The sequence below is a fragment of the Lotus japonicus genome, chromosome 3, assembly GCF_012489685.1.
Source record: "Lotus japonicus ecotype B-129 chromosome 3, LjGifu_v1.2".
Lineage (NCBI taxonomy): Eukaryota > Viridiplantae > Streptophyta > Magnoliopsida > Fabales > Fabaceae > Lotus > Lotus japonicus.
The window spans coordinates 88,314,141-88,423,368 of NC_080043.1; the positions used below are offsets into that span (position 1 = coordinate 88,314,141).

At 34.1% G+C, this 109,228-nt stretch overlaps 8 protein-coding genes, 6 long non-coding RNA genes and 1 pseudogene across 19 annotated transcripts; 11 read left to right on the plus strand and 4 right to left on the minus strand.

Annotated features, from left to right (window-relative positions):
* Positions 1-1,001: 1,001 nt before the first annotated feature.
* LOC130744960 (glycine-rich cell wall structural protein 1-like) lies at positions 1,002-2,183 on the plus strand. The gene is made up of 3 exons (XM_057597116.1): positions 1,002-1,452; positions 1,555-1,683; positions 1,765-2,183. Exons 1-3 carry the CDS (start codon positions 1,002-1,004, stop codon positions 2,181-2,183), a joined length of 999 nt encoding a protein of 332 aa, XP_057453099.1.
* A 19,100-nt stretch (positions 2,184-21,283) lies between these two features.
* Positions 21,284-30,224, plus strand: LOC130747041 (DNA repair protein RAD16). Of its 2 annotated transcripts, none has more exons than XM_057599859.1 (16): positions 21,284-21,523; positions 22,052-22,174; positions 22,347-23,455; positions 23,863-23,985; positions 24,137-24,210; positions 24,994-25,057; positions 25,192-25,338; positions 25,422-25,507; positions 26,942-27,011; positions 27,608-27,739; positions 27,919-28,146; positions 28,540-28,644; positions 28,723-28,875; positions 29,463-29,551; positions 29,657-29,737; positions 29,830-30,224. In XM_057599859.1, the coding sequence occupies exons 1-16, from the start codon at positions 21,475-21,477 to the stop codon at positions 29,900-29,902; spliced, it is 2,706 nt and encodes a 901-aa protein (XP_057455842.1). In that variant the 5' UTR covers positions 21,284-21,474; the 3' UTR covers positions 29,903-30,224. The 2 variants fall into 2 exon arrangements, with proteins under 2 accessions (XP_057455842.1, XP_057455843.1); XM_057599860.1 differs by having other exon boundaries at positions 22,055-22,174.
* A 6,132-nt stretch (positions 30,225-36,356) lies between these two features.
* Positions 36,357-39,344, plus strand: LOC130747042 (cytochrome P450 CYP82D47-like). Its single transcript, XM_057599861.1, has 2 exons — positions 36,357-37,466; positions 38,584-39,344. Exons 1-2 carry the CDS (start codon positions 36,486-36,488, stop codon positions 39,211-39,213), a joined length of 1,611 nt encoding a protein of 536 aa, XP_057455844.1. The 5' UTR covers positions 36,357-36,485; the 3' UTR covers positions 39,214-39,344.
* A 651-nt stretch (positions 39,345-39,995) lies between these two features.
* On the plus strand, positions 39,996-44,216 carry LOC130747043 (uncharacterized). Its single transcript, XM_057599862.1, has 2 exons — positions 39,996-40,440; positions 43,627-44,216. Exons 1-2 carry the CDS (start codon positions 40,158-40,160, stop codon positions 44,007-44,009), a joined length of 666 nt encoding a protein of 221 aa, XP_057455845.1. The 5' UTR covers positions 39,996-40,157; the 3' UTR covers positions 44,010-44,216.
* A 1,370-nt stretch (positions 44,217-45,586) lies between these two features.
* Positions 45,587-47,040, plus strand: LOC130742954 (uncharacterized). The gene is made up of 2 exons (XR_009021309.1): positions 45,587-46,465; positions 46,681-47,040. It is a non-coding gene; the product is annotated as an uncharacterized LOC130742954 (long non-coding RNA).
* Positions 47,041-48,950: 1,910 nt separating this feature from the next.
* Positions 48,951-49,611, plus strand: LOC130742955 (dirigent protein 23-like). Its single transcript, XM_057595065.1, has one exon. The coding sequence runs from the start codon at positions 48,989-48,991 to the stop codon at positions 49,529-49,531; it is 543 nt and encodes a 180-aa protein (XP_057451048.1). The 5' UTR covers positions 48,951-48,988; the 3' UTR covers positions 49,532-49,611.
* Positions 49,612-51,212: 1,601 nt separating this feature from the next.
* Positions 51,213-52,168, plus strand: LOC130742956 (dirigent protein 21-like). Its single transcript, XM_057595066.1, has one exon. It carries the CDS (start codon positions 51,505-51,507, stop codon positions 52,042-52,044), a length of 540 nt encoding a protein of 179 aa, XP_057451049.1. The 5' UTR covers positions 51,213-51,504; the 3' UTR covers positions 52,045-52,168.
* Positions 52,169-56,142: 3,974 nt separating this feature from the next.
* On the plus strand, positions 56,143-58,190 carry LOC130742957 (uncharacterized). The gene is made up of 3 exons (XR_009021310.1): positions 56,143-56,700; positions 56,784-56,893; positions 57,860-58,190. It is a non-coding gene; the product is annotated as an uncharacterized LOC130742957 (long non-coding RNA).
* Positions 58,191-61,859: 3,669 nt separating this feature from the next.
* LOC130747044 (uncharacterized) lies at positions 61,860-62,944 on the minus strand. The gene is made up of 2 exons (XR_009022304.1): positions 62,294-62,944; positions 61,860-62,223 (listed from the first exon to the last, which is right to left on the minus strand). It is a non-coding gene; the product is annotated as an uncharacterized LOC130747044 (long non-coding RNA).
* A 15,531-nt stretch (positions 62,945-78,475) lies between these two features.
* Positions 78,476-80,759, plus strand: LOC130747046 (S-type anion channel SLAH4-like). Its single transcript, XM_057599865.1, has 2 exons — positions 78,476-79,438; positions 80,280-80,759. The coding sequence occupies exons 1-2, from the start codon at positions 78,554-78,556 to the stop codon at positions 80,550-80,552; spliced, it is 1,158 nt and encodes a 385-aa protein (XP_057455848.1). The 5' UTR covers positions 78,476-78,553; the 3' UTR covers positions 80,553-80,759.
* A 3,522-nt stretch (positions 80,760-84,281) lies between these two features.
* LOC130742958 (mitogen-activated protein kinase kinase kinase 18-like) lies at positions 84,282-85,676 on the minus strand (annotated as a pseudogene).
* Positions 85,677-86,569: 893 nt separating this feature from the next.
* On the minus strand, positions 86,570-89,022 carry LOC130747047 (uncharacterized). The gene is made up of 2 exons (XR_009022305.1): positions 87,270-89,022; positions 86,570-87,185 (listed from the first exon to the last, which is right to left on the minus strand). It is a non-coding gene; the product is annotated as an uncharacterized LOC130747047 (long non-coding RNA).
* A 4,165-nt stretch (positions 89,023-93,187) lies between these two features.
* LOC130747049 (uncharacterized) lies at positions 93,188-101,144 on the minus strand. Of its 3 annotated transcripts, none has more exons than XR_009022307.1 (6): positions 100,837-101,144; positions 100,214-100,388; positions 100,023-100,130; positions 99,803-99,848; positions 93,649-94,257; positions 93,188-93,569 (listed from the first exon to the last, which is right to left on the minus strand). It is a non-coding gene; the product is annotated as an uncharacterized LOC130747049 (long non-coding RNA). The 3 variants fall into 3 exon arrangements; XR_009022308.1 differs by having other exon boundaries at positions 94,053-94,257; positions 100,837-101,129; XR_009022306.1 differs by having other exon boundaries at positions 93,188-93,416; positions 94,053-94,257; positions 100,837-101,127.
* On the plus strand, positions 95,079-99,848 carry LOC130747048 (uncharacterized). The gene is made up of 8 exons (XM_057599866.1): positions 95,079-95,434; positions 95,524-95,590; positions 95,875-95,971; positions 96,046-96,167; positions 97,372-97,455; positions 97,527-98,725; positions 98,811-98,895; positions 98,979-99,848. The coding sequence occupies exons 1-6, from the start codon at positions 95,285-95,287 to the stop codon at positions 97,538-97,540; spliced, it is 534 nt and encodes a 177-aa protein (XP_057455849.1). The 5' UTR covers positions 95,079-95,284; the 3' UTR covers positions 97,541-98,725; positions 98,811-98,895; positions 98,979-99,848.
* Positions 101,145-101,599: 455 nt separating the features above from the next.
* Positions 101,600-106,129, plus strand: LOC130747051 (uncharacterized). 3 transcript variants are annotated; one of them, XR_009022310.1, is made up of 4 exons: positions 101,600-102,372; positions 102,711-102,836; positions 103,477-103,566; positions 104,092-106,129. It is a non-coding gene; the product is annotated as an uncharacterized LOC130747051 (long non-coding RNA). The 3 variants fall into 3 exon arrangements; XR_009022309.1 differs by lacking the exon at positions 101,600-102,372 and adding an exon at positions 102,379-102,530; XR_009022311.1 differs by lacking the exon at positions 101,600-102,372 and adding an exon at positions 102,379-102,530 and having other exon boundaries at positions 103,504-103,566.
* The last annotated feature ends 3,099 nt before the right edge of the window (positions 106,130-109,228 follow it).

Here is a 109,228-nt window from a genome sequence, read left to right on the forward strand (position 1 = left end):
ACTATCATTGTTCTGGTTTGGATTTATTTTCCCACCATTGCCCATTCAGGTGTGCTGGAGGAGCAACCAAATAGTTAGCTAAGCGAATTTAATTCTACGCAGAAAGGTAGATTTGCAGGCAACAACATCGATCCGCGTCGGTAGAGTTGACCAATTAACTAGCTTATTTCCGTGTATCAAACTCTGTGACTGTTTTGGTCAAAGCTAAGCAGAAAGAAAGAAAATAAATGAGAAAAAAATAGTAATTTAAAAGGTTTCACTAGTATACATTTTGAAATATCATGATAAATAAAAACTAAGGAGGGTCAGGCCAATACATTTGAAACAACAAGAGGAGAGAAACCCGAATCTCTTCAATCCAACTAGAATTATACGTTTTTTTTTTCTTTTTTTTTCTCAATGTATCCCCACAGTTGATAGCCATGAAACTAATGATTCGAAGCTCTGAGATAATGTTAAGTGGGTAGGCCTCTCCCAACAAATGCTTCTCCATACGCACCGTCCTGGAATCGAACTCTGGACTAAATGGTTAAGGAGCTCAATTATCTACCAATTGTGTTACACCTTGTTTTTTCTAAGTAATTAGAAGTCTGATTATCGCTCCTAAGCACAAATGAAAGAAAAACAAGCAAAACAAGGATGATTTAGAAAACTCCATTAAAGTCTAGTTCAAAATGTCTTACACATATTATTAACACCGCAAAAAAAACTTCCACATCAACCATAAATGGTTCTAGCTGTACACTATACAATGAGCCGAAGTCCACGCTGGCGTTTGACTTGATGATGATTCAACTTGTCTTGGTTTAATGTTGGAGGTGATTTCCCAACTGTTCCGAACATGCACCATTTAATGGACACTGGTATAGAATATAACTAGCTAGCTACTAGACGAAGCCTATATATAAAGCATAGTCATCATCCTGTAACAACATGCAAGATAAGCTGAGTGGATAACTAACGTGTCTTGAAATAAGCATTTCTTTTGGCCATTAATAGGCATGGCTACTTTCCATCATCAGAAATGGTTTTCAATGAGTGTTCTTGTTCTCTACATTGTTCTTCATTTGAGCGTGGTTGCACTTGGTGATGATCACAAGCTTGATCAAGCCAGGTTCGATGATTGTCGATTTGGACGTGGACCAGGCTGTAGGCGTGGTGGTTGGCCGGGTCGTCGTGGTGGGTTTGGAAGAGGAGGAGGAGGAGGACTTGGTGGGGGCGGTGGTGCTGGAGGCGGTTTTGGAAGAGGAGGAGGTGGTGGTCTTGGAGGTGGAACAGGTCATGGTGGAGGTTTGGGTGGCGGGGGTGGTTTAGGTGGTGGAGGAGGTCTTGGTGGAGGTGGCGGAGCTGGTGGGGGCGGTGGTGGTGGGTTAGGTGGTGGCTCAGGACAAGGTGGAGGGTTTGGAGCTGGGGGAGGTGTTGGTGGTGGAGCTGGAGGAGGTCTTGGTGGAGGTGGTGGCGGTGGAGCTGGAGGAGGCGGTGGTGGTGGATTAGGCGGTGGCTCAGGACATGGTGGAGGCTTTGGTGCTGGAGGTGGTGTTGGTGGAGGTGCAGGAGGGATAGGTGGTGGGGGTGGAGCTGGAGGAGGAGGTGGTGGTGGTGTAGGTGGAGGTTCTGGCCATGGAGGAGGATTTGGTGCAGGCGGCGGTGTAGGAGGTGGAGCTGGAGGAGTAGGTGCAGGAGGTGGAGGAGGAGGTGGCGGTGGTGGTGGAGGAGGAGGAGGAATAGGTGGAGGTTCAGGCCATGGTGGAGGATTTGGTGCAGGTGGTGGTGTAGGCGGTGGAGCTGGAGGAGTCGGTGGTGGAGGGGGAGGAGGAGGAGGTGGTGGTGGTGGTGGTGGTGGTGGAATAGGCGGAGGTTCAGGTCATGGTGGAGGATTTGGTGCAGGTGGTGGTGTAGGAAGTGGAGCCGGTGGAGGAATTGGTGGAGGAGGGGGAGCAGGAGGCGGTGGCGGCGGTGGAGTTGGTGGAGGTTCAGGCCACGGTGGAGGGTTTGGTGCAGGTGGTGGTGTAGGAAGTGGAAGTGGGGCAGGTATAGGTGGTGGTGCAGGGGGTGGTCGTGGTGGAGGTATAGGGATTGGCATTGGAATTGGAATTGGGGTTGGAGTTGGTTCTGGAGCTGGCCAAGGAACTGGTGTTGGTGTTGGTTCTGGTTCGGGAGGAGGAGGTGGGGGCAAACATTAAGCCCTCATGCATGGAGTTTATTTGGCTTTAGATGTAACTCAAAATGAGTCATTTTATTGTGTGATTATCAGAAAGTGTTGTATTGAATTTAAGGTTTATATTACAACAAGAAAGTCCTTTGTTAGTGACACTATCCCCCTCGGATGTATGGTCGCAATTTTTCTTTATATGGACATGGGTTTACTTGTCAAATGTTACTGATCATGTATATTGGGAGGATGGAACTATCTCCATTTGAGAAAACTGTAATAAATTACATAAATTATGTTTAACTATCTCCCCAATTCTGGTTTACTATGCATAATTGCATATAGAGTCAGTTAATTCACTTGTAGAATCCATCATATTACCATGAAGCAGAGAAACTAGAGTAATATAATATATAATACAATTTGGCATATGTGTGGCAAAATGTATTACTGTTTTTTTTTCTCTTACAGATTGATCATCTTCCATTGATTAGGCAATATATATGTGACATTGTGACACTTCCATTGACATTCATATGTAAGTGAAGTCGAACATGATTGCACTCTAGTACTGTATTTCATGTCTTCGATCGCTGTCAAATTTTCCAACAAAATCTTAAGATCACTTGGTTAATTATGTCTTCCATCTCATTCTCATGTCTTGAAAACTTTAGCAGAAGGGGATTTTGCATTTTATTTTATTATTTTAATGTGAACATCTTTCTTCTTGAAGTCCTTTATTCTATACTTTTTTACCTACACTTTCATATATAAACATTTTTTAGTACTCTGTTTTTTCAAACAATGTATCTTGCATTCAGCATCGCAGAGGATATTGTGATAAGTTAATAAACAGCAGCTCAGCGTTTCATGATATTAAATGGTAACACGTCGATAAATATTTTACTATATACTACTAGCTAGATAGTGAATTTTAGATAAGATTGTTGCATAAATGATTAAATGTTTACCTCCGGTTATCAGCTTGAGGTATAATCGAAAATCGTATGATTCATCAACTAGAATAGAATTAGAGAGGTCATAATCAATTAGCATGCATGATAACCTTAAGGTCTCTAATCTCTTACAGTATTCTCTTTTGTTAATTGGCTTTCTTTTATATTCGCATGCACCCAACCAATTTTAGCCAAAACTTTTATTTGCTTAGAAAATGAATATATTAGTGGTGAAAAATAGGGTGGACCTTTTTAAAATTGGTCTATCGGTACAATCAATTACTAATTAAGCACCATTGGATCTAAAATTTTAGAAATAATTTTTAAATAAATAGTTAAGATTGAAAGGATATTAAAAAGTAAAATTGTACCCTCTAAGAATCACCGTCACTCCCACCGCTCATTTTCTCTCTACCTACCTCCCACCTTTGCTTCCTTCTCTATAGTTGCAACTACTGTGCAACCTCAAGCGGGGCCCTATCGTCGCTTCATCACCTTCGACCCCAACCCCATGCCAAAATCACCCAACTACAAACCCGTTACAAAATCCATCACCAAATCGTAGCACCCCAAACCCATAAATCAAAAGAGACATCACCCCTTCTTTGGATAGAATCGGCGTGTGGAAGAAAGGGAAGTGAGATAGAAAGGAAAGGGAGATGGAGGCGATGGTGGTCGGTTGAAGCGGCGATCAAAGCTGCCTCCGATGCAAAACCTCCCATCAAACCCTTTGGTGTTGAACCACGATGTCGTCCCACTGTCGCGAAGCTTGGACACTGGTCGTCGACAACCACCACTAAGAATCCTACGACGTTGTAGCCTCCATCATCTGCATCACCTCTAGGAAATGTTTCACTTTTCTCTCGCACATCTTCTTGATTTTGGTTCTCTTTCTCAAACTTTGTACGTAGAACTTCTCTTCTCTCGTTTCCCTTCATAGGCCTCACCTTCACCCGGTCACCCCCACCACTCTCACTCTCACTCTCACTCTCTCTCTCCCTCTCCACCCGCTTATCTCACTGACCATAGCGCGTCAGCCACCATTGCTCCTCCATTTCTTTGCTCTCTCCGCTCGAAGAAAGCATTGTGAAGATATAGATCCACCATGGTCTTCACCTATATATTATTACTTTTCAAATATAGTACATTTTCACTTTACGTGTGTATTTGAAAGACAACACATACAGTATATATATATATATATATATATTATATATATATACATGATAATTAATTTTTCCTATATATTCGTAAGCCAATTTTAGTAATATATATTATAGTCAAAGAACATAGTCAACTAAAATTTAATAATATCAAGTCAAGTTTTTTTTTCGAAAAGGGAATCTATATATATGAAATAAAAGCTTGAGACCAACCTTCTCAAGTAGGTAAAAGAGTCTGACTATAAAAAACATAAGCAAAAAGAGAATAAATAAACAACAACAATGAGCAGACTATTGCTCAAATAACCCAAAGAAAACGGAAAGTGGATGAGCTCTGTTAACACTGGATTCAGCTAGATGATCCGCTATGGTATTGGCTTCCCTAAAAACATGAACAACCTCAACACAGTTCACCTCCCCCATCAGGACATTAATAATATTTAAGTCATTTCAAAGCTTCCATGGTTGATTGGATCTATTGTTTACCCAGTCAACCGCTAATGTCGAGTCACTTTTTATTAGAGTTTATAAATTATGCAATGTTCTGAAAACCGGATCGAACCGGCCGGTTGGACCGGGAACCGGCCATCTCACCGGTCCGGAGCCCTTCTAAAATTGGGAGTTATTAAACTGGACAAGAACCGTAAGAACCGGCGGTTTTGCGGTTTAACCGGTTGGTAAAAAATTGATTTTCCAAACAGATCTGCACTAATATCAAGCTGGCAGCCCTTGATTTCTGTATTGTGCCTATTAATATTAGTTATTTCCATAATAAAACTGTTAGCATTTATTACTTTTTTGAAATAGAACATTTATAACTCATTTTCAAAAGAGAAACATTCATTACTCACCCCTTTGATTGAGAAAACCAAAAAGAATTGAGAGATAAAAAACTGTACAGCTACTAAACATTTATTATTCATTTTCAAAAGATAAACATTTATTACTCACCCCTTTACTTATAGAAAATTGTACAGCTACTAAACACTTAACAAGCCTATTGTTCATTTCAAAAAAACAAGATTACTGTTAGATTTTTCAATAAATAAATGCAATGATTGAAAAAAAAAAGCAATGAAATATTTTGTAACGTAACTATGTAGTTTTTTTGAAACAAACAATGTAGTTTAAAAAAAACAACTAGGTGGCTAGCTCTCTAATCTCTATCATTTCATTTAAGGAAGGTTTTCTTTTTAAGTATAGTTTTAGAATTTAAATTCTCATATCTATAAACTCTATAAAGGAAGAGTTTTTGCAACCTTGGGGTAAATCTGTCAATCAACAAATAATTTCAAAGACTATGAAGCTTGACCATAGATATTTTGGTAAAAATGCATTTTATTTCACTTGGATTGAATCTCAGCCGTTGATTCCCAATAAGTTATTAGTCATGGATCAAATCTTGACCGTTGAAATCTTCCAGCAATCTTTATTTCCTTCTGTATTTCACTGGCGTTTTAGTTTCTCCGTTTTCATTCTTCCAACAATTTTAATCGCGTCGCACGTTTTCCCTTTTATGTCTTCCGTTTTCCTTCGATCGGTTGTCAAAGGAGCCATCTTTGTGGTGCCTCATCCATGGTCTCAAACACCTTGGCAGTCGTTTTGCAACCAGCAGCGTGAAGGAGATGGATCCAAGGGGATCTGCGGCTCTTCCGACAGCGGATTCAGGTTTTTGAACCCTAAGTTTTCATTGTAATCAACGAAAGATTGGTGTTTTTTCATTCCCTTCAAACTCGCAATTTTATTCCCTAATATGAACTTTGTGCTCAACTTCGAATTATTTACATCTTGAGTTAGGTTCTTATTTCCTAATATGATCTTTCCTCTTTTTTAGACGAGTCTGATGGGCTCAGTGCAGTGGCTAGGGTTGGAATCTCAGATGAACATCGGTGAATCCTTTGTGATCTTCATTGGAGTTTTTGGGTTTTCGGTGAGTACAAGTATTCAAACTTAATGATTTAATTTTTTTTTAGGAAACAAACCCATTGGATTATGCATTGAAGAAATTGACATGGGAAAACCATCTGCAGGAAGATGATATAGCCAAGGCATATCATGAATGTGTAAGAACCATGACTGAATTGGGGGGGAAATTCCTTGAACCTTTATTAAAACCTTGATGGGCATCAATCGCAAACTTAATCTTCTTTCCATTCAGTATAATCAAGTTAGTGTCTGTTTCTTTCTTTTAGACTTTGCTATTTCAGGTATTGTGTTGAAATTATCTCACTGCTACTAGATGCTATCGATCCAAGGTAACATGATTTCGCATAATTTACATATGAATCTTTACATAACTAAAAACCTGAAACGAAATAGTTGTCAGTGATTTCTCATTGTTTGTGCAGGAAGTTTCCTCAGGCTAAGAGATCGATGGTACAAACAACGAGGTGTGTTGTTTGGATTTTTTGTGAGAACATTGATCATGTACAATTAGATCTAAGCTAAGAGGTATTTTCTTCATCAGTTTGTGATTTGGTTATGACCACCTATGAAATCTGTTTCGCACGAAGGATACGACTTTTTTTCCGTGCTTAACAATAAATGTTGTGTTTTTTTGTTGTTGTCATTTGTCTGTAAATTAAATCTGCACATCTCCCTTTGGTTTCTGTCTTTGTTCACAGATTTTGGGGTTTAAAATGAGGGGAAGCTCCTTCGGGGTCCATGACCAGAGGTAAGCTGCATTTTCCCTCTGATATTTTAATTTAAAATTTTATTTCTGTTTGTTTTTCTAAGCATCAAATACACTGCTTTATTATGTTGGGACCTTTTACAAAGAAAACCACCAAGTAGTGAATGCAAAAACTGTCCTTAGAAACCTCAGTTCCCATGTTTTTTCTAAGTTTCTTTCGATTTCAATGTCTACACTCTTCAACAAAACGAATTCAACTAATGAGGCTTGGTAACATGCACTCTCTCTACTGTCTCTTGATTTAGTTTTTGCTTACCTTCTTTGCCCAACTTTTTGGGCTGCCTATGCCCAGAGATATATGACGTTGACTGTTTTTCCCTATTGGTCCTATTATAATTTCACACGCCATTTGTATTCAAGTCACTAACAAGGAGGAATTAAACATATTATATAACTTCTTATATACCAAGCAGGGTTACAAGGATGTTGATGCTGCTGCAACATATGGAGTAGAGCAGTCTGTAGGAGAAGCCATAGCAGAAGAACTTCAACTTTGACTAATTACATCCATAGATGACCTCTTTGTTCCTTCCAAAGTGTGAATTATTGACAACCATCCTGAACTCATTATCCTGCTATGCAGAAATCTCTAAGGTGATGATTACAAGTGCTTTAATTTGATTAACTAATTGGATTGATCCATCACTGGGCCATTGCTAATAAACAATGATCAGTCAAATACCCTATTGAAGTATTAGAGATCATGGAATTTGACATGCAGGGTGTGTGATAAAGCCAGAGACTTGGCCTCACCGTTGTTTTAGTCATATAAAAAATATTTCTCTGGATTACTTTCTTTCCATTTATGTTGTTAATGATATTTTTCTTTTCCTATTTCTACTTCTGTGTTCCTTTTTCACTATTCTTTGACGTTTTCGAAGTGAGGGCTGTGTTCCAAAGTTTTGATTATAGTTTCTTTATGTTCTCATAAATAGTTTTATTAGAGAAGCAAAGGAAGGCATACAATCCTCTTTCCCATTTCTTCTTCTCTGCACCTTTTTCTGCATTTTGACTTTGGCTCACTGATTTCTCCCACTTCTCTTTATTTGTGATTCATATCTATAATATATGTTTTTGATACCTTGAGGGCAACTTTGTCATTTAATAATTCACTGTGCACAACTCTCAAATTAAGCATGGGTATTTATTCCTCTTCCCCTTCCCCTTCCCCTTCCCCTCCCCCATTCAGCAGTCACACCTTTTCACAATGATCTTTGATAGTTTTCTTTATTCATTTCTTATATTTAAGTACCAATGTCTTACCTTTCTGTACTTTGTTTCCTTTATTTTTGTCATAACAATTTTTTGGTTTTACTTAGAAAAGTATATTTCTTTGCTATTGAAATAAGTCAAATAACATTAAAGTACGTTGTACTGATTTGCTAACTTCATCTTCTTTTCCAAATGCATTATTAATAGACTATGCTTTGATCGGTGATACAGAAGCTTGAAAACTTAGGCAGCTATAGAACTTAGTAGATTATGCAGTAAGAAGAGGCAGAATTTGGAAACTATGAAACCTTTGAAGCTGATCTGTGTGCTCTCTCCATCCTAGGGAATAACCTTTCAAAAAGGAGGTATTAGATTCATCTATTTTTTTATTTTGATTTCCATTTTCTATTATTGTGGTGGATGTATGTACTTTAGTATGAGATTTCGCTTGGTGAGGCTTTTAAGTTCTTCTACTATAATTTTGTGCAGAAGCCTCTCAATAAAAGTGAAGCAGTTGATGCTTCTAATTTGCTGGATAATAGTTTGGCTTTTGATCCAGCCCTTGATAAGATTGCTAGACATGAGGGTGCATCAGACATGTAGCTTAATCCGTTTTGTAATTTGATATTTGATTTCCAATGGGTAGTAGTGTTTGTATTATGAAACTGTACCATGAAATTTGCAGTTTTTCCCCCTTTTACGGATTATTAGCTACACAACTCTGATGTGGGGAGAACGAATAATAGGTTGCGGGAAAGTAAAAGCTGATTAGCTCAATAGTCAATAGTATACAATATAAGATCTATAGTCGGTTTGCCGGTCTTTTATTATGTAACATTTGTCATGTATTTTATTGTCTTCTTAAGCTAAGACTATAAGACTTAAATGTGACATTTTTATTCCGTCTTGAATAGTGTTTCGTGTTAGTTGCTTGCCCCATGCAGAAAAATTTATCCCAAATTTCCCTACAAGTATGTTAGCATTCCTGGAGTAATTGCTACTTTCGTGTATATTATGGAACATGAATCTGGACCAACGGATTTTTGGGGAAAGCTCCTTGAATACACGTACTTGGCTGATAGGTTGATCACTGAATATGTGCTCTTTCTTATTTAGGTTGTCATCACTTCTCATTTCATGGCCAGATGAAGAGTGTGATGGATATCTTAAAAATCACAAAGGAATGAAATTAACTATTTTAAATCTAATTTTCTTGGTTCCTATATTAATATCCAGATTCCGTATCTCATAAGCACAAACAATTTTAATTTATGGCTTTAATATGATTGATCTACCTTAATCAATCACAATCCATAAAACAGAACAAGAATGGACGAAAGATTAGGGATGAAATTATGAGTAGAACAAACACAAGGGACAAATCCAAATGTATAAATTCTTAAAAATGACATAATTTATCTGGCGTATAGTACATAGGTTTAGTTTCTTGGTTCCAATGTGTATGTGCTCAATTAAGTAGCATAATAATAATTTTGTTTGGCGCTTAAAAAAAATTAACAATTGTCAAGTAAAATAGCTAAAGGCTATGTAACAGTAACACCATTAAGATTGTTCGAAAAATATTACAAAAAATTGTAACTGCTATAAATTAATGTCCAAATGATTTCATTAAAAAAAAATTTGAAAAAATGATTTCATTAATTAAAACATAGGGAAGTTATAGCAGAGTCATAGAATCCCAATAGGATTTTAGTGAAGATTACAATTGAACAATAAAGGTACATAAATTACTAAATTAATATTTTTAAGAAATATTGTTACGGGAGTTACAAAGGGATGGAATCCCAAGGGGATTTTAGTGAAGGTTGCAATTGAATATTAAACACCATTAGAATGCCAATGGGATTTTAGGGAAGCTTGCAATTGAATATTAAACACAATTAAGCCTATTAAAAATGAAACTGATGTCAATTAACCACCCAGTACACAACTTAAAAAAAACTTAAAAGAAAAATAAGAATGATCCACCTTCCTAGGAAAAATAGATTGAAAAAAAAATATATTAACTGTATGTTGCAATTTTTTTAAAACATAAATTTAGAAGTTAATGGTTATTTAAATTTCATTATGTGATAAATTAGTGTTCTTTGAAGTTAGAATCCACACTCTTGAGCTCTATATATAGGTACAATAGTATGTGCATAGACATCAAAACAAAAGCTAATATTTTGTCATGACTAACTCCATGGGTTCATATTCTGTCATGTCTCACTCTGTTCCTCCCTTTGCATTTGCGGTTTTGCACACTAAGTCACAGGTAATGGTCCATTGTGTTTCTCTATTGTTTTACTCTCTCTTATATGTTTTCATTTTGACTCTTATATACTTGATTCAGCACTACGGTAAGATTGATGAATATGTGGTGCAATATTTACAACTCTCGGATGATGGAGATTTGCTCCTTACTGGCCCATTGGGTGTTACCAAAGAGGTTTCCTTTACTGTGGTAGGCAACAAGGCTTACCTAATTCTTGGATGGTGTGAGCTTCGCCAATTTTACAAGAAATTGTTGGTTCCTTTTGAAACATGTGAACAACTATAATTTTCACTTTTCAATTTTTTATGCAACATTTGTTGGCATGTGAGAAATGGGCAAATATGTTTTGGAAGGAAAGATTATATCGAGAATAAATGCTGGAGAAATGGTGACCATACCAAGATTAACATTAACCGCATCAGATAGGAGAATTCCTTTCAAATTTCAAAGGAGACAATTCCCTATAGAACTTTCTTTTGCCATGACAATAAACAAAAGTCAAGGATAGTCTCAAAAAAGGGTGGGGTTATATTTGTCAAAACCGGTGTTTTCTCATGGTCAGTTATACGTAGCGCTCTCTAGAGTCACCCATTGTAAAGAATTAAAAATCCTCATTTGCGATGGAGATAACAATAATTCTCATAGTACTTTAAATGTAGTTTACAAATAAGTATTTCGCAACGTAATGTGAAAGAGACATTTTTCCGGAAAAATAGGAAATAATACACTCTCAGTTTTATTCTTAATGAAATAATGGCAATTGCAAAAAATAAACCACATATTCTTAGCTCATCAATATTACTTCAACTAGCTGAGATAAACTAATCAATAAAGACAAAAATAATATTAATCTACTATTTAAAACAACAAGTCAAAAGATAAAAACAAAGTAACACAAAAAACAGAAACAAAAATTTAATAAAAAGAAAAGATAAGAATTCATAGTCTAATTTTTTTAAAATATTTTAATCAATAAAATATATTTAAATAAAAACATATTTAACAAAAAAACACACAAAAAATTCAAAAATGAATATCCCCGTGCATCGCACGGGTAAAACGTACTAGTTTAATATAAAATGTTTATAATTAGTGTTATATATAGTATAAATTATATTTTTAATAGTATAAATAATTAATATTTATTTTTAAATATTATTTAAATACTACTGGTTGGACCCCGGTTCGACCTCGGTTGAACTTTTAAACCATAAACCAGTACATTCACCGGTTCAGTGACCGGTCCGGTTTTCAGAACATTGAAATTATGTAAGTTTCGTACAATCACTCAAATATCAAACCACCAGTTTGACATATATATAATAATTAAAATTGAATTTAAAAATATTAGAAATAATAAATGTAGAAATATGATTGTGTGCAGGTGTAAATTTTAAGCCTCCGTTGTTTGATTGCCAAATCAAATATGGCAAGTCATTTCTGCTATTTTTTTATTTTTTTACCTCAAAAGATAGATATTATTGAATAGGTGAATTTTATGAGAAAAAACCCTCTCACAAATAGGAAAAATTAATAAAACTCAAGCAAATAAAACCACTCCAAAGACCACACTTAGGAAACGTGTTTCGTTAAAACTTTTATAGGAAAAACTCATTGGGATAAAAACCTAAAGAATAAAAAAGAATACAATATCTCCTAGAATTGCCTTTGAGTCACCTTAGGCATAAAAAGAAACCAATACAATAATACAAATCCCAAATGAGAGAAGTTTGTAAAAGAATCTAAAATTAATTTTTTTTCTCATAACATTATCTTCGTACCGTGGTGGGTTGGTTCATGCAAAAACTCACTTTGTACTTTTTTCTCTTATCACCCAATTTTATTCGGCTTATTTTATTCTTAATTTTCTTCAAAAAAAAATATATTTGATTCTTAATTTTAATTTTCAAAAATAGTTGATAGTTCGTTAAGTTTGAAAAAAACAATTGAAAATTGAAAAAATTATGTGGTTTTTTTTGTTTCCCTTGTGAATTATTTTGATCCTTTTAAAAAAAGTTATTTTGTGTATGTTGTGGGCCCATAAATTTGGGCCATTAATTTTAAGTTAGGGTTACAGCCAACTCCTTATAAATAGGACATATTTTCTCTTCTCATTCACATGAACTTCTCTTTTACTTTCTCATTTAGTCACCCCAATTCCTTCATCCACTGTGACAACATAGCTCATAGCTAAGAACCTCTGCCTTCACATCACCAAACCTTCTTTGGATCCTGCCCCTTCATAAATTGATAAGCTTCTCCTTTTCTTTTCCTAATTAATTCATGTTCTTATTTGATGGTTTTTATTGTTATTAGTTTCATCTAATTTGGTGTTAGCTTGGATTGGTTTAGTATGTTTTGGTTCACATGTTTTATTTTTATTTACCATTGATCTGATGTGATCTAATGACAAGTTGTTAGTGATAATTTTGATGGTTCGCATCACCAAACCTTCTTCTTCACCGGATCCTGCCCCTTCATAACATGATAAGCTTCTCCTTTTCTTTTCTTGATTAATTCAAGTTCTCATTTGTTGGTTTTATTATTATTATTAGTTTCATCTAATTTGTTGTTAACTTCAATCGGTTCAACATGTTTTGTTTCACATGTTTTTTTTATTTGCAATTTATCTAATGCGATCTAGTAACGGGTTGGAAGTTATAATTTTGATGGTTTGTATGATGTTGATGATCAAGATGCAGGTGTTGACTAACCATGATAAATTAAGGAGCTTGTAGTGTATGGCTTTGTGAAATTCTACAATGTGTCTTACAATTGTAATTATTGACATGCTTGGTAGAGGTGACTTTCATTTTGTTTTTTCTTAAAAGTTTTAGTTTGTCCAGTGAGAGTCCTCATCTCGGAAGACAAGTCTTAGTAAGGGGTTTGACGCGAAGAAAAATCATCTCAAGTTCTAGTTTCATAATTGAAGAACACAATTGAAGATTTGAAGGTAAATTGGAATATATTAGTATTCTGTCACTTGTTTGTTGATTCATTAAATAAATTTATTCTCATGAACCAAGGCAGTCTAGAGTGTTGTAGGAAGATGCATCTTCTGAATGAAAAAGATAAGCTGCAAACTAAGAACAATGTGATGAAGGAAGCTATGACAAAAGAAACATGTTACAATTATGGTGGCTTGATCATTTCTGGTCAAATTTGTTTGATGGTGAACAGTTTATGGATTGGGAATACCGACTAAAAGATGAATTGAATCATATATATAGGTGCCAAAGCATCGGTTAGTTCCACGACAATTCTATCATTGGAAGAAATGTGGTTGGTGGTTAAGCAATTTTAGCATGCCTTTGCCAACGAGGCTTGATTGGGATATGGAGTTTTGAGAACTCCACCACCAACACTTTCTGGGATTAGATCACCAATGAGATTGGTGATGGGTAATGAAGTCACTTAAATAGATATGTGCTTCTAGAACTTACATTAGCCGCTAGATAGCAGTTTTTAGATTAAGAGTCCAGGGAATGAAGTATTGAACCATGAGATCAATCCAAACACTGTTGGTTATGTACTAAACCTACAAGAGAAATTAATCAATATTGTGGCCCTCATAAAGATATTGATGGGCACCATGTAATATCCAACTTCTTATATTTTTTTTTCTTGTGACGATATTTTTTTGTCTAAAATAAGAGTGAAATTTATGTACCTAATGAATCATTTTCATCAATAGGATCGATAGTCACAAATGTTCCCAATATCGGTGATTAGCAAGAGTTGCAATCAAGGATGTGATATTTACTAGCATGAATGGATTTACAATTGGAGCTCTCGTAATTAATGGTATGTTTCTATTCATGTTCTATATTTGATAAGTTTACTATATTTTTTGGAACTTAATAGGATTAGTTTACTATATTTTTTGGAACTCTTTTTTCTTCTCTAGGGTTTTTTTTCTCTAGGTTTTTCCTATGAAGGTTTTAATGAGGCTCATCTCAATGTACTGGGCACTTTCGAGGTTGGCATATGACATGTTTTTTTGTATTTGGTTTGGTTTTGACCCATTTCATGACAGGGCTTGTTCTCATGTTCTTTTAATCATTCAATAATATATTTTATTTACGAAAAAAAATAGTGAAAAGAAGTTTAATAATATTTAAATTTCCCAAAAGTAATAATTCAGTTTTACATATTTATAATTATTATTATGATTAAAAGTAAATTTGACTTTACATATACATTAATAACAATATTAATTAGTTATTAAAAACATTTGATGTTATTCATTATATTATTATAGTTTTTTCATAATATTTATATATTAAATATAGAATTTAATAAATTTTCAAGTCTAATTTACTTTTTCATAAACAATTAAAACTTAAATAATAATAATCATAACGATAATAATAATAATTTAAAAACATCAATATTAATTAGTTATCAATAACATTTAATTTTATTAATTATTAATCTTATAAAAATTCAGTTTTTCATTAAAAATTCATATTATTATAAAAAATTTAAATAATAAGTAATTTTGACTTTATATATACATTAATAACAATATTAATTAGTTATTAATGACATTTGATGCTATTCGTTATATTAAAGTTTTAAATAATAAGTAAATTTGACTTTACATATACATTAATAACAATATTAATTAGTTATTAATAACATTTGATGTTGAGTAATTCACTATATTAATAGTTAATTGTAAAAAAATCAGTTTCTCATAGTTTAAAATTATTATTATTACTATTATTATTATTAGTTAAGTTTTAATCTTTTATGGAAAAGCAAATTGGGCTTGAAAAATTATTAAACTATATATTTAATACATAAATATTATAAAAATATTATATTATATTATATATAAAAAAATAAGTAAAGTTGACTTGAAAATTTATTAAAATCTATATTTAGTGTATAATGTTCAAATATTGAAAAGAAACATAAGAAAATAAATAGCAAAGTTGACTTATCCTCCACATTAATAAAATATTAGTTAGTTATTAATAATTTATTATTATTCATTATATTAATTATTAATTGTAAATCTTTTTTTCTCATTATGAATGACAACTTGAGAAAGAGATTAAAAATAATATCGATAATAATGAGTAAAAGTAAAACTGAATTTATCTTCACAATAATAACAAATTTAGTTAGATATTAATAAAATTATTTATTATATGAAATACAATTTTCAACCTTTTTAATTTGTCATATATTTTTTTCTTGATGAAATGGGTACCAAAGTCTCAATTTCTCATATTAATAAATAAATAAGAAGACATTAATTTTTTTAAGTTAAACAAGACATTAAATTTTAACATAATCTGTTTAGAATACTTTTCTTGAATATTTTTTTTGGTACATCTTATCTTGAATATTAATTAATATGAATTATATATATATAATTATAATAATAATAATAATAAGTCTAACATTTAATATTGCTTGACTTATCTAAATCACAAATAAGCTATTTGTATTATTAAATTTTAGTATAAAATCTATCAATTGAAATCATCATGATTACTATTATATTTTATTTTAATGTTAAAAAAAATATTTGATGATAAATATTAAATGTTTTAAAATTTTATATCACTAATTTTTAATATTTTTATTCAAGATACTGTTAATAATTAAAAATAAGGTAGAAAATAATATTTAAAATCATTAAAGGCATTTAAAGTTTTTAATTAATGGTCGTGTTTCAAAATCTTTTAAATGCCTTTAATGATATTTATTATTATTGTGTAGCCTCTCATTAATTATTAACAGTATAATGAATAAAAATATTATGAATTAATGAAATGACATTTTAAATCATTCAAAAGTTATTATTGAATAAAAAAAATATTTTTTAAATATTCAAATAAAATTAATCATTAATTAATTTTTTAATCACATCTACCCTCTATGGAGACAATTCTATAAGAGTCGGATAGGGTAAATGGCAAAACTCTTTGTAAGAATGCGTCTCCTAAGTATTGAACTTTCAACTTCAGGTGTTAAAACAACCACTCTCAATAATATAGGGTGTGACCCACAAGTGTTACGGTGGTTCACATCACGCATAACACATAGTGCCCATTTATAAATACGTACCGTCTCTTCCCACCATTTCAGTAACCGAAGTGGGGAAAGAGTGAGTGAGTGTTTTCATACAAAAAACAGTGTCTTATAAGATTTCTCTTATTAATATAGAGTGTGGACCACAAATGTTACGGTGGTTCACATCACGCAGAACACACAGGTTAGTACTCGGTTGTACAAATCGTCTCATGCTTCCTTGTGGTGGAAGGATATCCCGTCAGTATACTCGATTGTTGGGGGGGTTTTGGATATGTTTGTTGCATAAATGTTTACCTCCTGTTATCAGCTTGATGTAGAATCGAAAATCGCACCACTGTCTAGAATCGATAAATCGCACCACCATTATCCGAAGTGATAGCTCAAGTAGTTGAAAATATTTACTAGATACTACCCCCTCCTCCCGTTCTAGAAAATTTGTAGTTTAAGGTTGGGGCACAAGGAGTAAGAAAACAATAATTGATAATACAATTTGACTATATTGCCCTTATTTATGATGTTCTATTTCTAAGGATAGTGGTAACTATATCAAGAATTGCAGTAAACATAGTGGATAGAGAAAATTTAACAAATAAGGGTATATAAGGAAAAAATGGGGAAAAATGTATTGACATCCTAAAACAACAAACTATTTGGAATATTGAAATCATACACAAAACTACAAACTTTTTGGAATGGAGGGAGTAGAATTTTAGATATCATTGTTTCATAAATGTTTACCTCCAGTTTCAGCTTGAGGTAGAATAGAAAATCACACCACTATCTAGAATCGATAAATCGCACCACCACTGCGGTGAAGTGATAGCTCAAGTAGTTGAAAATAGTTGATTGTTTGTTAAGTTTAAAAAAAAAATTGAAAAAATTATGTGGTTCTTGTTTCCCTTCCTTGTGAATTATTTTGATATTTTTTTTGAAAAAAGATTTATTTTGTGTATGTTGTGGGCCCATTAATTTTAAGTTAGGGTTACATCTAACTCCTTATAAATATGACACATTTTCTCGTCTCATTCATATGAACTTCCTTCTTACTTTCTCATTTTAGTCACCCCTATTTCTTCATCCACTATGGCGGCATACCTCATAGACCAGAACTCTGCCTTCGCATCATTAAACATTTTTCTTCATCGGATCTCGCCCCTTCATAAAATGATAAGCTTCTCATTTTATTTCTTGATTAATTCATGTTCTCATTTGCTCCTTTGATTATTTTAAGTTTCATCTAATTTGTTGTTAGCTTGAATTGGTTTAGTATATTTTGTTTTACATGTTTTCTTTTTTATTTACCATTGATCTGATGCGATCTAGTAACCGGCTGGAAGTGATAATTTTGATGGTTCACATCACCCAACCTTCTAATTCACTGGATCCTACCCCTTCATAAAATGACAAGCTTTTCCTTTTCTTTTCCCGATTAATTCATGTTCTCATTTGCTGGTTTTATTGTTATCAGTTTCATCTAAATTGTTGTTAGCTTGAATATAATTGGTTTGACGTGTTTTGTTTCATAATTGTTTTTGTTTACGATTGACCTAATGCGATCTAGTAACAAGTTGGAAGTGATAATTTTGATGGTTCGCGTCACCAAACCTTATTCTTCACCAGATCATGCCCCTTCATAAAATGATAAGCTTATCCTTTTCTTTCCCCGATTATTCATGTTCTCATTTGCTGGTTTTATTATTATTAGTTTCATCTAATTTGTTATTAGCTTGAATAGGTTAAGCATGTTTTGTTTAACATGTTTTCTTTTTTTATTTAACATTGATCTGATGCGATATAGTAACCGGTTGGAAGTGATAACTTTGATAGTTCACATCACCAAACCTTCTTCTTCACCGGATCCTAACCCTTCATAAAATGATAAGCTTCTCCTTTTCTTTTCCAGATTAATTCATGTTCTCATTTGTTGGTTTTATTATTATTAGTTTCATCTAATTTATTGTTAGCTTGAATTGGTTTAGCATGTTTTGTTTCACATGTTTTTTGTTTATATTTACCATTGATCTGATGCGATCAAGTAACAGGTTGGAAGTGATAATTTTGATGGTTTGTTTGGTGAGGATGATCAAGATGCAGGTGTTGACCAACCACGACAACTTAAGGAGCTTGGAGTGTATCACTTTTTGAAATTATACAATGTGTTTTACAATTGTGATTGACATGATAGGGGTGATTTTCATTTTGATTTTTCATAAAATTTTTAGTTTGTCCGGTGAGAGTCCTCATCCCGGAAGACAAGTCTTAGTAGGGGGCTTGACGTGAAGAAAAATCATCTCAAGTTTATGTTTCAGAATAGAAGAACATAGTTTGAGGTAAATCAGGATATATTAGTATTCAGTCACTTGTTTTTTTATTCATTAAATAAATTTATTCCCTTGAACCAAGGTAGTCTAAAGTGTTGTAGGAACATGCATCTTATGAAAGAAAATGAGAAGCTCCAAAATGAAAACAATGTAATGAAGTAAGCTATGGTAAAAGAAAAATGTTACAATTATGGTGGCTTGACTATTTCTAGTGAAATTTGTCTAGTGGTGAACAATTTACGAATTGAGAATACTGGACTAAAAGATGAATTTAATCATATAGGTTCCATAGCATCGGTTAGTCCCATGGAAACTCTTTCAACCCAAATTCTACCATTGGAAGGAAGTCAAGGAACGGGGTTGTAGGTTAAGTAATTTTAGTATGCCTTTGCCAACGAGGCTTGATGGAGATATGAAGTTTTGAGAACTCCACCACCTACACTTTATGGGATCAGATCACCAATGAGATTGATGATGGGTAATGAAGTCACTTTAGAGAGATATGTGCTTATGGAACATGCATTAGCCACTAGATATGAATTTTTAGATTAAGAGTTTGGGGAATGAAGTATTAAACCGTGATGATTATGCAAGTTTTTTTTTATATCAATCCAAATATTGTTGGTTATGTAACTAAACCTACATGAGAAATTGGGGTAGTGATAGTAAATAATTTGGCCCTCATGAAGACATTGATGGGCACCATGTAATATCCAACTTCTTATATTCTTTTTCCTATGGCGATATATTTTGCCTCGAGTAAGAGTGAAATTTATTTACATAATAAATCATTTTCATTAATAGGATTGATGATCACAAATGTTTCCATTAGTGATTGCAAGAGCTGTCATCGTGGATGTGATATTTACTAGCATGAATGAATCCAGAATTGGAGCTTTGGTAATGGTATGTTTATATTCATATTTTATGTTTGATAAACTTAGTATTAATAGGATTAGTTAGTGATTTTCATATGCATGGTGAGGTTAAATATATAAGAAAACATATTTTAAAAATTTTAAATAACACTATATATTCTATTCTATTTACAATTTAAACATAATATAACTAATGATATAACTTATAAGGGATCACAATTAAATAATTAAAATTGTCATTAATGTAAATCCTAAGAAAATTCTACTAATATAATATATATATATATAGACAGGGTAACCAATTAATTTATACTTTCCTAAGTAAATTTTACTAATATATATAGTCAAATAATATTTAAATTTCCCAAGTAATAATTCAGTTTTTCATATTTAAAAATTCTTATTATTCTTAAAATTTTAAATAATAAGTAAAATTGACTTTACCTATACATTATTACAAATATTAATTAGTTATTAATAACATAGGATGCTATTCATTATATTATTATTATATATTATATATATATATTAAATATAGAATTTAAATATTTTTTCAAGTCAAACTTACTTTTTCATAAATATTAAAATTAAATGATAATAATAATAATAATAATAATTTTAGAACATAAATACGAATTATTTATCAATAAAATTTAATGTTACGAATTATATCAATTATTAATCCTATAAAAATTTAGTTTTTCATCTTAATTTTTTTCTTATAATTAAAATTTTAAATAATAAGTAAATTTGACTTTACATATACATTAGTATTATTAGTAATTAGTTATTAATAACATTTGATGCTATTCATTATATTAATAGTTAATTTAAAAGAAAAACAGTTTCTCATATTTTAAAATTATTATTATTTAAGTTTAATTATTTATGAAAAAGTAAATTGGACTTAAAAAAATATTAAATTCTATATTTAATATATATAAACTATATAAAAATATATTACAATATAATATGTATATATCGATACACATATCTAGATGAGACTTGAACCATAACATGAAGTACAATCATGCTGATTTTAATTGATAGATTTAATAATAAATTTTGATAAAATAATTAATGTAAAAAAATAATTTACAGTAGTCAATCAATATTAACTATTAGTTATTATATATAAGTTAATGCATAATATTTAAAATTAATAATTAATGATTTTTTTTATCATATGTATCATTTATTAAAACAATTCTATTCGCTCTAGTATGATAAAAGTTAAAGGTATTTTTAAAAATGTATTTTTTAAGAATTGAAATTCGACCTCTTAACCAAAAAAAAAATTCGACCTCTAAGGTTTAAACAACCATAAGTTTTGCACCCAACACCCATTGAGTATTAATATATGAGAAAAAGAATGATATACCGACAGTGTAATTTTTGTTTTCACCGTCAACAAATCAAATTTCAAAAATGTGTCACGTCAATTTCAATGATGTAATGACACATTCTTGAAATTCGATTGTTTGAAGGTATAAAAAAAAACTTTACACATATACATACAAATTAAACTCTTAATATATTAATATATTGGAGTGTATCCATATAAAAGAGTCTTGCAAGATTTGTTAGTGTTTCCCATTACACATCACGCTGTGTCTCTTCTTCCCGCCGTTTCAGTAACGAAGTGGGAGAGAGCGAGCACGCGTTTTATTTCATCACTCATAAAAACCACCGTCTCTTCTTGATTGTCACACAAAAACCGTGCTTCCAATTCCAAACCCTAAATCCCTCTTTCTCTCTCCGTTCATCGGCAATGGAGCTTCGTTCCCGTCGGCGACTCTCCACCACCGCGGCGGTTTCCGGTAACACTCTCACTTTCGCTGTTGCTTTTCTGTTTTTCTCATTGCTTTTTGCTTTTTCGCTTTTGTCTCTGTCTGCTGTAGTTTTGGATTTTGACTTTGGTAGTGTTTGGTCGCTGCGGAAAATGCTCTTGAATGGAATCATCACCGTTTGGCTTTTTCGCCATTTCACTGTTTTTGTTTGTTTTGTCGTTTGCTCAATGTTTTCAACGAAATCGGAATCCCAAGAATCAGGGTTGGTTGATACTCAATCGTTGGGGGGTTTTTGGGTTGTGGTTGATCTGGGTTTGTTCTGGGTGGTGTTGAGTTGAGAGTTTTTAGTCTGAATGTAGCACTCTACTTTGTGGGACTGTGTTGTGATTGGTGACGTCGCTGGTTTTTGGGTTGTGGTTGATTTGGGTTTGTTCTGTGTGGTGTTGAGTTGAGAGTTTTTAGTCTGAATGTAGCACTCTACTTTGTGGAACTGTGTTGTGATTGGTGACGTCGCTGTTTTTTGGGTTGTGGTATTCATGTTTGACTTGAAATTATCAGCAGAGAAGGAGAAGCAGCAGGAGGATGAGAAGCAGCCTGAGGAAGTTGAAACTAATGGCCAGTGCAGTACTGGTGCTGCTGATGACGATGACGAAGTTTTTGATGTACCTTCCGATCCTGAAGGTATATTTATTCCCTTTCTCCCCTGGTTTGAAATTTTCTGATGATTGTCATTTTAAGATATTGTGAATTGAAAATTGGGTGATGCAAATTGAAACTCTTTTTAAACTGGAAATTGAGTGATGAATTTCATCCTGGTGGCATAGCTGAAAAATGTTAAAAAATTTCCATGCAGATGAAGACTTTGAGGGGATGCTTTTAGTCTTGAAGGATCAAACTTCAAGCATTAGTGGTTCTGATGGAGAAGATAATGCTTCTGATTCATTTGATGGTAGCAAGTCTTTATCTAAAAGAGGGAAGGCGCAGTCCAGAAGAAAAAGGCGAAAAGTTAACTTGGAAATTGGAGAACCGAGTGGTGTAGAGAGCATGGTGGAGCTTGAGGATGATGAACATTCAATGGTTTTCCATCAAGAAGTCCCCGTCAATTTGATTAATGTGAAAAATAAGAAAAAGGCAAGAAAATCAAGAAAGGAAGATGCTGGGAAACTGTTGTTATGGCATGCTTGGGAAGACGAGCAAGAGAGATGGATTACTGAGAATTTGTCAGAAGATGTTGATTTAGATCAGCACAGTGAACTGATGAATGAAAGTGCTGAGGCACCGTCTGATCTTACTATGCCTTTGCTACGGTATCAAAGGGAATGGTTAGCATGGGCTTTGAAACAAGAAAGTTCTGCGACTAGAGGAGGAATCCTTGCTGACGAAATGGGAATGGGGAAGACTATTCAAGCAATTGCCCTTGTCCTTGCCAAACGTGAGTTCTATCCGATAGGTTGTGAACCAGATGAACCCTCAGCTTCACCAGGGTCATCTAGAGTCTTGCCTTTAATTAAAGCAACACTTGTCATTTGTCCTGTGGTTGCTGTCACTCAGTGGGTTAATGAGATTAACCGATTTACTTTGAAAGGAAGCACCAAGGTGCTGGTTTATCATGGGGCAAAGCGAGGGAAGAGTGGTGAACATTTTGGGGAGTATGATTTTGTAATAACTACATACTCTATTGTTGAGTCTGAGTACAGAAAGCATATGATGCCTCCTAAGAAGAAGTGCCCATATTGTGGAAAATTATTTTACCATAACAAGTTATCTTTTCACCAGACGTATTTTTGTGGGCCTACCGCTATTAAAACAGAAAAACAATCAAAGCAAAGTAGGAAAAAGGAACTAGATGCCTTTACAAAGAAGCTCAAAGAACCAAGGATCACAAATGAAGACTCAGATGCAGTAGGCCAGGAGAAGTCATTTCTACATGCTGTAAAGTGGTCGAGGATCATATTGGATGAGGTCAGTTGTGAAAATTTAAAATGGTTAAAACCTAATCAAGTTATACTACTTCTATGTTTTTAAAAAAATGTTAGAATAAAAGAAGTCATTTGGTATCCCTTTGCTGTTTTATTACTTCCACTTCCTCAATTTCTAAGCCAATCTGAGTTCTGAGTTTTTTCTTTATCTTTTGACTATGCCCAAGTGAACTTAGTTGTTATCTCTTACCTCCTACTTATTATTTTAGAAAAGTATAGGAAAAAATGGATTTAGTTTAGTTTTCAACTTCATATGATAGCTCTATTTTTGTATTTCTTTGTTTCTTGTTTGATGGCAAACATTGTGTCATGACATCAACAATATATGTTATTTAGTATGGTTAAACTTAGATTTAATTTACTTCTTTTTTCTCTTAATATGAAAAATAGGCACACTATATAAAATCTAGACATTGTAACACTGCAAAGGCAGTTCTTGCTTTAGAGTCTTCCTACAGATGGGCATTAAGTGGCACACCACTTCAGAACCGTGTCGGAGAGCTATATTCTCTGGTAAGTTGACAGTTTATTGGGCCGTAATTTATCTAATTTTTTTATAAAATTTGTCCAGAAAAAAAAATCATCTTAAAAGCTGTACCTGAAGGATAATAAACTTTTTATATCGCCTATCCAGGATAATTTAACTGAAATGTCATGTGTGCAGGTACGGTTTCTGCAAATTGTTCCTTATTCTTATTATTTGTGCAAGGATTGTGATTGCAGGACACTTGACCATAGGTATGACTCTCCTTCAGTATATTTAATGAACTTCATGGATTCTAATGCTGCAGGCAACAGATGGTTTTATACGCTTGATAATATGTCTTATTACTAAGGGATTGTCTATTATTATTGTTGTTGTTGTTGGCTTGTTGCTGTTGCCGTTATTGTTGTTTATCCCTCTCAATTTACATAGGAAGGAACTGAATTGTCAGCTTTTCTTTCTCATATTATTTCATATTATCATGAATCAACTATCCTTGAAGGTTTTTAGGTGAAGACACTATGTATGGTTTTATACTATATTTCTATCACACCTCATGTAAGAGTCATTTGGGCTTAAAGAATGGACATTGCAGAGTCATCTATCTGGTTTATGTCAGGATAGTAGGGGCGGCAAGAATCGAACTCTAAATCACTTGGTCATGTAGGATCTAAAATCATGTGATAAATCATAAACCAACTAAGAACAAAAGCTTAAAAAGTTAGGGGAAAACAAGGTCCATCTTAAACTTAAAAGTCTTAATGTGTCTTTTTTTGTATGTGTGCCTTTCATGTGGAGCAGAGAAAGATGCCTTCTTTTTAAGAGAAGATTTTATAATATAGAGTTGTGATACTCAATACTCATCCTTCAAACTTTGTTGTGTAACATCTGAGTCTTTATTTTTACTGCTTAAGATTACTTGATTATTATGCCAGTGTGTTTGCTCTGTGTGCATGCATGGCATGCATAAGGACATTTGCTTGCACATTATTGAATTCTTGAGTGGTCCCATTTATTTACCTTGTGCCCTTTTGCAGCTCCTCTAAACAATGTTCAAACTGCTCGCACAGTTCTGTTAGACATTTCTGTTGGTGGAATAAAGTAAGTTCTGCAGTCTTTTGTTCTTTTTTTTGTGTTCACCATGTTAGAGAGACAGAGAGAAACTAGGACCATGTAATTTCATTGTAATTTTTTAGCTGATATGTTCTTCATTATTCATGTTTAATCTTGATCAGTATATTGCCACACCAATTCAATCATATGGATGTGGTGATTCTGGAAAAAGAGCTATGATATTGCTTAAGAACAAGATTTTGAAGAGCATAGTTTTAAGACGAACTAAACTAGGCAGGGCTGCTGATCTTGCACTTCCGCCTAGAATTGTAAGTTCTTGTTCCACTGTGGTTAAGCGTTTATAAATTATGGAAAGATTGCATTTTTATTTCTATTACATTTCTACTTGTAGGTTTCATTGAGGAGGGATAGCCTGGATATAAAGGAGCAAGACTATTATGAATCATTATACAATGAGAGTCAGGCACAGTTCAATACGTATGTCACATTCCTTATCTTACTGTAAAATATGGTAAAGCAGTTACCTTTGAAAAATGTGAAATGCTTTTAACTAGAATGAAACTGTTTTAGTTTGGCGGGGATGAATTCCTGAATCAAAACACCAAGTAATAAATCTTCAACCTTTTCTTTTGTTAATGGGAGTTTGGTATCTAAAACGGTCAAACCAAAGCCAGAAGAATCCATTTAGGAAGGTTTGACTTACCATGCCTTGATTAAACTACGGATTGCCAGCCTAACTGGTTTGCACGCAGTCCGGTAAAATATAGTTTCTTTGAGGCTATGGGTTAAGGGTTATGTGCTCTCCATGTTTATGGTGATATTACATTATAACTATCATATGGTATTTGGTTGAGTTTGACGGTGGAATGTTAAAAATATAAGATATAGCCTAGGTTCTAGCCTGGCTTAGTCGCTGTTGTATTGGATCATTTCTCTTAGTTGTCAAGTACTTAAGTCTATTATTCAGTGATAAAACAGCTTGTAACTGATTTTGTTCAAGTTAGTTAGTTAATATTGAGTGTAAATCAAGCTCATACACATTCATCAAACACTATATTTTTCTGTCTTCTCTCGGTAAGCTTAGTTTCTCAATAGCTTGTAACATGAATTCCCTTTTTTGCACTTCTCATTGAAAGGAAGAGTTGAAGAGGAGAAGAAGGAAGAAGTGAGAGGGAAAAGGATGTGTTGTAAACATAGGTTAAACTGTCTTAGAATCGAGTTTGGGCCTAATTCCACCACAAAAGTTAGCTTAGGGGTAAGGAATAAGGATTGCCCCACTATTTGTATGGACTTAGTTAGCCATATCTCTAGTCAAGGTGAGACCTTAACACACCCTCGATGGGGTTGGACCTTTTGGGCTGTGGAGATTGCAGACTTAATATTTATGAAAGTACCCTCACATGGTCAGATTGACTCTTAGTAACTTCTTTGTATAACTTGGGCCAGGCTGAATCTTATTTCTTGATCTCTAAACTTCTGCAGATGACCCATCATAGGTGGCCTAATCATAACATAACAGATCTAGGATAGGTTACCGTGATGAAATTATAAGGTATAGTCTTAGTCTTTAAGGTGTAGAAAAAGGAGTACAGAAATTTAAATTCTATTGATTTAATACATTGATGTGATCTTACAAAAGAGAAAGAAATGACCCGTATTCATGCTGATGGTTGACTCTTAATCCTAATTAAATAAGGAACCAATTTACATAAGTAAGCAAATAAAGAGCTATTTGTTGATACAGACCAAAGAACACTTATTGGAATCAATTTGAGAGAGCTATTTGTTGATTGTGTTCTCTAACCTCTCTTCCTTTATCTCCTTTTGTTCACCTTATTCTTATCGTTTATCTTAAAGTATGAAAGAAGTTCACTTTTTTATTTACTTATTGATATGCTTCCTCTTTTACAGATATATTCAAGCAAATACTCTGATGAATAATTATGCTCATATATTTGACCTCCTCACACGGCTACGTCAGGTGAATTATTATACTAATGAAACAAAAAAGGAATTATATGCTTCAGCTTCTTGTGATGTGTCCTCTTCCCTTTTAAATTTAGACAAATGTTCACAAAAAAATGATCTGCATTTAAATCTTGGGCATGATGAGTTTATTGGCTGTGCATAAGTACAGAATTTTGAGGTTCTTGAATTTCGAGTTATTCTTTTATGCTGGTGATTTTTATCGTGAATCTAACTATAGCATGGGAATTAGTGTTTTTTTAATAAAAATGTGTATCCAATAGGAAATCATCTCAATCAACTTTTAGTTTTTGAAATTTTTTCTTGAAGAGAACTTTTATGCTGCAACTGTTAGTAAGAGTGTGGAGACGTGTCAACAATAACAATTATAAATTGGAAAGACACTGTAGGATAGCAATTCATTATTATTTTTTAAAAGGGGTTTTGAATTATGGTTGTACGCTCTCTCTATCTCAATCCTCACTTTTCAGCTTGGAATTCAGTTACTAGTTTTTATTGAAAAAATCAGATTTATTTGTAGTCTTCTGCCTCCTGTTGGTATAAGTGTTTTCTGCCTTCTGCGTCTCATATATCTCTGCCTTAAATATGCAGGCTGTTGATCATCCATATCTTGTGGTATATTCTCCATCTGCAGCATCAAAAGTTGGGAACTTGGCTAGCAATGGTAATGGTAATGTTGAACAGGCATGTGGCCTTTGTCATGATGCAGTTGAAGATCCTGTGGTTAGTTGAGTTCCACTTTTATTTTCTAAATGAACTTATTTATTTAATTATTTCATTGTTTTATTATATATTAGATGCCCCCTTTTTCTTCCGTCTCATACTTATATAAGGAAATGTTACTCCTGTTAATTTTAGTGTGCTACTGATTTTCTTCAAGTTCCATTTCATTATTGTTTCAGGTTACCTCGTGTGAGCATACTTTTTGCAAGGGTTGCTTGATAGACTTCTCTTCTTCCTTGGAACAAATATCATGCCCCTCGTGCTCTAAATTACTTACAGTTGATTTAAAATCCAACAAGGATTTGGTGGTGAATACTAAAACCACAATTAAGGGTTTCAGATCCTCAAGCATTTTGAACAGAATTCAGCTCGAGAACTTCCAGACAAGTACTAAAATAGAGGCGTTGGTATGTATTATGAACCTGTTGCGTGATATATGTTTTTGGTTTCTTCATGTTTGGCAAGTATGAGTACTTCAGCTGGTTTTTGATTGCCTAAGAGTGCAATTGATGAAATTCTAAGAATGCATGCTAGAAGAAATTTTAGTTGTCGGTTATTAATGCTTTTTGACTCTCGTAGTGAAAGATCATGCTGTTGAAACTTGAAAGGATATGATTATTGTTTTTTTACTTTTTTTGGGGGGAGTGGGTGAGATTGAGATTTGGACGCATAAGCTGAAATAAGGCTTCTGCGGATGGGGAAAAAGAATGCTTTTGTCAGTTGATCTATATTCTTGTTCCATGCATATCTTTTACCATCTCTTGTTCGTCTTTTACCTGAATGAGTTGAAATGGTTGTAGAGAGAAGAAATTAGATTTATGGTTGAAAGTGATGGTTCTGCAAAAGGAATTGTTTTTAGCCAGTTCACGTCATTCTTGGATCTCATAAACTACTCCCTGAACAAGGTAAATTTACTTGGCCCTTTCTATTTTACTAAGATATTAAAAATGCGTTGAGATGATAACATGGTCAGCGAACTGCAGTCAGGTGTAAATTGCGTTCAATTGAATGGAAGCATGACATTGGCTGCTCGTGATGCTGCCATTAAAAGATTTACTGATGATCCAGACTGCAGAATTTTTCTCATGAGCTTGAAGGCAGGCGGTATTGCTCTCAATTTGACTGTAGCATCACATGTGAGTAACCTCCCTCTGCATGTCTTCGTCAACCTTTAGGCATTTTGCTATGTTCAATTTTAAGTTGAGTTGTAAATATATTCTGCTGAGTTGCTTTTGTTTGTACTAGAAGTTATGGAATTTATTTCCTGAATCTGTTTATTTGTTCTAGAATCCTACGATGTGATTTAGCTCTCCATTATTTTGTTCCTTTGTAATGGAGTTTTTTTTTTTTGAAGATACTTTATCCCTTAATTGACTTGCATGTCGAAACTAGGATGACTTCTCCATTGCTCCTTTTTACGTTTGTACTAAATCCTCCTGCTATGCTGCTTTTAATTTAGTGTTAGTCTAATGTTTTTCTTCTTGATGGGGCTGAATATGTTGTCACCTGTATTCCCTGAACTCTTCCAACAACCTAGACATTTATGCAAAATACATGGACTATTATGAAAGGCTTTTTGTGCCTTTTATTACGCTAATTAAAACATTTAATGTTGAATGTGAAAGCAATCAAACATGTTCCCTTTTTAAATTACATTATTTTGTTTTGTCTGTTCAGCTTTTTTTACTTGGTTAACATGGCTCCATTTATTGGACATGCTTAGGTCTTCCTTATGGACCCTTGGTGGAACCCTGCGGTGGAACGTCAAGCTCAAGATAGAATTCACCGGATAGGGCAATACAAACCAATCAGGTGCTGCTTCTTGCACTCTTAACACTCCTAAGTGAAAACTGAGTAGTAGAAGGCATGTAGGTTGGTCCTTTCATACTGAAGTTCTAACATTATTTCCATATACAGAATTGTAAGATTTGTCATTGAAAACACTATCGAGGAGAGGATCTTGAAACTTCAAGAGAAGAAGGAACTAGTGTTTGAAGGGTTAGTTTGATGCTTGTATAGGATAGTAATGTGCTTTCCAATTCTGCCACAATACGTAATGACATTGTTTTTTCTTGTCCCTCCTGTGATAGGACTGTTGGTGGCTCTTCTGAGGCTCTGGGGAAATTGACGGAGGCCGACTTGAGATTTCTCTTTGTCACCTAAGCTGGCCTGATATTTTGATGAACCATTTTTTGATGATATGTTGTACCATGTAACTGTCATGTAGCTTTCAAACATCTATGCATCATTAGCCGTAAATAGGTATTTTGACTACATAGCCCACTGGAACAGTGGGGTATGTAGACGTAAACCTGCTCTGAAGCTTTTGAATGCGGACTAGCGGGATTTTGATGCTCCAGGATTTTCTATTTCAATCTGCTCGTCGTTTTGGGTGTCAAATGTAATTTTTGAGGGATTTGTTATAGATCATGTCATATATTTAAACTATTAAGATGCCCTATACTTGTTAGACATTGAATTTTCATTTCATACCATTGTAGACCTTGCTGTCGATTGATTTTCATGAGTTTCAGCGGCTGTGCTCTGGTGTTTGTGCAGATGGATGGCCTTTGGTCTTCCTAGTGAAAGTTTATGTTTTTTCTCTTCCACTCTATGGCTTGCCACCTCTACCCTCCACTTCACCCGTTCCCCATGCCTTCCTGTTTTATTTTTGCCCTCCTCCATTTCTCTCAACCTCCAACTTCATCTTAGCCTTCTTTCTCTCTCTCACTGTCTTTTTGCCTCTGAAGACATCACCGCCTTTTCTCCCCGATCGCCAACCCCACCCCCTTCGCCACCAATACCCCACATAGCCTCCTCCGCCTCCTCTCTCATCCCTTCACCTTCTAACTTTTTTAACAGCAGTCCTTCTCCTTCCATGACTATGGTCACCGCATACCTTAACTTGCCAACATCTTGGGCAAAGCAGATGTCTGTTTTAACGATCCCCATGTTCACAACTTCACATAGTTGCAACACCATCCGGAATTGGAAAACTGTTTTCAAAATCTGATTACCAAACAAGGTTTTTTTTATATTGTTCTGAAAAATAATTTTACAAAACCTTTTTGTAAACAAGAAAATTGCAAACAAGATCAAACAAACTCAGTTTTGCTTAGTTGTTCTTTGCTTTGATTTAGCGGCCTAAGGTGGTTGTGGAGATAAGTAATTTTTTTTTCACTTGTACTTTTTGTTTTCAGATATCGAGTGAGCATGCTTTGTTTTATAATGTGTTATGTTGAATCACAATCTAGGAGTTTGTTTATCTTTGCCGATTGAATTTAAGTCCCGTTAGACTGCCTTTAGGCTTTAAGTATATCATTGACAAAAGAAATGCACTAGTCAAGTCATGGGTGGAGCATCCATAAGTGACAATTGGTTTAGCAGAAAGCTCGACAATGAGGCATATTGTTTGCGAAAATTGATATGAATATTATAGAATAGAGTAGAATTTAGTTAAGTTATAGGGTTTTATTGTTTGGTGTTGTTGGGCAATCCACTTTCCCCTTACATTTTTTTTTTAAAGTGGATAATATATTAAAATCAAAGCGCCATAGAAAGGGGCGGAGGCACAGTGGGGGTTACTCCCTGCTGTAGCCACCCTGGAATTTTGATTTTTTATTAACAAAAAAAAATTTGAGTCTCATATATTATACTTTTTTAACTGAATAGCACCCACGGACCCACCATTACCTACATTCTCTTTTACTCTTTCAGTCTTTCTTATTATGTGTGGGACCTTGGCACTTTTTTAATATATTATCACTTACTAGATAGCTTGTTACATACGAATGTACAAGTACTGATTACCTTTTTTTTGTGTAAAAGCAACAACACTACAAAAAATTGATCTATCTTCAATCTTGCCTCTGTTACCTTCTTCAAGCGTTCAATAGGGTTTTTCTCTGGCTGCTGCTTCAAGAATTTAATCAACAAAATCTTGATTTATCTTCCTCAATTGGTACGTTGCTGCCACTGCCACAATTTTTTTATGGGTGCTGTTTGTTTTAAGCCCTCTTATGGGTGCCGGTTAGTATCTCTCTTGTACTGAAACTAATTTTATATTGATTATGTTTATAACAAATTGTTAGTTATTTATAATTTTTTTCACATTCTTTATATGATAAAAAATTAAATTTTCTTATAAATTATATTCCTTTAGATCTTAGCACCCCCTTATAAAATTTCTGCCTCCGCCCCTGGCCATAGAGGTAAATACATCTGAAGTCACCAAAAGGTCTAATTCTGACGGAACCTCCTCAATCCAAACAACGTTGGAAAATTTTGAGGAGTTCTTAGCCAAGAAATTAGCCACACTGTTACCGGAATGTCGAACAAAAGAAAGGTCAAAACAAGTAAAGAAAGAGACCATGTCTCGACAATCATTCAAAACAGAAAACAAATAAGAAGCACCAGGCCTATTCTTCTTCCAAGCCTCAAATAACTGTAGGCAATCCGTTTCTAGAACCACTCGAAAGAAACCAAGGTCCCTGGCCAAAGACACGCACCACCGGAACGCCAACGCTTCAGCCAATATTGCAGATGATGCACTCGATGAACTAAAGGTAGTTGCGGCTGTTACTTCGCCATTGTTGTTCCTAGCAATCATACTAAAACCTGCTCCTGCTCCTGCTCCTGCTCCTGCTGTCCAAGAGGCGTCAAAGTTGAGCTTAATCGTATTCCCATCTGGCCTTCGCCATGTCGCCCTCGAATCCTCCACGCGAGCTGGCGAAGCTGCTGCTATCCGAACAGATTAGCGCATGCACACGGTGCAACAACACCTCAAAATTGGCTTGGACCCCATTGTGAACTGTGTTATTCCGGTGCTCCCATATCACATATATTAGAGTCAAACCAAAGCTTATTACCTCTAGGTCCTTGCTGTCAAAAAGTTGTTGTATGTATTGTGCTGGATCATCACCATTACGGAACCTCAAGCTCAAGGGTATTGCAAACCACCATCGGATCACTACAGGGCATTAAAACAGCACATGTGCTACTATCTCAACTGAATCCATGCAAAAAGGGCAGCCTTCGTCGACCTCCATTCCACGTTTTCTCAAAGCTTGTCGAACTGGTAATATGCCCATAGTTGCCCGCCAAACAACATCTTTGACTCTAGGTAAAACCTGAGCATGCAATAAGGACTTCCAATAGCTTTTGTGCTGGCCACGTCCTCTTGCATTAGAGCTCGAAGATGGAGTAGCCTCGTCCTGGAACCGCTGCTGAAACACAAATGCATAACCCGTCTTCGTATTCTAAGCACCATCGGTTGTCAAGGGCCAAAACAGAACATTTGGTGATAGCCGCAAGGGTAGAGGGATTGATAGGATATCCTTAGCAGTGGGTAGCCAGAAGACTAATTCAATCAAATCTCTATTCCACACTTGCAAATTAGCAACCATTAAATTGGACACAAAAGTTAAATTAGCAAGTTGGGCCAGATCCTCCCGGTATATCAAAGGATATCCACTTGGAAGCCATTATCCTTCCAAATATCAATCTTTGTACCATCACCAACTCTCCAACGACCACCTTCCTCAAACACCCAAGCCGTGCGAAAAATGCTTGTCCAAGCATAACTAGGACGTGCATGTTTCTTCACAACACTTAGAGAAGTTTGTGGGAAACACACGACCTTGAAAACGCGGCCTAAAAGGGACCTCGGTTGCTTTTGAATCCGCCACCAAGTCTTCGAAACTAGAGCTGTGTTGAAAGCTTTGAATCTCTAAAGCCAACGCCACCATCAAGCTTTGATCGACAAAAAGAATCTCATTTGAGCCAATGAATCCCCCGCCGGGAGGCATCACTGCTCCAATAGAATTTGCTGACCATGCGCTCAATATCTGCACATAAACCATCTGGTAAAAGAAAACATGACATAATATAAGCTGGAATTGCCTGAGCAACCGCTTTAATTAGGACCTCTCTACCCACACGGAAAAGAGATCTTTCCTTCCAACCTTTGAGTTTCTTTCAAACTCGTTCTTTGACAAATTGGAATATTTGGGTTTTTGACTTACCAATGATGGTAGGAATTTCCAAATATTTGTCATAGCTATCAACTGCCTTAACACCCAAAAACGTTTTTAGCTCATTGGAACAGGGACGGGGACTAGGCACATTTCAACTACAAGATAGCATAGATTTGTCAAAATTAATGACCTGGCCAGAAACTCTCTTATAGGAAGCAAGGACCCTCAGAACCGCTTGAGCTTCCTCTACAGTGGCTCTAGAAAAGACCACACTATTATCTGCAAAAAGAAGATGTGAAATGACAAGAGCAGATATTGAGCGAGCAATTTTGAGGCCATGAAGAGATGATGCTTCAATATCTTTTTGAATCAATGCAGAGAAAACTTCCCCACAGAGAATAAACAAATAAGGGGATAAGGGTCCCCTTGTCTCAACCCTCTGCCGGGATCAAAAGGAACCTGGGGGTTACCATTCAGCATCGCTTGAAATTGGACCGACGTTACACAGTCCATAATAAGAGATGTCCAAGCAGTGGGAAACCCCATTTTCATAAGAACACTCTCTAGAAACGGCCATTCGACCCTATCATATGCCTTCGACATATCAAGCTTCGAACTCATCATGCCATTACGGCCCGACATCTTTTTCTTCATAAGATGGAAACATTCATATGTCACTAGTGCATTGTCAGTGATGAACCGACCCGGGACAAAAGCACTTTGGGGTCCAGTAATAATATCAAATAAAACAAGCTTAAGCCTATTAGCAATTGTTTTTGTAATAATTTTAAAGAGAACGTTACACAAGCTAATAGGTCTAAAATGAGTTGCATGTACCGGCTTCTTAATTTTAGGAATTAAGACAATAAGAGTTCTATTAATCATACCTGGGGAAATCCTTCCATGCAACACCTCGAGGAAAAAATTAGAGACTTCATCCCCAATTATGTGCCAAATTTTTTGGAAAAATAGCGCCGGCAGACCATCAAGGCCTGGAGCTTTTGTCGGGTGCATATTAAAGATCGCATCCTCGACCTTTTCCCTGCTGAAGGGAGTATTCAAAATGGCTGAGTGGCCCTCAGAGAGGCGCTTAGCCACTAAACTCGTGGATGCCTCTATGCCAGATGGGTTTGACATGATGAATAGGTGAATAAAGTAGCATATCAACACCCTGCAAATACTGGGCGTTGCATCAGGTGGCTTTAAACCCTGAATTAACTCCCAAGTGCCGTGTTTATTATGCAGCTGTGGAAAGCCATAAACTGCAAGAATCTGCATTCTGGACTTTGCCATTGGGTGGGCCACCATACAAAGAATATGATTAAGCGAGCCATGAGCCACCCTAACCTCTGTCTCATCATTCCAGAGCAAACAAAGACCTCCTGATCGACACTTGCTTGTACCTGCACAATCTATAGGAAACAAGTTAGAAAAACCAAAAGAATATCGCATACCAAACATCTCCTGAGCTGATTTACGTGTATCTGAGAGAAAGATCACGTCGGGAGCTCTGTTTGAGAAATTGTATGTGATTGCCCTTTTCAACAAATGACTTTCTCTGAAAAAAGTACAAAAAATGGTAAAAACAACTTTATGTTGCATTATAAACTTGTTGCTTAATCTTTTTTTTTTTCAAATGGACTGTATTATTTTTCACATTATTAAATCAATAAATAATTAAATTTATAAAATGATCAAATGTTGATTATTAACATGTGTAAACCTGTTTGGGAAATTGTGATTGCCCTTTCCAAAAAATGACTCTCTCCGTAGAAAGTACAAAAAAATGGTAAAACAACTATTTTGATGGCATTAAAAACTTATTGCTTATTTTTTTTTTCAAATGGACTATATTATTTTTCAAATTATTAAATAAATAATTAAATTTATAAAATGATTCAATGCTGATTATTAAATAATATTAATTATTTATAAAAGAGAACTCCAATACTATTTATTAATTTTTTTTTAAATTATTGAAATGTTGAACACAATTATTATTTTTTATTTTAAAATAAAAACTATTTTAATATTTATGTAATAATTTAAACTATGAGTTTAATTTATATACACTCACGGTGTAAAGTTTTTTTACACCATCAACCAATCAGATTTTAAGGATGTGAGGAAATCTCTCTTTTTATTTAATTTCATTAATTGACGTGACACATCCTTAAAATTTGATTGGTTGACGATGTGAAAAGCTTTACACCGTCGGTGTATCATACTTTTTCTTTTAAACTATAATTATTATTATATAATATTAAAAAATGTTGTAAATAAACCTGTGCGTTACTCACGGGTATAATACCTACTAGGAATGTAAACCAAATGTCCTCCAAAATATGTAAGCCTACTGGCTACATGGAATCACGATAGTTAATGTCAAAGCAAATACAAACAAGCTGAATGATTATCATGTCATCATATGAAAAATGTTTCCAATACGACGCAATGGGCGGGGCCTATTGAACGGGATATCTTGTCATCATTTAGACTTAGACGTTTCAATGTGCCGGGCCTATTAAATGGAAAATGGAGCTGTGATGTGATGCCGGACCCATAAAGAAAAAGGCACACCTTAAATGCGGTCCATTTTCTTTGGGTGGTGCTTTTCCCACAAATATAACAATTTTGCACCAATCACAAAAATAACATTATCAACTTCACCTTTGTTTCCTACACCGGTTACCACTACTTTTTTTTCTCCCATTAAGGCACTAAATACATATCCAAAGCTCAGGTCATAGCACCAAATATTTTCCAACGCCATGGGTTTCATTACTCTCCTCTCACAGTCAATGGAGCCATACACAATCTATGCCACACTGATCTTTCTCTTTTGCCTTCTTTTTTGGTTACTGAAGAGAAGCAATGCTGACATACCCACAAAGGCACCACCACCACCGGAAGCTGAGGGTGCATGGCCTTTGATCGGCCACCTCCACCTCTTAGGTGGGTCTCACGCAGCTCATGTCACCTTGGGTAACATGGCCGACAAATACGGACCCATTTTCACCTTGCGTTTAGGTATTCATCGAACTTTGGTAGTGAGCAATTGGGAAATGGCAAAAGAGTGTTTCACTGTTAATGACAAAGTGTTTGCTTCCCGTCCCAACTCTTTAGCCTTTGAAGTTTTGGGCTCCAACTTCTCATTTTTTGGTAGCAGCCCCTACGGTCCCTATTGGCGCTACATGCGCAAGATAGCCACAGTGGAGGTCCTCTCTACCAAACGCATAGAAATGCTCAAGCAAGTGATGGACTCGGAGGTGAAGGCAGCGATGAAAAAGAGCTATGATTTTTGGGTAATGATGAAGGAGAGTGGACCTAAAAAAGCGGTCACTGAAATGGAGAAATGGTTTGCAAACATAACACTGAACGTTATGTTCAGAGCGGTGTTAGGAAAGCGGTTAACTGGGATGGGTTGTGAAGATGACGAGGAAGAGAACGAAAAGATTCAGAAAGCAGTTAGAGACTTCTTCCATCTCTTTGGGCAGTTTACTGTTTCTGATGCGGTCCCGTTTTTGAGATGGTTGGATTTGGATGGACAGGAGAAGAAAATGAAGAAGACAGCCAAAGAATTGGATGACTTCGCTCAGGTTTGGCTTGAGCAACACAAATACAAGACGAACAGTGGTTCAGAGGAATGGAAAAATGGTGAACATGATTTCATGGACTTGCTTCTTTCCGCTGTTGATGATGAGTGTCTACACGGTCATGATCATGATACCATAGTAAAATCTACATGTCTGGTATGTATGTCTCATGTTTCACTTTTCTTCTGTTTTATAAAATATTATTTGTGTACACAAGACTTGTGGTGGAGTGGACATCATACACCAACAATTTTTTGGAAGTTTTAACTATCATAATTTTAATTTGAAGAGTTGCAATAATGATATATACACACCTCATTTTTTAAATACTCTATTTTCACCTTTTTTTATTTCTATATTTTTCCTTTAATCATTTATCACATCCGATATTTTTTCTCTTTTACTTTTTCTTTTCTTCCTATTTCTCTCTTCCTTCCACCTCTTTCCACCTCTCAAAGAGGTGTGGACATAACATTATTCAAAGAGTTGATATAAAATATGCAATTTATGGTAATTTTTCACCCCCACAAATTATTGTGCATCATGTTCGTCAATATTCGATGTACACCAAACAATATTTTTTGTATTACTCTAGAGATTGCGGAAGAAATCAGGTTTCTATGAATTAAACAAGTAAGAAAAAAAATTAAAATTAATATTGTATCTTATAAATAAAATAAGGGTTGTTTAAATGACTCATGATAAAGTTTGGATTAAATAACCCATCATCCAATCACATTGGAGATAAGTGAGTTGAAATTTCTATATTTTATTTATTAATTTATTTTCAACTCATTTATCTCCAATGTGATTGGATGATGAGTTATTTAACCCAAACTTTATCATGAGTCATTTAGACACTAATAATAGGTGGGAGTCTTATGTTTTTTTAACTATATTAATTTAATGCAGAAAAAAAGTTAAATTTTAACTTATTTAATTACTAAAGAAAACTGACATTAAATTGGATTTTAGTCCTTTTACTATAGTTGATTTGTAGTTTTAGTACTTATATAATGTTTTTCACAAATTTAGTCCTTGATTTTCTAATTGTCATAATTAAGACATTTGCAATTTTATTCTATTTAAAATACTTAAAAGTGTCCTCAAATGATATCTCAAGTGGTAAGAGTTACGAGACATGTGAGTTGGGTGGATGCGGTTCAAGGATCAATCCTAGAGGGTGCTAGTTATCTTTCTGATGTACCAAAAAAATACTCAAAAAATAAGATAAATCTCCATAAACTAAAATGATGTTTACCGTATTTTGCAGCAATTAATTTTAGCTGGCACAGACACTATGACAAGGACATTGACTTGGGCTCTCTCCTTACTTCTCAACAACCGTGAAGTCCTAAATAAGGCTACACATGAGTTAGACACACAAATTGGTGGGGAAAATGTGGTAGTGGAATCAGACTTCGAGAAGTTGGAGTATCTACAAGCCATCGTCAAGGAAACATTGCGCTTATACCCACCAGGACCACTAAGTGTGCCTCACGAGTCCATGGAAGATTGTATTGTAGGTGGATACCATGTGCCTGCTCACATGCGTCTCTTGACTAATATTTCAAAACTTCAACAAGATCCCTCACTATATTCTGATCCATTGGAGTTTCGCCCGGAGAGATTCCTCACAACCCATAAGGACATTGATCTTAAGGGAAAACATTTTGAGTTCATCCCATTTGGTGCAGGTAGAAGAATATGTCCTGGAATCTCTTTCGCTCTTCAGCTAATGCAAATGACACTTGCTGCTCTATTGCATGGATTTGAAATAGTAACTATTGATGGAGGACCTGTGGATATGGTTGAAAAAACTGGGTTAACCAACGTTAAAGCCTCTCCACTCCAAGTCATTCTTACACCACGTCAATCTATACAAGTTTACAATCAAAATTAAATGCTTTAGGTGGTTAGTGTTACATCTTATGTACTGATATATAAACAACGATGCTACTCCACATGTTGTTCTCCACAATCCCAATGGAGATGCAATTTTAAATAAAAAATGTTTTCCTTACGCCGTCTTCAGTATATGTTCTCCACACTCTAATGCCGTCTTCAGAATTCTTCCCTCGTGCTCACTTGTTTGAGTTTTTTATTTTTACGTTTCAGAAACGTGTCATAAACCCACTTTAAGTGTGTATTTACAGACTTAACTTTAACCAGCTTTCATCCAACGGAACTCACCCTCTTTTTTCACGTTAGATTTTTAGAAATGTGTGATTTTATCTTGAAACGTGTGTTAACATGGTTGAAATTGAAAAACCAACACACCCTATCCATGCACCTTAAAGTGATATTTTTACGTTCATCTCGGTTAGTGAAGAAACGTTTTCAACGCATTTCCTCGAATAACTAGTTGTTTTTATGTACCAATCCCACTTTTTAGTAGTATTATTCAAAATAAAATTTATGTTCTCAAACTACTATTCTCACAAAAGTATTTAATCATAAATCTCATTATAGTAAATTCACTTTAAACTAAACTCAAATTTCCAAACTTCATTTGACATAATAGGGAATGATTAACTTAACAAAATCATTTGAAAGTTTATTTAAGATATGGTCAAATAGAGAAAGCAAATGAATTTGAAAAAGAAAAACATCAAGTTATTTTAATTAAAAAGAAAAAGGGTATCATGTTTAGAAAATAAAATAAAAAAAAAGTAAACATTCTACATTTGACCAGCACAGCACAACATAAACCCTGTCTCAACCGACACGCTTCTTCACCTTCTTCTTCTTCTTCTTCTTCTTCTCACTTGTCATTCTCTCCTTCGTTCTGCCATTGATAACAAACTCGATTGTAGTCATCATCATCATCATCATCATTAGAAGAAGATGTTGCAGCTACTCTACACTGCGATTTTCAGCGAAATGCTTCTGATTCTGACCCTCGTTTTCAAAACCCCACTCAGGAAGCTTGTCATCGTTTCCTTGGATCGTGTCAAGCGAGGTCGTGGCCCTATCGTCGTCACCACTGTGGGTGTCACGTTGATTATCGTGCTTGCTTCCAGTCTCTATAGCATGGCGAAGATCCAAGAACGTACCATCGAGGCCGGTGTACTCAACCCCACCGATCAAGTCCTCTTTTCCAAGCACTTGCTCGAAGCCTCTCTAATGGGTACCTTTCAATTTTCCTCCTTGAGCTCGTTTGATGGTTCAAAATGTTTACTTTTTGTTTGAAATTACCTGGGTTTGCTGTTGGTTTGGGTTGATTCAGTGATTTAATTACTTTTTTTTGAGTGATTTAATTACTTGAATTTTATGTAGTTATTTTATGGTAATTGTAAAAAAAGGGAAATTCTAGGATGGACTCATTAGTAGACAAAGTGTGATAATATAAGCTAGGTTTGAGTTGTGTGATCAAGTAATTTTGTGCTTTGTGTGGTCACAGAAGCAGATGAGTTGAGAAAGATGAGGTGTTTTTATGTATAACTAGTCAATAATTCAATTTAGATTTCCTTTTATATGTTGGAATTATACCATGTTTTCTTCGATGGTGTTAGCTTGTTAGGTGTTCACTTCCTTGGTATCTGATTTATCAATTACATCTAATGATTCAATGATTGGTTTTTTGTTTCAAAATTTCCAATCATGGGTGGGGATGATTGAGTATGTATGTGAGACTTGAGCTGCTGCTTCTGAAATGGTCATCAGTGGTAATCTTGCCCCGTATAATTGATTTCGTACAATTTAAGAACATAACTGCTATATGGAATGAATGAGTCAGTTCACGCGTGAATCTTACGAATACTAACATGGCTTTTTGTTAAAAGTGTGTAAAAAATTCGTAAAATGGTTGATTGTGTGAATAATAAATTTGTAACCAATCAAAATAAGGTAATACAGGGGCCGTGTGAAGCATTTTCCTTTTAAGAATGGTTGAGTTGAGGTAAGTAACATCTTTGTCTACCGCTTTTTGATTAATCCTTCATGATTCATGTGATCACACGGTAGATGTATATGGTTATAGAGACCTTCCAATAACTGTTTGGTTGGAGGGGAGGGGATTGAAGGGATTTTCATGAAAACATTGTGTTTGATTCAGAAGTTTGAAGGTGAAGGAGGGAAAAAGAGGGGGTAAAATCCCCTCACCTACAATTTTCGCCTCTCTTCCATAGTTGAGGGGATTTGTAAGGGTTAACGATGACTCATATTTTGCAGATTGTGCTGATTAAATTATCCTATGTTTTCTTTTCTAAATTTCAATTGGCTTTTCATGTGTCAACATGTAATCCCTATTCCCTAGCAGTCTCTACTGCCCACCAATATGCAGGACTCAGTTCTAGCCATATCAGTTAATGTGGTTTTGTGGCCAAACACAATTCAGGCCATAGGATGGCGTCTTATACTTGGATACCACTCTTTCCATGGTAGGCTTGGTGCCCAAAAATAGAGCAGATGGGTGACACAAAGTTTACCTGTTTTAAACCCTAAACTCCGTTTTACATCCAAGCTACTCTGCACACTCTGCCGTCTTTCACTCGCACCTCTCTCTGCCATCTCTCTCTTGTACATCCCTCTTCCTCCTATTCTGTTCTGCATTTCTCTTTCTATTGCTTTGTCTATCTCTATTTCTTTCTCTCATTTTCTCTGTTTTGTTAATTTGGTATTTACTATGTCCCTGTCATGTGAACACTAAACAAAATTTTATCACTGTCCTGTTTTTTCCTCTTTGTTTTGAATTTCTATTTTATGACTCTCTCCTTTTTCTTTAGTTGTTCTCCTTTATTTTTTATTTTCCTTTATTATTTATTCTACAGTTTATACTTTTTAAGCATACTTTATATATGTTAGATTTTGTTATAGCTGCCATGCTTCCACTATAGACCACAATGCCATATTTTCATGGGGATTTTGGCTTACACGTGAACCACTATGTACCATTAATACAATTGTTTTCCTCCCCTGCCCATCAGCCAAATAATAACGCTCCTCCCCTTCCCCGTTTGACCCTAATAGTTTGTAAATCTATTGAATTGTTGATTATTTAAAGTTAAGTAGTGGAAACAGTGATGGGTTGTTGAGTATCACTTCTTCATTTCTAATATCGATATGATTTGATTGATTGCTCACACCCTTTTAGATTATAATGTTTCAAATTTCATGAGTGTCTTGCTTGCCACATGGTTTAGTTGCCCATCTTATTTATTTCCCAATAATTATTGGAAACTATAAATCTGAATAATGAATTGTTGGTGACTGGGTAATCTGGAGCTTTGTGATACAACTCATAAAGTACTTTTATTTGCTTCAATACTATGATATGAGTGACCACCATTATTTTTTGGTAGACGATATATGAGATTATTTCATCATGACAATGACTAAGTGCTTGATTGGCATTATGTTATGGCTTCTCTTTAGAGTTTTCCCTGGGCTTCATCTACCACTAGTCATTGGGCTATCTTCCATATGGTTATTTCTTCTTATTGGGACTTCTATTGATCCTCTCATGACAATGGCATTCTACCGTCTTTCCCTCAATTGGTAGTACCCCTACTTTCTTTCTGATACATTCATTGCTGATCTCGTTTTTCTTATGTCAATTCATCAATCACAATATTTTCATCTCTGCTACACTAGTTTAGGTTCTTGCTAGCACTTCATCACTCAACATTGAATACCAGAAAGCATCAGCACATCAGCAGTCTCAGTTATGGTCTGGCAAAATTTTCCTCAGAGGCGCCTTTCAATCTCAAATAATATATGAAGTATTTTATTCAATGCATCCGCATCACTTGTATCCTATGATTCACATCTTTCGATTTCTCCACCACCATGTAGTATAGATCTAAGCTTGGTGTAAATACTTGATTATTTTTATTTTCTTCCCAGTCCTTGAAACTATTTGTGATACCGTGCACTGCAGTGTTTTATGCATCTGCTCTCTTCAGTAAGTTCAGTTTAGCAGATCGAATGTGCAGTTGCCTTGTGTGGAATTGAAAGTTTGTTTTTATAGTTGTTGTTTTACTGGGTTGTTTTTGGTAAACTCACATTGCTTGCTTTTGACAGCGTAGAATTCTGTCATGTGGGTTTTTTATTTCGATTTGTGTTTTCTTCTTTCACATTGCACATTTTTTTCCTGCTACTTTTATATTTCTTCCTGTTAAGGTTTCTGATTCCAAGATTGCCCTTAATGCAGGTGTTTTTCGTTTCTCTTCCCTCTTTTTTCGTTGGGGATATTTTAGTTCTCATGAGTGTTGTTAGATGGATATTTCTACTGTAGTTTTTTATATTTCATTTTTACTCATTCTTATATATGTTTTAGTTCTTGAATTTGATTCTTATCATATAATGTGTGCAGGTTTTGTGCTGTTCCTCTCTCTGATGATTGATAGATTGCACCATTACATAAGAGAGCTTCGCTTGCTCAGGAAGACCATGGAAGCTGTTAAGAAACAAAGCAGGAGTTTTGATGATGATAAAAATGGCAATGCAGAGGAGCATAAGGCATTGGCAGAAGAAATCATGGCATTGAAGTCTAAAGTTAAGAAACTGGAATCTGAATGTGAGGTGAAAGGTAATAAGGCTAAGACTTTGGAAACTGAAGTAGAGGCTCTTAAGAAGCAGTCTGAGGGGTTCCTTATGGAATATGATCGCCTCTTGGAAGACAATCAGAATCTCCGGAATCAATTGAACACCATTGACCATAGCACTTTGAATCTTGATAACAAAAAGAGCATGTGAAGGTTTATGTTTCTGGAAAAACAATTTTCTCTTTGTTTCAACTGCTGTTTGAGATTTACATGTTTTCTTAATAGGTTGCAGTTGTAAATTTGAAGTATCTAAAAGCAGAGATGAGCTATGTGGATTTAGTGAACTTACTGTACTTTAAAGCACCTCAGATATTGTTGACAATGTTAAGTAATATAGGAATGGATAGTTATTCCCTCAGGTTGATTTCTTGGAATTTTATATTTGTAGTTTGCATGCCTCTATGCATCACTTGGTGAACTTAGAAAACTCGGAGGCTTGGAATTATTAGAATTCCCTCATGTCGCATGACATTGACATGTGGAAGTTTGTGTTTATTTCTCTTTATAAATATAAACAGGTCTCAAAGATAAAGATAGACATAAAACTTCAACATGATCACATTATGTAAAACTTCAACTATGAGTGGATCCATGTGAATTAAGGTTGACATACAATATGGATATACAATCAATGCTCAAGTGAATACATGTAAGTGGGGTGTTGCCTTTATAGCCATTATGGACCAAATGGTATATGTGCTAAGATAGATAGAAAAATCTACCTTGCAACTATTTTAAGTTTGAGTAGTTTTCTTCTGCTTTCAACCACAGATTTAGGCAATGCAGCAGTGCTTTTGATTCATTTACACCTAACTTTTTTTTACCATTTCCACTCATTTTCGCTTCCAAGGTTTCTATTCTTCTCATATCACATCTTTCATCATATTTCTTATTTTTCTCTCTTCTCTCTCTCTTTCTAGGTGTGGGTGGAAATGTGGTGTCAATAAAATCACTCATATATATCTATAATGTCTTGTTTCATTGTTATTTTAATATTTATTAATTTTGTAAATGTATAACAATATCTAAGAAGTCTCATATTGACTAAAAATGTGGTTAAAATAATTCTTATAATGGATAGAATAACCTTCACCTCACCTGAGCTAATATTTGGTTTACCTGAGCTAACATTTGGTTTAGTTTCAAATTTATGTAATCAATTTGTTCATGGGTTTACTCACACTCACTCACATGATACACACCACAACTTTTTTAATGCTTAATTTCTGAACTTCTTTAACTGAAACTTTTGACAGTCACTCAAAGCTATAAATTTCAGCCATTTTCACAAACCAAAATCATTAACATTACTTCACCCTCTCAGATATTTTTCTCCCAAAAATGTCACCACCAATCAAACCTGCCATAGTTCATGAAGTGAATTCTCAAGTCCCACCACCTCTGCCTAACCAAACAACCTTTAGTGCTGTACTTGCAAGATTTGGCAACTGGGCCTAATGTGACCCTAGTGATTGGCATTAGAGGTAAGGACTGGTCCTGCAACACATTTGGAACTGTATTTGTAACTGATGACCTTGTGACCATTAGCTCTAGTTCTAACTCAGCTTTGATTGGTAGAGAACAATGTATGGATTAAATGCACGTGTTGAAACTTTTAAGAGTGCATATCAATTCAACTAAAAATGTACACACATTTGAAAAAGAAAAATCAAGTTTAGAAAATAAAAATATAAAACAAACAGTGCCTGCTTCATTTGACTAGCAGCTCAACCCACACGCTCTTTCTACTCTTCTTCTTTTCACTTGGCATTCAGCCATTTATGATGGACTAGAATCACTAGATGTTGCAGCTACTCTGCACTGTGATTTATAGCTAAATGTTTCTGATTCGCACAATCACCTATTTAATATTTATGATTAACGACGTGCTAAAGAGAGAGATAGAAAGAAAAAATAAATGAAGATTATATAGGAGAGAAAGTGTGATTGAAGAACAAATATGTCGGTTTGAACAGGTAGGGAATTTTTTTAATGCAAAACAAAAATCACTAAACTAGGGGACTAAAACTGCATTAAAGCCATTTATTTATGCAGCAGCAGGTAAAATTAGGTGGTGTTTTGGTAAAGAACTCTTGAGGTGCTTCACTATCCTAAGCAAACACCGAGCAAATCACTAACTAAAGAAGCTCCTTCAGCTATAAAAGAAGACCACTTGGAGCAGCATTCAACCCAATAACTAGCACCATCTCCTCCTTCTTCACCATCTCTCTGAAATCTTATCATCCAACCAACTTCCGATTTCATCCTCTTCCCCTGTTACTCCCAGGAACTGGTATGTACGTGTATTCAAATATGACACCAACGTCACATTTGAGTACATTGTATATACCAATTCTTCCGACTAACAAAAACCACACCTAGAAAAGTTTCCAATAGATTGGGAATGTGAAAAGTGAGCTTGTATTACATGTATGGTTTATTAGTGCTTGTTTATGAATGATGAGCTATATATGTTAATGAATGAAGAATGGCATTGGCAATCTTACACCCTTGATCTTTAAGTTTGAACTTTTTCACTTAGCATTGTTTTTTCTTCCACATGCCCCATGTTCAATGGGGCTAAAGATTGCTGTGACATAAAAAATTGTAAGACATGTTGATTTTTTTTTTCTTTTACTTTCCTCCTTTGTCTGTTCTGTATTTTCCTATTTTCTAAGTCTCTCCATTCAGTTCTCTTCCTTCCTCCTATTTTGTTCTGCATATCTCTATATCTATTCCTTTTTCTATCTCTATTTCTTTGTCTCATTTTATATGATTTGTAAATTTATTAATTTACTAAGTGGTTGGAATCTTGGATTCAGAGATGTTACTTGAGTTGTGCCTCGGATTGTTTGCGCGCAGTGGAGGTTTTTCGGGATCATGTTGATGTATTTACTTTCTGGGCCAAAAATGCAATCCAGTGTATTAGATGCTGATCAATAGAGCTTGGAAGGTTTCAGTGATTCATATCCCCAAAGAGATGAATAATGCAGAAGACTTCTTGGCCCGTCAGGCTTCTAGAGATGGCTCCGCTCGCCGTATTTGAAAGACTCCTCCTTCTGTGTTGTTGCTTCTCTTTGCCTTGAAGTTGTAACTTAGTTCTGTTTCTTTTAGTCTTCTTCTTGTAACCAAAAAAAGAAGTGGTTCTTCAGTGAATACTAAACATTATCATTTTCCTGTTTTTTTCCACTTGTTTTGAGTTTCTACTTTATGGCTCTTTCCTTTTTGAGTTCCCTCTCTGATGATTGAGAGATTGCACTTTTAAGAAACAAAGCTGAAGATAAGTGGATGATAAAATGGCAATGCAGAGAACACTATGCATCACTTGGTGAATTTGAGAATTCCTAAACATGCTATTAGACCAGTAAAATTAAATCAAAGTGTTGCATTGGCAAAAGTATTTCAAATCCAAATGATAAAAATCAGTTTCAGAATCACTGAACTAGTTGCCAACTGTAGCATCTACATAGACACAATCCTTGCATACTCACAATCATGATGTGATCTACACTTCAATTTCACGTGATCCAGCACAAAATTACGTCTACCTAGCCTAATTATTCTTTTGTTAAGAGATAACAACTCTGAACAACATAAACATGCAACCTTGTGCAGATCATATGGTCTAACACACTTGTAACAGTCAAAACGTTTCAAAGCTATACGAAAGGTATCTTAAGCTCGTTAGAGTAACCACGTGAAAACTCTAGTACTGCACACACACTGTCTTACACATACATGTAACGCTGGATGAACATTCGAATATTCCAGGACATCAAAGGTGATGATAACACCTGTAATTAAGGGAGTTTTTTTTTGACAGCCACAACTTGGTGAGTTAAAAAAAAAAACTAATAAAACATGTATTGGCGATTTGAAACTGCTACAAAACATATGTTTTAATGATTGACTGACAATTTGTAGATGTCGCAATGATATCTAGGAATCGAATGTCCAACAATCATTTTTCCTTTTACACTACTAAACCGATAAGTATAGTGTGCAATGATTGATTGATTGCTTCAATTTTTCATATAAAAATTTTAGTTTTTAAGGTATATATTTTTTAAAATAAAAATTCTTCTTCAAAAATATTTAAATTAATCTTGTTGATAGTGTTAATGATCATTTATGAATATTTCACTTTACTTAATGCTGATTAATGAAAGAAATTAAGTATTACTCCTCTTGTTTTTATTTATTAGTCACTTTTACTTCTTTTTCTATGACTAAGAAAAATAATTATGTTTCAAAAAAAGAAAAGTAATTACTAGTAACTAAAAGTAATTAATGTAAATAAATTTAATAATAAATTTAAATCAAAGTGATATATACTGCAGTTACATGTGTTTAACAAAGTAATTAATATTAGTTTAATTTTTATTTGATATGGATGTCCAATAATAACAATAATAATAAAAATGATAATAATTATAGGATAACTTTATGAGGTTCAAGAATCAAGAGTGATCACTCAATCAATAAGGTCTAACAAAATTGGTAAATAATTGAACTCCTTAAACATCTAGTTTATGGTTCGATTCATAGGTGGTGCGTATGAAGAATAATTTGTTATGAGAGACCACAATCATAATGTGATCTTTGAGTATGAGGGGATGCCCATTGTGAAAATATCTTGGGAAATTAAGCTAAAAAAATTGATTACTCCGGTTCAATATATAAATATTGTCTTTCTAGTTTTCTTTTTTGTTCTTTAAGGGATGTAATTCACCCTCCACCCTAGCAGTTGGTGCAATTCTTGCCTTTCTTCTACCGTTTCTTCTTGGTAATGAATAACTTAGCTGGTTCAAATGAGAAATACTAAATAGTATGACACGAAATACACTTATTCATAATGAATAACATAACTGTTTCAACAATTAGTAATATAGTCCAGCTCAACAATTCTCTTTGTCTACAGTTTCATTGTAATGAATAGCTGGTTCCAAATCACACTCAATCACATGATACATGACATGCTTAAGTAATAAGTAATCATTGAACTTATTTGACAGCAATTTTTTACACTCACTCACTAGTTACTACTATAAATTCAAGCCATTCTCACAAACCAAACTCATCAACATTTCTCATCATCATCAGTGTCCCTCAGATATTTTTCTTCCAAAAATGTCACCACCAATCAAATCCTTGTTTCTCTCATTCCTTCTGATATCCACCATAGTTCATGAAGTTAAATCTCAACTTCCACCACCCCAGCCTAATCAAACAACCATAGTCTTATACCTGCAAGATGTGGCAAAGGGGCCTAGTGCAACAGTGACCCCAGTAATTGGCATCAAGGATAAAGATTGGTCCTACAACACATTTGGAACTATATTTGTAGTTGATGACCCTGTCACATTTGGTTCTAGTCCTAACTCTGCTTTAATTGGCAGAGCACAAGGCACACTCACAGTGTCTTCATTGGATGGTGCTAATGTGAATGTAGTGCTGTCAATTCTGTTCACCAATTCACAGTACAGTGGCAGCACCATTGAGATTCAAGGTGTTAGCCGTCAACATGAGAGTAGCAGAGAGCTCTCTGTTGTGTCTGGGACAGGGAAATTTCGGTATGCAAGGGGGTTTGCAGTGTTGGAGACTCTGTTTTATGATGCTCCAACTGGTCGTTCTACCATTCGATTGACTATAACAACAAATGTACAATCTTAATAAGAAAACTAGTAGTGCTTGTTTATTATGAATGATGTTAATTCAGCTACATTATGTTATAATGAAGGAATATGTTTACATCTTCTGTGATTCCTCACACTGCTAGCTTTGCATCATCTTCAACATTCTAATTGGTAAAACTACACATAATGGAGTATTGAGATTTGGTCGAGTGCAAAATAACAAAATATCCCAAAAATTTAAGTTGTTTGGTAAAATTGATATTAATAATTTTATATTATTATTTTTAACACTGAGAATTGGGTTGATTGAGATTTGAGAGTACTATGCAGAGGAGGAGGCAATGCGTAGACTGTGTGAGTGTGCAACATTCCAGGTTTCTGTTTTGTCATGTGTGATATGATGCTTATGTGTGTTTGTTTGATGAAAATATAAGAAAGAACTTTCTTATAAGTTTGAGAGTGTTTAAGAGTTGCGACCCCAATTGCTTTAAGGTTTTTGGGCTAAGCTTCTCCTTGAGCATCCTCTAGTCACTCTCGTGGGACTACATCAGTAAACAAGCTCGCACACATCTAAATCCAACAAAGTCTGATGTGCTTTTTTTAAGAAAGAGATCTCAATTGCTAAATTGGGGACAAATTGAATGATTTATAAGTTGGAGTGACCTCAATTGCGTGTAGTTGGGTTAAGTTTCTCCTCAAGCATCCTCTAACCACTTTTATGGGCCTATTGCGGTATATTGGGTATACACACATCTAAATTCAATAAAGTAGATGCAACTATAATTACTTTAAGATTTTTGGGTTAAGCTTCTCCTCTACCATTCTCTAGCCATTGTTGTGGACCTATTACAGTATATTGGATTCCTACACATCTAAACCCAACAGAAAATCTAATGTGTTTTTTCTAAAAATGTAAAAATATACTTTTTTCCAAAAAAAAAATTGCACTCTTAAAACAAATTATTTTTACAGAGTTGTTTCTACTATTTGAAAACTCATTGAAATTTTTTTTTGGAAGACGTCTCATTTGAGATGCCTCTGGCTGAAGGCTAAAAAAATCAAACATTGTTATATCTTCCTTCAAATCCTCCTACACACTAAATAAAGAAAGAATTAAGTGCATTTTACATTTCCTAGATACCAAAGACGGTAACTTCTTGCTTTATTTAGTGTGTAGGATGGTTAGTACTTAGTAGGAGGGTAAATCGTTTTTAAGAAACAAACATGTCTAGATGCCACTCATGAAGAGTGCAAACAGATATACTAGCTAAGCTATATCCTGGATAACAAGTTATTTGGCCACATATTTGCTCAATGTGAAACTCTCCACAGATATAACGTGTCAAAGCTACACGAAAGCTATAGCTCAAGCACATCTCATGACACTAACAACGTGAAAACTGCTGTCCAGTGCCCACACTAGTGTCTTACACATATACATGATGTAAGTAACAGCCCTCACATTTCGAAGCTATAATGAAAGCTAGCTTAAGCACATTAGAAATGTGCTAGGTACAGTTTCCCACGATTTGCCTCAAGTTGATGAATAAAAACAAATGTACTCATCATCACCAATCAATAAAAGTTCATACCAGCTAGCACAAGTTGTTAACGATGGCTGGCATGCATATAGCAGTATGAAAAAGCCAATTTTTAATGCTCTTTTTGCACCCCTTTTTTTCTTTCTCCCTTTTAGACTACTAATTTTCTATACACTCTTCTATTTTTTTTTCTCTTTAACTTATTTTAGGGGATGTAATTCAATTCACCCTCCACCCCAGCTAGCATGAGTTTATGCAATTACAAATTTATGAAACCTATTTGTTCATGTTATTACTCAAACTCAAATCACATGATACATGACACACAACACAATTTTCTCAATGCTCAAGTAATCATCATTGAACTTCTTTAACTGCAATTTCTTACACACACTCACATCTATAAATTTCACAAACCAAATTCATCAACATTAGTACACCCCCTCAAGTTAATTTTTTTTTCCCAAAAATGTCACCACCAATCAAGTTCTTGTTTCTCTCATTGCTTTTGACATCCACCATTGTTCATGAAGTGAATTCCCAACTCCCACCACCCCAGCCTAACCAAACAACCTTAGTGCTGTACCTGCAAGATGTGGCAACAGGGCCTAATGCAACAGTGACCCCAGTGATTGGCATTAGGGGAAAAGAATGGTCCTACAACTCATTTGGAACCATATTTGTAGTTGATGACCCTGTCACCATTAGTTCTAGTCCCCTCTCTACTTCAGTTGGCAGAGCACAAGGCACGCTCACGGTTGCTTCACTGGATGGTGCAAATGTGAATGTGATGCTGTCAATTGTGTTCACCAATTTGCAGTACAGTGGTAGCAGTATTGAGATTCAAGGTGTTAGCCGCCAGCGTGAGAATTACAGAGAGCTCTCTGTTGTTTCTGGGACAGGGAAGTTTCGCTATGCAAGGGGATTTGCTGTGTTAGAGACTCTGTCTTATGATGCTTCTACTGCTCGCTCTATCATTCGCTTGACTATAACATATGCACAATCTTAAGGAAATTAAAAACCATATCATATATACATGGTTATTAATGGTTGTTTATGAGTAATGTTGATTATTATCATATCAATTAATCCATATATGTTAATGAATGAAATAGAGCCTTATTCGCTTCTCATATCCCTTATCATATTTTTAATTTCTCTTTATTCTCTTTCTATATATTTTTAAGTGTGAGTGAAATTAAGGTGAGTAAGTGTTTTTATCCGGATTGTTGTGACATGAAATACGGTAAGACTATATTCTCTCCTCAAATAATGTTCTTGCTGATTGTCGGATTATTGCATTGTCTTTTTAGTCTTTTAATTTCAGTTTTATTAGGAGAACGAGGAATCAAGCGGCTGATTTTATTGCGAAATTGGCGTATGATTTTCCCAATGATGACTGGGTGGTGAATGGTCCCTCGGGTTTAGTTTTTTTCCTTCAGGCGGATGTATTGGGTTCTTTTAATTCTTAATATATATTTCGTTTCATCTCAAAAATATATCAATTAACAAAATTATAAGTGAGAAACTTATAAATTTATATGAAAATTTTTAGTTGATATGTGAAATTTTTTATCGATAAATAAAGAATGAAGCACAATTTGAAGATGAAAGATTTAATTTCAATGCAGGAAGACATATATCTACTACATCTTAAAAGAGAGTCATAAAATCACTATTCCTAAGAGAACTTTTAATTTTGACCATTGATTTCAATTTCAATCTCAAGTCTCAACCGTTGGATCATCTTTTTCTGGTTCTTTTTTTATTTATCCTGATTTCGTTTTTGCCTTGCATTATTTTTATTTTAATGGGCTCTAGCCCAAGTCCAGTACCTACACCCATCCAACACGACAACACAGCTCTGTCTTTCAGTCTTTCTCCATCGTCTCGCATCATCAACCTTCTTCTCTTTCATTCCGTCATCTCGCTTCCAACCCATCAAACACGGCAACACAGCTCAGCCTTTCTCAACCATCTCCATCATCAACACAGCCCAGAGAACTGTTCATGAAGTGGGTTAGGTTTTTATTTCCTTCTGCACGCCACCTTCATCTCCCTGGCACCGCCGATCAACCATGGTGACGGAGAATATCATCATCTTCTTTGATTTTTAGTCAGTGTTTAGGTGAGTTTTAGAAAGATTATTTCAGATGAAGATGGAAGGGTGCGTTCTTTCGTGTTTGGTGAGGGCCAGAGTGAGAGCCAAGATCATGGCAGGAAGATTTCGTCATCCATGAGCCGGTTCATGTCAGTCGAGCATTGTACTGCAGGAAATGGTGGAGCCAATTGTGTAACAACAAGTTAGCTTCTTCTTCACGTTTCCAAATTCCAATAACATGACATACTCCATTGATCATTCAAATAGCTACCCTATTAAGATTTAAATTACCTCCTACTGGTTATAGGGTATAGAGTAATGGGATTTTCCCTTCTCAATCTCTATAAATACTCCCCATCTTTTTGTTGTTGATTCCAGTTATAGTGATACTCATACTGATGTCTTTTATGGCTGGACCTATGAATCCCCTCCGCAACAGCGTATGCCTTGCTAGAGATACATGGAAAATGATTCCTCAAGACCATATGCTATTCATCTCGTCCTAATTGATGCACATGTTATATCTTTGTCTTATTTTTGTTTTATATCTATACTTGTGTGTTCTTCAGTTCCTACATTCATTTAAATTCAAATTGATTTTATTGTTATAGGGTGTGAAAATTGAGGCTTCAATCAAGAAAAACCATATTAATAAATTCGTTAGTGAATTGGTTGAGGGCAATGTATAAAGACAGAGATTGGTTTCTGTTTTTTGTGTTTAACTAACAAGGTTAGTAACTGTTTTTCAGTTTTGCTGTGAGGGTCAGGGGTAAAATTGTGGTTAATGAGTTGCTGAATGAGAAGATAAAGACTTTTTTCTTCAGTTTTTACAAAGATGTTGATGTCCTTTGAGTTATTGTTGGTTAATATGCTTCTTATTTATTAACGGTTGTTTCTTAGGTTGATTTTGGAGGGAATAGATATGTTGGGCTTATTCCCTTTTTTAAATTAAGAAAATTATCAAGTTTTTTTCCATGATGAACAAGTTTTTTTCATGTGACACCATAGAACTCTATCACGTATGAAGTTTAAAGATGGACAATTTGCACATCTAACATAACTTCAAGGTTCTAAAATTCCTATGCCTTATTTCTATCTAACTTATGTGCTGTTATTGTTGTTTCTCATTGAATACGTTTGTAGTGATAAAGCATGTTAGAAAAGTAAAAGGTGAGGAAGGAGAGGGCCGAGGTAGAGGTTGGCAAGGACCATTTTCTTCCTGCAATGAACTATTGAAGAGAAATAACTTGCTGAGAAACAAGCATTCAATAGGAAATTGCAGATACATATTATATTTGTTAGTTAACTGTCATGATTAGTTGTTAGCAGTTAGTAGAGTTTGTTAATTGTGACCAATTTTGTGTTATATTTCCACAAATGAGGTGTTTGATAATTTCTTTCTAAAAAAAAAGAGATAAGATATTCTGTGTTTTTGGTTGATTTATGAGATAGAGTTAGTCTTTGATAAGATTTTGTTCATTCTATTAGTCTTAATCAGATTATGTTTTATATTAGAGAGTTAAGAGATAGAGTTAGTTTTTTATATAAGTTTTAATATCTTATTTTGTGGCAACTTCAAATAGGTTTGTTACGAACCTGTTGCTCACATTCATGTAAAAATATGAACCTCCATTCTAAAAAAATATAAACTTTATGTATCAGCTTACACAGAATACAAAAATCATATCCACTCAAATTTATTAGTTGGCAATGCCTATCATATTTTATGGACCTGATCTGACCAGGGCCAGCTATTTACGCCCAAGAAGATGATAGAACCATAGTTAAAGTCACCAATAAGACACCTTTCAATGTTACAATCCACTGTTAATCCCTATTACTATATCTTACATAAGGTTTCAATCCAGTTTACTAACTAAAATATGATTATTACAGCTAACAATCTTGAATTTTAAATTTTAGGCATGGTGTCAAGCAAAGGCTATCATGCTGGTATGATGGACCATCTCTTATTACAAAGTGTCACATTCAAGCTGGCCAAATTTTCACCTATAACGTTTTAATGGTGAAGCAGAAAGACACCTTCTTCGGGCATGCTCATGTTTCTTGGCTAAGAGGAACGGTTTATGGTGCCATGATTGTTTATCCAAAGATCAGGGTAACTTATCGATTTAAGAGTCTTGAACAAGAGCACATAATCATTCTAGGTAACTTATAAGGTGGCCCTCCTTTGGTTTAGATTTCAGTGTTACATAGATGTATGTTCTCCATATAAGGCTGGTTGAATTCAATTTAGGCAGGGAGTATTGGCTGCAAGATCTGCGACAAATTGAGCATGCCACTCTAGCAAGTGGAGGAGCTCCTCCTAAAGCAGATGCATATACCATTAATGGAAATCCAGGCCCCAACTACAACTGCTCCACTAATGGTATTTGAGATAACTACTACTACTCCACTACTGGTATTTGAGATAACTACAACTGCTCTACTAATTGTTTTTGCAACTTCTTATTGTTTGTGGAAAATGTTGTATTTAACAGTGTGAGTGAGTGAACATGGTGATAAGAAAGTTATAGAAGGTTTGTAAGTTGTGATTAAGGAACATGATAACTGGAGTATTTCAGCCTGTTATTAGTAAAAAGAATCCTAATTTCATGGACATGAATTAAGTACTTCTCATGAGGGATAGGCAATTATCTATTAGAATGTTGAGCGTAGGACTTCTTGCCAAGTGCATTTGCAATATATTTTGCTTTTTTATGTGCTTTCCTGTATTCTATATCAGTAAATTTTTACAGCTTTAAGTGTTATTTTTCTTCTCTACTTATTATTATCTACCAAATTATTTTACCAATTTCAAGGGCTATACCAAAGCAATTGAAATATGAGATAAGTATGACAAAAGTAGTTTAATTAATAGGATGCCTCAGTAGAATAAGTAGAGTTGTATTTGCTGACTTTACTGTTGTTCCTTTTAACAAGGGCTGAGCTCACTGCAGTGAGGATTTTGGCTTTTACTGATTGAAACAACTGGAAGAACGGATGTATAGCTTTTTAATTTCTCTCTTTCTATAGTTTTCTTCATAGAGTTTTTTTTTTTCATTTTCTTAAATGCTTTCAAGCTTTGTTTTCACCATCAATCCTTCAATTGCAGATTTCACCATCAATGCAGATTTCATGTATGGTCAAGATTAGAAGTTAGAGTCATGTGATCTTTAATGTGTTTTTCTGGCTGTTTCTCGCTTGCAGGGATGATTTCCCCAACTTGCAATTTCTATTTTCTTTTGCCCTCCGAGTGACTTTGACGGTTCAAAGGTTGTGGAATCTAACTTTGACTATTTTTTACCCAAGTAGCTATCTGATTTTGTTATCGATTAAATGATTATGCCTTTCTTAAATACAAGTGAAAGAGCAGGAGAGAAATTTATATGCGTGAAGCCAGAATTTTTGGATTTGTATGTGAAAAGAACATCTCAATATGTATATGGTTTTTTACTTTCTATAAACTCAGTAGTTGTGTTTGGTAGCTGGTTGCCCAGTGATAGTCCATTGATTATAATAGTTCATTGGAGAACTCAATGATCATACCTCATTCCTCGAAAGGTTTGTATTATATTGGTTTCATTATCCATGCAATTAATTATTTCATATCTTGATCTAACTTATCGAAATTGTGATTGATAAAGAAAAAGCAGAAATCTGGAAAGTTGATTCCTATACTTTTGGTGGAACAACAATAAAGCTCATGATGATTACATGATGTTCTTGATCCTTTTAAGTTAATGGAACTATAGAGGTCAGTTTATGATCTAAGTATTAGATATATAATACTAAATGAGAAAATATAAACTAACTTGCAGTTTATCATGTGCAAAGAAAATTTAATGCATAATTAGTTGAATGATAAACAAACATAGTCCACTAATGTCTTCAATCTTATTGTTTTTAATTGCTTATATGAATTAAATATTCCTATTCTGTAGAAAACCTATAATTGAGAATCCATCAACCAAAGTCCTGCATCTTTTACTGTGGATTGGAAGTCTAGCATATTTTTAAGCCAGCTTTGTTTTTCCTAAAGCTAAAAGCTAGGATGAAGTTTAATAATGAATAACATATTCGTTTTCCCTTCCATCATTAGATTTTCTACTTAAGAGTTACTTCTATGAGTGCATTTTATGTTTTGTAGCCTTAAGTTCTACATAAAATGAAGTAAATCAAGACTTTTGCTTATTTTTCTACTTTCTTTCCTTTCCCATAATCCTTCTGAAATAATCATCTTCTTAAATAAGATTTTTTGGTCCTCTTTGTTGCAAAGATTTTCATTTGAATAAATCACTTGATGCTAGTGATTTCAAATATGGCTGTAAGTTGTTCTCTATCTTTTTATTTATCATGTAGTTTTTCATAGCTAAGGTAGATTCCTAATTGGCCAAAGACATGGAGACATCTATTAACAACACTACAAAGGAGAATATCAATTTTCTCTATTGTTGATACACTATACCCCTCTCTTCTAGAGTTTTGCTGCCTTCAGGTCCATTAACTAGCTCGAATTATGCCATCTTCTCAAGATGAATGCCCCAAAGTCCAAACCCTTACTTTAGTTTGTTTCCTTTTATGATTTTATAGATATCTTGATTCGATGAGTTATATTTTGGTTCTTGGATGCAGTTCACTGTATATGCTTAGTTTGAGAAAGGGAGACATTTATAGTTTTTCTTGGTCACAACTACCTTGCTTACACAGATGAAATTTTCAGGTGGTGAACTGTTTATGCTTTGTCTGAAAGACTTCGGAAGTGGATTAATAGATCTAGAAGTATGATTTCACAATGGTGTTAGCTTGGCACGGGCTCAAGATGCAAGTTGATTGTTTCACATTATGTCAGATGAAAGTAGTGACCTGATAGGTTATTGGCTATTCATTTTTATTAGTTTCTGGGGTTGGAGGAAGGGAATGAATTTCAAATTAAGATAGTTTCATCTGTTCAACTTTGATGTGGTTTTATGGCAGGACTCTTTGTAAAAATACTTGGTTTATTGTCACCTATGTATTAGTAAAGTTGATAATAAATTTTGTTGATTTTATCATGAGGGGGTTACTTAACCTTCATCCCAATGAACCAATAAAATTATTTATTAATAAATAAAATATGAAAAATTTAATTCCACTTATTTTAAATGTGATTGGTTCACCTAGGACGACTATGTGTAATTTAACCTAAATTTTTTCATGAATAATTTAGACAACTGCGGCATATAATTGAAAAGATTACAAATTATTGGTATGTAAATTAATTTGTTCATCTTAATAAATTACATAATTAATTATGTTAAATCGTAGAATCGCTCGTCCGTACATTGCACGGAAACGGGTTATTATCCTAGTTGTAGGATACGTGCAAAGTTAACTTATTAATGTTTCAAGAGGTTTTGACTTTTGAGCAAATATTTTGTACTCGTACACAACTTGCTTGTCACATCTTAATCCTCCGGTTGATGTTGAGGTTAGTTAGTAGTTCCTTTCCGTAATGAATTCTCAAGTTGTTTGAACTTTCAAATTGAAAGGTTTGAATTACGACAAAAGAAAGAAAAAAGGGAAGTTTATGAAGAAAAATTAAAACGGGATGAGAATTCTGACTTGTGTCCTTTATAAAAGGACATATGGAATGGAAGACTTCAACATGGATATGCAGCACCCAGCTATTTTTGTCTGGAGCTTCTATCCGTAAATTTTTAACTCTTGATTATTATAATTATTATATTAAATTATTCAGATTTGATTAGTGAAAAGTAAAAAGTTATATTAATTAATCTCTACAGTTTAAAGCATTGACAGTGAAACGAGAGATTAATCTTACAATTACTGACCGTAGAAATACCTTTGCTAATTCGACTCAACTGTGAACAAGTACATGTTGCAATTTTACTTTTATTACAGCTTTGAGCTATCTGTCTTCTTACCTGTTAACAAAAAACTTGGGAATTTTGGGATTAAAATCTTTATCTTAAATTGCATAATATCTATAACAAAAACCCAATATTTTACCAAACTAAGACTTTGAAGGATAAAATGAATTTCATTTTATGTATCTAAGTCAAATCAGCCCTCTAATAATATAAAGTAGATCGAGTACTTGGAGAGTGAGACTATAGTGAGGTTTACTCTCTCAATGAAGTTATTTCTGATATCTACTTTATTCTATCGTTTGGAGAGTGAGTTTCACATCTTATTTATGAGAGTGTGGTTCCCCTAAGTAAACCACTTTAAGAAAACTGTCAATTACTGATAATTTTTTTACTAACGGTCACGTAACTGAGTAATATAGCAATTTACCAATGGCTTAGCTGTCGGCAGAGGATTTTTAACACCTGAAAAAAAAAAATTACCAACAATTTTAGCTGATCGGATATCGTAAATCATCAGCCATCTATATATAGAAGGTCAAAACGTTCCTTTCAACACACCACACTTTTTTTTGGTATATCGGAATAATAAATTACATCCGCCAAAAATCGATCCATAGACCTTTTCATACCCAACTCATATGTTTCTCAGTTCTTACCACTTGATCATAAACACTTACCTAAGTTATTTTTCCAAACAGGACCATAGTTCATTACCGATGAAAAAAGACATCGCTAGTTATCAACCTAAAAATTATGGGGCATCATTAATGAAATGGACATGCATGTGTTTGCACTTTGCACAGTTCAACTACTAGTATTTGACTAGTCCCTAGTGGCTCTTGATCATCTACAAGGCTTCATTAACTTTTCACAAGAAAATGATGTGCGGGTGTTATGCGATATGCCGGCATATAATTTTGTGGAAAATGGCACCTTCATTAACTCCTCCTATTAGCCTTTCACCTGATTCATCAATTCTTGATATTAAATCAATATGGTCCACAATCCACACTGAAAAAATGGTTTCACACTTCTATTACACTTATACTAGAATGATATATGGAGAAAAATAGAATACAATATACTCCTTCCGTTCCTATATATAAATTCACTTTACTTAATTCTCTTAGATTAAGAAAAGTAGTTACAAATAATAAATTTGCAAAAGAATTTATTCACTTTCCTACATTGCCCTTATTTAATTTCTTATATATTTCTCTCTCCAAGTTATTATTTCAAAATCTCATTGTCTCTTTCATATTAAATATGATGATAGTTTTGGAAAAAAAATAATTAATGCTCCATTGATATTGTAAATTGACTTATATTTAGGAACAAGAAAAACACTAAAAAATGACCTTATAATAAGGAACGGAAGGAGTATAAGTGATGTGATAGGAAAAAAAATAAGAAGAGAATGTGGTTGGAAATGTGATGAAAAAAAAAATGAATGAATTAAAACTATATACATATATATACATATATATATATATATAACAAGTTAAAATGAGGGATATAATTTAAATAAAGTATATAATTACAAACATACTTTTACTTATTTTTATAAATAAACATTTTTACATAAATTATAATAATAAAATATGAGTATATTATATTTTTTCTATAGGCATGAGTATATTATATTGTTCACTTTTAGTACTTTAAGAAATATTAATTTTAAACATTTTATTATCTTGACTTAAAAAAATTCATTTATTCTAATATTTTTTGTACCAAAAATAATTCTCATTGGTAAAATTCACATGCAGTACACTTTCATTATGACCAACTAATGTCTATTTCAAAAAAAAATGTCAGATAAAATAATTTTAACGTATACATTAACTAAGTGGCCAACTCATCATTAAAACTCACAGCACACTCTTTTTCCTTTTTTTAACTTGGAGGAGTAAAGCCCCAACTCACGGTACACTATTAGTATTATGACCAACTATATAATGTAAGATAAAATAATTTAAATATGCGATAACTAAGTGGCCATTTGGAGATCCATACGAAAAAGTTTGCAGTTCCAAGCCTAATTTTTGGAATTGATTTTAATTTGTGTTCTGGATAAAAAATTATGTAATTGAAATAGTTGGATAAAATAATTTTTTGATTTAAAAATGATTCCATTTCACCTTCTTAATTAAATTAATTTTTTAAAACTTAATTATTGTGTTTAAAATATCTAATCAAAACACAATTTTTTTTTAAAATGAACTCTTTCAACAAATTTTTTTCCAGAACAATTCAATGAAATCTAAAACAAAGGTGCTCCAAAATTATAAAAAGGTATGAAGTGTGATGTTCAGTTTTATAATGACTTCAAACTCAGGCACCACGAGGTGGAAATTAAAGGTATGAGGTGGCCTAACTATACGCATATATATAGACTAAGTAGACAGAATAAAGTTCTTACTCTTTTTTTAATTTCATGTCTAGTGGGTTTGCATAATATCGGAAAAAGAAAAACTTTCGGTCCAAGGCATGCCATGTATTGGTAATTTGGTATAATGGTTCTGACACTCAATTTTGTGGTGATTTTTTACCGTTATAAAATAAAAATAAAAATAATGTACTTTACAGCTTTACCTCTTTATGGTAAAAAAATTCGTCATAAAAATAGGCGTAGAATATTCTATTTACTATTCAGTGTTATACTCTACTTTTGGAACTTTTCCATGCCCTCCATTCTGCTCTCACCTCTCATAATTGATTAATATATTAGTGACGTTTTACTTGAATAAATATCATGTTATGATTAATAATAATGAGTTTTAAAATTACTATTCTAATAAGAAAAATATTAGTATGAGTTTTACTTTCAATTTAGTATGAATCAATCTATGAGGAATTATGATATGTTCACATTCTACCATCTCTTACAATTCATTTCCATCACATTCTTAAATTAGATAGGACATGATGGGATTGGGAGGTGAAGACTACAGTGTCACCTATTTTATGGGATGCATGGGTGTCCCCCAAAATTTCAATGTGAGATTACAAATTTGTCCCCTAAGCATTCTGTCATTGAACACCGCCACTGCAATTGTCCCCCCTTAATTCCGTCACTAAATCCCACAATCTCTCTGCCTCAGCCGCCTCCAACGCCGTCACCTTCTCCCTGCACTCCGCCAATCTCTTCAAACAACAACCCAATTCCACCGCCTCCCCAAACTCGAACAACCCCAATCCGAATCACCACTGCCTACAAAACAATAACATTCAATCAATTTGATCCACCAAGGAAAATAAATCACCAAGCCAAGCACAGATACCTCCACGAAAAAAACAAACAAACTAGTGCACGGTGCACCGCTTGGAGGCAGTGGATGGGATGAGAAATCCATAGATGAATTTCATCTCTTGATCTTCATCATCAACATACCCAAAAACAAACCCCCATCCAGATACATCTCCAAAAACCAATAACAACCGAACAATCAAACCCCAAATTGCAGAGATGAAGAAGATCCAGAAAGAGGAGACAGGAAAAAAATCCTAAAACCCATATATCTTGCATCTTGCATCTCTGTATAAGCTTCCACACCTTCGAATCTGCTTCCCCAAAAGTCAAAAATCACTTCTTCAACTTCGGTTTCGATGGTGGGGGTTGGGGGTCGATACTCTCTCGCTGCTATCAGAATCAGAGGAAGAATCTGAGGATCCTGGAAGTGCAAAGTTGTTTGATGTGTGGCGCGAACACCCATTACGCAGCACCTTCCTCCTCCCCTTCTCCTTCTTCTTCTTCCTGATCTGGTAGAGGGTTTTGCATATCTGTCCATATCCACTCAGATCCGTCCAGATCCGTTTAGATTAGAAGAAAAGGAGGAATTTTGTTGTGGGTTTTGCAGCAATGGGGGATTTAGAGAAGAGACCGGTGAAGGCGACAATGGTTGTGCGCGACGGTAGGAGGAAGAAGATGGCTGTTGAGGTTGGGAGAAGAAGAGCTTTTTTTTTCAAGTGAATAAAAAAAATGGGTATTATGGTCACTTTGCTAATTCAATCTGAACCATTAGATTTTTTTTAATATTATATCAATGGTACACATTAAAGGAGTATTTGGTGTCTCCCTTTTTATAAAAGTTTTTTCCATGTTTTATAAACTATACGGAATTCATGCCTGAAGCCACCAAGAAATTAGAGTCCAACAGAAAAAAACAGCTGAGACGAGTACTCTAATGTTGGTGTTATTTTTTGATGAGTTGTTTATTGTTCATTTTGATAATAAATATTTGCTTTTTAAGTTTTGTTTTGCTTACATTTGAATTTTGCGTCAATGCCCAGATGAAATTTAGAATGATGAGAGTTGGGAGGAGTACTTTTGTTGACCGACATTTGATATTATTTAAAATAACTAGTGTTTTTTACCCGCGCGTTGCATGGCAAATGTCTATTCTATTTGATACATTAATTAATACTTTGATTATTAAAAATATATTAAACAACGAATGAAATAGAAAAGTCAGAATTGATGAGTAAAGTGGACATAAAGACTTCTCTTCTAAGCCCGATTGAGACCAAGAGTAACTCGTTTCACATTCTTCGTAAATATGAAGACGATAACACAAATCATAGATATAAGGAATTATCAACATATTAATCTTAAAAAAAATTAATGTGATAGTAGCACAAATCATGATTGTGTAAAATATATCATAAAGTATAACATTATTGTGTTTATTCCAACTAAGTAGGGATGACAATGGGTAGGTACTATAGTACCATCTCCATACCCGCGTTTTTAAAAATTACATGTACTCGTCTCCATACTCACGTGGGTAGCAACTCGAAGCTCCCCACCTTTAGACAATTCAATGTCATTACAGGAAGCTATCCATCTTTGCCAAAATCTAAATCTATGGATGACAATGGGTCTCAAAATCATAGGGTACCCGCAAAAAATACCCACTATGGGTATGGTAAAAAACCGCTAAATGGGTATGCGGTTGAGTATAGATAATTACCCGCAAAAAATAGTTGGTATGGGTTCGGGTATGGGCACTATAGTACCCAACCGGCCCATATCCGCACACATATGTTATCATTATTATTATTATTATTATTATTATTATTATTATTATTATTATTATTATTATTATTATTATTATTATTATTATTATTATTATTATCAATATATATTAGAAAAGAAGAACTCCCATCAGGCTGATTTAGTGACGTGTCGTTCTCACGTTAATTCTCATAAAAAAAATTCGCGTGTCATTCTCAGGTTAATTCTCATAAAAAAAATACATTTTTTTATTTTAGATTTGATTAGGATTTAGGTTGATTATTTCTTGATTTTATGTTAATTTATTTTTGATTTCTCAGGTTAATTCTCATAAAAACTCGATTTTATCTTAATTTATTTTTGATTTATTTTTAGAGTATTAATTAATTTTTATTGTATTTTAATTGAATTTTCGATTTTTAATTAATTCAAGATTTTATGAGTTTTTATTGTGATTTGCTAGATTTTGATAGTTTTTATCTATATTTATTCATTACCTTTTAAAATTTTAGATTTGATTAGGATTTAGGTTGTTTTTTTCATTATTTTTTCTTATTATTTATTTTTAGAGTATTAATTAATTTTTATTGAATTTTCAGATTTTTAATTAATTCATGATTTTATGAGTTTTTATTGTGATTTGCTAGATTTTTGTAGTTTTTATCTATCTTTATTTATTACCTTTTTAAATTTTAGATTTGATTAGGATTTAGTTTGTTTATTTCTTGATTTATCTTAATTTAATTTTGATTTATTTTTAGAGTATTAATTAATTTTTATGGTATTTTTATTGAATTTTTTTAAATAGAGATAATATTTATTTAAATAGAGGTAGGCTTAGATATATTTAGTTTCTTTTGATCTCTTTGTTAGATTAATAATAAACTAAATCTTAACAGGTATTCAACAAGTTCCTTATATATCTTTGGCTTCAATGCATTTTTAGGACTTTTGTGTTGTATAACATTTGTGATTTTTTCTCCTTGATTTGTAGGTTGAAGAAATTATTCGTAATGACGAGGTTAATCCCATGGTAGAGCGGTGTGATTAACTTTGAGACTCACGATATTGCCCAGGTTGATGCTACGATCTATGATGGAAAAATTGATGTATGGTTTCTCATCATTTATTACCTTTTCCCTTTTTTTAGATTTATGGTTCTGGAAAGTGATATCATTTTCTCTTCCTATTTTCAAATTTTTTTGATGGCTCAAAGACAGGTCAAGGTTGATGGGGATATCTAGAAGAAGGAGCATGGGATGCGATCATTGAAAGGTTTGGAGTTTACTTGACATTTATTATTTAGTTTTTAGATTCATATCATGCCTTAAAAGTAGTAATCTCCTTAGCACATGTGAGAGAGAATTTGATTTGGGTTTCTGGATTATGCTTATATGTTTCCCTTTTTTCATACCCCTATCTGTTTGACTGCAGTATCTAAAAAGAAAAACTTATCACTCCTTATATGCTTCTCAAAGAATAACATGATTATCAAGAGAAGACATGATTATTTGGAGATTGAGCAGGAATGGATTGTATTCTGTGAAAGATATGTGTCGTTGATATGAAGACCAGGTTTTTTTGCAACAAGGGTGGCGTGTTCCTAATGTCATCTCCAAACTCCTGCCTCCTAAAGTCGGTCTGTTTTTTTGGCAAGCTATTAGAAACAAGATTGCAACAAAGGCCAATCTCCAATCCAGAGGTGTGATCCTTCCTAACTCTGATTCCTGTGCTCTTGGTAATGAGGTGAGTGAAAGTACCTCTCATTTATTCCTACACTGCCATTACTCTTGGTGTTTGTGGTCCTCTATTTTGTTGAGGGAAGGGGTTGCTTGGTGTGTGCCTGCGTCTTTATCTGTTCTTATGGCTGAATGGGACTTTCTGCGCTTCCTCTCTGATAAAACACTGTGGAGTTTAATTCCTTATGCCATGGTGTGGTCCTTATGGCTTTCGCGCAATGACTCTTGCTTCAATCAGAAACAATTTTCGGCTACTGAGGTGTGGGATGCGCATATTCTCAAGATTGGTTGGTGGGCTCTCCCTCTCTTGCAGAGTTGTACTTATTCTATTGATCAGTTGTCCAGGAATTTCGAGTCCATTAAACTCCCTGCGAGGCCATAGAAAATTCGAACTGCTGTTTGGGTTCCTCCGGATGCTGGTATTTTTAAAATAAATGTGGATGGGGCTGCTAGGGGAAGTCCTGGTATATGTGGTATTGGTGGTGTGATTTTCAATTCTTTGAAGGAAGTGGTGGGTTTCTTCTCAAAGAATATAGGGGAAGGTTTTGCATTCGAAGCCGAGGTTAAAGCTGTTCATGAAGCTTTACTGTTCTGTGTTTCCAGAAATCTGAGGAATTTGGTTCTTGAAAGTGATTCTTCGCTTGCCGTCGGTTGGGTTAATAATCACTCCAATAGACCTTGGAAGCTTCTTAATCTCCTAAATCAAATTGACTGTTGGGTTGTGGAGGTAAATTGTCTCAAAGTCTCACACATTTTCCGTGAAGCAAACACTAGCGCAGACAGATTGGCGAAACGTGGTGCTGCTTTCACAAAAGAGCTTGTTTATTTTAATTCTTCCATTGCTTTGTAACAGCCCAGTTGGGGGAGTTTTTTGTCTCCATCTTTTTTCCTATTCAATAAATCTGCTTTGTTCTCAAAAAAGAAAAAGTCTATATTGTTGAAACTTCTATAAACAGTCTGCAAATGGTTTAGTTAGTAATTATGGGTACTAAGGTAACATATGTCCTACTATATGATGAGTGTCTAATTCAGATTGTAGGCATAGACTTAATGTATAACACCGATGTTGTTATTTGGTATAACATAGATGAAATATCAACCATATTACTGTGTTTTTGGTGATTGTATGATATTTTTCTTGCATTCTTACAACGTTTTCTTCAACACATTGAATGCATTATTTCCCTATGAACAATAATTTTAAATTAAAAAAAAATTAACTTTCAATTTTTTTTAATTCAAACAAAAAATTAAAGTTAATTTTTCATCCAACAATTTTGTATTGAATCTAAAGAAAAAATTTATGTTTGTTTTTCTCTTCTGTTGTGAGTTTTTTTATTTTAATTTTAGATTATTAGTTAATTTTTATGGTATTTTTATTGAATTTTCATATTTTTATTTAATTCAGGATTTTATGAATTTTTATTTTTGATTTGCTAGATTTTGGTAGTTTTTATTTATCCTTAATTAGCACATTTTTAAATTTTAGATTTGATTAGGATTTAGGTTGTTTATTTCTTGATTTTATCTGTGGGTCTTTTATTTTATTTTAGATTTATTTTTAGAGTATTGATTAATTTTTATGATATTTTATTGAATATTTGGATTTTTATTTAATTCAGGATTTTATGAGTTTTTAGTGTGATTTTCTAGATTTTGATAGTTTTTATCTATCTTTAATTAGTACATTTTAAATTTTATAATTGATTAGGAATTAGGTTGTTTATTTCTTGATTTTATCTTGGGTCTTTTTTATTTATTTATTTTGAGAGTATTAATTAATTTTTATGGTATTTTTAAAAACAATAAACACTTCTGAACCAAATGATTGCCCTTTTCATAAAAAATGGGCTCTGCTAGGGTTTTCCACCCTAGGAGAGTGGAGCCGCCGGATAGGTGGCGTTGGGGCAGCCAGTGGTGGCCAGAGCTCCGTCGCCATTCACGACAGTCCAATGAATGGCGGCTTCCTATGCAGAACAACAATCACCAGCGGAGGCCCGGTGGCACGAACTTGGAGCAAGGAAGATACTGGAGTGAAAGTTTTCATGGACGAAGAACCTATAGGGATGTGTTATTGGCAGAGCGCAGTTGCGAGACTAGAAGAAACAATGAACGAGTTCAGCAAAGGCAGATCTCACCGGCGCATATCCAAGGGGAAGGCTCCAAATCTGCTTCACTACGGTACCAGTTTCGACGTTCCCAAAGCCAAGGAAATAACCAGCTGCGTTTAAATCTGCTACCAGGATCCTTTTCAATTTTTGTTGATGGATTGGGAGATAGGATTACTCATGCAAAATTGAGAGCAATATTTGCGAAAGCAGGAAGGTTACGTGAGGTTTTTATTCAGCAAAAAAAGAAACCCCATCGTCGCTTTCGATTCGGATTTGTCCGTTTTACTTGTGATGATGAAGCCAGAGCAGCAATACGTAAGTTCAATGGACTGAGACTTGAAGGAAACTATTTGGTAGTTCAAAAAGCGAGATTCCAAAGAACTTTTCAAACTGATAGAGTTCCACCGCCAGGGAAGCATCAATATGAAATTCGTGGCTGGAAATTGAAGGAGGAAAATATAGCGAATAACCAAGATGTTGTAGCTCAGAAACAGCATGAAACAGATTGGCCTTCTGGGAAAAAAGAATCAAGTCAATTACAATTTCTTGCAACAGACATGGATGAATCGTGGGTTCAAAGGTGTGCTCAAGCTCGCACACTTTCACTTAAGCCAGTTGAGATTCTACAGGAGTTTAGTCAAATTGGCTTGTTCAATTTCAGATTAATCCCGCTCGGAGCTAGTGAAGTGATATTGGAGTTTGAAAATAAGGAAGAGATGGACATCACTATCACAGAATGTGCTTTCTTCCTGGAACAGTTGCTTACGGATGTAAAACCATGTTCTGTGTTCACGTTCGGCACGTCGCACATTGTCTGGATTCGCTAATGGCAAGTTCCGTTGGGCTTATGGAACGAAGCTTTTTTCGCTGCAATAGGAAACAAGTTAGGAACGTTTGTTTTAGCCGACACTCCAACTGTGCTACGACATCGCGCGGATTTCGCTCTAGTGTTAGTTCGCATGAACCATCCACTTTTACATTATTTCACGATGGCTGTTGATGTTAGGGGCACATCCTTTATAATCCTGGTTGAGAAGGATGTGGAAGCACATGACTATGGCGTAGTTGACGATATGTCGTCCACTCCGGTAAAGGTGTATAATTATGAAGAGGAGGAGGTTGAAGCAGATGATGAAGTACATGAAGATGAAGCTCAAGAAGATGATAACAAGGATCTTGGCTCGGCAACAACTATTGATCCTGACGAAGTAGATGAAATTTACAGGGATGGCGGTTTAGAGGGTTTGAAGAGCGGCGGAGACGCAAGAATTGTAGCGGTGCAAGGCGGCGACGGTATCTCACCAGAGGAGGAGACCGTGAAGAACAACCAGCCGGAGAAGAAGGAATCTTTTGGGCCAAATTCAAATTCAAATTCATTGTCGTTAATGGCTGCACTCAATTTTGTGGCGGAACAAAAGGAACAGTTACGTGATATCATTGATGCAGGCTATTCTTTGGAGGAGATTGAGGGATGGATGGAGAATTTAAAAGCTGATGGAATATTGAGCAAGGATAAACAAATCATGGATAAAAACATTCAAAATCAGGAGAAGAGATATTCAGTTACAGGTTTTTCCTTTAATTCCAAATATTTGATTCAAAACAACAATTATCCTTGGCATTTTAATTTTGATTGCAGGGACCCACGACCAAATAATCAGCTCCCATGGACTAGGACGTGTTTGCCACCACAAGTTAATAATCAAAACTCGTTTTTGAGCCTAGTGGGTCCCGTTTCAAGTTCAATTTCTCTGAAGCAACATGAAAATTGCAGCGAGTTCGTTCATACGACGCCTAATCAGATAGTTAGAAAGAAAGTTTCTACTTCTTCTCTCATGCGTGATGAATCCCTTCATATGACACCAGTTCAGAATCGAATCCAACCTGCAAGCTCCCCCGGTTGTGAAACTTCACCCGTTTCTGTGTCGCCGGGATTGGAACAATCACCAAAAACAAATTCCTCTAAAAAAAGTTCGCAGCGTGGGCGTCCAAAAGGCAGCAAGAATAAACCTAAACATTTACCAGCGGATTTTTTAGAACCAGTGCAAGGGGAGGATGGAGTGTCGACACGGGCTCAGAGAACTTGGTTACTTGGAAAACAGTTGGGTTTGAAACCGAGAGGCTCGGAAGCGCTGATGCTTCGAGGCTTAGAGGCTCAAATTCGACAAAATCATCCTCATCTAAACTGACATGTCAGGACCATGTCTAACCTGGAATGTTCGAGGTCTAGGCGGATCGACCAAATTCTTGTTAGTGCAGAATGACTTCCCCAAGATTGTGGTACTCTTTTTCCTTGCTTGATTTTTATCCCACTGGGTTTTTCCAAGTAAGGTTTTAATGAGGCTCTCTCTTGGGGTTTCGTTTCGTCATTCTGTGGGTTAGTGGAAGGTTTTTAGCACAGCTCAAGATGTATTTTCATGCTTTAGTCTTATCAGATTCAGTTTGTACTTGGTTCTTGCCTTTAGCTCATTTTGGCTTAGGCTTTATTAATAATATATCTTTCATTTTCAAAAAAAAATTTATGGTATTTTTATTGAATTTTTGGATTTTTATTTAATTCATGATTTTATGAGTTTTTATTCTGATTTACTAGATTTTGGTAGTTTTATCTATCTTTAATTAGTACCTTTTTAAATTTTAGATTTGATTAGGATTTAGGTTGTCTATTTCTTGATTTTTTCTTAACTTTTCTTATTTTTATTTAATGTTAATTCTGAAGGTATGAAAAACGGTAGAAAGGGGGGGGGTTTGAATAACGTTTTCGGTACAAAACTACCACCTTAAAGATTTTGACAAATCTTTCGAGAACTTAAGTGCTAAAGATAAGAGATAGAAAAGCACACAAGGATTTTATCCTGGTTCACTTGATAAATCACTCAAGCTACTCCAGTCCACCCGTTAAGGTGATTTCTTCCTTCTTAGAATGAAGGCAATCCACTAATCAGGTAAGAGTTACAACTGCACTTGAAACCTACAAGTGACTAACAATTACACTGACTTAGCTCACACTAAGATTCACTCTCTTAGTCTTCTCTAGGATCCGATCAACCTTGATCTCCTAAAGGAACTAAACAAACTGTTTATCAAAGAAATGTTTACAAGAGATTTGCTTCTAAAAAGCTAATAGTAAACACAATGAATTTCAGATGAAAGAAAGCTTAGAATATTTTGAATATGTCTTGCGCGTGTGTGTTGCTTCTAGCCGCTTCTTTCAATCTTCAGCCTCTATATATACTCCAAGGATTAGGGTTGAGCGTTGCATGGGAAATGCTACCGTTGGAGGGCAGTTCTGGAAAATCCAGCTTCTGCTGTGGCTGAGAACGTTAGGTAGGTCGTCAGGAAGGTACACTTGCTTTTGTACTTGGATAGCGACTTGACCTTTTAACCTAGGAGACTTCTGATCAGGGGAATACTTCATATTGGAACTTGTGAAGCCGGTTGATCAGAGTCAGAGGGAAAGCACAGATCCTCTGACCATTGTATCTTCTGATTCTGAACTCAGAGGGAAGAACATGGCCTTCAGAGTTTCTTGCTTCTGGACTTCAGAGTTTCCACTATTCAGCTTCTGGATCTTCAGAGTCTTCTACACCATCAGAACATCTGAACCTTCAGTGTTTCTTGGTTATCAGAACTTCTGGATCTTCAGAGCTTCTAGCGACTGAGTCCACATCAGAGTTTGTATAGCTTCAGAACTTCTGAAGCTTTTCCACTGTTCATACTGAACATGGTGAATGCGAAAGCGTTGCTTGGGTTACCCTTTATACACAGTGCTTCTGATTTGTGTGAGATTGAGTTGAGGTCAGAGCCTGTAAATAGCACACTCAGAAAAACACGTTAGAGTACCACAATTGTTCATATCAAAAGGTTAACTTGTAATCATCAAAACATAGAGTTGTACTACTAGATCAAAACTTGATCTTACAAATTCTAGGAAAAGGGAGTTGATCTGATGTTGACGGTCCACAGAGCTACCATGGACACGCAAAAATTTGATGGTTGCTAGGTGAATTTGACAGAGTTTCTCATTAGCTGCGGACTGCGGTTGTTTCTATATTATTTCCATTTATCACCTAAGAGAAGTGTGTTTACTTAAATTTTTTAACTCATGATGTAACATAATGGGAAATTAATCAAGGACTGCAAGGTTAGCTAGATGTTATTATAGTAGTTACTTAGTACTAGGATGAGATGAGCTATAAATAGAGGGAAATCAAATTAGAGGGACGCATTATGTAGCATATTATATATCTCTCATTAAGTATGTCCTTTAGTATTTGAAAATTTTGCTAAATAATGGCATTGAACATGTCTTAAGCACAAGAGAAAGTTCTTCGTGCAACGCACGGATAAAAAGTGATTGTTTGAACTCATAGGTCGAAAGGGTTCGAATCCCTCTTTTTCCGCATCTTTATCAAATTCATCAATTTTACAGACCAAAATTAAAAAAAAAATCCACTGAGTTGTAAATAAAAAATCAATATAATGTCATTACTTTTTTCATAACTTTTTAAAAGTTTTAAAAGGAAATAAATATAAAGGCATGATAATTTAATGATTAAAATGTGTCGTGCAGATATTAGAAAAAATTAATACATATATAGTGAATTTTGGTTTAAGTTAAACTATAGGGTTAAGAGTTCCCACCGGGATGGACATTTTACATGAAAATTCATGTAAAATTAACAGAAAAATAAATTTTAATAAGATGTCACTATTTTACAATGTAACTTCATATTAAACATGTTCTACATAATAATATAGTCTATTTTTATTTTATTTTGTTCAATTTATAGGGCAAAAAGCTCCTACGGGAAAGAACATTTTTTGGAAATGCTTTAATGTCAAACATAATAAGAAAATAACATTTCATATATGATTTAAGTAAATTGTTCATATTTTTTCTAATTATTTTAGGAGTAGATATACATAAAAATTATGTGAGATTTCACGAGTTCTGTGGTATTTTGTTTGTGTTCTGGAGTTGTTTTATTAAATGATTATCTTTGTTGGTTTCTTAATTCCATCATGTAAGAATCTCAACAAATAGTGTTTTTAGCATGTCAAATTTGTATAAACCAATGTATTGATCCATGCCTCAAACACAAGAGCAAATTTGTCCGCAAAAACACTAGAAAGATAGTAAGAAAAGTACGAGGAATAAAAAATATTAATACATATGTACTATAAAATTATGACCTAAATTTATTAGTGCTAACAAATTAGAGTTATGAGATCTCACGGGAGGAACATTTGACATGTATTGTTTTTTTTTGAAAGCAAAAAGATATATTCATCCAAAAGATATATTTATGTATTGTTACATATCTATAATATAAAAGCATTACCCTTTATGCAACACGAGTATACATCTTCACAAACAAAATTCTGTTATGCCTCACATATGCAAAACTTAAAGCTTTTGGCTTATTAACTTCCGTGTTTTTCAAAATCTTTATATTAGTTAATTCAGTGTATGCTTACAAAACACTAAAATTGAGTGTTTGAATTTGTGCTCTTTAAATATCTACATCTTTATTATGATTGTTCTTACATTCTTAGCATTTTAAATATTTTATAATTTAAAATATTAATCGTTGTATTAAATACAATAAACAAATTCCCCGTGCAACGCGCGGGTACAAAACACTAGTTATTATTATTATTATAATTATTATTTAGGAATATATTAAAAAATTAACTTAAGATATAGCTTTCAAACTCACTCTTTTTAAAATAAAGTTTGGGATATATTAATTAATACTCTAAAAATAAATAATAAATAAATTAAGATAAAATCAAGAAATAAACCACCTAAATCCTAATCAAATCTAAAATTTAAAAATATATATTTTTTACTCTAAAAATAAATCAAAAATAAATTAAGATAAAATCAAGAAATATACGATATAAATCATAATCAAATCTAAAATTTTAAAATGTATTTTTTTATGAGAATTAATCTGAGAATGACACGTGTTATTTTTTTTTCCAATTAGTGAATATTCTGCACCCTAGAAGATTTTCTTTTGCTCAATCCTTTTGCTTTTGATTAAGAAGAGAAAAGCAGGAATTCTTGAAGCATATGACATCTTACAATTAGTTGAAGAACAAAATCAATTCATGAAGAAGATTGAAACAAAAACCCAAAATGAAGTCTTGAAGAATAAAATACCCTCTTTCACCAATTTGAAAGGACTGTGGTGAAAGAATTTTAATTAGTGTATTTGTGAATCTTGGGGTGGAACCCTTGTGAAACAAAAAATCAAAGGCAGATTTCAGTCAAGAGAAACAAAAAAAGGTGTATTGCACCATATGTGCGCACCCCAACAAATTATCTATATATATGAGAAAAAAAACAAAATAATTCTCCCACCCAAAATAATTGTGGTTACTTCACCAATAAACTTATACTAACAATCAATTTAAATTGAACTTAAGGAAATATATAGAGCAAAGTAAGATAAGTCACCCAATTGGCATACTAAAACATGAGTATATGCAAAACTAATGAGTTTGAGGAAAACATGAACCAACCTTAAGAATGGGCTAAACATACTCATGAAGATTAAATGTGAGCTATTCATATGCTTTCATCAATTTGACTGACATGTGCATCATTAAAAAAAAAATAGTAAATTGTGCATCATTCACATACAGTGCAAATAGTATGCTTATACACACAGCTCAAACATGAAGAATAAAAACGGGCAAAGTTTGAGAAATGAATATAAATTCAGGCTATCCTAAGTTTCGTAAATTTCTATAAATTATACCAAAATCTGGTTTAGAATGGTTTCACACGCATGGATTTCTACAAACTATACTAAAATCTGGTTTAAAAAAATACAAAAGCGGAAGAAGAACAATAGAAAAAACATTACATCAGAATCAAAACATTATGTCTTCAACAATGATTTGTCTAAGGGTCTATGCAAAAATTTGTAAACTTTTGGATCAAAACACACAAAATATGTGAAATTTAAGAATCCAGGATTGAATTACGAATAAAGGATAAACTGAAATGGCACAAACCATCAATCACAACATGATAAACTCTTCTTCACGTAACATCATCTTACGACATACCTCTGTCCTGATCGCGACATGTGGCAGAGGTAGAAATAGTAGTTATCAAATCTCTGCGTGTCCATGGTAGCTTTGTGGACCCTCAGCACCAAACCAACTCCCTTTTCTTAGAATTATCATTAAATAAATAATAAGATAAATTAAGGTAAAATCAAGAAATAAACAACCTAAATCCTAATCAAATCTAAACTTTAAAAAGGTACTAAATAAAGATAGATAAAAACTAACAAAATCTAGCAAATCACAATAAATAACTCATAAAATCCTGAATTAAATAAAAATATGAAAATTCAATAAAAATACCATAAAAATTCATTTATACTCTAAAAGTAACTCAAAAATAAAATAAATTATTTCATGAAATTAAAATTAAAAATAAACAATAAATAAGGATAGATAAAAACTATCAAAATCTAGCAAATCACAATAAAAACTCATAAAATCCTGCATTAATTAAAAATCAGAAAATTCAATAAAAATTAATTATTATACTCTATAAATAAATGTAAAATAGAAGAAAATATTTTCTGGAAGTAAAATTAAATAAATAATAAGATAAAATTAAGAAATAAACAACATAAATCCTAATCAAATATAAAATTTAAAAAGGTACTAAATAAAGATAGATAAAAACTACCAAGTCTAGCAAATCACAAATAAAAACTCATAAAATCCTAAATTAATTAAAAATCCGAAAATTTAAGAAAAATTAATTAATATACTCTAAAAGTAAATCTAAAATAAAATAAAGTATTTCCTGGATTTAAAATAAAATAAATAATAAGATAAATTAAAATAAAATTAAGAAATAAACAACCTAAATCCCAATCGAATCTAATATTAAAAAGGGTATTAAATAAAGATACATAAAAACTAACAAATCTAGCAAATCACAATAAAAACTCATAAAATCCTGAATTAATAAAAAATTCGAAAATACAATAAAAATTAATCAATATATTCTAAAAATAAATTTAAAATAAATTAAAAGACCAAATTAAATCTTATCTTTTAAAATAATATCAATCAATTATTTTAGAATATATAAAATTAAAACATATATCAATTAAAAATTATATCTTCTAAAATAATATCAATTAATTAGGTTAGAATATATAAAATTAAAACATATATCAATTGAAAATTATATCCTCTAACAAATTGACACGTGGAATAATTTTTATGAGAATTAATCTGGTGCTGACACATCACTATGAAAATTCTTCTTTTATAATATATATTGATATTGATGATTTTGTCAGAATATGGGCTGAGGCCAAGAGCGGAAAGTTTTAACTAGAAAAGAACGTATGTATTATATTAAAAAAATATAAAATGTGCAGTTTATATATATATCGTTTTTTTTTCAAGAAGTTTGGGTTGATCAATATATATTTCGCTTTCTAAAAAATAGTTATATATTTTTTAAATAACTTTTAACTTTATATAAAAAATTTATCCTAAGTTTTAAGGGTTAATGTTGATCAAACCATTAAAATATTAATATTTTAAAAGAAGAATATATTTACTTTAATAATATATTTTTACTATTTGGAATTTGCTGAATCAGCCCACTAAACTTTCATTTTATGGTTTCTTTTAGAAACAATGTTAATACCATATTTTCTAATATATATTTTTTACACTTCTTATCATTATTATTTTTTCAAAAATTAACACATTTAAAAAAAATATCTAAGAGATTGTGATCAAGGGAAAATTCTAGATGTTTCAATTTGGCCATTGTCCTTATAGTTAGCCCACCAAGCCCCCTATTACAGTCGTAACTTTTTCAACTCACCATGCCTCAAAGCTTTTTAGCCTTGACCCCTTACAACTGACAGAAGAGGACAAGGCCAATCCACACCCTATCAATTTAATAATCGACTAAAATATGGAGAAAAAAATATAGTTGATAAAAAATGCGATTAAATTACATTATTAAGTTTTTTTAAATGTGATTTTAAAATTAAGTGACAAAAAAAAGTAATTCCCAAATTTTATCACTGAACCCCAATTCCAAATTAACTTGGCGTTGACCCGACGCTGACCAACCCCACTTGAATCGGTGCCTACCTGCCTGACCCGACACCAACCCTCTCGACTTGTTGTTGACTCGCCTTACCCGACATGGACCCTAAAACCTAAACTCTAAATCTTACTTGCCCAAATTGGTGTCAACCTTCCCGACCAAATGCCGACTCGTCCAACCTGACGTTGACGTGCATGACTCGCCTTTAACCCTAAAATCATCCTGAACCCTAAAGTTAGTCATCCGAACCCTAAAATAGATCATAAACCCTAAATTCGACCCACTTGGTTTCCCTGCCTAGCTCGACACCGACACGCTTGAATTGGCCCTGACTCTCTTGAACTAACACCGACTCGCCCAATTTGGTGTCGAACCGCTTGACATGACGCCAACTTGATCGACCATACTCGGGTTGTGTTTAGTGTTAATGTTTACATATTAGGGTCTAGGTCAGTCATTACCATTCAGGTGTATGTGAGAAATTTTAACATAAAAGGATCATAATCCATTAACGAGTATAGGAAAATGTTGGGTGATACGACACTCATCACTCGAACACGACCCATAGGACTTGCACAATATCATCATGTTAATGTTTTTTTTATATCATTCAATAAATTGATTAGTTACTATTTTAACTATGTCGTGGCATCTGGCTTGAATACCTTGTACAGGGTTGGGATACCCCTAGTATCCCATATATATTTCATCTTTGCTTATAAAAAAAATCTATGTCGTGGCATGTTGTCCGCTTATAGATCATGCGATATAGCAAAGTTGAAGAGTAAAAATGTGTATGTCTAGAAAAGAAAAGAAAAAACACATGTGCATATTAGTATAATCACATTGAAAGCCAATATTAGCACATGTTTACTCTCTTTAATCTCTTTAATCAATCAGTAATTTACCTTATATTTCTAGAATGTTTACTAGGGTTGGGATACCCGTAGTATCCCCTATATATTTCATCTTTGCTTATAAAAGAAATCTATGTCGTGGCATGTTGTCCGCTTATAGATCCTGCAATATAGCAAAGTTGAAGAGTAAAAATGTGTATGTCTAGAAAAGAAAAAAACACACATGTGCATATTAGTATAATCACATTGAAAGCCAATATTAGCACATGTTTACTCTCTTTAATCTCTTTAATCAATCAGTAATTTACCTTTCCTCTTGTAAAAAAAAAAAATCAATTAGTAATTCATTTTCCTCCATCATAGCCAAAATCAACTATGAGAGAGCTCATTCAGTCATTTGAGTAACTTCATTGATTTAGAATTAGAACTTCTGATAGAAAATCAACTTTTTTTTTATGAATAGATAGAAAATCAACTCTTAGTAAGCTTTATTCTAACTTCTGATATAAAATAAGATGACCTAACCCTGCTATTGAATATATTCTGTGGGCCCTTATTTCAATATTTATAAACAGTAAACTAGTTTCCTAATTTTCTTAGAGAAGCTTCATTGAAATAAAGCAACCCTGCAAGGCTATAAATATTCCACTCTGTTCCCACAATCCGCACAAGAAGTGTACTTGCATTGCACCATCTTCTACCATGGTTGAAATGAGCAACTCTGAGAAACAACCACAAACTCATATAGCATTACCAATAGTTATAGACATTCCAGTCACCAAAACTCAATCCCATAATCACAACAAGTCTCAAATCCATGTCCAATCTTCTTCAATTCTATCACAAATCCATGCAGGGTATTTCAGAATCAGCTTAGCCCTCTCAAGTCAAGCCTTGTTGTGGAAGGTCCTCATTGAACCAATCGAAGACGCACACGCTCTTAGAAAAATATTTTCATTCATACCCTCCACTGCTTTCACTTTCCTATGGTATCTAGCCTTGTTCACACTAGTCACACTCTCTTTTCTCTATGTTCTAAGATGTGTGTTTCACTTTGACATGGTGAAAGATGAGTTCTTAAGCCATGTGGGAGTGAACTACCTCTTTGCTCCATGGATTTCATGTCTACTTTTGCTAGAGTCATCACCATTTGTTCCCTCTAATTCACTTAGCCACAGAGTTCTTTGGTGTGTGTTTGTGACTCCTGTGGTGGTGCTTGATGTGAAGATCTATGGCCAGTGGTTCACAAAGGGGAAGAGGTTTCTGTCGGCGGTCGCGAACCCAACAAGCCAATTGTCTGTGATTGGAAACTTGGTAGGGGCTCGGGTGGCTGCGGAGATGGGTTGGAAAGAGAGTGCAATTTGCTTGTTTTCTCTTGGGATTTCGCATTACTTGGTGCTTTTTGTGACTCTGTATCAGAGGTTGCCAGGGAATGATAATAGCCTCCCTCCTCTGCTGCGTCCTGTGTTCTTCTTGTTCTTTGCGGCGCCAAGCGTAGCCAGCTTGGCTTGGCGCTCCATTAGTGACGAGTTCGATACCGCTTCGAAGATGCTGTTCTTTCTCTCCTTCTTCCTTTTCATGTCTCTGGTAATTTTCTTTTCCCTCATAATCAGTTTTGAAACTCAAAAACTCCTCACATAATTTTCTTCTTATAATTAATTTTGGCCGTAGAATTAATTGTTGAAGAAAGTAAGAGAATGCAATTTTGCCTAGAAGTCTAAGAGAAAGCTACCTAGAATGCACCTAATGTGATTTCCTAGTAGCCGGTGGATCCAAGTTCACCAAGAAAATATAATGGTAGTACACACAAAACATAAGAACTTCAAAATGATGTCAAATTGCTTGCATTTCATTCCACAGTGGGATCAAAGATCTTGTCTTAGATGTCTCAATTTATTGTTCCATGGATGAAATCTTGATTTGCCGATAATTTAAAAAGACATGAGTGGAGCCGTTACAAATTTGAATGGTAGTATTTGATTAACATGTTAAAAATTTATTGATAAACATGAAATGAAATTGAGATAGCATATGAGATTTTGAGTACAAAATATTCCAATGGTGCACTGTCGTTCTTGAGTTGTTTTGTTCATCATTTGGAAGTATGTAAGTTGAAGTCCACTAGCTAGTAAAGTGGTCCACTATTTAATAAGTTGACTATGACCCTTGTTTCAATATAGTAGATAACTTTTACAATTTCACGTCACTTTGTTTATCTGAAAATGATAATCTTACAAGTTCTATTTGGTGGTCCCTTCTGGTGTTCATGCCAACTCAGAACTCTTGTATGTGTGGTCACGAACTTAGCCATTTATAGTTCACTGTACTTGGACTATATAGTGATAGATAGCTAAAATTGTTCAACTTTTCCTTTTGAAAAAAAAAAGTTTATAAGTGCTTACTTTCTTTTGTATTTTGGGACAATCAGGTTTCAAGGCCTCTGCTATTTAAGAAGTCCATGAAGAAATTCAATGTGGCATGGTGGGCTTATTCTTTTCCTCTGACGGCTTTGGCGCTTGCTTCAGCAGAATATGCACATCAAGTTAAGGGACTCACTGCTCATGCTGTTATGTTGGTCTTATCATTGATCTCAGTTTTGGTGTCTGTGGTTTTAATGATTGTCACTGCTCTCAACACTAGCATACCCTTACCAGCTAACAACCTTGACTCAGATCAGAAAAGCAATTGCACAGCAACGTGATTAATATTAGTGTGTGTTTAGATACCAGCTTCACGTGAATGAACTTTCATTGTAATTTATAAAAATAGTTTCATTCACTTTTTAGTTTTGAAGTAAAGTAACTGAACGTACTCTTAGTTATTAACCTGAAAGATCAGCCTTTGTAATTGTAAATCAAATATAAAATGTCTTCATAATTTTAATGTATTCACCCTTGCTTTTACTTTTTATGAATTTGAGTTACGTGTATTTACGACAATCCTGCATTTATGCAGTCACAGTCTAAACTGGTTAATTAAGATCAGTCAGCTCATATATTTTATTAAGATCGGACGATAAATTAGGCTTAAAATTTAAGTTGTATGATCTTAATCAAACAACTCAAAATTTATTCGATCTGCGAATTTAAAAATTCCTTGATGAGGGCAGAAAATTCAAATTCATCTTTCTAGTTGGAGATGAAATTTGGGTGTGTATGATCTATTCTGCAATGTCCTTAAGTTTAATTATGTACCACACCAAGAAATTTTGGGTTACTAGTGTAATAAAACCATATATATACACAGGAACCACACCTTCTCAGTTCAAAATATTGGTCAATAAAAAGATGCTGTTTAACATGATCACTCTTAACTAGAACCAAAGGTCATATCATTTCACCTTTGTATTATTTTAGCTTATAATCGCATATTTGGATATCTTTATGTGTCTCTATGCCTTGTATTTTTGCGACACTATGCTATGGAAAAGTATAGCAACAGTGGGACTCAATAGAAGAAATTCTGTGTCTTTTGTCTTATAGGGAAGCGAGAGGTTCTAACTTGCTTCCTCTCATCTTCGGTTGGAATGCCAGCTAGAACTGAGTCATTGCCCAAGGAGTGCCACTAATATTGATTGATGCAACTGTATTTGGTACAGATGAACAATATATTGAAGAATCCAACACTTTTTGTTGCCAAAAGTATGAACCCAAAAGTCCAGAATAGCCAACAGAAGATCGCTTAACAAGATTTTCATCAAAAATAAAAAAATAAAAAAATCCGACGGCTAACCGTCAATACATGTTCACACATTTTAGCGGCACACCAGTGTTAGTATACACTTTGGAAAAAATTGACATATTCGACGTACACTAAAATGTCTTGATCCATTCCAAATTACATAGTAACGCAATGTGGGAGGTGCTGCACCCGCATGATACTTGCCAGCTCCGAGATGACTCTCAAACAATGACCAAAAGATTGAAGTTGATACAAATTTTCAGCTCAAAACTCCTTCTCAAAATTAAATTTGTTAGTGGTTATGCAACTTTCATCATAAGATGGAAAATAAAATTTAGATGAATGGGCATCACAAGGTTGCGACGAAGAGTATGATAGATTAAATGTGAAGTTCTTTTCACCAAATTAACACTTTCATTCATAACAAAATGAGTCACTCCCATCCAAGCCAACGAATTTACCGACAGCCTAGAGTAGCAAAAAATTATCAGCAAGAAAAATTGCCAGTAAATTAGACGGACAACACCATATGTCAGTTGTCATAGTTCGCACCGTCAATAAATTGCTGACAACTTTGTGCAAAAATATTGGTAATAGTTGTGTGAGTTTGTTTCATTGCAGTTTTTGAAAACAATATTTAAAAATTATTTTAGAAACTGTTTGTTTTTCAAGAAAAAATTGTTTGAATTAGATGTTTTCCAACATTTATAAAATTGCAATTTGGTCATCATATTTTTTTTTGGTAATGGTCATCATATTGAAACTTGAAACTAAACTTGTGTCCATATATATCGTCATTTTATGTGTAAGTTTTTGTTTTTACAAGGTAATAATTTATCAAATAGTGAAATTAATTTGAAAATTCGTTTCAAAAAAAATTAATTTCAAATATTGATATTAAAGTTTTTTATAATTAACTTGACGTACATCGGAAAGATAAATTACACTCTCCAGAGATTGATCCTTGGATCTTCCCCTCCCCTGCTCGTATATCTAAAATTTGAAGGAAAAAAATTGATCATGAATATAATAAACGACACTTAATAGCCTAGATTACAAAGTTAAAATAATTTTTAAATATGAAAATAAAAAGGAGATATAGATTATAGAGTTTCAAAAATAAATATAGATATTCAAATATGATAAAAATACATATATAAAATAGAAGGGTTTTTTTTGTCAATATAAAATAGAAGGGTTGGGCTTTGCTCTGTGCCAGGGTAGGAAATCCCACCTTAAATCTCTTGTTTTTTTTTTTATTCATTTCTCCATGTCAAGCATCATTAATGGTTTCGACAAAAAAAAAAACAGAAAGAGGATCTTTAATGGGAAATGGTATCAAGCATCTCATCTTGGTCTTCCATTATACAATCCAGAGAAGTTCAATTTGTTTTTTGGTCAATGTCGTTCAAATCAAAAACATAATTTTCTTCATATATGGGCCAAAAACATGAGTCAGAAACACCAACCTTTCATTGGATCAAACAAAAGCCCAATAAGAATTGACCAAAAAAACCCAGTAAGGGAAAAGGTAAAGGACACAATGACCACGATGACCAGATGTCAAGCTCATGTCACAGGTTTAGGTGGTATTCTTTCCACACATATCTTTCTTCCTGTGTTCACACTCAAAACTCAAAAGGCTTTTATTTGGAAATGCATCAGCAAAAAACGTGGGTAAAAGAATTTTGAAACATGCTAAGAGTAGTTTATGCAATTGAATTTCGATTCTAGCTGAAATTGAAGCTCATGACTTCCTAGTAACTATGCATATGAAACAGTTAAAACTAGAATTCTCATTTTAATATTTACATGATTTGTGTAAATGGAGTTATAGATGATTTGTGTAAATGGAATTGTAGATGGTTTACAGAAGCTCAAGCTGGCAATAAATTGGTAGGGTGTCTGGTTTTTTTGTGAGAATTCCAAAACTATGATTTGGGTAAAAAATTATTAGCTAGAAGGTTTTTGGCAAAACTAATGCCAAATTATATTTAAAAGTGTGAATTTGACACATTGGTTGGAATTGATTGGGTAAATGTGGTGTCACATTTAATTTGTGATTTGGTACTACCAAACGTAATATTTGCTGCATATTCGCTTTGCTTTAAAAGCTGGGACCAGTTTGCTATTCAGATTTGTTGCAGAAGAGTGGAATTTCATGAATTGATAATTTACCTTCTAACCAACTTGGAGGTTTGGGAATTTTATTTCTAAACCTACCAATACAATAGACAGATAAATAGAGCCCTCAAAAAAGGAATGAAGACAAAGCAAAGCTACCAACAGAGGACATTGAGTGACATTGTTCTTAAACGTGGCCACTTTTGTTTCCTATGCTTCATGTCCAATGCAATCAACTAAAGCAAATAATAGGACAGAAGTTGAAGGGTTAAATTGAGGTAACCAATTAGAACCAACCCTATCCACCTAGCTTTTGTTCTCTTTGAATTTACTTTCTTTCACTAAAGTAAGAAAAACTGATTTTTTGAAGGTCCCAAATCACAACACACCCAATAGGTTGGATCAAAGAGTCTCATCAATTTTTCTAGCCATTTTCCCAAGTTTTTGAATGCCTTCATCTCAATTTATAAGAAAAATATTGTTAGCTTTTTTTATCTTTAAATGCGTGGTAATGTCAATTTGCCCTGGTGTTGACAGGAGACTCATATTTGTTTATGCACATCAAGTACCAGACTTTTTAACTAAAACATTAATTTTCTGCCATATGCAGAGGGAGAATTAGCACTTTGAAAAAATTGAGTAACTTCATTATAAAAAATTCAATGTGAATGGGAGTGGCATCAAAGCAACAGTGCCTCTCTCAAAATTGAGATTACTAATTACAAGACTAGCATCCCTAAATTTGTGATCCTGACAAAAATGTTCACTAATTCTACTTCTCACATTGCTTTTTACCAACCCATCACTACTATTGAACCTCTATCTGACCCACAATTTCCAAGAGCATTTACTGTCTCATTTCCTCTGGCATTGATCCAATTCTCATCATCACCATCATCATCATGCCATGCCCAACATTGTTCCCCTGAACATGCAGCTAACATTCTGACCCTGTCAGCAGGAGAAGAATTCTCAACACTAGTTGTGTGGACCAAACTTCCAAAACCTTCTGATTCTTCCATAGACCTCCAAAAGCCTTGTTCAAGAATACTTGTTGGGGAAATTGAATTGGATTTCAAAACTTGCTTAGAATTGAAACATAACTCCACAAGAAATGGATGCTCCATAAGTTGACTAGCCTTCCACCTCTCTTGTGGATTCCTCATAAAACACTTCCCTAGGAAATCCTTTGCTTTCTCAGATAGAAAACATGGAATCTCAGGAACCTCATCAGAAAATGCAATATGGTAAAGAACTGAAACTGGGTCTGCCACATTAGGCCATGGTGCAGAACCAGTAGCCATTTCAATCACAGTGCACCCAAGTGACCAAATATCACTAGCATACCCCTGTTCATCCCCACGCGCCACCTCTGGCGCCATGAACGCCGGCGTGCCGCAATTAGGCTCTGCTGTTTCCATAACACTCTTGGCACATCCAAAGTCTCCAACTTTGGCTCCATCTTCACCAATCAAGATGTTGGCACCCTTGATGTCACAATGCACCAACCCATTTGAATGCAAATGCTCCAGCCCCTTCAGAACTTGCCGTGTGTAGCACGCGATCGCCGCCTCCTCGAGCCGGCCACCACCGCAAGTAGCCTGAGCAACTGTGCCAAAGGGCATGTACTCCATGAAGAGATTGTACATGGTCTTGTTGTTCTCCATGGTAATGTCACACCCTTTGTAGGTAACCACATAAGGGCAGCATAGGGAAGATAGAATTCTCTGCTCTCTTTTCAAAGGCTCTGAATTCGATAGCTCTGAGGACTTCACGGCGAAGATGCTGCCGTTGCAGGTGGCGAGGGAGACGGTGGCAGTTGAGCCATGGCCTATGGTGTGACCTCTGTTCCACACCATGTTTGAACACAACACAAGAACTAAAAACTCTGTTTCTGAGGGCAGAGTCTGACTCTGTTATTTGACCTTTTATACTTGTACTCCTAATTCAGTAGTTGAATGGAGACACTTTGAGTTTGAGGCTTTGAATGATGGTTTATGGAAAGGGTCTATTTATTGGTTGGCTACTGGTTGGCTCTAGAAACAAATGTATGGTTCATGTGGTATTTGTCTGATTTCCCTAAAATAATGTCTCACATTTAAATTTTAGAAATAGAAAAACACTAAATGAGAAAATTTACTATGCTATAATATGAACATTTCTAACTCGAACAAAATTGTGTCACATGCATGTTACTTGTAATGGGAAAACAAATTGGCCATGGTTCTCCAAAGAGTTGGCAATACATTAAAGTGGAACCTATGATGTGTCCAAATTTGGGTGGCTAAGGTTGTTCGTCGGCAATAGCTTAGTTGTTAACACATGGGGGTGGTTTTTATTATGATTCAAGTTTAAGTGTGTGTCAAGTGCAATCAAAGTTGGATTTATCTTTGGATTGGTGCAAATGAAAAGTGAGGATTTAGATGAGGAGGTAGATGAGAGGGGAATCAAGGGTAGATAAATCCCTTGTTTTTGTATCATAGTCAGCTAAACTTTGAAAATAAAATGTGCATATGGCAAGATGAATTGGGTGTTGAAGTGTTGAACCACCCAACGGTTGAACTTTGGTATCAATTTTGTTAAGTTGGTATATGGTAGAGGGTTGAATTTTTAGGTGCCCACTAGGGTGGGCAACTTTCTTTTTGGTCCACCGGTGGACCATGATCTATCACCATTAGATTTTAGCATCTAGGAATATTCTTTAATTGGATGCTCAGGATTTAATAAAAAGACAAAAGGGTAAAAATGTAAGTGTAACACTTCTTCCCACCCTTTCCCCTCCTTGCTGAAGCCGAATCACGTCCTGAGCCACTACTTTTTTTTTAATGAGGTTAACCACTTCCATGAATTACCACGTTCGTCATAATTTTTTGAAGAAACTAGCAAATCACCACTTCCAGAATCAAGAAACTGTTACAAGATCCTTAATTTTTTTTTTTAAAGTTCAATATATATTGATGAATGAAAAGGTCAGAGACCTGTACAATAGGAACCAACAGACAGCACATGAGAAAACAAGATGAAGATTCTAAAAAACAAACAATAGGAACAGGCTCCTAAAGATACAATACGAGTACTAACAGTGGCTTTCATAGCCTACAAAGCAAGGAAATAGCCAATAAAAATTAAGGGGAAGAGCCACAAAATGGCTAACATAAAGGATCCTTAATTTTGTCCTCCAAATCCCTAACTAAAACCACCACAGCCTTCATCTTCTCCGTCGCTTCTCTCTCACAAGAAATTGGTCCATGCCACAAAAACCACAAAAAGCTCCAACCTAGACTCAAATCCATCTCCATCGCACCCTTCTTTGCGTAACCAAGCCCCAGACTCACTAAGACTGAAACACAGACGATGGAGAAGATGAAGAAGCGAGCCAGATACACTACCACTCACACCCAGATTTCTCCACCACTGCTCCTCGCCGTTGAGAGCCGGATCGGAGCCGTACAACCACTGTCGGACCAGATCTGGCACTCTCCCCTTCGATTCACACCAGATCTGCAACTCTTCACTTCGACCCACTCCTCTGCAACGTTAAGCTTTGGTTAGGGGAAATAAGGAGAAATAAAAATTAAAAAACAAAAAGAGAGAAGGAAAAGGAGAAATTCACCTTGACGTTTTCTTCTTGGTAGTGCTACTGCTGCTGATGGTGCCTGTGCTGCTGGAGATGGTTGAAGTGAGAGGAGGGGAGAGTGGGAGGGAGAAGAAGGAGAAGGGGAAAAGTCTAAAATATCCCGAATGCAAAGTCTGAAATGCCCCTGGTCCACCGGTGGACCAAAAAGAAAGTTCCCCACCCTAGTGGGCACCGAATTGTTAGTTGTAGTGTGAACATATAACTTTGATAAATTACAAGTATAGGATGAAGAAAAGTATGAGTCAACTGGGACAGGTGTTTTAGATAGAAGTCAAAATCTAGAATGATAAAAAAACTCATTCTTTGACATGTTCTACTTCTATGGAATTGGTATTTTTGAGATGACCGCCAAGTCACATTATGCTTTGTACATGACATGTTATAGATGACTAGATGTTGGCATGTTATGGATATTTTTGGAGCTTTCAATAAGTGGTGGTCATATGAAACTCACTGATAGGTAAAAGTAGGTGGCTGTTAGGGTGCACTTGAGGACTGGGTCTTGCACCATGCAAGAGGGGAAATTACCTGCTATATCAGGTTTATATACCTGCTGTTAAAAAATTGAAATAAATAAATAGAAAGGAAGTTTACAAAAACACCCTCTAATACTCCTTTCTCTCTGATAAAACAGCCCGGCCTCCTTGCGGGCGGAATCCTTCCGCCGCCGCGCCGTCTCTCACCTTCGAGCACCATGACATCCTTGACTGCAGAACCACTACCCTAGTTTCTAAGAGAATTAGAAACAAAACAATCAGAAGCAGATCAACATCGCCCAGATTCAACGACTTGCATCACCAACAGCGATGTGAAATTGGTGAGATGCAAACCACCTCGAACTTCGCCCAGATCTGGGTTTTGGTGAGATGCGAGCCCGAGAATCAGCTTCTTCCACCTTACCTTGAACATCACCGGTGAAGAAGATTGAAAGGCAATCGAAGAACTACACCTGGAAAATATCTGAAAACTCCATATCTCCCTCACCTACATCTCCCTTACCCCTTACTGCTCATCTTAAAAATTCAGATCTCCATCCCCGCACGACTCTGCCAACATAACACCCATCTTAACAAACCCATCATGGTTCCTCTCATAATACCCTCAATCCCACCTTCCAATTAGTATGAGTTGCAAGTGGTTTGAATATAAAATCCAAGGAACTGCACAATGCCACAAGCCCACAATGAATTTCAACCTCTTCAAAATGACAGTAGAAAAGCTGTCATGCTATGTTCAACTTGTGCTGCAAAATTATAAATTGAAATACCGGGAGCAAACAACCTCCAATAGCATTAAAACAACCCAGATTTTTGTTCCATCGAGTTTTTGGTAGTACTCTTTAACCGTCCCAAATCCGACCCACCACACCCCGGAAACAACCTTGCGCTGCGCCGCCCTCCAACCCCTGCCTGTCACACTGTCCCAAACCCCACCACCCACCCCCATACCAGCGACAGAGGTGCGCGACGGCGTACGACGGTTTGTGATGGCTTGCGGTGGTGCACTGCGTCATCTGGTGTTTCCGGTGAAAGGAAACAGAGATGAGAAGGAAAGATAGAAGAGAAGAGGTGAGGGCATAACAGTGAAACTGAAAACAAATTAACAAATAAAATATTACAGTTCAAGCCGGTTATACAAATGGCATCTTAATAGAATATTCATATTCTGTGGCTAATAATGTGTCTTGCACTGGTGCAAGACATAGGCACTATTGCACCTTATAACTCACCGTAAAGGTACTTGAAGACTTTTTGGTAGTCGTCCTTTTAATGCGAATGAATAGACTTTTCCTTTCAAATTTAATTTTTGACAGGTTGTTTATATTACGCCAATTAATATCAAAAAATACCTAACATTGGTAGATTGCTATTAAGAGCATCTTCAATGTAAGGTTCTTAGTTTTTATTTTTGAGTTAAGAATTAAGAATTGAGTTCTTAACCACTGAAGAGGATGACGTGGAATTCTTAATTCTTAAAAATAAGAACTAGGTTCTTTTATAAGAAATTTTACTTTTTGAGTTCTTAGCATAAAAATTAATTTTTTCTCTCTCATTCATTTAATTTAAGTATTGAATTAACATTTACATTTAAATCAAAATTATATGGAAATAAAAAATATTAATATAATGGTATTGTAGGACCGGATGAATAATAATAATTCATGGTGGGAGCAAAATCTGCAAATAGTTACTTAAGCACATGTGGCAGTACAGACCCACATGGATGATACTAAGAACTAGCATTGGAGATGCTCTTAAGAGAAGCCACACAAATAAACGAGAGGGGGAACAAAAGAGAAGAGAAGAAGTGGGGATTATATTAGAGTAAAATACACTTACCCCCCTCAAGGTTTGCTAGAAAAACACTCAACCCCATTCTTATTCAAAATATACACTCCACCCAACTCATTTTATCAAGTTAACCTCATTCAAAAAGATGATTATTTAATGTAAACTTATTTTTCCTTTTTTTTCTGGTTATTTTTTTTTCAGAAAAAAACGTCACTTTCTAATATTTGACCAAACAAATATTCTCAATGCTTACATACTGTTGGAGCTGGTATATAAAGTAACCATTTTATAAAATAATTCAAGAATAAATATGTATGAAATAGTTTTAAATTAAAACTTATGGTTAAAGTACGTTAAACTTCCACTCCATAAAAGAATATAAAGTTATATTATTATTTTAATTAATTTGGATAATATGATCGTGTTGGTTATAACATGTTAAATGTTAAAGTATATATTACTTTTAGTAATTGAAAATGAGGGATGTTATTGATATATGATAAGAGAATTTTATTAAATAATATCCATACATAATTCATAAGCAACATTTTTTTATAAATCTAGGAAAAATAAATTTAATTAGTATTTATTTGGTGAAATTTTAATTAGTATGAAATTAATTTCGAAATATTTTTATATAATTCACTATTTATAAAAATCCTTTATAAACTGGGTATTACTAGTAATTGTGATGTTATATTCTTTTTTGTTGAAACTAACGTTTTTTTTTTAAATGGAACTGACCTTAAACGATTTTTATTTTAAAGTGAAGTTTTTTTTTGAAAAAAATAAAATAAAAAATAACCAGAAAAAAAAAAGAAATGGAAAAATAAATTTACATTAAATAATTTTGATTTGAATGGAATATTCTGTTAGCATCTTTTGGATGAAGTTAACATGATAAAATGAGTGGGGTGGAGTGTATATTTTGAATAAGAATGGGATGGAATGTTTTTCTAGCAAACCTTGAGGGGGGTAAGTGTATTTTACTCATTATATTATGAATAGTTAATTTTATTGGTTGAAGAAAAATGTTTACACATATTTAGTCTCGTTTGGTGGTCATAATAGAATTAGGGCTTAAATGGCCAATTTACCCATGTAATTGTAAAGGGAATCGGTTATGGTCCCTGTAAAATTTTCGCATCAAATTGGGTCCCTAGATTTTTTTAAAATTCAATTAAAGACAAAGTGTGTTTGGTTCTGAAGTGACTTCAATTTTAGCCTACTAAGCTTTTCCACATGGCTTTTTTTAATATAATTAATAGTTTTTTTTTATTCTAACTCATATCATTAAAAAAAACCTAACCTAATCTGAAAAAACCTAATCTAATCTGGAAAAAAACCCTAATCCAAGAAGGGAAGATATGGAAGCAGTCACTGAAAAAGAAGAAAAGTGGAAGCTCTCCTCTCCCAATTCGCCTTCCTCTCAAACTAAGCTTTGCAAGACAAGAACTTCGACCCTTCCACCATTGAAGATCTCATGAAACTATTCGAGATGGAGTCATACAAGGCATGAGTAGCAACAAATCTCTAGCAAGACCAAGAAGTGGAAGAAGCAGAGGCTGCCATGGAACAAGCTGAGAACCACCTCGAATCGGCCATGGATGAGTTCAGGCGCCATGGATGAAGATCTCATGAAGCTATTTGAGATCGAGTCATATAAGGCATGGGCAACAACAGATCTCGAGCAAGACCAAGAAGTGGAAGAAGTAGAGGCTGCCATGGAACTACCTCGAATTGGCGACGCATGCGTAAACGACGACGATGTTTTTCCCTGACAGAGGCAAATGGTGGTGAGGTCGACGTTGTACTCCTTGTTGATTAGATGGTGAATAGCGTCGGGGACCTTGATGAGAACATCTTTGGCGGTGATCAGAGGGGCGGAGGGGCTCGAACATGTCGATTGAGGGGTAGAGAGAGAGGAGGAAGTGGGTTTGTTCGTGTTTTGGGTGTTGGGATCATCCGTGATCACCTCTTGGGTTGAGGGGATTTCTCTGGTTTTCAGGGGGATCCATTGATGAAATGGTTTTTTTTAAGGGATGAAATGGTTGTTGCAAGTTAATTTTAGACAGGATTATATTAGTTTAGTTAAGTATTAGTATTTTTTATTTTGTTAGTATTAAGTATTTTTGTTACTTTTTAAGATTAATATGATAAATTAGGGATTAGTATTAATTGTGGCATTACTCAGATTACGTTTTTATTAAGATTAGAGATTTATTAGATTAGGGTTTTATTTACATTAGAGATTTTATTAAATTTTTATTTTTTATTTATGTTTTAATATAGAGTTTAATTTCTATGCACCGACGGTGTAAAGTTTTTTTACACTATCAACCAATTTATAGATATTATGAATTTTTATTTCAAAGGAAAATTTGATACATTTTTCATTATTTCTATCAAATCCTATCAATATCTTGTCCACCTCAAACGCAGTATAAGATAAGAATCTATCTTGCTCTTATCATATCATATCATTATCCAATCATTTATCTTATCTTGCTTTTATCCTATCCTGACCACCAAAGAGCCCTTAAAGAATAATGATAGGATAAGATATATTAGCAGAGAAAAATATATCAAAAATTACTTCGAATAAAATATACATAATAGATTTTAAAATTTTATTTTCAAATTTTATTTTTTTAAAGTTATTATTCTATTAAATTAATTAATTTTTTATATTTTTATAAATGATCCTATGTTTTAAAATAACTAAAATGTAATGAATTATGATTCATACACACCTCCACCTCTTTTTCACTTTTATTTTCTATTTATTTATATGTTCTCTATCAATCAAATCATCTATACACCTTTACGCTCTCTCATTTCTTCTTATCTCTCTCTTCCTTCACCTTTTCTCACACTTAAAAAATGAGGTGTGAACAAAAGGTTATCCAAATGTAATTAATTTTTATTAATTAGTCTCTTTTAATTTTTCCATTAAGGGAGTTTATTTTAATTAAAGTAAAAATTATATTTAATCAATTGGTTTTAACTTAGTAGTAGCAAGTGATAAAAAAAAAGTTGCACTGATAAGTATTGGGTCTACCAAGAAACATGGTGTTGATAACGGATCCAATCCGATAAACAGTGATAAAAAAAATTAAATCCAATTAAACAGAAAATTAAACGGATCCAAAAATTGAGAAAACAGAGTTTTTTAATCAAATTAGATCATATTTCGGATTTGATTTTCAAAACTGAACCGATCCAATCCAAACCAAATGTTTATATTTATTGAAGAATAAAAGTATCAAACATCATAAATTGCAAAAATAAAAAGATTCTAAACGAATTGGGGGATTACGTGCCACATATTTAGAGAGATTCAACACAACGACTCTAACCATCATCTTGTATCCTTAACTAGATTTTTCACCAGTGCGTTGCACGGGGAGCATATATCAATCAATTCATACTTTATAAACAAATAAGTAAGTATAAATCAGCGCAACAATATAACGACGACTTTTAAAACGACATAAATTTACACCAATTGACCAAAATATTTAAATGATTTCCATGAATAGAAGAGCATACACCTGTATAGATTAAATCATGCAATGGTATTCTATTGAATAAACCATCAAATAAGAACAACTCCATTATGAAAAGGATTTGAGGTTCTACACAGTGTCGCAATGAATGATATACAAAATTGATAATAAATTAGCAAAATGATGTCTAGTTGATCCAAGCTATTCCTCAGGGAAAACTCCTCTATAATCGGAGATGAAGATTCACCCTTCAGCACTGAAGTAGGGGTCCCCATAATCAACAATGGAGCGGAACCCTCAATAGAGGGAAGGGATGCCTGAAACTGACACATAACCTCTGAGTCAGAGCAGATTTTCTTAACTCAGTACGATGGTTCAAATATTGAGTTTGAGTTGTTATTGACTTCAATTTTGAATAGAAATGTTTGATCAATGAGTTCCAAAACATCAGCAGGAACTTCAAAATCAGCAGGATCCTAAAAAATGAAAGAATGAATAAACATCAGCCCCATAACGAATTCATATAAATAAAAGAGTTAATAGTACATTACTTACCTTGGTTGGATCTTTGACCAAAGCAGCACGTGGTTTATTAAGAAGGATCTCATTACTACGATTAGCTTTTAGCTTTAACTAAAATATACTGATCTTCAGAAAAGGATCTCATTAATAGAAACTAAACAACTTATACCTCAACTAAACTATACAGATCTTCAGAAAAAGATCTCATAAACAGGAGAAACAATTGATACAAAGGTTAATCTCTTTTCACTAAAATAGAAAAATTCATGGCAAAGCAATCTCTTTCAAAGGTTAAAAATAAAGCTTATTTGATTGTTCTCAGCCAAAAATTATAATCAATTTTTCATCACAATTTTCTTCTCAAAATATGTAATGAGATGAGAACAATAAAATCAAGGTGAACCTCCAATGACGACAATGTTGAATCGTGTAGATACCTTTTCATGGAATGTGGTTCCTTCACTTTGTTGCAAAAGTTCTTTCTCGGCTGATCCTCTCTGCAAACAAATGTTTCAACTTTATGTTGATTTTAATACTCAAATATCTCTAACAAAAATAGACCTTGAAAGCAAAATATATTGCAGCTTAATCTCAGCCTTCTTCCTCTGCCACAGGCAATCTAAAGCTCTGTCAGCATCCCCACTGAAAATAGAAATCAGAACATAAAATCACAAGTCAGTAGTTGCAATTCTTAAAAACTACTCATAGAGGTGCATCAATTCAACATAATATCTAGGTCCATTACAGTTAGAGAGGGAACAAAATATGTCCACATCAATATATCAATATATATATTAAAACAGCAAGGGTTATGAGAACCCAATGCTGATGTGTCATCACCAGAAACATTCTCTTCTATGGTGCATTTTTATAGTGAGTGGAATTCCTACATGGCTCACTCTCCTTCCTTCCCTCCATTCACTGATTACGTGTCATTTTCTCCTTCATTCTCATTCTCCAGTCAGATTTTACATGGCACTCATCCACCAATCATCTTTCACCGGTCCCCACCCATTTATTTGTTTCTCTCCATGATTTTCAAATTTTGCATCAGCATTTTAAATCTTAACTGCTGCATTTACTACTCTGATATTAATCCTTGATTGCTTATTTAAAAACGTGGATGTTGATTGTTTACTTTTTAACACTGATATCTATATCTTTTAATGCTAATATCTTATTGATACTATCAACATTCTCAACCGTTTCAATTACTGATATATCTGTTTCCAATCAAAAGGTTTATTCCCCCACACTCCTTAATTCACTCCTTTTTATTTTATATTTCTGTTTCCAATCTAAATATATATATTGATTCGCCCACCCTCCTTATCTCACTCACGCCTGATTTTTTTTAGCCAATCACAGTAATTGCTTACACCACTAAACGTGTTACGTGCACAGCCTTCTCAATTCCTGATTCTTTTTAAAAAAGAACTCTTCTCAATTGCAGATAGTGTGCATCGTGGTTGTGAAATTCCTTTTTTCCAATGAAACATAATTATAGACAATGGCACCGAGGCTGTGAATTTTTCAGTGATTCTAAACTCAAATTCAATACTCCCCCTCCCCCTTCTACTATATATAAGATCCTGATGTTCAATTGTTTTTCACTCACTCTTGCTTTGTTCCTATCTTATTTCCTTGCTCTGAAGGAGATTCATTAACCATGGCAATCAAAGTTGATGATGTCTCAGATGTGAATAATTCAAAGGATACTTGGAACATCGTTACAAAGGTGGTTCGTTTGTGGGTTAGTCCCAGCTTCAGTGGAGGGAAATTGCCATTCTCAATGGAGTTGGTGTTGATGGATTCAAAGGTGAATTTATCTGCATTCCTATCTCTGATTCCATATTAATATTATTCATTGATATGCTCTGAAACTTTTTTTTATTAAAAATCTTGCAGGGTTGTCAGATTCATGCTTCAGTGAGGAAAACTTTGGTCTATAGGTTCCACCCCCTGTTGACTGAAGGTCAGGTCTATCAGATTTCATATTTTGGTGTTGGGGACAATCTTGGTGATTTTAGAACAACTACTCATTAGTTTAAAATTAACTTTCATATTCATACCAAAGTGAAGGAGATTGGAAACTGTCCAATAACCAAAAGTCCTTACTCTTTCATTCCTTTGTCTGAGATTATGTTCAATGATCCGGATCCTTCTTATCTAATAGGTATTTTTTTTTCTTGATTCTTGCATTTTTTTCGTGTTGTTACAATATAAAATTTGTTACTGATACATGTTTTTTTTTTCTAGATATCATTGGTATCCTTACTGGATCAAGCGGTGAGCAAGAGTATGAGAAGGATGGGAAAATTCAAAAGAGAGTTACCATCGAGCTTTTTCAAGATGGGTTAGTAATGCATTGTTTTATAATATATGTTCATCATACTGAATTCTTACAATGTTTGCTCAATAAAATTGCAGGGTTCGTCTTGAATGTGCCTTCTTTGGTAACTATGTTGGACAGATTCTTGGGCAATTGGCTGCTGGTGACATGACAAATGCAGTAGTTGTTGTTCAATATGCTAAAATTAAACCATTCAGAGGTTAGGAATAGTTGGTTATGAATGCAATTGTATTTATTTGGCTTAATTGCACTTTTGCTCCCTGATCTTTCACCTTTGTGCGATTTACCTCCCTCATCTTTAAAATGAGCGAATTCCCTCCCTCTTCTATTAATATGTGTGATTTAGGCCCTTCCGTTAGTTAGCCGTCCAATTGCTAACGGTGGTTGCTATTTTCACCCCCCTTTTACTAACCACACCCCCTTATCAGAAATAAAAATAAAAAAATAAAAATAAATTAAATAAATTAAATAAAATTAATAGAAAATAAAAAAAACTATAAATTAAAAAAAACTGAAAAAATATTTTTATAAAAATCAAAGAAAAAATAATAAAATAAATGAAATAAGTTAAATACAATTAATAGAAAATGAAAAAATATTTTTATAAAATCAAAGAAAAAACTGAATTTTTTTTTATAAAAATCAAAGAAAAAAATGTTTTTATAAAGTCAAAGAAAATAACATATTTTTTTTAATTGAAGATAGAAATTTAAAAATAAAATAAAAGAAGAATTTGTTTCTATTTGCACCACCTACACTAAATTAAAAATAATTATTCTTTTATTTTATTTTTAAATTTCTTTCTTCAATTAAAAAAAATATTTTATTTTCTTTGAATTTATAAAAACATTTTTTCTTTGATTTTTATAAAAATATTTTTTCAGCTTTTTTTTTATTTTATAAAAATGTTTTTTCATTTTCTATTATTTGTATTTAACTTATTTCATTTATTTTATTATTTTTTCTTTGATTTTTATAAAAATATTTTTTTTCAGTTTTTTTTTTATTTTCGGTTAATTGTATTTAATTTATTTAATTTATTTAATTTATTTTTTTATTTTTTAGCTTAATTGCACTTTTGCCCCCTGATCTTTCACCTTTGTGCAATTTACCTCCTTTTTTTATTTTTATTTTTATTTTTATTTCTGATATGGGGGTGTGGTTAGTAAAAGGGAGGGTGAAAATAGCAACCGCCGTTAGTAATTGGACGGCTAACTAACGGAAGGGCCTAAATCGCACATATTAATAGAAGAGGGAGGGAATTCGCTCATTTTAAAGATGAGGGAGGTAAATCGCACAAAGGTGAAAGATCAGGGAGCAAAAGTGCAATTAAGCCTATTTATTTCATTCGTGTTATACTATGTCTAATATCTATTTCACATCTGTTATTGGGTTGGACCAAGGAGGCCAAGTGTTCAGAATGTGTATGGTGCTACTAAGATTTTATTTAATCCAGATGTTCAGGAGGCAGAACCACTCCGTGCAAGGTTAGTTTTTTAAATGAACTTATATGTGTTTAAGTATAAGGGTTCTTAATTTCATCTATATTCATGTGTAGGTTTTTCGAACTGAATGATCCTGCGACTCAAGTTCTTAGCCAGCTTGAGATTTCAGCAAGGGTTTCCATCACTGATTTCAAGACTTTTTGAATCTACAAATATACATAATCTGTCCAACTATCTTTTTTTATTCTATAGTTTTTCTTATAAGTCAGCAAGTTTTTTTCTATATCTTTTAATTTCAATAATTTGATTAGTTCATCTGGGTAGTTATCCATTTCAATTTTTTTTTCTACGTGTCCATTTCAAATTAAATATCAATCTTTATATATTTTTTAATTAAGGAAAAAATATACAGGTCCTTAACCAAATATATTTTAGGTTGTTTAATGTGTGTATTGACATCCTTTGTAATTTCTATTTTTTAAAACCATTAATTTTCTAAATCAGTACAAAAAATAAAGATTTAGTCTTATATATTATTATTATGTTGATATAACAGAAACAAGGAGCTGGAACAGAAACAATGGGTAATCGGTTACTGTGCTATCAGCAACAAGGAGTAACCGATCACCACAGATAGACTTATATATTATATTTATTGATGATTGTAAATTTATTTAATATTTTAATATATTTTATTATATCTCTTATAAAGCCAATATAGACCCACTTAGGAATTCAGTGCTTTGATAAATAAAAAGGATCAATAAGAATGATACGGTCAATTCTAATTTCAAATTAGAATACTAGCTATTAAAGGGGATTGATTGGGAATCTTACTAGAAATATTTTATTTTTAAATATTAATTAGTAGATATCAGTATATAATAGTACACTGTATTGGAAAATGAAACAACACAAACTGATTGGTCCTGTGTTTTAATTATCTGGAAGATTAGGGGTTTTCTCTACTTTTTTCAGTCTTTACATATGTGTTGCTGTTTGGATTATCCACACCCTAACATCCAATGAAGAATATGGGGTTCCTTGGAGTTATGTGGGCCTTTTCATTTCCCTTATAAAGAAACACTCTCTTTATTTTGGGTTCCCTATGTGCCTTGCGGTGTAATTTTTTCATTTTGTTCAATAAATAGAAACGTTTTTTTCAATAAATACACACGGACAGCTCTATGTTGCACTTTCAAGAGTAAAATCCAGAAAAGGATTAAAAATTCTTATCATTGACAATAAAGGAGTTGTTTCAAATTGTACTCGGAACTTTATATACCAAGAAGTTTTCGACAACCTATGAATGGTTAGTTCAATACTCTTTTTTACTATCTTTAGTGGTAATGCTCAACCAACAAATATTTGTGTTAATCAAACTGTTTTTATTTTAGCTATATTCTAATATGAAGATTCAGGAGGAACAAATGAGTACTCAAATTGGATGAGTGCAGATGTGTGTTTCCACTTTCATATAATGTGAGTGTTATGCAAGTGCTTTTCATTTTTATCTTATTAAGAATGTTGTTGACATTATCTGATCTATAGAACATAATTTGTAGGTATATTCAAGATGATGGGGGCTAAGTAATTGACATTCAAGATCAAGAGCTACTGATAGCACAACAACTTTTATGTAATGTAATCTCTTGATTAGGTGTATTTTGATGAACATGTTGTGTTTTGTAAATTTTAACTGCACAATTTGTTGGCAAAGCAGCAGTTTCAATATTTTTCACTTTAAAAACATGCCAGCAATGTTGATCGGTTCTTATCTTTTGTTTCCTGGCAGAATGTAGTTTGGAATGATTTGTTAAATATTAATTCTGTTTGCCAAAAAAAAATTGTAATTTTGTAAGGGTATTTGCTATGTTCATTTGGAGGTGGAATCTACTGCTGTTTCCTATGATGCAGGAATTATAACTATTTGGGCGTGATATTGTTCATTTAATCAAAACACATTTACTTCGTGAGGTGGAGTTTATCAATTTTTTTTTCCCAATCTTCATTCTTCTTATCATTTAAATTGCATAATCATATTCAGATTTTTTTTTTCCATTCCTCATTCTTTTTACTTACATGTTCGCAATAAGATAAATGTTCGCCGTGCAACGCACGGGAAAAAAACTCTAGTACATTTACAAACATAAATACAAAACACAAACTAACAACCAAAACACAATCAACTTCCTAGTTAATTTAAATAAGCTATCTTCCCTTCATATAGAAATTAAACAGATCCTCCTGCAAAGATCCTAAAACTTTGTTCATGATGATGTAAGTTAGCAAAAACAAAGGATCTCCAAACAAAAATCATTCAAGATGATCTAATGAGAGAAACTGCAATGGGTAATCATAGTAGAAGCTGATAATACTTCCTACTTACCTAGAGTATGTATCAATTCTTATTGTTTAGCCCATCTCCACATCACCTGAAAAAAATTCAAACTAAAAATTCAAATTGTGAAAATCTACATGAACCACAATGGTAACCGGTAGTAAGAATCAAGGAGAAAACTTCTATTTATCCATTAAATTATAAAATATAAAACACAGGCTAAAGAGAATCGCAATGGTTACTGAAGTTGAAGGCACTAAAATTTAACCTGCAATAACTTCTCCCCATGTGGATCAGGATTCATAGGTTTTACATGCCGTTTCCTAGACTTGAATACCTCACTGACACTTAACTCTTCATTCTTTTCCTCTGCCCCCTGAAAACAAAATAAAACAATAGGATGAATGAATGCCCTTCCTGCACCAAGTTCAAACGAAGCTATAGAAATGAGTACAATACTTTCTTAGCTCTTGCTTCTGCCTTTCTTTGTTTTTGTCTAATTTTCCTTTTCTGAGAAGGAAGCAAATTTGACATCTCCTCATCTATTTTGACACCATCACCACTCACCAGCAAAGAGAAGCACATGATAGGAAGCAGTAAGCTTTCTCGGGGAGGTTGGAGTGGTTTCTTCGAGCTACGGAAAATTTGACAGTAAATAAACAGTCACACGTATGCTTGAAATAATATAGTTAAATTAAAAGGAGAGATTAACTGAAACCAAACAGTGGGAATTGAGCAGAAAATTGGTTATTAAAAATGAGAAACATGCCATGAACTTGAAAGAGAAAGGGGAAGAATGAGTGTGTTGCTGCTTCTTCTTCTACTTCACATTATCAATCGGAGCCAACCTCCAAATCGGTGTCATCGACCACCTTAGAGGCGCCATCTGCAACTTACTAATTTTTAAAAATAAACAAAAAAAGTTCAACAATTAACCAATGCACAGTTTAGTATTTCATCAGAACAAAACCAACATTTCGAACATCATAATTAAACATACCTAACAGAACTAAAGTAATCATCATCTAAAGGGAAAAAAGCTTATAAAAAAACCTCACATCGAAGAAGCATTAGAAACTCACCACTCGAACACTGTCTTGAGAGATCACGAACCGCCTTGAGAACGCCGGTGAGCGAAGAGGCCGAAGGGAATAGGGGCTGAGAATAAGGTGTGGAATAGGGAGGGAAAGTTCGAAAAACTTGGAGCAATAGGATTGGGAAAATAATTTTGAGAGCCGTAGAATTGGGCAAAGGGAAAGAAAATCTCGAGATGGGGCGGCGAGCATGGGATGATGGGAATGTAGAACTTTAATTGGTGCAAATGGGTAGCTGTGTGCTATTACAATTTTCTTTTCTTTCATTGGAAACAAAAAAGAAAAGTCACTGGCTTCCAGTTAAAATTGAATGGGAACATAAATAAATGTAAGCCAACTATTTGTTGACGTTTTGTTTTTTTTTTTTTCTCTCTCAAATAGAACAATAATTAAAGTTCAATTTTAAATTTGAAATTAGAGACTTTGGGAAATGGATGCAGCAAAAAGGTTGTTGGGGCACGCTTGTTTCAAGAAAGAGAAATAAAGAAGGAGGAGAAAGAAATTCATGCCACGTGTACAGGGAAGATGTGAGGAAGGATGTTAGTTTGACATGTGAAATTCCACTTATTCTAAGAATGCATGAGAGAGTAGAATGCATGAGGAGCTGACACCTCAGCATTTGACTCTTTAAACCTCTGCTCTTTTAATAGTACTCCCTCCGATCCTATTTATAAGCAACAAAAAAAAAAATTCGCATAGTTTAAGAAATGTAGTTAAACTAGATAAAATGCATTAAATTTGTCTTAAATTAAAATGAAATTCCAAAATTACCCTTTGTTATTAGTGTTGGAAAGTGGAAAAGAGAGAGAATAATTAATGAGACACATTTTACAAGTTAGAATTAATAAGGGCATCATTGGAAAAAATTAATTAATATAGCTCAAACTTTCATTTGGTTCTTATAAAAAGGACCAAGATTTTTCTTCTCTTTCATGCTTATAAATAGGACCGGAGGGAGTATTACTGATTGATTTCTAAATCCCGGTTACTGTTCACGGGTCAAATTTTTTTTTTTGGGACAACTACATTTTTCTTTTGTTCTGCTGAGATTTTGTCTTATTAAGCTGATACCCATTTTGTTACACACTTTGATCATCCCCTACAAAGGTTGACGTCCCACACAGTCCCTCATCATGTGCTTTGCCTTTCCCCCTGCTCAAGGATTCTTGAAGAAAGGGCATGGTCTATACCTGCAATCAGCAATTGCGTGGGTTGATACTCCCCAAGCCTCTCCGTCATCTCCCCTCATGCTGCCATTACCAGTTGTGTTTATGTTGCTTTACAGTTGGATTTCAAACTTCGGTTGATACTCCTCCTCCTCCTTGGGTTATGCCTTCCCAACCTACATTATGTGTCCTAGGTACAGTTGTATCATCCTATTCGTGTCATCTCCTGCTACAACCCTAGCAGCTTCAACCTCCACTGCGCCCCAGCTTCATCATCTCAAGCTTCCAAAACCAGCTGTCCAAGTTGCTTTACAAGTTTTGTGCCTATACTCTATTTTGAATTCACCCCCTGTATACTGTAAGCAACAAATTTTCCCTATAAATTCACCCATCCACTGAGAATGTGAGCATATTCATTTTGTTAATTATTAATCCCGTCCTCTCTTGAACTGAATTTCACTTCTCTTTAATAAAGTGGCTTCAAGATCTTGCTTGATTCCCTATGGTAACTTGATGGTATGTGTTTATAAATTGGCCCTTTGTTTGTGTGGTTTCTCATCCCAATGCAATTTTTATCAGGAGAAAGCAAAACTACTACTGATGATTATGCACGAGACACCTAATGCTAAGTTGTTAAGTAGCAGATTAATGCTTTCACTAAAGGGGTTTAATGGAATTTTATGTCATTGTATTCAGGTTCGTGATTTTGAATACAGTCCAAAAACACATGAGAATCGAAAGCAGGAGATAGATAAGTTGGTGCAAGATCAGGAAAGTTTTAGGGGTTCTCTGTTGCAATGGTGCTACACCAGTTATGGAGAGGTATTGTTCATTTATTTATTATGTCATTTAATTCACAGAAACAGCCAATAATTTTGTGGGAACAAGCACGTTGAGTTAAATGACTGTTTTCAAGCTGGATTTCATATATCTTGATGTGTGGGTTTCTGCACTACCCTCTCATTATGTGAGATTGACACTAGTAGTTTTCTCTGTTTTGTTCAAATTAGTAGTTATTATTGTCCTTAAATTTCTATTTTTCTCACTTCAGTTTATTCTTGCATTAGGGGACTAATAGACATAAGTCAGTTGATATTTTTTCTGATGTGAAACAAGTTTCTCAAAATATTCAAGCATATGGACAGTTATTAGTAGTCTCAGTTATGCAAATGAGATTATATGAAGTGCATGTATTCCATATTCATGAACGAAAATATGTATAAATTTGATATGTAAGGTTATAGCTAATAATCTTGATGATTGAGGTTATAGCTAATAATCTTGAGGATTTAGGCTGGTGTGGGATTGTGGTGAAAGAGAGATTGGTAATTCTTACATGCTATTATGTTTTATGTTTTCTAGATTGGTCTATTTGATTGTCAGATGGCTTTTGTAAATTTCATTTCTCCTTTCCTTCCTTGCAAATCTTCTTTTTCTCATTTATTTGCAGTCCAATGTGCAGATCCTCTTAATGTGTGACTGGTTGCAGGAAGGGAAGTTGATTGTGCAGAGACAGAGGTTTGGGACCTGATCAAATGGGATGTAATCAATGGTAAGCTTTGTAATCATGACTTTTTATTTTATTTTACTTATTTGATTTGAGTTTTGTTGGATCCAGAGATTGACAATTTTCTCTTGCTGTGTTTATCTACTTCTTCATTTGTTCTGTGTTCACCTAACATGTTGTGTCTTGCTGCTGTCTACAACCATGTGATCGTTAATCTATTGTTTTGTACAAATTGTGTTTGCTGTATGATTTCTGCATTATTGGTTGCAATCATATGTTGGATTATGTGCCTTGGAGTCATATGTTAGTTTCTAATTGTTTCCTTCATGTTAGCTAAATGAGTAGTTAATTAGCTAAAAATATTTGGGTATGCATTAGACATATTGTTTTTTCTTATGGCATCTCAATCATGATGATCGAAGTTAAGCTGCATTTGCTATTGCCAATGCAAAGTTTACTTGAACTGCTACTCCAATCTCATTTATTACTTTTTCCCTTTTTTCAGATTTATGTTTCTGGAAAGTGATATCTTTTTCTCTTCCTGTTTTCAATTTTTTTGATGGCTCAAAGACAGATCAAGGTTGATGGGGATATCTAGAAGAAGGAGCATGGAATGCTATACATGTCATAGAGGTAAAGTATCTTTACGTTGAGTTGAAGGCTAAGTATTGATAACTGCATTTTTTTCTTTTTTGATTCAGTTGAAAGTTTTGGAGTTTACATGACATTTACTATTTAGTTTTTAGATTGATATCATGTCTTAAAAGTAGTAACCACCTTAGCACATGTGAGAGAGAATCTGATTTGGGTTTCCAGCTTCAAGTTGGGTTTCTGGATTTTGAGAATCTAATTGCAGAGCGAGTGAGAAAGGTTATGCTTACATGTTTCCCTTTTTTTCATTCCCCTATTTGTTTGACTGTAGTATCTAAAAGAAAAACTTATCACTCTCTTTATATGCTTCCCAAAGAATAACTTGACTATCAAGTAGAAAAAGTCTATATTGTTAGTTGGTGAGATTTAAAGACCTGAGGAATGGTTGTGATAATTACTTGATTATCTAATCGAAAAAGTCCTTATCTGCACTACCGAACCATAAACATGGTATTTTCAAGCAGTCGTTGTGCCATTAAGTTCTGTCACATGGACACAGGTTTGCTGTATGATTTCTGTTTCTTTGAGTCATATGTTAGTTTCTAATTGTTTCCTTCATGTTAGCTGTACGAGTAGTTAATTAGCTAACAATATTTGGGTAGGCATTAGACAGATTGTTTTTTCTTATGGCATCTCAATCATGATGATCGAAGTTCAGGCATTTGTTATTGTCAATGCAAAGTTTGACATTCTTATAACAATTAAGGAGATGATAATGTTAACTGTTAACACAGGTAGTCAATTATTAACCATATAATCCTAATATCAGTTTACATGTCAGAAAAGAATGTTGGAAAAAGTCCTATAGATGTATCAAGATAGAATTATGTAAATTAATCCTCTGCTTGGTAGTCCCAAAGGCATACTGAGCATCTGCAATAAAATATACTATAGATGAGGAAAACTAAAGATAGCAGAGGTTTGCGTTCAAGAAAGATTCCGAATATAAAAACAACAGAAGAAATGAAGCTCAAAATCTGACAAAATGGAGCAGGGTAGAGGTCATGTTTTTCTAGTTTTCTACTGCCGTTTTGACATGTGTGTGCAATTCTGGGTTTAGTTCAAGTTTTTGTGTGAGTTTTGGCATAGTTGGGACTACGTTTCTTATGCTCTGGCTGGGAGGTTTGAGATGGTTATGGGGGGTTTTGGTTGTAGGCAGGGGCCAAGGGTTGGTACTTATAATATTATTTTTATGAAGTGGTGTGTTAGAGGGATGAGATTTTTCTATTTTTAGTTCATGGATGGTTTTCATTATATGTTCTGTTTTGGGTAGGATTGCAGATTCGTCTTCTTTTTTCTGCATAATGCTCTTTTTGCAATATGTTCTTGTGTGTAGTATGGTTTATGCAGGAACTTTTTGAGCTGTGTAGCACGGTGGGACTGTGTAGATGGGGCATATTTTCTGTCTTGCACCTTGGCTCCTTGGGCTATTGTGAGGCATCATCAGTGGTGGTTTCTTTGGGTCATTGCGTTGTTCTGATTTGTGCTAAATGTGAGGAAAGATGGATCTTCAAATAAGGGTGTGCTCACTTTGGATAAAGGGAGTATGCTGGTGCTGTTTTATGGAGTAAATGATGGCTTCACATGAATTTTTTTTGCTAGGAATTAAGTTGCTGGTGTGTTATGTTGGGTGTAATGTTTGATTTTGAGGTTTTTCTGATTATGTACTAAAGTCACCCTAGAGTTTGTTGTACGCTTTTTCCTTCCAAGGGAATGATGAATATCATTTGTTCAGAAACTGAAAGCATGCATCTTGAAGAACTAATTCACTGGGCTCTCTTAAGCATATGGATTACTACTACCCTGGAGTTGGCAAAGTCTGTTTTAAACTATTGTTAGAGGAAAACATAAAAATCAAGTTTAGAGTTTATGTATTAAGAACAAGATTTGTTACAAATTACTTTTTCTGTTCTTATATACAAGTTACTTTTACTTAATAGAAAGTCTTTTAATATAACTTGTGTATTTGTCATGAATCTTTTTATGGTTTATTGCTTTGTATATCCTCTTAATAGAAAGAGGATGATGCATATCAAAATACTGATTAAAAAGAAAATGGTTTAAAAGGTGATGGTCTCTCTGATCAACGTTCTCCAAACCAGAGGCGGCTTCTCAAATCTTTAAACAAGTGGGTTTTCACTAGAGAAGTTCTTCCATCTTTGTGTTGTCAGTCGCACAGCAAAAGTACAATATGCTTTTTCTTAACGATTATGATAAGAAAAATATTACATATCTCATTCGGTATCTATACATATTTTCTTTTTAAGTTATTATTTCACTTTTTGTGAGTATGATTCGCTAGATGTTTTATTATGCTTACCACTTAATTAGCCTTTGCATCTGTTGTAGTATGCTTGATGAATGACTAGGATGATCTGTTGTTATGAATTCTGATACAAACCAGGTCAGTATTACTTTAAATCCATGTCCAATGTGTAGCCAGAATTTTTCATGAGTAAGGTGTTAGTTCTTTTAAGGTAAAATAAATGTTTCTTCCTAATATCTTAATAGTTAGGCTAATGGGTTGCTCATCTTAATTACATAATGACTCTTAATTATATTGTGTGATACATTTGATAGAAATTTTTGATTAAATCAAAACGAAATCAATGATTTAATATCCGTGCATTGCTCGGGTTAATAGAAGTTATGAATTTATATTTTTTTCGTATTATGCCTCTGTCCTTGCTAAGAATCTCAGTTGGTCAAATGAAAATTCAAGGATTGAGAAAATGAACTAGAAAAAGCGGCAAGTCAACCTCAACATCTCTTCCAGAGTATTTATATAAATACTCAAATTTTCCATTATTGGCTTATCTAATGCAATTTTATTTTCTACATATACTTTGCTCTCACCTCTCATTCTCACATAGTTTGGATTTGAGATTGTTAAATGTTTATTGTTGATTAACTTCACACAAGTTCATCCTTTTCTATTCACTCGCAGCAATCCTATATAATCCTCATTGTATAGTTTACTACCGACTATGTTAAGTGTATTTTCATTAAGCCTTTTTGAAAGGCTGTAATCCACTCCCATCACTAATTATGCCGACATTTGTGTACCGTGATACATGAATTTGATATATGAATGATCATCATACGTATTCTAATGAAAGACATCATACTAAGGTAGATATGTAAAAAAATTTAATTTGGTCGTTAATAACGCTAAGTAAACATGAATTCTTTATTTATGAACATATCCGCAGCCAGATACTATACATTTCGATTAGATCTTAACATATAAAAAATTACGTATTAAGACCTCGTGCATAGCACGGGTCACAATCCTAGTAAACATAATTTGACAATATCAAATGTTGCAAGTGGCTTCACACATTTAGTTATCCGCCTAGCTAAAAGTGGTAGTTTGGAGACAAAAAGAGTATCTACCTTGGGGCACGGGGTGAAGAAGGTTGATCCGGTGAGGATTGTTTAGGAGTGCCACCATGAAACCTCTGCTCCTCAAATGCTCCACCAGATTCACTTTCCTCATTACATGAGAAACCCAAATGTCCCGGAATTCCAGCATTATGATCATAAGGATAGAACATTACAACAGAGAACTGTTGGTCCATTAGATGAGAACCCGGTAGAGGGTACATCCCATAAGCCACATTTTTGTGAGGAATTTAAGTGAACAGAACCATTTCGATTCTGGTGAGAAACAAAAGAGTCATGTTTATGTGAACCCCACGGTCTTTCAGAGTTGCTCTCACTTGCTGTCAACCTTTCTGACCTTGAGCTAGACTTCTCAGTTTGGATGCGATTATGTCCACGCCTAGTTGTTCACACCTTTGAGTTCATATTCCAGTTCCCTTCTCTGTCACCATGGTGATCACTTCTATCATAATTGTAACTACCCCGTAGTATTGTTAGAATGTCGATCCCGAACAGAAACCTTAGGATTTGACAGGTAGGTTCCAGTGCCACTATGGTACCGTGGTATCTCATTTCCAAAACGTTGGTTAATATTAGCTGGTCTATTAGAAGCTGAATGGAGAGGAGAAGGTACTAGATGTGGCCCATAGCTCATAAGCGGGAAAATATTCATATTAGCTGAAGGTGGTCTTCCATGACCATCCCAAGGAGAACGACCCTCACATGAATCAAAATTCTGACTAGAATCATTGCTATCCGCCCCTTCTTCCACATTGAAATTGCTGATTGATGTGTCAGAAGATTTACTAGGAAAATTATAAAATGGAAGTATAGTAACAAATGGTACTGGTGGCCCTCTAGGATATAATGCAAACGGAACAGTCCTAGAATTATCATTGGGCCTTTGGCGAGAGTCATTGCCTATAAGCAACGTAACATAGAATTTGGGTCACTAGTCTGAGCACTTTGCATAAGCTCTCAAATACTAGTATAAGAGGTTATGTTATCAAATAAGCTCGAATAAGCTCTTTCAAACTGAGTCCAATTTTACTTTAGTGATTAAAAAAAAATCAAAATTTAAAAGAGCTTTCATTTTGATAAAAAAAGAGCTTTTATGACACGCATGTCACGTGGTCCTCATTTCTTCTTTTTTTTTTTCTGAGTTTTTACGTAATTATGGAAATAAGAGTTTTATGTAAGAATTAAAGTGGGTCCAATCTAACAAAAATGACATAGGCAGAACACGTGCAAATTAGAGACAGAGACGACACGTTTTATACACGTGTGAACATGAAGGTGTTACGTGTATAGGACATATACAATGCAAATAAAATATGTACTACATTATATACACCACGAGTTTGCATAAATATTTTTATGTAGTCACAATACTGGTCCATAAAATATGTACTATGTTATAAAAGCATGTTGTCCTTCCTTTGGGTCAATTTATATATTAAAAATAATTGCATGAAGTCTTAACTAATTCTATAATTTATAAGCTCAAATACTTTTAGAGTGAATTATGATTGCTTGGGTTGAAATGTGTATTTTTTTAACAAACTTTCTTGTTCTTTTTCTTTGGACGTGTGGCTTGCAGTTTACTATTAGTTTGACATTTCAATTGCATTGCGTTTATCTCTAGTGACATATTTTTCTCAATTTCTCACTT

Excerpts from the sequence above, each read along its gene's own strand:
- LOC130744960 (XM_057597116.1), top strand. The coding sequence starts at position 1,002 with ATGGCTACTTTCCATCATCAGAAATGGTTTTCAATGAGTGTTCTTGTT. Across the intron at positions 1,453-1,554 it reads TGGAGGAGGTCTTGGTGGAG|GAGGGATAGGTGGTGGGGGT; the intron begins GTGGTGGCGGTG and ends GTGGAGGTGCAG. Across the intron at positions 1,684-1,764 it reads TGGAGGAGTAGGTGCAGGAG|GTGGTGGTGTAGGCGGTGGA; the intron begins GTGGAGGAGGAG and ends GATTTGGTGCAG.
- LOC130747041 (XM_057599859.1), top strand. The coding sequence starts at position 21,475 with ATGGAGCTTCGTTCCCGTCGGCGACTCTCCACCACCGCGGCGGTTTCC. Across the intron at positions 22,175-22,346 it reads TGTACCTTCCGATCCTGAAG|ATGAAGACTTTGAGGGGATG; the intron begins GTATATTTATTC and ends ATTTCCATGCAG. Across the intron at positions 28,645-28,722 it reads TAAACTACTCCCTGAACAAG|TCAGGTGTAAATTGCGTTCA; the intron begins GTAAATTTACTT and ends AGCGAACTGCAG.
- LOC130747042 (XM_057599861.1), top strand. The coding sequence starts at position 36,486 with ATGGGTTTCATTACTCTCCTCTCACAGTCAATGGAGCCATACACAATC. Across the intron at positions 37,467-38,583 it reads TAGTAAAATCTACATGTCTG|CAATTAATTTTAGCTGGCAC; the intron begins GTATGTATGTCT and ends CGTATTTTGCAG.
- LOC130747043 (XM_057599862.1), top strand. The coding sequence starts at position 40,158 with ATGTTGCAGCTACTCTACACTGCGATTTTCAGCGAAATGCTTCTGATT. Across the intron at positions 40,441-43,626 it reads GCTCGAAGCCTCTCTAATGG|GTTTTGTGCTGTTCCTCTCT; the intron begins GTACCTTTCAAT and ends TAATGTGTGCAG.
- LOC130742955 (XM_057595065.1), top strand. The coding sequence starts at position 48,989 with ATGTCACCACCAATCAAATCCTTGTTTCTCTCATTCCTTCTGATATCC.
- LOC130742956 (XM_057595066.1), top strand. The coding sequence starts at position 51,505 with ATGTCACCACCAATCAAGTTCTTGTTTCTCTCATTGCTTTTGACATCC.
- LOC130747046 (XM_057599865.1), top strand. The coding sequence starts at position 78,554 with ATGGTTGAAATGAGCAACTCTGAGAAACAACCACAAACTCATATAGCA. Across the intron at positions 79,439-80,279 it reads TCTTCCTTTTCATGTCTCTG|GTTTCAAGGCCTCTGCTATT; the intron begins GTAATTTTCTTT and ends TGGGACAATCAG.
- LOC130747048 (XM_057599866.1), top strand. The coding sequence starts at position 95,285 with ATGGCAATCAAAGTTGATGATGTCTCAGATGTGAATAATTCAAAGGAT. Across the intron at positions 95,591-95,874 it reads CCACCCCCTGTTGACTGAAG|ATATCATTGGTATCCTTACT; the intron begins GTCAGGTCTATC and ends TTTTTTTTCTAG. Across the intron at positions 96,168-97,371 it reads TAAAATTAAACCATTCAGAG|GAGGCCAAGTGTTCAGAATG; the intron begins GTTAGGAATAGT and ends GGTTGGACCAAG.